The sequence below is a fragment of the Aotus nancymaae genome, unplaced genomic scaffold (genome assembly GCF_030222135.1).
Source record: "Aotus nancymaae isolate 86718 unplaced genomic scaffold, 86718_ANA_hifiasm-v0.15.2.pri h1tg000010l, whole genome shotgun sequence".
NCBI classification, from domain to species: Eukaryota; Metazoa; Chordata; class Mammalia; order Primates; family Aotidae; genus Aotus; species Aotus nancymaae.
This window is the reverse complement of record NW_026988421.1, coordinates 20,522,240-20,666,418: the sequence shown is the minus strand read 5'-3', so window position 1 is coordinate 20,666,418 and position 144,179 is coordinate 20,522,240. Positions and strand designations below refer to the sequence as shown.

At 40.0% G+C, this 144,179-nt stretch overlaps 3 protein-coding genes and 1 pseudogene across 8 annotated transcripts; 1 reads left to right on the top strand and 3 right to left on the bottom strand.

The window, feature by feature from the left end:
* Positions 1-30,603: 30,603 nt before the first annotated feature.
* MXI1 (MAX interactor 1, dimerization protein) lies at positions 30,604-109,429 on the top strand. 5 transcript variants are annotated; one of them, XM_012450188.2, is made up of 6 exons: positions 30,604-31,081; positions 51,197-51,329; positions 69,780-69,809; positions 101,839-101,953; positions 102,577-102,748; positions 107,643-109,429. In XM_012450188.2, the coding sequence occupies exons 1-6, from the start codon at positions 30,808-30,810 to the stop codon at positions 107,804-107,806; spliced, it is 888 nt and encodes a 295-aa protein (XP_012305611.1). In that variant the 5' UTR covers positions 30,604-30,807; the 3' UTR covers positions 107,807-109,429. The 5 variants fall into 5 exon arrangements, with proteins under 5 accessions (XP_012305611.1, XP_012305613.1, XP_021522555.1 ...); XM_012450190.2 differs by lacking the exon at positions 30,604-31,081 and adding an exon at positions 32,353-32,536; XM_021666880.2 differs by lacking the exon at positions 30,604-31,081 and adding an exon at positions 49,622-49,728.
* Positions 66,681-68,600, bottom strand: LOC105715770 (histone-binding protein RBBP4-like). The gene is given in 2 exon segments (XM_064373883.1): positions 66,681-67,775; positions 67,777-68,600. Coding segments are annotated over 2 exon segments (1,251 nt in total). The 5' UTR covers positions 68,586-68,600; the 3' UTR covers positions 66,681-67,333.
* A 6,572-nt stretch (positions 109,430-116,001) lies between the features above and the next one.
* SMNDC1 (survival motor neuron domain containing 1) lies at positions 116,002-128,149 on the bottom strand. Of its 2 annotated transcripts, none has more exons than XM_012450192.2 (6): positions 127,990-128,149; positions 126,571-126,690; positions 121,822-121,964; positions 120,748-120,909; positions 118,187-118,340; positions 116,002-117,240 (listed from the first exon to the last, which is right to left on the bottom strand). In XM_012450192.2, exons 2-6 carry the CDS (start codon positions 126,688-126,690, stop codon positions 117,103-117,105), a joined length of 717 nt encoding a protein of 238 aa, XP_012305615.1. In that variant the 5' UTR covers positions 127,990-128,149; the 3' UTR covers positions 116,002-117,102. The 2 variants fall into 2 exon arrangements, with proteins under 2 accessions (XP_012305615.1, XP_064229955.1); XM_064373885.1 differs by lacking the exon at positions 127,990-128,149 and adding an exon at positions 123,642-123,831 and having other exon boundaries at positions 126,571-126,658.
* A 9,691-nt stretch (positions 128,150-137,840) lies between these two features.
* LOC105715774 (translocon-associated protein subunit gamma-like) lies at positions 137,841-138,396 on the bottom strand (annotated as a pseudogene).
* Between the last annotated feature and the right edge of the window lie 5,783 nt (positions 138,397-144,179).

The window sequence follows — 144,179 nt, the reverse complement described above, 5'->3', positions numbered from 1 at the left end:
AGGCTACATAATGGGGACAATTCTGATGCCTAGGGACTCCACAGAGTTATTGTGAAATTAAACAATGTAATACATGCAAAAGTGCTTTGTAAATACTAAGCAAATGCCAAGGATTTCTGTTACTGGTATTTGGATGATCATCGTCAGCTAATTGGAGAACACTTTCTTTGTGCTTTCCAACGGAGACTGTGATCTATGGTTTCTCTTTTGAATATCAGGTAACTGAGATTAACAGCTCAACCTAGTCACAAAACAATATGATTTCAATCATCATGATTGAATGTTTTTGTTGGTTTTTTTTTTTTTTTTAAACAGAATCTTTCTCTGTCATCCAGGCTGGATTGCAGTGGCATAATCTCGGCTCACTGCAACCCCTGCCTTCCAGGTTCAAGCAATTCTCTTGCCTCAGCCTCCTGAGTAGCTGGGACTACAGGCACATGCCACCATGCCCTGCTAATTTTTGTATTTTTAGTAAAGACAGGGTTTACGGAGTTTCACCATGTCGGCCAGGCTGGTCTCAAACTCCTGACCTCAAGTGATCCACCCACCTCGGCCTCCCAAAGTGCTGGGATTACAGATGTGAGCTACTGTGCCTGGCTGATATTTTGCTATTTCTTTGTCGTTAAGTCTTCAGTCTAGATGGGCAATAGATCAAGAGATGTAGACAGGGGATTCTCGAGGAGGGAGAAAGGGCAATAATAGCTTACTACACGCATCAGTTAGCTATTGTGCATAACAAGCCACCCCAAAATGTAGTGGCTTAAAACAATGCGCCTTTCTTTAACTCTTGAGTCTGTGGGTTGACATGGTGGTTCTTCTAGTCTAGAACAGCTTCACACGTGTGCCTGTGTTCAGCTGTGGGTCATCTGTAGGTTGATTAGTTGACCTTGGGTTTGCTTTCTCACATGTCTAGGGCCTCAGCTGGGACAATGAGGCTGATTCAGCTCTGCCTCACTTAGTCTCTTATCATCCAGCAGGCTAGCCTGGGCATGTTCCCAAGGCAGAGACAGAGTTCCAAGAGAAACCAGAGTGGGTAAGACCTCTTGGGACCTAGGCTCAGAACTGGCCCACCTGTCACTGCTGGCCAAAGGCGGGGGGCGAGGGTCGGAGGAGCAGGGGAGACAATATTTCCTGCTGGCCAAAAGGGGGAAAACCCCTAATATTTCTGTTTAACGTGCTTTGCCAAATGAACACATTGGATCCTAATAATACCTCTTCAAGATGGAAGCTGCTAGTAGTCCCACATTACAGATGGGGATATTGAGTTACAAAGGGACAAAGCAAATTTTCCCTAAGAAGCACTCTCTAAGTGGCAGAAAGTTGAGATTAGAATCCAGAAGTCACTCTCTTAGCCACTTGTGCACACAGTATTTGCAGCATGATGATCCCCTGGGGAGGGCAAGGCCGCAGAGGGAGATGGGGTGGGTTACACAGCATGGAATGCCCGCCTGCGCCTCTCTGATAGGCACCCAGGTTACCCAACTTCTGTGACCTCCTCCTCCCGAGAAGTTGCGGAGGGAAGAAAGGGAAGGGGCCTTGGAAGATGGCACAGCCCAGCCCGGGCCACTGGCCTTCATATCACTAGAAATGATTGTTTTGGTGCATTTAATTTTTTAAAAACGTCCCCTGGCTGGGACTTTCCATGTTTGGCTCAGAGAGCTGTTTGTCTGGGACGAGCTGGGAAGCCCTTGGACCTGCGAGGCCCCGATTGCCGCGTCAGCTCAGCATTGTCACAAAAATAGCCCTTCTCGGGGAAGGCAGGTACTTCCTCTGGCTGCGTTTCCCCTCTCAGCCCCGCCTGGCCCTCAGAAGAAAAGAGACACAGAAGCCACTGCACACAGGATTGGGACGTGGCTGGGGAGACGGCTTTATGGGGACTCAACAGTAACAAAGGGAGGAAATGAATATGCAGTATTAGTAATTATACTGTACGCGTCCCAATTTGTATTTCAATATGTCATTTCCATAATAAAACTGCCAAAGCGAGTAACTAATGACACGGACTCCTGTCAGGGAGTTGAGAGAAGAAGGGGGTGACAAGGGCTTTTTTTTCCCCCTAATAACAAAATTGCCTTCAGTGAGAAATTCTTTCATGGCAGACTGGCTGCTCACAAGGCAGATGTATTTCAGGAGATGAAGCTGCAGCCCAAAGCCTTTATGGAAAAGAAGTCAAGGCTGACTGGCCAACTGTTGGAGTTCCCTGGCTTCCATAAGTGTGTGGAGTTATGCTCCGGGACAGGGACACCACCTACAGGACCTCGAGGCTGGATAAGAACCAACTGAGATGTGCTCTGAGCTTTGGAAAGCCCAAAAGCTAAAAGTACGAGCTGGTCAGTCTTATGCTTTTTGCTGTGCCATTTGAGGTCCCGAACCTATGATATTTCTAAAAACCTCCGTGCCTTTGCACATGCTGTTCCTTCCACTTGGAGCGTCCTTTCTCCTTTCTTTGCCTTTCTCTGTGTTTGTTTGTTGGAACTCAGCATGATGGTCATCTTCCTAGAAGGCAGCCCTGGCCACCAGTCCCCGGATTCAGATTCCCTATTTTGGAGAAATGCGCTCTGTAGAGGCCCTGGGCTGATGTCTGCAGTGCTAACCACATCACACGGTAATTGTCATTTCACTTCTCCCCTCCCACACTGGGGCACAGAGCCCAGCACAGGAGGTCAGGAGCTCCAGGCCAGGGCCCTTCTGAGGAAGGGGAGGAGGAGCAACTGCCACAACCTCCTCTGCCTCCTAATGATCGGGTCAGATTTACCTGGCTTTGTCCAAAGCGCCTTTCTCCACTTACAGATGGAAGAGAGAACAGGAAAAATCACAGAGTCTGGTTAAGAGAAAATAATAATAATGCCCCCATCATTGTATGGCGCTCTTCCAATCACACAGCCCTTTGGGGTAGGAGGAGAGAGGGAGGTTGGTAAAAGGCTGTATCTAAATCACGGATTGTACTGGCAGATATGCTTGCAGTGCGGATAATATCTCTGGAAGGGCACCCAGGAAACCAGGTTGCGGGGTGGTGGGAGTCCAGGAGTGAGAGAGAGAGACACCTTGTGTTCATTGAGTCACGATTATTGACATGAGTCAATAAACAAAAGGTGTCTCACTGTTAGTGAGTCACGATTTGTCAGGTATGGTTTTAGGCACTGGGGATCCATCAGTGGACGAAATAGACACAGTCTATGCCCCTTTGCACAGCTCCCATTTTCCCATGTGTGCATTCTCTTTAACAAAAATAAATAGATAACTGGCCAGTCGAGGTGGCTCATGCCTGTAATCCCAGCATTTTAGGAGGCAGGGGCGGTCAGATCACTTGAGGTCAGGAGTTAGAGACCAGCCTGACCAACATGGTGAAACCCCGTCTGTACTAAAAATACAAAAATTAGCTGGTTATCTTAGTGCATCACTGTAATCCCAGCTACCAGGGAGGCTGAGGCAGGAGAATTCCTTAAACTCAGGGGGCTGGGGAGCAGAGGTTGCAGTGAGCTAAGATGGAGCTACTGCACTCCAGCCTGGGCGACAGAGCAAGACTGCATCTCAGAAAAAAAGAAAAGAAAAGAAAAATAATAACTATTTTAATAAAATAGAGAGGGAAAAAGTCACATCCATACTGTTGAACACGATGTGCCTATTCAAGAGAATGTAAAGAACACAAAGACATACACATACATAAATGTATTCAAAGATTTATTTTTATGTAGGGAAACAAATCATAATGTCTATTGTATTATTTTCTGTGTGTAAAAATGTACATCTATAAAATTCCATATGTCTATGTTTGCATCGATGAAAACATTAATTAATTAAAGTTGAAATTATTAAAACCCCAGGCATGGTGGTGAGTGCCTGTAATCCCAGCTACCCAAAAGGCCTCTGAGGCAGGAAGATTGTTTGAGCCCAGGAATTTGGGGCTAGCCTGAGCAACACAGTAAGACCCTATCTCTAAAAAAAAAAAAAAAAAATTTATGTTTGCATAGCTGAATGTAAACATAGAAGGAAAAATCTGGAAGGATTGCAGTGCATGTGTGGGGCTATAACAGAATGAATGAGAACTATACTTTTTACACTATCTTACATACTTCTGTGTTATTTCAAATGTTTTTATGTGTAAAAATTAACTTTTTAGTTTTGAAAATGAACCCAGAGACCATGGCTGGTCTCAGAGCCACTCCCCTGGAGGGGTGAAGTTCCACAGCCTCTGAAGGCCACTTCCAGCCCAGGTTAGGAAGACATTTTAAATCTAGTCAGGGCCCAAAAGCTTCTCTTCTGTGGAAATAAAGCAAGCTTGCTGGCTCTGAAAACTGATAACACTATACCTGAAGATAAACGCCAAGCCCCCAGGAAGGCTGGAGTGGGTGAGAGGGCTGCGGATACTGCAAGAAACCACATTGTTGATGGTGTCACCCGGGTCCCTGCTCCAGGAAGCAACAATGAAAAGGTATTGGCAACTTTGACATGAAGGAAATTGCTTTCTTCTGTAGGAAAGAGGAGTTCTGTTCTGAGGACAAAAAGCCACTTGCCCTGACAAAATGCTTAATTAGGAGATAAGCCAGGGAGCAGTGGGAGGGGTGTTGTTTGCCAGGGGTCCTGGGGAGCATGTACACAGATGCTGTCCTCTGCGTCCTGTGGTCAGGGCTGATCAGGTCTTCGTGGGCTGCTGGAGAAGCAGTGTGGGAGCTGTTACGGACAGGGCTCTCCTGGCCCCTGGACAAGCCATCGAATCTGTCAGGACCTTAGTTTACTCATCTGTAAACTAGCGACCATAATCTCCACCTCCGCAGGGGTGGACAGGATGAAGCAAGACTCTGCATTTCGAGTTCTCATCACAGTGCCAGGAACCTAGGCCCTGCTCAGTGAGTAGTGGCTGATGACACCGAGATTATTGCAAAGGCAATTCCACACATTGGTGAGGACATGGGCTCTAGGTGAGACCACCCTGGTAAGATTCTCAGCGCCCTCACTGACTAGCTGTAGAAGTCGGGCAATCTCTTGACTTCTACATGCCTTAGTTTACTTATCAGTAAAATGGGGATAATGCTAGTACTTAACTCATAGAGTTGTTGCTAAGATTAAATGAGCTAATGTTGGTTAAGTGATATGTGTCTGGCCCACAGCGGTCAGCACTTGGCACGTGTTAGGTGCCACTATGGACAAGAATGGTGATAAACACAAGGCCAGTATGTCCTGAGGGCTCAAAGTCTTTTTTCCCATCACAGTCTCTCACTGTCCAACCCTGTTAGGTTGAAAGAGATATGGAAAGGCCTCCCTTCTTCCTCCTGTCCGGACAGATAAAATAGAGAGGGAAGAGGTTTTATTCCATGTCCCAGATGCCCCTGCTGGAAAGTTGAGGCCCAAGACTCTCATCTCCCTGGTTTCAAGACCCATGCTCTTTTCTCTCCATGTGGCTCCAAGGCCCTGGCCCAGCAGTCGGTGATGTGGACTGAGTGCCACTTGCCTGTAGCTTGGATAAGCCCCAGGAGAGGGAAGATGGCAAGCACAGGGACTCCTGAGTGGAATTTGAAACCTGACATGGTCTAGTGGGCACTGCCACCACTGATGGTGGTGAACCTGGAAGTCGGAGAAGATTTGACATGGGGGTTCCTGGGGGTTGGCACTACTGAGACTTGGGCTCAGCAGTTTTTAGCAGAATTATTTCTTTTCAAAAGGGGCAGGGAGTAAAGTGCTCTCTGCAAATCATCTTCCACTGAGGCAGTGGTAGTTGAGGGACACCCAATCTCTTAGTGCCCGCTGCAGATGTTACAGAGAGGGGGGGTCCATTAAAGGGGCCGCACAACCCTTCTCAGACACCCACATTTAAAGTGTCAATTGCTGGCTGAGCGCAGTGGCTCATGCCTGTAATCTCAGCACTTTGGGAGGCCAAGGCAGGTGGATTGTTTGAGGTCAGGAGTTCGAGACCAGCCTGGCCAACATGGTGAAACTCCATCTCTACTAAAAATACAAAAATTAGCCAGTTGTGGTGATGGTGCCTGTAATCCCAGCTACTCTGAAGGCTGAGGCATGAGAATCACTTGAACCCAGGAGGCAGAGATTGCAGTGAGCCAAGATTGTGCCACTGTGCTCCAGCCTGGACAATAGAGTGAGACTCAGTGTCAAAAAATAATCTAAAAAAAAATAAACTGCCAATTGCCATGGGAGAGTCATCAGCATAAACCTTTATGCATATGTTACCAGCAAATCACAAATTAGTTGGCTACTCCTTGAAAATTAGAATGACGCTCAAGTGATGAAGACACTGTGTGTGTTGGGGAGAAGGGATAGGAAGCGGACATCTTCACACACAGCTGATGGAGCAAATCAACTCCAGGACAATTGGATAACATCTTTCTCTAACCTCAACAACATACAAATGTCTATCCAGCTATCCTCTTCCAGGAAGGTTTCCTAAGGAAATAACTAAGGATGAAGGCAAAGGTTTTGCTGTAGGATATTTATTGGAACGTTGTTCACAGCAGCAAAAAATATTTGGAAACAATTTAATTGTCCACCATTGGGAGACTAGTTAAATTAATTATGGTGCAGCCATACAATGGAATATTGTGCAGCCATTAAGATATCATAAAAGCATATTTATTGACCTGGAAAGATGTTCACGATTCATTGAGTGAAAAAAAAAGAGGCTATAAAGCGGTCTGTATGTTACATGATTTTCAAGAAAAAAATATACATACATGCCCACTTTGTAAGTAGGGAGAGCATTTTTTTTACAGAGGACTTTGCTCGGGGGACATGTAACACGGGGCCTCATGTGGAATGTTTCTGCGTTATCGCAATATAGCTTTTTTACATAACATGTTTTTACTTTACCGGAAAGAGTGGGGGAGGTGCAAACCAAGGGGCCTAAGTGGGAAAATAGGTGTGTTTGTGTGTATATATCAACCAAAAATGTTATCACTAGCAACTGGAATTTTGATAATTTTTATTACCTTATTTTTTCTTTTTTTATTTTGAGATGGTGTCCCACCTTGTTGCCCAGGCTGGAATGCAGTGGTGAGATCTCAGCTCACTGCAGCCTCCACCTTCCAGGTTCAAGTGATTCTCCTGCCTCAGTCTCCCAAGTACCTGGGATTACAGGCATCTGCTACCACGCCCGGCTAATTTTTGTATGTTTAGTAGGGATGGGGTTTCACCATGTTGGCCATGATGGTTTTGATCTCCTGACCTCAGGTGATCCACCAACCTTGGTCTTCCAAAGTGCTGGGATTACAAGCATGAGCCACTCCGCCTGGCCTATTATCTTTTTTATTCCTCTGTATTTCTGTAGTGATTATGTACTTATTTTGAAATTTTTAAAGTCTTTTTGTTTTTTTTGAAGACTAATGGAAATCTAGATGGCCAGAGTTCTATGAGACTTGGAAGGGAGGGGAGGGGAGTGGAGAGAGCACCAAATTTCAGTTGCCTCAAAATGTCATCTGCAGTCCCTCAGGGACCAATGCCCCTGATGTTTCCAGACACTCTCTTGGACACATACCACCAGTCTCCAGGCCTTCTTTTTCATGGTCACATCTCCTTGGGGTGATGGTGTGGACAAGTACCATGTGCTAGGTTCTGTTTCTGGGCAGTCACTGATCTCTGCCACGTGGCTACCTCATTTTTGGTTAGGGCTGGAAAAGAGAAAAAAAAACAAGGGAAACCAAAACCACTGCTGCACCAGAGAAATATGAGTGGGAACCAGAGGGAATAGCTCCAGCCCCCAGTACACATGAAAGAGAGAAGTTCAACCCAAGACAGCATGCAGAAAGGAGAGCTGCTGCCCGTGAGTGTGTGTTTTAGCTGCAGCCAGTATTTTATGAAAATGCCATTAAATATAAGCAATATAAAAATAAGTAAATATAAAGTAAATAAAAGATACAGTGATAACTATTGGAGTATAAGAAAGTTATACTGAATAAGCATATTATACCAAACATTTGTGTTAGAGGAACTCTATATAACACTAAAGCATTTTTTTCTTTTTAAAATTTTACATCACAGTAAGATAACTGTGGCTTGTTTTTGGACAAGAGGCTACCACATGTTGAAGTGGAATAAGGCATATTTTGACATATATATATATATGTATATATATTCAGCACCTATGATTGGGGGACATAGTTACATCTTCTGAGGGTAATTCTGATTCCTTCTTTCCTTTTATTTCTTGCCTTATTTTTAATTAATCTTTTTATTTTGATATGATTGTAGATCTTGTCTACCTTTACCCAGTTCTCTAATCCTGCAAAGCTATCAGACAATACCACAACCAGGATATTGACACTTGGTACACTCAAGATACAGAATATTTCCATAACCACAAGGATTCCTCATGTTGACCTTTTTTAGCCACACCTACTTCTTCTCTTCTCTCTTTAATCCCTGGCAGCCACTAATCTGTTCTTAATCTCTATAATTTTATCATTTCTTTTTTTTTTAACTTTAAGTTCTGAGATACATGTGCAGAGCGTGCAGGTTTGTTACATAGGTATACATGTGCCGTGGTGGTTTGCTGCACCTGTCAACCCGTCATGAAGGTTTTAAACCCTGAATGCATTAGGTGTTTGTCCTAATGCTCTCCCTCCCCTTGAACCCCGCCCCTGACAGGCAGATCACTTGATCTAAGGATACTTTAAAAATTTTCCTGTGCCCATGTGTTCTCATCATTCACCTCCTACTTAAGAGTGAGAACATGCGGGGTTTGGTTTTCTGTTTCTGTATTAGTTTGCTGAGAATTATGGCTTCCAGCTTCATCCATACCTCTGCAAAGGACATAAAGTCATTCTTTTTTATGGTTGCATAGTATTACAGGGTGTGTATGTGCCACGTTTTCTTTAGCCAGTCTATCATTGATGGGCATTTGGGTTGGTTCCAAATTTTCATTTGCCATTGTAAATAGTGCTACAATAAACATACGTGTGCATGTGTCTTTATAATAGAATGATTTATAATCCTTTGGGCATATACCCAGTAATGGAATTGGTGGGTCAAATGGTATTTCTGATGATATAGAAATGGAATCATGCAGTATGTAACCTTTTGGGATTAGCTTTTTCTCTTCAGCACAATTCCTTTGAGATTCATCCAGAAGGCTGTTTGTTTAGTATTTAGTTCCTTTTTAGTACTGACGAGTATCTCATGGTATGGATGTACCAGTTTGTTTAACCACTCACCTGTTGAAGAACATCTGAGTTGTTTTCAGTTTTTGGTGATTACAGATAAAACCGCTGTAAATGTTCATTTGCAGGTTTTTCTATGAACACAAGCTTTTCCTCCTCTTGGTTAAATGGCCAAGACTATAATTTCTGGGTCATGTAATTGTTGGATGTTTAGTTTTTAAAGAAACTGCTAAATTGTTTTTACCAACTAGCTGCACCATTTTACATTCCTACCAGCAATGTATGAAGGGTTCCATTTCTCCAGATCCTCATCAGCATTTGATGTTACTTTTACTTTAGCTATTCTGATAGCCATATGATGGATATCTCATTGTGGTTTTAATTTGTGTTGAACATCTTTTCATGTGTTTATTTGCCATCTGTATACCTTCTTTTGTGAAATGTTTCTTCACATCTTTTGTCTATATGTTAGTTGAATTGTTTGCTTTTTTTTTGCCCAGGCTGGAGTGCAGTGGCACAATCCCGGCCCATTGCAACCTCCACCTCTCAGGTTCAAGCGATTCTCCTGCCTCAGCCTCCTGAGTAGCTGGAATTACAGACGCCTGCCACCACACCTGGCAAATTTTTGTACTTTTAATAGAGACAGGGTTTCACGATATCGGCTAGGCCAGTCCGGAAATCCTGACCTTGTGATCCACCCGCCTCGGCCTCCCAAAGTGCTGGGATTATAGGCGTGAGCCACAGGGCCCGACTGTTTTTTTTTTTAACTGTTGAGGTTAGAGAGGTTTTTTTTACATTCCAGATACTAGTCCTTTGTCAGATATGTGGTTTGCAAATATTTCCTCCCAGTCTGTAGCTGGTCTTTTCATCCTCTTAACAGGGTCTTTCATGCAGAAAATACTTTTAATTTTGATGGAACTCAATGTATCAGTTTTTCCTTTTAGGAATCATGCTTTTTATGTCAAGTCTATGAACTCTGCCTAGTCCTAGATCCTAAAGGTTTTCTGCTATGTTTGTTTCTAGAAGTTTTATATGTTTATGTTTTATCTATAAGTCAGTGATCCATTTTGAGTTAATTTTTATAAAAATGATGATACCCAGTTGCTCCAGCACCATTTCTTGAAAAAGCTATCCTGGGAGGGCCAGTTTCGTTTTAAAGAGTATTTTTATACTTTTGGAGAATCACTAGAATTTCTGTATGTATACAAAAGTTTTAAAGAAAAGCCTATCTTTCCTCCATTGAATTGCATTTGCACCTTTGTCAAAAATCACTTGAGCATATTTGTGTTGGTCTATTGCTAGACTCTTTACTGTCTTATTAATCTATGTTTCTATTCATATGCCAATACTACACAGTTTTGATTACTCTGTGTGTGTGCATAAATTTACTTGATATTCTTTTTCTTTTCTTTTCTTTTCTTTTTGAGACAGAGTCTCACTCTGTGACCCAGGCTGGAGTGAAGTGGCATGATCTCGGCTCATTGCAGCCTCTGCCTTCCGGGTTCAAGTGATTATCCTGCCTCAGCCTCCTGAGAAGCTGGGCCTACAGGCACGTGCCACCACCTTCGGCTAATTTTTGTATTTTTAGTAGAGATGGGATTTCACCCTGTTGGCTAGGCTGGTTTGGAACTCCTGAGATCAAGTGATCTGCCTGCCTTGGCCTCCCAAAGTGCTGAGATTACAGGCATGAGCCACTGCACCCGGCCACTTTTCAAGATTTTCAAGGTTTACTATATATAACAAAGGAAACCAAAACTGTTGCTGTGCAGGAGAGCCATGAATGTGAAACATAGGTAATGGCTACTGGTCCCAGTATGCATGTGTATATGTGTGTTTATATACATACATATGTAAATGTGCATAGTCATGTACCATATAACATTTTGGTCAACCATGGACTGTATAAATGATGGTAATGTCGTAAGATTATAATACTGTGTTTTTATAGTAACTTTTCTATGTTTAGATACACAAACATTTACTATTATGTTACAATTGCCTACAATATTCAGTACAGTAACAGTCTGTACAGGTTTGTAGCCTAGGAGCAATAGGCTGTACCACATACCGTAGATGTGTAGTAGGCTTTGACAACTAGGATTGGGTACGTGCACTCTATGATGTTCACACAATTATGAAATTGCCTTGTGATTCATTTCTCAGAAAGTATTTCTGTCATTAAGTGACATATGACTGTATACACACACACACACACACACACACACAAAGTCTCAAAATCTGGTTTGAAATCAAGTAGATTGATTCCTACCAGTTTATACTTTTTAATTCAAAACTGTTTTAGCTCTTTTAATTCATTTACCTTTCTTTATAAATTTTAGAATAATTTTGTTCATATTTATAAAACATCTTTCCAGGATCTTGATAGGAAATGCATTAAATCTGTGTCTCAATTTAGGTAGAAAAGACATTTTTACTATGTTGAGTCTTCCAATCCATTAACATGGTATGTTTCTCATTTATTTAGGTTTTCTTTGGTATCTTTCATAAGCATTGTGTCATATTCAGCATACTAGTCCAGCACTGTTCGTTGTTTTGTACCTAAGCATTTCTTTAAAGAAACAATTTGTCAACTTTATTGATTTTTTTTCAAAGAAACAACTCCTTATTTTGTAGATTTTCTCTATATTTTGTATTCTAAATTTTGTTTATTTCTACCCTTTATTATTTTCTTCCTGCTGCTCGCTTTGGGTTATTTTATTCTTCTTTTTCTAGGTTTGTGAGATGAGAGCTTATTGACTTCAGACATTCTTCTTTCCTAATGTATTCATTTAGAGCTATAAACTTCCTGCAACACTGTTTTAGTGTCTCCTCACAAATTTTGATATATTGCATTTTAATTTTCATTCAGTTCAATGTATTTTTTAATTTCCCTTGTGTCTTCCTCTTTGATCCATGGATTATATGAAAATGTGTTTAGTTTGCAAATGTTTGAGGATTTTCCTGTTATCTATTATTAATTTCTAGTTTGATTCTATGACAGTTGAATAACACACTTCATAGGATTTTATTATTTTATATTTGCTGAACTTTTTTGCAGCCCAAAATATCATCTATCTTGATATTTTTCATGGCCACTTGAAAAGAATGTGTATCCTGCTAGAGTTGGGTAGAGTGTTGACTAAATGTTAATTAGATTGTGTTTGTTGAGGATGCTACTGAATTCTTCTATATTCTTGCTGATTTTCTGTCTAGCTGTTCTGTCAATCATTGGGATAAGGTTACTAAGATCTACAAGTATAATATTGAATTTATCTATTTCTCTTTTCATTTTTAGCTTTATGTATTTTGCAGCTCTGTTGTTTGGTGCATGTACATTTAGGACTGATATGTCTTCCTTATGCTGGTCTATCTCTTGTGCTTTTTATCCTGTGAAGTATACTTTATCTGATATTCAAATAGCCGTATCTGCTTTTCTTTGAGTAAAACTTGCATGATATATCTTTTTTCATCTTTTTACTGTCAACCTGCTTATAGTGTTTCATTTGAAGTGAGGTGTTTTTTTGTTGTTGTTGTTTGTTTGTTTGCTTGAGACGGGGTCTCACTCTATCACCAAGGTTGGAGTGTAGTGGCATGATCTCAGCTCACTCACTGCAGCCTCCACCTTCCAGGTTCAAGCAATTTGTCCACCTCAGCCTCCCGATTAGCTGGGACTACAGGTGTGCGCCACCATACCTGGCTAGCTTTTGTATTTTTTGTAGAAACTGGGTTTCATCATGTTGCCCAGGCTGGTCTCAAACTCCTGAGCTCAAGCATTCGGCCTGCTTAGGCCGCCAAAATGTTGCGATTACAGGCATGAGCTATCATGCCCAACCTGAAGTGAGTTTCTTGTAGACAGCAAGTTTGGTCATGTTTTTAAATCCATTCTGTCAATCTGTATCTTTTAATTGATGTATTATACAAATTATATTGAATGTAATTAATGAGGTATTAGACTTAATTCTGCCTGTTTTTCAGTCTGTTTTCTGTTTGTTTTTCATTTTTTAGAATTTTATTTTTATTTCTCTATAGTATTTTTTAAGAATATCTCTTTATGTAGCTTTTTATGGAGTCTTATTACAGTCTACTTATATCACTTTACCAGTTCATATGAAGCACAGTACCCTTACCTCTCTTTACTTATCTTTATCCTCCCCCATTCCTTGCCATCTTCCATATATACCATGTAGTTAAGAGAATTATGTATCCTGTGATATAATTAGCTTAACTATTTCCTCTACATACATTTATACCAATGTCAGACAGTTTTATTTTCTTTCACCATCAAATTTAATTTTAAAAATTCAAGAGGAGAAGGAAAGCCTAGTATATCTACATCTATTTTTATTTATCATGTTCTTTCTTCCTCGTGTTTCAAAGTTCCTTTTTTTTTCTAAATCATTTACTTTCTTATTTAGAAAACTTTTTAAGCCATTCGTTTAGGGTATGTCTGCTGGTAACAAATTCTCTTAGCTTTCCTCATCTGAGAATGTCTTGATACTCTCTTCTTCCCTGAAGGATATTTTCTGTAGGCATAGGATTCTCAGGTGACAGCTCTTTTAGCACTTGAAAAAGATGGTGCCACTTCCTTCTGGCCTCATGGTTTTTGGTAAGAAATATGCTCTCATTTGAATTGTTTTTTTCCTACAGATAAAGTAAAATTTTTCTCTTGTTACTTTCGAGACTTTGTCATTAGTTTCCAGAAGCTTAGTTTATGGTGTAGGTTAATTATGGTGTATCTTGGAATGAATTTCTTTGGATTAACCCTGTTTGGGGTTCACTAAGCTACTTGAATCTGTAGGTTTATGTCTCTTGACAAATTTGGGAAGTTCTCAATCATTATTTCTTAAAATACTTTTCCAGTCTTGCTCTCTTTCTCCTCTCATTCTGGAACTCCAATGATATGAATGTTAAATCATTTATATAATCCCATAAGGCTCTGCTTTTTTTTCCAGTATATTTTTCTCTCATTTGTTTAGTTGAGTAATTTTATTATTCTATCTTCCAGCTCCCTTTTTCTTTAATTTCTGTCTCCTCCATTCTGCTATTAAACCTATCTACTTAGCTTTTTACTTTTGTTATTATACTTTTTAGTTCTAAAATTTCCATTTGGTTCTTTTTATGTCTTCTTTTTTTTGCTGAGACTTTCTATTTATTCATATATTTCCAGCATGTTTGTAATTGTTCATTAAAGCATTTTATCATAGCTATTTCTCTTTCATCTAAGCATTGTCAACTTTTTAAATTAATTATTTTTAAAATCGACAAACACAAGTTGTATATATTTATAATGTCCAAAATGTTGTTCTGTATATATGTATATATACACAATATGTATACATTGTGAAATGACTAAATCAAGTAAACTAACATATTCATTACTTCATATATTTATCATTTTTTTGTGGTAAGAACACATAAAATCTACTCTGTTAGCAATTTTCTACTATACAGTATATTGCTATTAACTATAAGCACCATGTTGTAAATCGATTTCTTGAATGTATTCTTCCTATCTAACTGAATTTTTTTTTTAAACAGAGTCTTGCTCTGTTGCCCAGGCTGGAGTACAGTGGCACGATCTAGGCTCACTGCAACCTCCACCTCCCCGGTTCAAGTGATTCTCATATCTCAGCCTCCTGAGCAGCTGGGATTGCAGGCATGCACCACTATGTCTAGCTAATTCTTGTATTTTTGGTAGAGACAAGGTTTCACCATGTTGTCCAGGCTGGTCTTGAACTCCTGACCTAAGGTGATCTGCCCGCCTTGGCCTCCCAAAATGCTGGGATTACAGGCATGAGCCACCATGCCCAGCCCTAACAGAAGTTTTATCCTTTAGCCAACATCTCCTCAATTCTCTCTCCTGCTCCCAACATCTTTCGATCGTCTTTTTCATTTGGCTCAAGATCTTGCTGTTTCTTAGAATGACAAATGATTTTTTATGGAAACCTGGAAATTTTCCTGTTGTTATAAGGCTCTGCATTTTATTTAGACCTTCTATTTCATGTGGCTTTCTCTAACACCACCATGGCAGAGGAAGAAAAGGACTGCCTTGTTATTGCTAGGTGGAGATAGAAGTTCAGGTTCCCTTGTTAGTCTCCGTGGATACCTGAGGGGGCACATTGATAAATTGTGCAAGAATGGGAGTGCCCCTGCGGTCTCCACTAACCACAGTGGGGAGGGCCCTTATTACCAGCTGGTAAGATTGAAGGTCAGGGCTCCCTATTCTGCCTTCTCTGACATCATTCTGGTGGAGGAGTTGGGAAAGCATGTTATAGCCTGGCTAGGGTGGAAATTGAGGCTCCCCACTTGGCCTTTTCTGGTGAGAGTGTGGGTGGGGTCACAGTTTCTCTGTGGTGCTTGGCTGGAGTAGAGTGGTTATTATCTAAAAGTTTTTGTCTTGCTAGGCTGCCCCTTTCCTGGTCCTTTGACTAGAGAGAATAGGCTTTTGTTGAGACTGTTTTTGCCTGCACTTTTTGGTATATCCAGGTTGCTGGCTTCTTCAGTTCCAAATCTGGAACATATGAGGCAAAAATAAAATCTAGAGAATTCATCACTGTGTTGTTCCTAGGCTTCTGAGATCTCTGGCCAGTCTTCCTTTCTCTCTCCACCTTTTAGAGTTATCTTACGCTTGTTTCATATATAATGTCTAAGGTTTGAGGTTGTGCTTAGGAGGAATAGGGAAAAGTATGTCTACTCCTTCTTTTTTGAAAGTATAAATTCTTTCTGCCCCATTTTTACTTACACCTCCTAACTGAAGCAGAAACCCACTAAAATTTCAGTATCATTCCAACTTTCAGTGTAACTCATCAACACTTTTAAGTGATCAAAATCCTTTGCTAATAGAACGTCTCCATGAGATATTTTGGGCCCATCATTCCAGAGAGCTAATCAGGCCTGAATTATTCAAGTATCCTCTCTGGGTAAATCTGTTATCACAGTAAAATTAACCCCATCAAAGTGTGTTAAATTTCCATAGTTCAAAGAGGGAAGATAGTTTTACACTCCGAATGGCTGTCCTAAAAACACCAAAATGCTCAGCTGTTGGGTCTTGCTTTACCATGTCAAAACTCCGACTGGTGGCTGGTGATGTCCCCAAATTAAGTATCTGCAGCCCACATCCCACTTTTTAAATTTGATCTCCTGGAGATCTAGCCTAAATTCCTATTGTGTTTCTTTCAGCAAGGCAAGTGACCAAAATCGAATCAGAAACAAATCTCTGAATATTTTTAATAAAGAAGTTTCCTTTGAACTAGAGTCTTTTTAACTGTGTTTCCAGAGATTTCCTGTGCAGCTTCAAATGGAGTTCATGACCACTTTGATTAGGACTTTATCTCAAATCCTAATGGAGACAGGCGTTTTCTCAGAATACCTATAAACATGAATGTTAGCCAGTTATATAGCCTTGTAAAAAAAAGCAACATAATCGCTCCTTGGGATCCACACTAATAAAATGATTTTCTTCATTAGGGGTGACAGGCAACTATTTATCCAGCTCTGAACCCTGTGATGGGAAAACTTCTGGAAACCCAGAGAACTTTTCTGTTGGTACCAGATATTCTGAGGTTCGTCCTGATATTGAACAAACATGGACAAAATGCTGTCTGTTGCAGCAAGATAATATATTGTCTTTTATTTCATTATTATTTCAGTTATTTGGGGATTTGGAGAAAGAGGTCGGCGTGGGGGATGGTTAATGGAGACAGATGGCCAATGCAATTATCACTTGAAAAACAGGTTTGTCCTTCAAAAATGACAACACTGGACTCTCAGTGGCAGGTGAAATTTGAAAAAGGATTAGGAAAGGATTACCTAAGAGAAAAAGAACAGGTGCATACAGGGTGCTCCAGTGAGGGGGGAGGGACTTCAACGTTTGAATGACACCCTCAAAATAGTCCTTTTGCATTTCAGTTCTATTTGCACTCTGGCCTTTGACAATGGTCAGTGCTGGGTGGGTCTGGGCTCATCTTAAAGGTGGGCAAAAGACAGAATGAGCAAAGAAGTTTTCCTCCATTCTTTGAAGGGAAAACAGAACTTAAAGGTCATATGTTGTACTTTTTAGTAAAACAGATGTACAGATGTACTTGAAGAAAAGGCAGGAAATCTATGACTTTCAAAGCTTTCCACTCTGCTTAAGCCTCAGTGCTCCTCTTTGCAACCCTGGGAATAGGTAGATAAATAATCTTTTCTTTTTCTTTTTTTTGAGAAAGAGTCTTGCTCTGTGGCCCAGGCTGGAATGCAGTGATCTCTGCTCACTGCAACCTCCACCTCCCAGGTCCCAGTTCAAGCAATTCTCCTGCCTCAGCCTCCCAAGTAGCTGGGACTACAGGCGCACGCCACCATTCCCAGCTGATTTTTGTATTTTTAGTAGAGACAGGGTTTCACCACATTGGCCAGGATGGTCTCGATCTCTTAACCTTGTGATCTGGTTAAGTGTTGGGATCCCAAAGTGCTGGGATTACAGGCATGAGCCACAGTGCCCAGCCAAGAATCTTAATTATCTGGGGAAGGTGGCTGTAAAGTCAAGGCAAGAATATTTATAAGGGGGCCTATCAAGGAGTATTATGGATGGAAGTGATCATCTGGCTCATACTCATTAAACAGATGAAGAGACTGAACCCTAAGAGATGCAATGACCTGCCTAAGGTCATGACAAGTTATTGGCAAAGTCACAGTTGGAAATCAGGGCGTCAGGTCCCTTTTATCCATCCCAGCCCTTTTCTTTATGCTATGAGTAACGCTATTTTGGCTAGGCATGATGGTTCAAGCTTATAATTCCACCATTTTGGGAGGATGATGCAGGAGGATTGCTTGAGTCCATGAATTTGAGACCAGCCTGGGCAACAACATAGTGACCTGCATCTGTAGTTCCAGCTACTTAGGAGGCTGAGGCAGGAGGATCACTTGAGCCCTGGAGTTTGAGGCTACAGTGAACTATAATTGTGCCATTGCATTCCAGCCTGGGCAGCAGAGTGAGACCCTGTCTCAAATGTTTTTTTTTTAAAGAGTAATACTATTTTAACAGGCTTGGCCTATGTCTTTCCCTCAAAAGTGAAAGATGGGAGTAGGGGGTTCTCAGCCCACATTCTGTTCAGCAGAGGGTCTCCTTTAGGCGCTCCAGGTTGTGTAGTACTGCAGCCCTACCTGCATGGACCAATGGCCCCTGCTCTCCTTCTGCTGCCAAACATTGGGAAAGGAGGATCTGCAGGGGACCTCTGGGAAAGATAACAGCAATGAAATAAGAAGAACCACTTATTGAGCACTTTGTCCATGCCAGACAGTGGGCTAAGTAAGCATTTTACAGGCATTATCTCATTTGATCCTCATGGTAATTTGTGAGGCAAGTATAATTGTCATTCCCATTTTGCAGATGAAAAACTGAGGTTTAGAGGGGTTGTATAACTTGCCCAAGCTTATATACCCCCTTAGTAAATGACAGAAATAGAATTTGAACCCATCTCTGTCTGGCTCCAAACCTCAAGCTTTGGACCCTGTGTTGTATGACTTCTCAATACAGACTTTACTCTGACATTCCCAAGTCACAGGAGAAATTTGGGTGCCTGCCTAACCACATACACAAAGGAAATGAAATTTGACATGTACTGGCTTTGCCATTTCTAGAAGGAGTGGAAGGAGGTGTTAGTGGGAGGGTCGATGTCTCTGTTGGGACTGAGCTCCCTAGAGATGGTACTGGGCACTCTGGTGTAACCTTGCAAACACAATGGCTGCTCTACTCTGACTCTGGCTGACTTGGTTTCTGGGATGTGGCCCAGCAGAGCTCCCTGAAGGCAGAACTTTGGGTAGGTGAGGTTTGTCACAAGTCTCCATTCCCTTCCTACTTAGGGGTTGCCCACTCTGGGCCAAACCCCATTTTCCCCCTATAACCTCCAAGATGTTAGCTCCCTTCTATCAGCGATTCCCAAGCACAATTGGCCACTAGAATAACCTAGGAAGCCTTTTAAAATTGTTAGTATCTGGACTGTATTTCAAGAGATTCTGATTTAATTATTCTCAGTTGTTCCCCAATTAAGGTTGCCAGATAATATATAGGATGCTCAGTTAAATTTCAATTTTGAATGACAATGAATAATTTTTAGCATAAATATGTTGCAGATATTACATGGGCCATATTTCTACTAAAACATGATTTGTTGTTTATCTCAAATTTAAATTAACTCAGCATCCTGTATTTTCACTAGAAAAATTTGGCAATCCTATCCCCAAGTGATTCTGATGTACAGGCACAGGCTGAGAATCTGCCATATGCGATCAACAGACCTTGCAAATGCACTTATGCATTACTCTCAGCTTCACAACCTCTGGCCAGGGCAGCAAATGCATGCATTTTCCTAGGATCTTCTGTGGATAATGGCCTAGAGTCTGCCCTCTAACTCAGCAATGGGGATAATCATGTGAAGGGAAAGACAGACATGGTGAGAGGTCACTGTGGGTGCTCATGGGAGGATGGTAATGTCTGACACATAACTGGAGGTGCTGCCTACTCCCTAGGCTGGTCCTGTGTGGAGTTCCTAGTGATTGAACAATGCTTATTGTGTAGCTACTCTATACATGATGCTTGCTAGCCCATGCAGGGGATGGATACCATGGATGCTCCAGAAGAACTCACAACCTGGGAAGGGAGAATCTGAGTTTCCTTTACTAGAAATTTTAATTTACAATCTAATGAGGATTAGATTGGAACAAGTACACTTTTATGCACATAAACCCAATTAGTAAGATTGCATACATTTATACCCAACCAACAGGTGCCTGGACAGAACTGAGTGAAGATATGTGTATCATAAACAGGAAGAAGGAAAGTCTTGCTGTTTCAGGCTGGAGACCAAGAAGCGCTCCGGCTCTACCACTTACTAGCCACGCCATCTGGGTCATGGTATTTACTTTTCCTCCGTCTCCATTTCTTCATCTGTAAAATGGGAGTGATGATAATAGGTCATGGAGAGGTTATGAGGGTGAAGTGAAACTGTGCATGGAGTACGGATCCTGGAAGACCAGCCCACCTTAATAAAACAAATATCACAGCCGGGCACGGTGGCTCACGCCTGTAATCCCAGCACTTTGGGAGGCTGAGGTGGGCAGATCACGAGGTTGAGAGATCCAGACCATCCTGGCCAACATGGTGAAACCCTGTCTCTACTAAAAATACAGAAAAAAATTAGCTGGGTGCGGTGGCGCGTGCCTGTAGTCCCAGCTACTCGGGAGGCTGAGGCAGGAGAATTGCTCTGGCGCCTGGTGACAGAGTGAGACTCTGTCTAAAAATAATAATAATAATAATAAATAAATAAATAAAACAAATATCACAATAAAGCCACTTACATGAGTTTTTTGGTTTCCCAGTATATATAGAAGTTATGTTTACATTATACTGTATTTTATTAACTGTATCATAGCATTATGTCTAAAAAATAAATGTACAAACATTAATTAAAAAGACTTTATCGTGGCCAGACACAGTGGCTCATGCCTGTAATCCCATCACTATAGGAGGTCGAGGCAGGCAGATCACCTGAAGTCAGGAGTTCAAGACCAGCCTGGTCAACATAGCAAAACTTTGTCTCTACTGAAAATGCAAAAATTAGCCAGGCTTGGTGGTGTGTACCTGTAGTCCCAGCTACTCGGGAGGCTGAGGCAAGAGAATCACTTCAACCCAGGAGGAGAAGGTTGCAGTGAGCTGAAATCATGACACTGCACTCCAGCCTGGGAGACAGAATGAAATTCCATCTCAAAAAAAAAAAAAAAGAAACTTTATTGCTAAAAAATCCTAACAATCATCTAAGCTTTCAGGGAGTCATAATCTTTTTGCCAGTAGAGGGTCTTGCCTTGATGTTGATGGTTGCTGACTGATCAGGGTGGAGTGGCTGTGATAATTTCTTACAATAAGACAACAACAAAGTTTGTTGCATTGATGGACTCTTTCTTTCACAAAAGATTTTTCTGTTTGATTGCACTTTACCCACGTAGAACTTCTTTCAAAATTGGAGTCAATCCTCTTAAACTCCGCCATGGCTTTGTCAACTAAGTTTATGTAATATTCCAAATTCTTTGTTATCATTTCATCAATGTTCACAGAATCTTCACCAGCAGCAGTTTCCTTCCCAAGAAACCATTTTCTTTGCTCATCCAGAAGAAGCAACTCCTCATCTGTTCAAGTTTGATCACAAGACTGCCGCAATTCAGTCACATCTTCAGGCCTCACTTCTAATTCTAATTCTTTTGCTATTTCCACCACATCTGCAGTTACTTCCTTCACTGAAGTCTTGAACCCCTCAAAGTCATTCATGAGGATTAAAATCAACTTCTTCCAAACTCCTGTTCATGTTGACATTTTGACCTCTTTTTTATGAATCACAAATACTCTTAATGGAGTCTAGAATGGTGAATCCTTTACAGCAGGTTTTCAATTTACTTTATCCAGACCCATCAGAAGAATCATGATCAGTGGCAGAGACAGGCTTATGAATTGTATTTCTGAAATAATGATTTGAAAGCTGAAATTACTCCTTGATCCATGAGCTGAAGAATAGATGTATTAACAGGCATGAAAATAAGATAGTCTCCTTGTACATTTCCGTCAGAGCTCTTGGATAACCAGGTGTGTTGTCAATGAGCAGCAATATTTTGAAGGGAATCTTTTTTTTTCTGAGCAATAGGTCTCAACAGTGGACTTAAAAACATTCAATAAATAGATGTGCTGTCATCCAGGCTTTATCGTTCCATTAATAGAGCGCAGGCATAGAGATTTAGCATCATTCTTAAGGTCACTAGACTTTTCAGAATGGTAAATGAGCACTGAATTCAACTTAAAGTTACCAGCTGCATTAGCTCATCAGCCTCTATCAAGACAGTCAGCCTGGCTTTTGAAGCTTTGAAGCCAGGTATTGATTGGTCCTCTCTATGACTTCTTTAGCTATGAAAGTCCTGGATGGTATCTTCTTACAATAGATGACTGGTTCATCCACATTGAAAATCTATTGTTTCATGTAGCCACCTTTATTCATTATTCTAAAATATAGCTGGATTCTTCTTGGTAACTTGCTGCAGCTTCTATATATTATGGAAAAGGCTATGTTGGTATGAAGATGGCTTCTTTTCTGAAATTCATGAACCAGTCTGCCAACTTCCAACTTTTCTTCTGCAGCTTCCTCACTCCTGTTCACCTTTATAGAATCAAATAGAGTTAGGGCTTTGCTCTGGATTAGGCTTTGGCTTAAGGAAATGTTCTGGCTGGTTTGATCTTCTATCCAGGCCACAAAAACGTTCTCCATAGCACCTATAAAGCTGTTTCACGTTCTTATTATTCACGTGTTCACTGGAGCAGCACCTTTAATTTCCTTCAATAACTGTTCCTTTGCATTTACAACTTGGCTAACTGGTGCAGGAGGCCTAGTTTTCAACCTATCAAGGCTTTGTCACTAAGCTTAATCATTTCTAGCTTTTAATTTGAAGTGAGATACATGTGACTCTTCTTTTCACTTGATCACTTAGTGACCATTGTAGGGTTATTAATTGGGCTAATCTAATATCGTGTCTCAGGTAATAGGGAGGCCCCAGAAGAAGAAAAGAAATGGGAGAATAGCTGGTCCCCCATTATAAATTTTAAACAATCATAACACATGATGTAATATGTCTTGGTACTGTTTTGTGTTGTTTTGTCTGAGATAGAGTATCACTCTTGTCGCCCACGCTGGAGTGCAATGGCATGATCTTGGCTCACTGCAAGGAGCAGTCAGAGCACACACATTTATTAAGTCTGTCATCTTTTGTGGGTGTGGTTCATGATGGCCCAAAAATTGCAATATAAAATTAAAGATCACTGACCGCAGATTACCATAACAGATATAAGAATTATTTGAAAGTTTGAAATGTTTTGAGAATTACCCAAATGTGACACAGAAACACAAAGCGAGCACATGCTGTTGGAAAAATGGCCGCCAATAGACTTGCTCAATGCAGGATTGGCACACATTTGCAATCTGTAAAAATGCAGCATCTTGGGAATGCAATAAAGCAAAGCACAATAAATGAGATGTGCCTGTATTAAGCATGCTATAACTATTAGCTCTTACAATTACAGCATCTCTAAGACAACATGGGACCACGTAACACATACTTATAATGCACTCAAAAGTGTCCATGTCCAAAGAATTTAAGAATAAAGCAACAAAAGAAGACCTTTTCTTTAACAGCAGTTTAGTCTAGGATTTGATGGAGCCAAAATCTTTGAAGACTGTGAAACATGACACAGGAAATGGAGAAGAATTTCCCAATTCTGGTCTCCCTGTTGGCATTTTCTACTCAATTTTACTTTCACAACAATACAATAAGTATCAGAAGTCTAGAGCAGGTTCTTGCAACTGTATGCCGACATGTTATTCTCATGTGCCTGCCTGTCTGGGATGGGTGTTTTTAGGGTGTAGTTATATGGAAATAGCCTCTGATTATGTTTCTGACTTTTCCAGGTAGGTTATAATTTCAGACAGTTGTTTTGACGTGACTCTTCGGCAAGGCACACATATCTGTGAGATCTTCAGAACTCTGAATTAGAATGACATAAAAAAAATTTTAAACTATTGTAACACATGATGTAGTATATCTTGGTACTGTTTTGTTTTGTCTGAGATAGAGTTTAACTCTTGTCACCCACGGTGGAGTGCAATGGTGTGATCTTGGCTCACTGCAACCTCCACCTCAGCCTCCTATATAGCTGAGATTACGAGCCTGCGCCACCACGCCTGGCTAATTTTGTATTTTTAGCAGAGATGGGGTTTCCCCATGTCGGCCACGCTAGTCTTGAACTCCTGACCTCAGGTGATCCTCCTGCCTTGACCTCCCAAAGTGCTGGGATTATAGGCTTGAGCCACCACGCCTGGTCTTGGTACTCTTGAATCATGCAAAGGGTCAGCTGTGCAAACAAAAATTAATTTCCAGTATAAGCAAGGAGAAAGAAAAGGGAAACACGAAAGCAAACGCTTCCTCACTCTTCACTATTTCTACCATGCACGGAGAGGGTATAGTTGTCCTGTATAAATCTTGCTACTCTGGCCCTAATTTGAGTTTACAATTTCATTGTCTAAAAGACACAGTGGGCCTGTTTTTGTATATACATCTATATGTGTATGCCTGGGTACCAAATAAGTCCTGTGAGGGTGGAAGGTTTTGACTGTTTGCTCCCTGTTGTGTCCCTGCACCTAGAACGAGTCTGGCACGTGGGAGGCTCTCAGTGTCCTCTGATGGAATGAATTAACGCGTATGTAGGGTTTGTGCTCCTGGATCTGTTATCCCTGATAAACAAACTCACTTCAGTGCTCATCAACCTTTTCACCCATGAGAACTGTGCTTTGGATCAGGAAAGGGAGAGGAACAACTTATAGGCTACTGGTAGGAGAGACAGAAAAAAGAGAAAGAGAAAATAGGCTTCAGAGGCGAGGACAGCGTGGGTGGTGAGCAGGTGTCCAGGCAGAAGGTCAAGAGCTAGAAGCAGCAGATTTTGTATATCCCCGAATGTTAGGGGGCTCTCTTACAGATTATTCAGTCTGGGGATCCTAGGCCCCTAGACTTGGAATGAGGCTTCTTCAATTTTTCTTTTCTTTCTTTCTTTTTTTTTTTTTTTTTTCCAAAAAAGAACCAATGGGAAGCAGTCTTTTCCAGAGATAAGGCAGATCGGGTGACCTAAAATGCAATGCCAATCTTTTTGCCTTGGGCTAGAATTTTACCAGCTTAGTGTGGTCACAATGGTTCTCCCATGCTGTTCTCCAAAGTACCTCTGGGCAGTGACATCCCAGTCTGCAATTAATAAATATACAAACGAAGAATTCATGAAGCTTTCTGGAATAGGGGAGAGAGGTAGACACTGTGGCAATGGAACACTCCTTTCATCAGGGAGGACACCAAGACACCAGATTGTTCATTCAAAATTACACAGTAGTGCAGTAGAAGAGCTGGCCCCAAACTGGTCTTCTCATTTCTTCTCCCACCTACTTGTCATTTTTGGTTTTGTTTTCCCTAAAAATCTTCCAGGACTCCTGTAGCCTGATTCTATCCTGACATGCACAGTATTCTTTACAGTTTCCAAAGTTGCTTCACATACAACCCTTCAGCAAGGCAAGCATTGTTCTTCCCACCTCATCGATGACAACGCTGAGTATCTGAGAGGTTAAGTGACGTATACAGGTTCAGCTAGCTAATAATCAGGAGGAAAACCCTTTGCCACCTGCAAACTACCTTGCTCTTTCATCTTCTGATGCCTAATATTTACCATTAGAAGTTTATTCCTAAAGCTTAAGGCATAGGTCATCTTTAATTCCAAATGCCTCCAGGGAAAGTCATATTTAAGCTAGTGTCAGTCACTGATACCTGCCACTTTTATGTACATAAATTTAGAATCTTTTGCTGAATTAATTTAAAAGTACGGAGATGTTAAAGGAACTGGAGCCTGAAAGACTGAGAAGACACCCTAGAATGGCGGAGATGTGAGAAAAGCTCCATCTGACTTCTAATTTAGTCTCAGGCCACAGCCTTCACCGCCTGGTGATTTCTGAAAATTCTCCATTAGAGGCATCTTGTAACACAGGAGACCCATCTTGTCACCAGATCTGTCACCAGCAGTAAGGACAGGGGAAAGAGCAGCTGAGCCTCTGCACTTTTTTGTAATGGAACCTCAACCACCTGGCTCAATGGGTTTCTGGCTTCTCCACGGAGAGAGCATTTAGATATTTAAACTTTAATGTGAGTGACTCAGGAATAGTTTTGCAGACAGCATCAAATGCCTCTTCTCACCACTGGAGCAAGAAGCCACGAATGGCCGGCACTGAGGTTCTGACCAGGCAGGGAAGGGCATTCATGCCTTTGACTCTTGTGACCTAAGCCCCAGTATTGTGCCAGGCATGTGCTGTACCAGGTGCCAGGGCCTGGGGATGCTAGGAGGAGCAAGGCGTGCTTCCTGCCCTTGATGAGCTCATAGTCTAATGAGCCCTCTAAGTACTAGGTGTTGGACAGCAGAAGCCCGGGAGTTGGCGGAACCAGGAAGAGCCTGCCAGACTCATGGTTCTAGGAGAAAGGAGGGCAGAGTCCAGGAGAGCTGGGATAATGCCCCCAGGAGCAGGTGACACCCAGTGAGCTCCACTGTAGGGCGGAGGCTACTTATCCTCTGCCCATGTCTATATCCACTGGTGAGTGTGTGGGTGGTAGTGAGGATATGGGGAGTGGTTAAAGGAGGCCTGGTCAGCACTTTTAGGCCAGTGGGAGAGGCAGAGTCTCATAGTTCTCCTTACTCCTGCCATTCTGCGTGTGTCTTGCAGTTCCTAACCCCCTATTCTTGGGCTTTCTACGGGGCCACTCCTTCCTAACAAATGAAGGCAACAGTCAGGCCCCCAAGGAGGAGGAGCTGTGATCTAGTTCCTCATCTCACTGCTGTATGATTCCTTTCCAAAAGGGAAAGGTGCCCAGGAAAACTGTGGCTGGGACAGCTCTGGGAATTAGGACTCAGTGACAAGGGAGGAGACAGAAGAGCTCTTCATGGTGTTTCCAAGTCTGAGTATAAAGACCACGGGGCAAAGATCAAGAAAGAACCTGACTAGGACATTTTGGTCAGGTCCAGGGAAAAACTGGAGGGTGGAGGAGTGATGGATTTAGGCAGAAAAGGCTGGTGAGTGGGGAATGGATGAGGCAGGAAGAGCAAGGCGAAGGAACCAAAGAGAGTCAAAATGGTCCATGACAGAGGGAAGAGCATCCCATCCCAATGCAAGGTGGGGAGGTCTCGATGGCAACGCATCCATCGCCTTCTCAGTAATTAACCAGTCTCTGTATACATAGAGACATAATTATAGGCAAAACAACTCCTTTGATGTAAGAGTATAGAATGTCTGGGGGAAAGCAAATAAAAGAAAGAACAGTCTTTCTTTAATAAACAAACAAGGTGCCAGGCATGGTGGTTCACACCTGTAATCCTGACACTTTGGGAGGCCCAGGTGGGCGGATCACTTGAGATCAGGAGTTCAAGACCAGTCTGACAAACATGAAGAAACCCCATCTCTATTAAAAATACAAAATCAGGCCAGGCGCGGTGGCTCAAGCCTGTAATCCCAGCACTTTGGGAGGCCGAGGCGGGTGGATCACAAGGTCAAGAGATCGAGACCATCCTGGTCAACATGGTGAAACCCCGTCTCTACTAATACAAAAAAATTAGCTGGGCATGGTGGCGCGTGCCTGTAGTCTCAGCTACTCAGGAGGCTGAGGCAGGAGAATTGCCTGAACCGAGGAGGCAGAGGTTGCGGTGAGCCGAGATCACGCCATTGCACTCCAGCCTGGGTAACGAGCGAAACTCCGTCTCAAAAAAAAAAAAAAAAAAAAAAAAAAATACAAAATCAGCTGGGTGTGGTGGTGCATGCCTGTAATGCCCAGCTACCTGGGAGGCTGAGGCATGAGAATCGCTTGAACCTGGGAGGCAGAGGTTGTGGTGAGCCAAGATTGTGCCATTGCACTCCAGCCTGGGCAACAAAAATGAAACTCACTCTCTCTCTCTCTCTTATACATACACACAGACACACAGACACACACACACATACACACACACACACACACACACACAAAGTCCACTGAAAGATATCCTGGGCCCTCTGAGAGCATTCTAGCTGACTTCGGGCATTTTTGCTTTTCTTTCGAAGAGTTCACATGTGTTCTCATCAGAGTGGCTGTGTTCTCATCCCCTACCTGTTCTATGCATAAATTCTCAGCATTTCCAAAGGGGCCTGTTTACTTCTAGAATCAAAGCCCTAGAGAAAATGAGGTTGCAAAGGATTTGAATGGCTCCTCCTGGGAAGCAAATCTAATCGGGAATGGAGCTGAGCTCGTAACCCAGCATCCTGGATGCCTGTCCTGTGATATAACCCCTGAAACACCACTCTTTCTGCTGGGACCAATTTTATTAGAGAAATCTGTTAATTGGGGGACGGAGGGGGAGAAGGGAGCGAGCAATGGGATGTTAATATGATTTAACACTTGATGGGCTCTGAAAACGAATAAGGAAGGGGCTTCAGGCTTTAGCTTGGCACATTCGTCGTTCCACACACGTGTTACCAAAATGAATAAATGCAACTAAACTATATGCGAGACTCTGGGGGCACAGTAACACAGACTTTGTGAAACAAAAAGGCGTTTCTCCTGCTTCCACTGTGTCTCTTGTGGTGCCATTGTCTGATGCTAAGAACTCACATAATAACAAAAAACAATGCCCCTATGATGGGGGCAAACTTGATTTGGCACCAGCCGTGGTATTTTCCATGGGAATGATGGTGGGGGCTGTGGCCAACTGTGGGAATAGTGCAAATCAGCACTTTTTTGTAGATTTTCTTCAAGCCATTGTTTATTTTGGCTTTGGTCAGATTCGTGGCCCAGCTTGAAGATTCCCACTGGGCTTTCTGAAACTCACAGACCTATGAGAGATGGAACAGGGATAAATAAATAATTACAAAACACCCTTCCCCCACCATGGCACTCATGCACGTGTGTGCCTGTCTTGGAGGTGCATATATGTTGCAGTACTGTATATCTGACCCATGCCACCACTGAGCAATTAAAGAGAAAGCAACGTTTTTTTCTGGGCTTAGCTGGTTCATTGTCTCAGTACCATCTTTCTTTTGGGGCAAGAGAGATCAGAGCTGTTTCACCCAAGAGCTGGTTTTTGCAAAATGGCATTGGAGAAAGCTTGTTTGAAACTGCACACATGACGTCTTCCTAACATCTGTAGACTTTTATGGGCATTTCCACATGAATAACTCAGGTTGTGGTTCCCAGAGAAACAAAAAAAAGTCAGTAATTGTTCTAATAATACAAGATGAACTTTTATCTCCAGCACTTAGAAGGAGTGCTCTATCATAGCCAAAGGATTCGGGGATCACCCAGGCAAAATTTGTCACAAGATAGAAAATGAGCAAAGAGTATGTGTGGTATAATTATATTATGGTCCAAAATGTGAATATGTTGGCTTTAAAATGACAATTGCTAATTGTTCCTGTCATATCAGCAGCAGGTTATTATGTTCTTAAAAGTGCACAAAGGATTTCTTGAAGGCTCTGGGAGGGGGTGTGCATGTATACATATTCTATACAGAGTATTTCACAGATAAATGTATTTTCATTTCTTTCTTTTTCTTTCTTTTTTTTTTAAGGTTTCCATGTTCTGTAAGAGTTTTATGACAATGTGTATAAAGCTGGCTCTGAGTAGGGTGGCTGTATCGCACACCTCCAGGGGGCAGCATTGCCTGTGTCCTCTATATAAATGGTTCCCCTGGAGGAAAACTCCAGGTGGTCTTGTAAAGTAACCATATTTAGATGGGCTTGTAATAGAGATATTTTCCAAGGCACTACATCTTGTTCCTTTCTTAGATACAAGTTACATCAGAATAGGGGACTCAGGCCCTGGCCTGGGTTTGGATTGGAAGAAAAAGATCTTACCATGGGCCAGAGTGTGCTAAGTCAGATACAATTTAATATACAAGCATCTTATCAGACATTTCAGTGATGTGAAAACTTAGGCCAAGAGAGGTTAAGGGACTTGTCCAAGCTCACACAGTCTGTATGCAGCAGAGGTGGGATTTGAACCCTTTTCTTTGGCACTCTAGAGCAGCCCTCAATTATCCCCTGAGGCCTCCAGTACTTCCCAGGGCTGGAAAGCATCCATGACTGCTGACAGCAATGGCAGTGAAACAATGTCAGCTGGGGTAGGGGCCTTCAGAGGCAAAAGGTGGAATTCAGTGGGGGAGGCGGGGGGTGGTTCCTGAGCTGCCACTTCTGCCTCTCGGTCAAATAAAAGGGAGGCAGGTGTGGAGGCATCCTGGTGTGAGCTTTGCACAGCTGAACCAAGGCTGCGGAGAGGAGTGTGGAGAGGGATGCTGACATCTCCTCCTACTTCTGGAAAATAACTTTGCATTTGAAAGGAGAAAGGAGTGAGTAAATCTGTAATTCGGATTTGGGCGGCCTGGGATTTCATTTGGCTGTGTGAAGGCACACACAGGTGCCTGCAAGTGTGTGCGTGATTACGAATGCATGTGTGTCTGTGTGTAGGAGTGTTTGTGTTGGGGGTGGGGGGATCTTCTGGTTACATACATGGTTCCCTTCTTCCCATTTGGATTGAGGGCTCTTATTTATTTATTTAAGTCATAGCAGCCACCATGTATGGGGACCTAACTATGTGCCTGGCATTGTGCTTGACACTTTTTGAGCTTTTTTCTGTGAAAAAAGTAGTTTGTTTTTATGGAGGTGCATCCAGAGACATCACGTATTTTTTTTCCATTCCGGTTAAAACACAATGTTCTACTCTGTGGAAAGACTTGGGGAGAGGCAGGGAAGGCTGCGGGGACGGGCAGGGGCGGTCCCTGACTCGCTAGTCTCCACCTTTTATTTTGACCGGACCGATGGCGACAGGCTCGCACTAGGACCCAGGCGCCAGAGCGCCTCCGTCTGTCCTGTAGGTTCATTCAATCTCCCATACACACAGACCCACAGCGAGACTGACACACACTCCCATACACTCACACACACAACTGCAGGCAGCGAGGCTCGGGAAGTCAGGCCGGCTCCTCGCCCGGCGCCTTCTCTGCTCCAGCCGGCCGGGTCTTCCTGGGGGCCCGGAGCTCGGCCGGGCCGCGCAGCCCCGTTAGAGGAGGAGCTCGGCGGACCCCCGTTCCTCCATGGGCAAACGCGGGCGGCCGCGCAAGGAAGCGCGCTGCGAGGGCGCGGGGCTGGCCCCCGCCGCGCCCCTGGCTGTGCCCCCCGCCGCGGCCGCGCCCCAGACCCCGGCTCTGCCCGAGGAGCCCGCGGGGGCCAAGCCCAGATGCCCCTTCTCGGACATTTTCAACACCAGCGAGAACTCGATGGAGAAGCACATCAACACTTTTCTGCAGAACGTGCAGATTCTGCTCGAGGCCGCCAGCTACCTGGAGCAGATTGAGAAAGAAAACAAAAGTAAGTTTGGGGGGCCCTGCTCTTCCTCGGCGCCCGGCTCTTTCTCGCCCACTTGGGCGATCCCTGTCGCGAGCTCGGCCAGCGCCTCCCCCCCGCCAGCCCCCAACATACACACATCCAGCCCTCGGCAGTAAAGCCGATGACACTGGAGAAAGGACACGCACGCACAAAGCTGCTAAAGATGTAACAAAGACGGGCGAGGGGGAGAGAGGGGCCTGTCTGTGCGTCGGTCTGTCCGTCTCCGGCGGGCTGGGGCTGGGAGGATGGCCCCGCGGAGGAGCGGGGGAGTGTTGTTGTTTGCTGACAACTGAGCCGAGAGCTCATCTCTTTGAGGTCGCCTTTCTTCCTTTTTCTTTTCTTTTTTTTTTCCGGAGCCTTCTCAGGCAGACAAGTGTTGTTTTTCTGTCGCTCGTTCCTGGATGGGGTGGGGATTAGAAGCCGAAAGTTGGAAACCATAGGCAGAGCTCAGAGGTTCCAGAAAGAAAACACACAGACACACACTACAACAATAACAACCAAACAGCTCTCCGCGGCGTGGGCTCGTCTCTGTCTCTCTCTCCTACTTCGCCTTTTTCCTTTCCTTTCGCAGCAGGACTGGGCTCAGGCTATCATGTCCACGGACACAGTCCCCCTGCACCTCTGTTGTCCTGGGGTGCCGCCGCCCCCCCCCAAAAAAGAGGCCGGTGGGGCCAGGCAACGCCAGCAGCTCGCCCCGGACACGCCGTCCTGAGCCCGGGAAACTTGGCCGTGGGGACGCGGCCAGAAGGAAACTTTGGGATCTTGCAGAAACAATAGTTAGAGAAGAAGGTGTGGGCTGTTGTGTGCTTTTTCTTTATTTTCAGGGAAACGGCTCCTGAGTGAGCGCGCAGGGCAAGCCACGCAAACGCCTTCCTGGTCGATTTCTACCTCCCCCCCACCCGCCCACCCCCAGATTCACGTGGAGAGCAGTGCGTGGGTGGGGGTGTGCTGGGAACCGCACCCTGGCTTCGCCTCTTTTTTGTATTTATTTGTTTCATTTTTGCCACTACCAGCCAGGTCCCCTAGCTTTCCCCAGGCAGTCGACTCAGCGCCCTAACGGGGGCACGCGTGTGCAGCGTATCCAGTACGGTCCTCAGAATAATAGCTATGAAAAGGAGGAGGGGGACTGTGCAGACAGACCGACAGACAGGAGGAAACCAGAATGTTTAATGTGTCCGAACAAGTAGGAAGATCAGTGAGGCGCGAGTGTGTGTGTGTGTGTGAGAGAGAGAGAGAGAGGGAGAGAGAGAGAGAAGAAAGGTCCGATTGCAACGTGTCAGATCTTGCAACCTTCTCCCCCCACCCAACACAACAACCCTCAGACACAAAAACACCATCGCTGACCGACACCCCAGGTCTTCAGGGTCAAAGTAACCGTGTGTTGGCAGCGCAATTGTGCAGACGCTGTAAGGCCAAAACAAGGATTTGTGTTGCGAGGTCGGTGGTGCGTTCTTTTCTTTCTCTTCTCGCCTGTTTTCCCGGAGTGCTTGGGTTGTGAGAGAGGTGCATCGCAGGCTGTGTAGCCGAATCGCTTCGCAATTATTCATGGTAGTGGTGGGGATGGGGACGCGGGAGCTATGTGTGCATTTGTCTGGAGGGTAGTTTCTGAAAAGCCAGAGCTGGTGGGGAGCTGGGTGAAGACGTGGTTTTGTTTGGTGTGTTTGCTTTTGTTGCAGGGGGGAGGGGCGCGATTTCTTTAGCTATCCCCCTCCCCGGCTCCCAGTTCTCTAGAGCCTGTCCCGTGGCGTCGGCTCGGACTAGGGGTACACCCCAAGAGGGCACCTTGGCAGGGTCGCTCCAGGCTACCCTGGCTTGCCCCCCCGCCACCCCCCAGCGAGGTGTGTTGAGGAGGCGGTCGGAGCTTCCTCAGCGTCCTGCCCCCACTTCGCACCCGCAGACAATCGGAGACCTCCCCCCGCCCCACCCCCCACCCCGCCGCCCTGGCCGCCGCCACCTCGTTGTTTACCCCGTGCCGGGGCTCCGGCGTGGCCACCAGTCACGTAAGCAGAGAGCCGGGCGCGCCGGGCTCGGGCTGTCCCGCGCAGGGCGGGCCCGTGGCGGCGTAACCGGGCTCCAGAGGCTGGTGAAGCCGAGGGGCTTCCTCCTAGCCCGTCTCCCAAGGCGTCCACCCTGCAAATCTGCCAGCCCCCAAGAGGGGCTAGGAACCTTAGCGCCCCAGTCCAAGTCAACTTCATGTGCGTAATAAGTCCCTCGGCTCCGCAGCCCCCCTCCTCCGGCCAGCTCCCGGCGGGAGTATTTTTAGCTCTCTCGCCTCTTTTCGCCGCTGCTGTTTGGCTCTAAATGACGTGATGCCAACGGCCCCCAGATTTCCCCGAGAGCTTGGGGCGCTGCGCCGTGCCCAGTTTGGCTGCAGAGACCCTGCTCCAGGCCCTCGTCCCGTCCCCAACAGCTCGGACAGGCTGAGGCGACCAACGGTAAACTCCCTGTGACCATCCGCCAGGCCCTCTGTTATACCCCCTGCAAACAGAGGCGGCCCACGGGGGCCACTTTATCCCACCCCCTCTCCTCTCCTCCTCCTGCTTGGTCTAGGTAAACGGCGGGCCCTACATCTGTCTGGTTTTATGGGGGGCGCTTCTTCGCGCTGGCGGCGCTCGCCGTTGTTTTCTGCTCGCTGCACACAATGCCCGCGCGTCACGGCAATCCGCGTGTGCACAGCAATAACGCGAGTCGGGGGGCGGGTCGTGCGTGCGCCCGGCTCGGGCACTGCGGGTCGCTCCGCGCGCGCGGGGCTTGTTTTGCTCCAGAGCTCTGCTTTCCGAAACGCTTACATCATTCAGTCGTTGGGGGAGGGAGAGGGATCTGGGCGTTCCGATAGGATTCCAGCATCTACCAGGTCCCTGGTTTCTGGAAGGAAGCAAGGACCTTAGCTTTTTAGTTATTATTTTTGGGGGTGGGGTGGGGGTAGTTTGTTGTGTACGTGTTTTTTTTTGGTTTGTTTGTTTTTAGGTCACTACTGCAAAGGGCATTGCTGGCCGGCTCAGGTGCACAATCTCTCCGCCTTCATTTCAGCGAGTTCCCCTATAATCACTTGATCTCGGTTTCTCCGCCTTCTCCTCCTCCCCCTCCCAGCTAGAGACACATGGTTTCCACATGGAGACAAACTTCTTTCCTCCGACTGGACTTGACCTAGCTGCGCCATTCAGCCAATCGGCAGCTCCAGCCTCTTCTGACGTCACGCGTTGCTGAGGCTGGAGGCTGGGGGGCGGAGCCAGGATGCAAGCCAGGAAATCTCTGGGAGCTGTAGTGCGGCCAGCTGGTCCAGTCTCTTCTTGAAGGGGACGCTCTTCTCCCTGGAGATGGGTATCGGGTCCCGATTCTCCATTTCAGGTTCTGTGAGACCTTTCTGAGATGCATGGTGAACCCTGAGCTAACACGTTCCATTTTCACTGCTGCTAGCAAAGTACTTACTTGGCAGGAGCTTGCTTTATTTTCCGTTGTAGCCAGAATGCTTTTCGTTGCCTTGTTGAGGTTTCCGTACTGGTAGTATTCACCAAGTTGTGGCCACATTGCTGAATTATTTCCAGTAGAGAGGTTGAGTTTTCTTGGGGGAGGGGTTCACATTAAGTCACCCAGTGTTGACTGCTATGTGCTAGGCGGGGAATTCCCTAGGAAAGGCAGGTACGTTCTCCCAAAATTCCAACTGATGTGAATCTCTACGGATCAAAAATTGAAGGCCTCTAGAAATATTAATCATGAAGGCTGTGACCCTATTGCCACAAATTCAGAAGTTACATGTAAATAACCTCTGACATCATCACCTATATGCATTTTGAGTCCAGTGGAAGGGTAGGAATTAAGGACTGACTAATAAGTAGAAAAAGATTTTGGGTAAGGTTAAAACTAAAAGAGAAGAGGAGATTCATAAAGAGATGTTATGTGCCTAAGAGCTGGTTGGCAGGTAAGCGAAAGAAGCTGTGAGAGCAGGTAAGGTCTGGAGGAAAGAAATAGGCTTCCCAGTGTCTGGGGGAGGTTGCTTTGCAGGCAACATTTAAGATAGGGAAGGACGATCAGAGGAGAGTAGAAAGCCATAAGGCTCCTTGAAGTGGATCATCTGGATTTCAGGGTGGGGTGCTTTCCTAGGGGCATGGACAGCCCAAGAAGCAGCCTCTTCATCCTGGTAGGGGAAGCTGCTGTTGTGTGGTGTTATTTGGCCCCACCCTGCCTTCCTGACTTAATCTCCTCTGCCTTGCCCTGAAACCTCTGTGTCTGCCCAGCAGGCCCACCACCAAGCAGGCTTCACTGTCGAACCTCTGTGCTCGACTGTTACTCTTCCCATCTAGAATGCTTTCATTCTCTTACTCCTCTAGAGATATCTGTATCCTACCTTCTCTTCAAGACTTAGGTCAGTTGCTACCTCCTCCAGGAAGCTTCCCCTGGCTATTTTAGCATATTTGGCTCTATTTCTTAAGTCATTGTAGTTGAGAGGATGAAAGCTTTGCAGTCACGTGGAGCAGGGCCCAACTTGCTACTCTACTGTTTGCTAGCTATGTGCCTTTGGACACAACCTACTTAGCCTCTCTGATGTTCCATTTCCTTTTTGCAAATTGGGGATAACAGTATGACCCTTATATTATTGTCAAACAACTAAACAAGGCACTGCACTTAAATATGTAACGTACCTGAAATATAATAGGTGCACAATAAATAGCAACTTCTCTGAGCTTTAATAATCAGTACCATGCACTTCTCTACTTGCTTCATGTGTGTTAGCTTTATCTTTACAAGGAGATTATTAGTAACTTACGAGAAAAGATCACTTACAGTATTCAATGTATGCTATCCATTGCATCTAGCACACCACTGGGTGTGCATAGTAGTAGATCCTTAATGTAAATTTCTTGATTGGTTAGATTTGCCATTTACTAGCTATGGTACAAGGATCAGGTTTGGAGGCCAGAGGAGACATGACAGCCTTTCTGAAGATTTGGGGAAGATTCAGAAATACTGATCTCCAACTCCCTTGGGTGGTAAGAACAATCCCTGCAAGGAGATGATAGTTCAGACCTGAAGAGCTGAGACTGCCTTCTGTAAACAGCTGTGACCCTGAGAACAAATAAGAAAATAGGAGACTAGAGTGCCTTGTGCTGAAATTGAGGGTTTTGATGGCAACTCATGTTCAAGCTGGTCACATTTTTGTATGACAACCATCTTATGAATTCATTCATTCTTCAAATGTATATTGAACATCTACTATGTGCAGATGCTTCCTTCTGAAAACTCTGTAGGTTGAAATATGGTGGGGTGGAGTAGGGTATTTGTGTTTAGTGGAGTTATGTGAAGAGCATTCTTAAGTCAGGCCCTATTTCCTCTGCATCCTAAATTATGTTCCCCGGATTCAACTCTTTTTTTTTCCAGTTTTAAATATGATCTCTGCGACTGGTAAATGCCAGAAGAATACTTTTTTTTTTGAGACAGAGTCTCACTCTGTCCCCGGGCTGGTGTGCAGTGGCACAATTTCGGCTCACTCTAACCTCTGCCTCCTGGGCTCAAGCAGTTCTCCTGCCTCCGCCTCCTGAGTAGCTGGGACTACAAGCGCATGCCACCATGCCCAGCTAATGTTTGTATTTTTAGTAGAGACGGGGTTTCACCATGTTGGCCAGGATGGTCTCAATCTCTTGACCTCGTGATCTGCCCACCTTGGCCTCCCAAAGTGCTGGGATTACAGGTGTGAGCTATCACGCCTGGCCTTTTTTTTTTTTTTTTTTTGACTGTGTCTCGCTCTGTCACCCAGGCTGGAGTGCAGTGGCACGATCTCAGCTCACTGCAACCTCCACCTCCTGGGTTCAAGTGATTCCCCTGTCTCAGCCTTCTGAGCTGGGATTACAGGCACATGCCACTACGCCTGGCTAATTTTTGTATTTTTAGTAGAGACAGGGTTTCACCATGTTGGTCAGGCTGGTCTCGAACTCCTGACCTTGTGATCCACCCACCTGGACCTCTCAAAGTGCTGGGATTACAGGCATGAGCCACCACGCCTGGCCAGAGGAAGACTTTTTTTTGAGGATATGGTTATGGCTTTCAGAATCCCAGAGCTCCAGGGAGAGGGAACAGGGCCTTAGAAGTTAAGAGAAGCTGAATTGAGCCGTTCCTGGTTTGGGAGCAAAAAGGAGGCTCCATTAGCTACCAAGGCAAAAAAGTAGCTGCTCATCCATCTCTTGTCTCTGATCAAAACACTCTCCCACTGACACATCCAGAAATGGGGATTATCATTTGGGGATGCATGAGCAAAAGTCTAGAGATGAAAATGAAGAAAATGAGGAGGGTGCCAGCAGACAGCAGCAGCAACTAATTGTATGGCATAATATCAGTAATGGGTCCCATTTATTGAACACTGACTATATTCCAAGTATGGGGCTATCATTCATTATCTCCCCCAATCTTCACAACAACCTTATGATGGATGCAATTTTATTACCCCCTTTAATGGAGGAGGTAACTGAGGAGCAGGGATGCCAGGTAACTTGCCCAAAGGACATATAGCTAGTAAGTGGCAGAGCTGAGATTTGAACTTAGGTCTCTGATTCCAGAGCCTATGCTCTTTTTTTTTTAATTACCATAAGGCTTTATTGTTCCAAAAAGTATTTGCCACCAAAATAAGTCATTGTATAATTCTAGTTGTAATAATCATAGTGATGCCAAAATTTAGATTTATTTTCTACCTTTATGATTTTTTTGTTGTTGTTTTGTTTTTTGGTTTTTTTTTGCAATGGAATGTCACTCTGTCACCCAGGCTGGAGTGCAGTAGCATAATCTCAGCTCACTGAAACCTCTGCCTCCTGGGTTCAAGCGATCCTCCTGCCTCAACCTCCCAAGTAGCTGGGACTACAGGTGTGTGCCACCACACCCGGCTAATTTTTATACTTTTTATTTTTATATTTTAGTAGAGATGAGGTTTCACCATGTTGGCCAGGCTGGTCTTGAACTCCTGACCTCAGGTGATCCGCCTGTCTCAGCCTCCCAAAGTGCTGGGATTACAGGTGTGAGCCACTGCGCCCAACCTGAACCTATGCTCTTAATCATATACACATGTACTCATTTTACAGCTAACAAATGGAGTCCAGAGAAGTGAAATGACTTTCTCAAGGTTACCCAGGAACCTGAATTAGAGCTGGTATTTGAAATACCTTGTTTATTGTCCAAGGTCTTCCTGCACACACCTTGCTTAGAAGAGATGTAGAAGTGAGGCTGGAGACAGAATAGCCAACCAGAGACCTTTTTTTTTTTTTTTTTTTTGTCTTTCAGAGTTGTTCAACTCTCCTGGCCTTAACTCAAGTTTAGGGCTCCTAGGAAACACCACGCCCCGCCTGCTGCCTTTCCCAAGTCTGTCCTCTGGGCATATTAGAGGACTTGGGGCTGTTGCTATGGTACTGGGGCCAACAGCAGGTTCATCAAAAGCCGGGTCTTTTGCCTTTTGAAAAAAAAAAAAAGCCCAGCCCTGCAGAAGCGAATTGGCCACAAAGATTTGCATCAGTCATTGTGGCTTGTTCTGTTTTAGATCCCCCTGCATCCCTACCCCACCCCCTCCTGCCTACCACCACCACTTTCTATAAATACAGTTGGATAAATATTGATTTAAACTGGGTTTCTGGAGGAGAAGCACATGCTTGCCCTGGCCCGGTCTTCACTTAGATACCACCAGTATGTCAGGCCTGACACACCTAACCCCCAACAGTTCTGGCTTCCAAGTGACCTGTTTTGGGGAGATGAATTGTGGTTTTGTGGCTTTTGAGTTTAAAAAAAAACGGTCGGGGGGGAGGAGAGAAAGAAAAAAAAATAAAAAAGTAACAACCCAGCAAGAAATGGGAGTCTTCCTACAGAATGAGGAAAGCAGTTTTCAGCAGGCAGAAATGGGGGAGCTTTATGGTAATCTGGCTTTCTGAACCATTCTTTTCCCTCCCATTTTTCTTTTCCCTTCACTTCAGGTTTTGTTTTTAAAGGAGGCAGGTAGTAGCATAGAGCATCAGGAGCAGAACGAGCCCCAGAGGTCACAGAGCATCCATCATCCTCACTGTACAGTTATGGAGTCTGAGACCCAGAGACAGACACTGGCTTGCCCAAGATGACACAGCAGAGGCAGAACCAGGTCCTTCTGGGCTGTGTTCCCTCCCACCTGATATGAGAATGGGTTCCAGGTAGAGCCCCACCCCCGGCATTTGTTTCACAGGTCCAGTGCTCATAAAGTCAGCAGTTTTCAAACCTGGTTTACTGATCCCAGGGTGTGTCCGGTTATTGCAAAGGTCATTGCAGCATTCTCAATAGTCTTTCAAAATGAAGCTAATTTCCATTTGCCATACTTAGAAAAATATTATCTTTTACATTTGAGGAGGAGGAGCTAGAAGGTGGTGGCAGTGACAAGATGGCTATCCCAAGCCTTGACTGAGGAGGAGGAATTAAAGTCTTGGGGGTTCCTTCTGGAGGTCGAGAGTGGCGCTCAGGGCTCACAATGGGGAGAGAGAAAGAAAGAGAGGGAGGGAGGAAGGAAGGGAATGGGAGAGGCTTCAATTTCCCAGGGACATACACCTGGCTCTTCTAACTTAAAGGAAGCACTTGTCTCTGATGTCATTGTACCCGAGTGGCCTGGCTAGAGGTGTAAAAGCTGTCAACAGCTGACTTGATCTGTGTGGTCAAAAATAATGGGCATTGGCCACCATCATGTTGAGCAGGAGGCTCATTCTTTGCTTCCTCATCTTGGCAGAATGGGTGCTGGGCCCCTTGCTTATGAAACGTTTTGAAAGTTCAGGTGACCCTTGGCTTGAGCAATATACCCCAGGAAGTATATGTAAACAGAATCCTTTTTCAAAAAAATTTAGAGAAACTCTCTTGAAAAGGCCCTTGTGGCAACTACTTTAGTAAGATGTGGAATTATGTTGTGAGCCTGTCATTCTCCCTAAATTTGTGTTTACTCATTAATTAATTAATTAAACCAGTACTTAGAGAGTATATACTTGCTTTATGGGAGGCCCTGTGCTAGGTCTTGGAGGTAGAGTCCCTGCCTTCGTGGAGGGTATTGTTCCAGAGCCAGGTTTTAGAGGGAGAGTATTATTCCACTGCCAGGTTTTAGAACTTCACTTGTCTTAAAGTGAACCCCAACAGTGCAGGATGGCATTTGACTTGAGCTTTTGTCTTTGGTTCTAGCTATCATTATAGACAGAATAAAAATTTAGCCTGAGCTTCCAAAAGGAGTAGTTCCTTCCCTCCCTGCCTCCCACATCTATGTTTAAAATCCTTTTTTTTTTTTGCTGTCACCCAGGCTGCAGTACAGTGGCACAATCTTAGCTCACTGCAACCTCTACTTCCTGATGTCAAGCGATCCTCCTGCCTCAGCCTCTCAAGTAGCTGGGACTATAGGTGTGTGCCACCTTCCCCCACTGATTTTTTTGTATTTTCTGTAGATACAAGGTTTTGCTATGTCACTTAGGCTGGTCTCGAACTCCTGCACTCAAGGGATCCTCCCACATCAGCCTCCAAAAGTGCTGGGATTGCTGGTGTGAACCAGCCTGCCCAGCCTAAAATCCTTTGTGTTTTTGTGTTTGTCCTTGTAATTTCTACAGATTTTTTTTTTCTTTTACTGCCTGAGCTTAGGAAATTGTAAGGAACCTTGTAAATAAATACATTCCACTTTCAGTTCTTTACAGATAGGGCCTTCTGCACTTGGAGGATTGTCCACACCAGTGTTCCTCCCAAGTCCACTTGCCTGTACAACAGGCTCTTGGCCACAGACCTCTATCCAACTCCAGTGTCTGTAAGGAAATTTAAACACAGCAAAATTCAAAAGATAAACACACTGTCTTGAGGGAGAGGGAGATTGGGAAATTCAAACGAAAGCCAATAAAAGGGGATTTGGATTATGTACTATTTGAAATTTCTTTTTCTGTGTCTTTATTGCCATTAGTAAGAATGTTTGAATAAAGATAATTTGGGAGTAGGTAGGCTATTGTATTAAAGTGAAGGGCATGCCCAGGGCTGCTCTGGGCAAGTGAGAGCTGGCGTGGACTTTGTTTTTATTTCTGCAGGGGCCCAGAACTACCTTATGGTGCCCCTGTGTTATCTCCCTCTTACCTCCACCACAGCCTGACTGTCCTGCCATATTTCTTGGCTCCCAAGACTGTGCGTGCCTTGCATACAACTTTCATTTTTTTTCTGCCAGCTGTAAAACTGAGCTGAGTTCAACAAATAATTTCCAAAACCTGCCAGGGAGCCAAAAAGTGAAGCAGGTATGATCTCCAGTTCCAGGTCTATATTCTACTTCAAATGATAGACAAATAGCAATCAATCAGCAATTCTTGTCTGTCTTTTGGGAGTGTGATAACCTGTCCCCAAGAGAGCTGCTGACAAGTGCAGTGTCTTCTCTGTTTTCCAAAGGAATAGTGATATGGCCTCCTATTATTGAGCATTTACTATGGGCCAGCACAATGCTAAGTGCTTTATATTTAATTCTCACAAACATCCAAAAGGCAGGTGCTATAATAACCCTCATGTTATAGATGAAGAAAGCCTTCGTTTTAGCAAGGCTAACTTTCCCAAGGCCACATGCTAACAAATAGCAGAGTAGAGACTAAAACTCCAGGTTTTTCTTTCTTCCTAGAGAGACCTTAGGGCTCTGGGAAAAGCCCCAGGGAGTAAGAAATTTCCAAGAGGCAAGAGTTGGAATCTGGAATGTTTTCAGTTCAGGCTGAAGGTCCCCTTGGGGATGCCTCCCTGGAGCAACTTCCTTTTCTCCCCACTCATGCTAGGGTAGAGAGAGGGCAGTCACAACCTCCACGGCCCTTTGGGCATTGACAGTGGAGCCAAATGGCCCCATTCTCTAGATAGGAGATGGTCTAGGGTGTCACTGCTTGCCTGTGCAGTACTACCTTGCCCAGCACCCCCTGGGGAACTCACCCAACCAGTAGGTCTCCTATGGTTCTGCACACTAAGATGTCAGGGTGTGAATCCACACCCTATCAGGCTGTATTAGGCTTCCTGGAGGCGCCCGAGCTTGTAGGGTAACTGAGCTGGCCCATACATGGAGCCAAGGGCTTCTGCGAGGGAAGCCAGAGGAGAGAGGCAAGTGTGAGCTGCAGAGATGAGCATTAGGTCCTTGCTGTCACTGCGACAGTGTGGGCTAGCTGGTTCCAGATGATGACATAAGCCAACCTCTTCCTCTCACTGATCTAGAGCTAGGAAACAAGAGGGATCTTAAATATAACTGGGTTTGGCTGGGCGCAGTGGCTCACGCCTGTAATCCCAGCACTTTGGGAGGCCAAGGTGGGTGAATCACCTGTGGTCAGGAGTTTGAGACCAGCCTGGCCAACATGGTGAAACCCCATCTCTACTAAAAATACAAAAATTAGCTGGGCATGGTGGCAGGCACCTCTAATCCCAGCTACTTGGGAGGCTGAGGCAGAAGAATCACTTGAACCCAAAAGGCGGAGGTTGCAGTGAGCCAAGATCCTGCCACTCTACTCCAGTCTGGGTGATAGAGTGAGACTCTGTCTAAAAAAGAAAAAAAAGCCAAAATATAACTGGGTTAATGTTACTCACTTTTTAAAAGCCCTTCAATACATCCTGCCTCACTTAAAATCCAAACTTCTTGCCATAGCCTTCTTGCCAACCGCAGTGGTGACACTGCGGTTCAGAGTGAGTGTGATTGGAGGATGGACAGCCTTAGTACCCCCTGGAAGCTTGTCAGAAATGAGACTCCAGGCCTGCTGCAGCAGAATCTGCATTTGCCACAATTCCCAGGTGATTTGTATGCTCCTTAAAGTTTGAGAAAATGTCCTAAACAGTTTTTGTGATCATCCCAGAACTCCCCACCCACCCACCTAAATGTTACCCCACCTTTATCATTTATCCCTTATCCTGTTCATCACAATTTACACTTATTCTACTTGTTCATCATCGGTCTGGAGGGCTAGAATATAAGCACATAGAGGGCAGGACCATAAGTAATTTTGTTCATTATTTTATCTTTGGCATTAGCTTAGGGCCTGGTACATAACAGATGCTTAAGGAATATTTCTTGAATAAATGTTGAGTTTTCTGTCTTTAACTTTCTGGCCTAGTGTTCCTCAACACAGGAGTTCAGTTCTTGTACAGATTAGTTTGGAATGTGGCATTAACATCCTTGGTTCCCACCCACTAAATGCCACTGGGACCCATTCTCCCAGTCATTGTGACAATAAAAAAGACACTCCTACAATGTTTCTGAAGCCTCCTAGTGTGATGGGATTGCCCTTGGTTGAGACCATTGCTTTAACCAATTTTGTCTGACCTTTCATGATTGAACATAACATGATGTATGCTGTGGGGTCCAAGAGTCAGAAAATTCAGGTTCAAATCTGTTCATAACCTGTGTTACCTTGGGCAAATCACCTAACCATTCTGGGCCTTATTTGTAAAATAGGAATCTCAGAGGAGTGCTAAAGATTAAATGAACTGACCAGAGGAGCAGCATGTCGGCCCTAGTTACATAGTGGCTAGTAGGCAAATGGATGTGTATTGTTCTAGGAACTAGGGAGAATCCCAGCTTCCTAGAATCAGACCACTATTGCTGGAAGAGCTGGTGAGATCAGCTATGCTTTGGACAGGCAACAGCATGGTGTTTTTATTATAAGTGCTGCGTCTGAGACTGAGAGAACTCAGACACAAGGCGGCAGGAGCCTGTTGTGTGGTTTAGTGTTCAGGGCCTGGCTGGGCCTAAGCGTGACCTCCACAAGTTTCTGCTGCCTGGAAAAGGGTGGTGATGCCAAGGGGTGGGGGCAGGGCAACTCGAGGCCAGCTCCTGGCAGGGGAGGGAGGGTTACCCAGGGCTTTGGCAAGAATGTGGGGCATCCTTTTAGCAGCAGGAGAAGGCCTCTGGCAGACTTTTTTTTTTTTTTTTAAGGCTTTAAAAACAAGTTACATCTAACTTTGAAAGAACAGACTATTGTAATACCAACATCTAGTAAACACAATAAAAAATACAATTTACTTTTGCTTTTGAATATAGATGCAGAAATCCTAAATAAAAATATTAACTCTTGGAATTGAACAGTGCTTCAAAAGAATAACACACCATGGCTGACCAGGTTATTTGCCAGATATTGCTGAAAGTCACAAAATCTACCAGCATAAATGATTACAGGCACAAATTAAAGAATAAAATGTGATTACACTAACAAATGTTGAAAAGTATTTGGGAGGCATTTCTAATAAAGAAAACTACTTCAATACAACAAAGATTTTTTTCTTTTCTGTGGTGGTCTTTTAATTATAGTGGAAGGGTGAGATTGGGTCCAAGGATTGTGGTCATCACCAGGAGTGAAGGAGTTGACTCTGACAGCAACCTTTCCTTGGGGAAGAATGAACCAAGAACAGAAAGAAACAGCATTCTGATCCTTTGGGACTGTAACTTGATATTGATATTTAAAGGATTGGGCCCCACAGGTTTAAAAGGCCTGAGTTCTAACCCTCGTTCCATCAGTTTGATAGACAGCTGTTGGTCTTGGGCAGGTTATCATACCTCTCTGAGCCTCAATTTTCTCAACTGAAAAATGGAGACTGTATTGAGAAATAAGCTTAACGATACAAACTTCTATGACATAAACCATGAAACATTATTTGGGGACATATTCGCTTGGGATGGCCCTAGCAAAATTCTCTCAAATACCTTATCAGTAGCACCCTGGTGTCACCCCAAGTGGGGTGCTCTGGAGTAAGCAAGCCACTTAGATGTGCATAGTAATCGAGTCCTGCAATGCAGATTTCTTCTTGGATCCAAGTTCATGCAAAAAAGAAGGAAAAGCACATTTGAGAGATTAATACATCCATTATAATCACTGAAATAGGCTGCTGTAATAAGGGCCATTTAATAACATGTAAAAGCCCTTTTCTAAGAGGGAAGAGATGGGTCAGGATGGAAGTCAAGTGCAGCTGTTTGAGCCTTTGCCAGTGGTCTGATCTCACCAGTAAAACTGGAGTTAAAAAACAACAAACTTCCAGATTCAGGCGTCTCAGATAAACACTGCCTCCCGCTGGCGTTCCCCCCACCCCATGTCCTTTCCCTTTCTCCCCTGCTCGGGCAGCACCTGAGTCGCTTGGTGCGTTTCTGTGTGGTTAGGATGTCAGCCGGCAGCCCTGGCGACTGGAGCCCTGGGAGGCAGCAGCTACCTCTCGGGTTTAGCATTACGTCATCCCTTCTAGACCCAAATTTATCTCGGCTGCACACAGACCCGCAGCTCAGAGCTGCCGCTGACTTGAGGAGAGCTTACGCATGGACTTAGGCAAGGCTGACTCACCGGGCAGAGGGAAAGGTTTTCTGCTGTTCTTCACGTTTCTGGGCTCTGGGGGGAGAGGAGGGGAGTAGGCTGCAGTAATCATTTTGGGGTGGGGGATGGAAAAATGTGTAACTGTTATGGTTCTCATTTAAGAGCTTGGAGTTCACCTCCCCTGTCCCCAAGGTTGATTATTTGAAAACACCCATCCTTAAAGATAATTGAAGAAAAGAGTGCCCTACTCGGTAAACACTTTGCAGTTTCAGGGAAGTTCTCCTAAGCTCAAGGTGTCATCAACACAGTGATTTTGGACTTGTAACCTAACCTCATGGCCCCTTCCTGTCTCCCCATTTCTCCTCTGTGAAGAAAACATATAACACATCGCCCTCCATTATTAAAGAATCTGCAATACATCACTTGGCAATTGTCACTAAGTAAACTGTGCTGAGAAAGGATCCTTAAGAATTAAGGGCTTTGCCTGCTTCCTTCAGAAGGCAGATTGTCCCCAGCTATGGCTGTGATGGTTATAGGCCTGGGGGATTCTGGGGGCCTTTTTCCATTTTCAAATGACTCCCTTGAGAGACAGAGATATACTTTAGGAAGAGTACAGAACAGAGACGATGGGTAGGATTCCAGGTTATGTCAGTAGACTTTGGAGGCCTTGCTTTTCCTGTTTCCCCATCTACATTTGTAGTGCAAACTAGATTCATCCGGGCAAAAGAAAGGCCATGGCTGCCTCTGGGTTCCTCCCGGCTGAGACTGTTGCTGAGGGATGGTTTGTGGGTAGCATTACTTTCCCATGGATAGAGCCCTGCTTTGTGCTGGGGAGGCCCTTATAGCTGACGTCCCAGGAAGGACTCCAGGAAGCAGCCAGAACAGGGAGAAGGAAGTGACATCTCAATTGCTTTTAGAAAAGGTTGGAAATTCCTGTACATGAATCAGCCCTTAAGACTGTCCACCATGATCATCGTCTCTCCTTTTCTTCAATGCAGGTGGCCTTTTGGCGAGTCTCACTCTACTTTCCATGTTCTCATCTCCCTCTTGGCCATGGCTCTAGAAGAAGGGCTCTAGGTTAACTCACTGTGGAAGGCCAGGCGTACGCCCCAGGCCTCTTGCATCTAGGCATCTCTTCCTTACCAGGCATGGCTCTATGACTTCTGGAATTAAAACCATCTTGAATTCATGTATATTTTCAGTTTGTGCTACTTTTCTTGATTGCTTGTCACACAAGTTTACCTCCTATTGAGAAAAGTAGAGTTGTATTTGTTCTGGCTGAGCACAGTGGCTTACACCTGTAATCCTAGCACTTTGGGAGGCAAAGGTGGGCGAATCACAAAGTCAAGAGTTTGAGACCAGCCTGGCCAATGTGGTGAAACCCCACATGAAAAATGCAAAAAATTAGCTGGACCTAGTGGCGGGTGCCTGTAATTTCAGCCACTTGGGAGGCTGAGGCAGGAGAATCACTTGAACCCGGGAGGCAGAGGTTGCAGGGAGCCGAGATTGTACCACTGCACTCTAGCCTGGGTAACAGAGTGAGACTCCATCTCAAAAAAAAAAAAAAAAGAGGTATTTGACCTAAAACTGCCTCTTTTAAGCTCCTGGGGTAGCCCTTGGCAATTTGGGATCTAAAGCTTAAAGAACCTTTCCAAGTGGTGGAAGCCAGCTTCCAGCCTAATACTTTCTACCCTCAACTAACAGATGTTCTAAATGAATGGTATTTTCTTTTAAATAATCCCACCCCTACCCAATATGAACCTTGTTGAAGGTGGAGGGTGGTTGTTACCAACACCCAATGGGAAAGCCCAGATCCAAAACGACCTAGTCAACAGCTAAAAAAGCACAGTCCATTTTTCAAAGCCTTTACAAAAAAAAGTTCTTCTGTGGCTTGGGAACACCTCTCATTTTGGGTTTTCTTGCATTTGATGGAACAGCTATTTGGTTCTTAAATGTGGTGCCAAGTGTAATATTTAAAAAGACTGGCAGAATTTTGCAGCTTGTGACCTCAGTGGAGATTTTGTTCACTTTCCAAAAAAAAAAAAAGAAAAGAGAAAAGAAAAAAAAGAAGGTATGAGGGAAAGGTATGTTAAAATGCAGCATGAAGTTGATAACATTTTTAAGAGGGTAAGATTTCTATCCCAAGATGGTATTTTCTGCTGGAGCCAATGGAATGACCACAGGGAGGGGGAAACTCCCCCCTCACCAGGAGCTTCCTGTTATTTTGGATGTCGACCAGCAGGTTAAAATAATTGAGGTGGGAAAAAGTTATGGGTATGTTTGCACGGTTCCCAGCTTGCTCCTAGAAATTCAGCAAGTATGATCCTCTTGTCCTTCCTCTCCCTAGATCCCGTGTTCCCAACTTGGGGGAAGGGGAGAGATTTTGTGCCCCAGGAGACATTTGGCAATGTCTAGAGGCATTTTTGGTTGTCTCATCTGAGGGGTGGTGGTGTACTACTGGCATCTAGTGGGTAGAGGCCAGGGATGCTCCTAAACATCCTGCAAAGCATGAAATAGAGCCCCTGCCCCAAGGAGGAATTACCCAGACCAAAATGTCAATGATGCTGAAGTCGAGGAACCCTGCTCCAGACTTTGCAAATTTTTAAATGGATGACTTGGAAAGGGAGTGGCCATGAGAGCAGTCAGTGGCAGTTTTGTTTTGTTTTGTTTTGTTTTATACTGAGTCTCTATCACCCAGGCTGGAGTGCAGTGCACGATCTTAGCTCACTGCAACCTCTGCCTCCTGGGTTCAAGTGATTCTCCTGCCTCAGCTTCCCGAGTAGCTGGGATTACAGGCATGCATCACCACGCCCACCTAATTTTTGTAGTTTTAGTAGAGATGGGGTTTCACCATGTTGGCCAAGCTGGTCTTGAACTCCTGACCTCAGGTGTTCCACTTTCCTCGGCCTCCCAAAGTGTTGGGATTACAGGCGTGAGCCACCGCGCCTGGCCAGTGGTAGTCTTTTAAAGTGGTCTCTTGCTCCCTTTAGCTAACTTTACCTTTTTTAGCTACAGAGGAGAGCATAAGAGAAAACATCATCATCACTTCTATTTACTGAGTGCCTAGTATATACTAAGTGCTGGAATTACTGCATTTAGTCTTCGCAAAAAGCACTACTGAATACACGAACCTCGAGAGCAGGTTTCACCTCTTCTTCTCATTGCCATGCACACTAAGTCTAGTACAGTGCCTGGTATATGGCACACCCTGAAGGCCGTGGATATGATTATATCCACAGTATACATGAGGAAAATGAGGCTGGAAGAGTTCACATAGCCGGTATAAGTAGCAGAGTCAGGATTTGAACAAACTCCGTGTAACTCTGGCACCAACTCTCATCCAATGAAATATATCCTTCCCTTGCAGCACCAGGGAGAATTTTCTGGCGTCTAAAAGCACTGAGGGAGGAGAAAGTTTTAAATAGGATTAAAGAAAAAAAGTAACGACTTGTCTGTGTGGAAGCTGAAGTGGAAGAACGGCCTCATGGAAACTCTCTGATTAAGTCATCCTCGTTTTTGAACATCAATTTTGGCTTTTCCAGTTTCTGTGTGTGCTGTTGGTGCAGGTGTGTTACTCTTCTCATTTTGCAGATGAGGAAACTGAGGCACATAAGTAACATGAGAAAGTAGGAGATAGAGGACTGGAACATGACACTTGGAATAAGGAATGCCTCAGCCCCTGGGCACCCGCAGGGAGTCGCTGAGAAGCAAGTTTTCCCAGGAGTAGACTCCCAGCTCGCTCAAACCCTTCCCATTCCTACATCGTGTCTGGAAGGGTAAAAAAAAATCCGCTCGCTCAAGTCCTTCCCATTCCTACAACGTGTCTGGAGAGAAAAAATAAAATCCTTCCCTCCCAGAAGCAAAGCCCCGCAACTTCTTAGTCTTCCCTAGCGACAGGAAAGGAAACCCAGCGAAATTACACCTTCCGATGGCCTTTGCGAATCGTGAGGAACGCAGGCGCCCTGAAGCGGCGTGCGCACTACGATTCCCGGCAGCCGCGGGCGGGGGCCGGACTACATTTCCCAGGGGGCAGAGACAGGGGCGGGAGGGGGCGGGCCTTGGCGCTGCTCCCGCCCCTCCTCCGTGCTCGCGGGGAGAGGTAAACAAACCACGCGCGGGCTGCCCGCGGCACGGCGGGCGCGGCCGGCGCGGCGGGGGCGGTGGAGAGCGCGCCGAGCCGCGGCCGGACTGGCCCGCCCGCTCGTCGCACGTGTTCCGGGACGGCGCCGGACCGTAGCCGCCAGCGGCGCCTCCTGTTGGCCTGCGAAGGGAGTGCGGAGAGGCGCCGGTCACCACCCGCGGTGCCCATGGAGCGGGTGCGGATGATCAACGTGCAGCGTCTGCTGGAGGCTGCCGAGTTTTTGGAGCGCCGGGAGCGGGGGTAATGGCTAGGCGCCGCTGCGTGAGCCCGCGCGCTACTAATCTTTGTGGGGAGTGCGGTGCAGCCAGTGAGGGAGGCCACGCGTGTGAGGTGCGCGCATGAGGGGAGGGGTGCGCGCGCTTGTGAGGGGAGGGGCGTGTGAGGGGAGAGGCGTGCAAGTGTGAAGGGAGGCGCTTGTGAGGGAGTCACGCGTATGTGTGAGGGGAGAGGAGTGCGCGTGTGAGGGGAAGGGCTTGTGCGGGGAGGGGCTTGTATGGGGAAGGGCGCGCGGGTGTGAGGCTTGGGGCGTGTGAGGGGAGGGGAGCACGCGTGTGAGGGGGGCGTTCTCGTGTGTCGGGAGAGGTGCGCGCGTTTGAGGGGAGCGGCGTGCGGGTGTGGGGAGGGGCGAGTGAGGGGAGGGGCGAGTGAGGGGAGGGGAGCACGTGTGTGAGAGGAGGGGCGTGTGAGGAGCGGGGTCCGCGCGTGTGCGAGGAGAGGCGTGTGTGGAGGGTCGTGTGAGTGTGAGGAGGGGCGCGCGTGGGAGGGAGGGTGTACGGGAGGGGTGGGCGCGTGGGGGGCTTGCGCGCGCGCGGGAGGCTCGCGCGTGAGGAGGTACGCGTGGCGAGGTGTGTGCTAAGATCGTGAGTGGAGGCGTGTGTGAGAGGTCGCGCAGGTGCTGGGAAGGTGCCTGGGTGCGCACGGAGGATGGGGCTGTGGGTGTGCGGGGAGCGGGAAGGAGCGGGTGGAGGGGAGTTGGAGACGGGGCTGTCCGGAGCTGATGAGAAGGTGACAGTGAAGCCGAGGGGGGTCCCGGTGCTGGAGAGGGTGCTGGGAGGTGAGAGGAACGCGAGTGCTGGGGGGGTCTGGGGAGGAGAGGAAGCCAGGAAAACACCGACAGGGGGAAAGCGGATGGAGAGGGCAGAGGACTCAAATTCTGGGGAAGAGGCCTTTGAGGATCTGCGAGGTGATGAGATGGGGTCCCTTTAGGGGTGGCAGCCCAAGGGGCTGTAGAGATGGGGCAGGAAGAGCAGGATCTTGGGGATTGTGGTTTTAAGAGAGAAAATGTCCTTTTAAGACTGTTTAAAGTACACAAAAATATTGTGCTTAAATAGAGACACTCTTTAGAGAGAGTTGAAGGTAAAGGGGAATTTTGAGGCAAGTGAAATCAATGAATGGTAACTGGTCAAAAACGTCTTCTCCTAAAGCATCTGAAATTCCAAACAACAACAACAACAAAAAAAAACTCCTTGGGAGAGAAGGATTTGGGGAAGGAGTAAGAAATTATTTGGATTAGAGGCGGTATCAAAACACCTTCCAGCTGGTAGGGTGCCACAGGGTTGATGTCCAGGTGAGGGACATCAATCTTCTAATCAAAAAGAGTGGAAAGGTTTTACCTCTTTTCCTGCTTTCGAAAACCTGTTTTTGCAAAGACCTCGGATTTGGGTACTATATTCTTCTTAACATACATTTTTTTCTTGCTCTTTTCAGAGTGTGAACATGGCTACGCGTCTTCATTTGCCTCCATGCCGAGCCCCCGACTGCAGCATTCAAAGCCCCCACGGAGGTTGAGCCGGGCACAGAAACACAGCAGCGGGAGCAGCAACACCAGCACTGCCAACAGGTAGCAAGCTGGGAACGCTTAGAAAAGGGAACTGGAGGGAAGGAGCACATTTCTCCTGTAATCTCAAGTCTGGAGGAGCAGCATTTGTTGGGTTCCTTTACCACTTACCCTAGGGATTTGGCTCCTTTAAAATAATAAAGTCTGGGAATCATAACCTGGTTTTGCATGGACGGGAAGGAATAGAATCTGGAAAGACAACCAAAGAGGTTCTTGCTGGAGTTATTAAAATGGTGAGGTCTATGACTGAGAGGACAGTCAGTTGAGAGACTTGACAGCCTGTGTCCATGCAGGCAACCACCTGCTAAAGGTAATCTTGGGCTGGCTTTCAATATTCTGGCCAAGTTTAGGACAGTCCAAGAAGATTAAAAAAAAAAATCAGAAATAGGTCTGGCAGTGTATAAAGCACAATCAAGGGCTTTGTTAAAGGAATAAAAATATTCAGGTAGAATTGGTAGTGAGCAGGTGTGGTGATTTGTTGTTCAAGGAGGAAAGGGAAGACCATGCTGTAAAACTTTTGTTTCTTTAAATGATAAGATTAGATTGATTGGTGGGCTCTTAAAGCAAAAATGAAAAAAAAAATCTGCTTATCTTTCAAGCAGAATAGATCCTTTAGAATATACTTGTCTTAGATGTACTCAGATAGTCTGAGCCTAGTGGCTTGCACCTGTAATTCCAGCACTTTGGGAGGCTGAGGTGGAATGATTGCTTGAGCTTAGGAGTTCAAGACTAACGGATGACATAGTGAAACCTTGTCTCAAAAAGAGAAAAAAATTAGTATACTAAGATGTAGTTGGCTTCCATTTTTGAAAACCTTGGGTAGTGTCTTGGCTGTCTGTTCAGTGTTTTTATTCTAGGGAGCCAGTGAATAACAGAAGATTAACAGATGGCTGCCTTTTTCACTGATAAGGGGAATTAAATGAGACCTTTATTTCTAGAGAATATTATAAACATTCATTTTGGGGAGGACAGAGCAATCCCTGGGTAACTAAATTTCCTTGAAGGCTTTGGAGAACTTCAGTCAGGTGGTTGGTTAGTCATCTGAGGAGACAGATTGGGAGGGAATGGGGCTCTTGATGCAGAAAACCTGAGGCCTCTATAGATAACAGTTAGAGCTCATCAGGTTGGATCATCCCACTCTGTGTTTCAGACATCACTGAGGAAGAAGTAGGATTCACTTTTCTCCCTTTGACTTCTCTGTAGAGCTGCGTGTTTCCTTCTATAGCTTCTTTTCATTAAGACTGTTGTATATTTTTTAAACTTAATTTCTTAAATTATAAAAATAATTAACTGTAAGCTTAATTAATGTACTATACGTGTTGTGTGTGCATCTAGAGATTTTGTTGTATTTGGTGTATTTGAGATGAAAATATGTAGTATGATATACAGCATTTTAAAAAATGTACTTTTGCTTGTCCTTACAGTTTCAATATTTAAAGCTATCAACAATTAAGACCTTTTCAGGAATTTATGTATCTTTCAAACCATGTAGATTAAAAAACCTTTACTTTTTTTTTTTTCAACTTGGAGACATGGGAAGAGTACACATAGGAAACCAGATCTGGGTTCTGGCATGCTGCAAGTATTTAAGCCTTTCCTGTTTTGTAGAAATTAGGTATATAACTTCAGTACATTTCCCATCCATACTATTTTCATCTCTAAAATGAGATGTATTAGATTCTCACCAAGGTCCCTCATTCCCCTGAACTTCTGTGACTCTGATTTATTGACGGTTTTAGAGATTGGTTACTATATTAGTAATTTAGTATATCTCCCCATCATTGCAGATGTGACATTTTTAGGAACTCAAGGATTATAGAGGCATAAATGCACATTCCTAGGTTTTTACCAATTATGTTACAGGTCATTAATAAGAAACTCTTAGTCATCTGTTACACTTTGCTAAGCTTGGGATTTGGGCTAAGTGATGTTTCTCTTTCATGTTAGTGTTTCTGTTAGGATTTGAATATTATGTATGAGACCACAGTGCTAATTGCTGTATTTTAGCATAGCATGTCAGAAAATTTGTAAAACTGCAAGCCTGCCATATTGTTCTGATAGTACCCAAAAGAGAGTATGTGTACATTGGATCACCTAGAACAAAGGAAGGTATTTTTATGGTAATATAAGTAGCAACAAAGAAAGATCTCAAGATCCACCAGTATGTGGGGTTTAGGCTGGGGCCTATGAAAAAGAACTAGTATGTTAAAATGAAACAGTAGAAATTATTTCTCCTTAGGCACTTATTTAAAATGCCTGCTTCATGGAAGTAAGGAGAGCTGAGGTGGAAATTCCAATACTGCGGTATTTGGACAATAGGATTGTTCCATTTGTAAGATGACACTGTAGGCATCTTAATTTTAAGTTTACTGTTGGATTTTAATAGAGATTTTATTATACTGGTTACATAAAGCAGAAAGAAGACTTACAGAAATTTCCATGTATTCATCATCTGAAACAAGGAAAGGAATAGAGTTGATAAGTATGTATGTTTTATTTTTTCCTGATCAAAAAGCTACTAGTGTAGAAGTTGCTGTTATTACTGTACATATTGAACATTGATGTATGTTATAAAATGAAATTTGTTTCTCTGACATCGTAGCATCTTTAAGATATAATGGTGATTGACTATTTTCCCCTGATATTCTCAGGTATTATATGATATACCTGATAAAAATGTTATTTTAGGCCAGGCACAGTGGCTCACACCTGTAATTCCAGCACTTTGGGAGGCTGAGGTGGGTGGATCACCTGAGGTCAGTAGTTTGAGACTAGTGTGGCCAACATGATGAAACCCTGTCTCTACCAAAAATACACAAATTAGCTGGGCATGGTGGTATGTGCCTGTAATCTCTGCTACTTGGGAGGGGGGAGGTGGAGGTTGCAGTGAGCCGACATTGTGCCACTGCACCCCAGCCTGGGCGACAGAGGGAGACTCCATCTCAAAAAAAAAAAAGTTGCTATATAAATTTATGCTGGAAGTTAACTCATGTTATAAATTCCTATTTCCCTTTCCCCAGGCCATAAAATCTTATTTTCACAGAAGTACAAAGGAGAGAAAATAAATGATATAATGTGATATTACAAATATGTTCCTTGCAAATACCAGTAATTTTGTCATTTGGGATCCTTCTGACAGTTGGAAGTGGGACCTATGATGTATAACTATTTTTTTTTTTTAAAGAGAAAGAGAGAGAATAGGAAGGAGGAAAAAGGAAGAGAAAGAGAGAGAGAATGGGGAGGAGGGAGAAGGAAAAGAAAGAGGGAGAGAGAATGGGAGTATTGCTTTCTTGTCCAGGCTAGAATGCAATTTAGTAATGGGTATTGAAAACCTCTTTTATACTGATAATTATACTTAATGATGTAGTCAGGAAGGAATAAGGGAAGAAGATAACAAACAAACAGCCAACCAATATTTAATTTAAACCTATGAAATGCTATGCGATTACTGAGGAGTGATTTACTTCCAATTATATAGTCACCTTTGGAATAGGTGTGAGGTGGTAATGTATGTTTTGTGTATTTGAAGTGGAGAGTTCTATAAATGTTTATTAAGTTTAATTGTTCCGGGTCTGAGTTCAAGTTCTGAATATCCTTGTTAATTTTCCATCTCGTTGATCTATAGAATCGTTAGCTCTTCTTGTTGCATTGATCCTTTTGCCATTATGTAATGTCATTCCTCGCCTCTTTTGATCTTTGTTGCTTTAAAGTCTACTTTATCAGAGGCGAGAATTGCATCTCCTGCTTTTTATTTGTTTATTTTTACTCTCTGATTGGTTGATAAATCTTCCTCCTTCTCTCTGAGTCTTTGTGTATTGTTGCATGTAAGATGGGCCCGGATGCAGCATACCGATGGGTTTTGGCTTTTTATCCAATTAAAATATATATAAGTTTAATACCGGCGTTTGATGCAGCTGGCTGTTTTGCCCATTAGTTGATGTAAATTTTTTATTGTGTTAAAGTTCTTTGCTTTTTGATTTATTTTTGGAAAGACTGATATTGGTTGTTCCTTTATATGTATAGTGCTCCTTTCAGAAGCTCTTGTAAAGCAGGCCTGGTGGTGGTGAACTCTCTAAGTACTTGTTTGTTCGCAAAAGATTTAATTTTTCCTTCGCTCATAAAGCTTAGTTTGGCTGGATAGGAAATTCTGGGTTGAAAGTTCTTTTCTTTAAGGATGTTAAATATTGGTCCCCACTCTTTTCTGGCTTGTAGGGTTTCTGCTGAGAGATCTGCTGTAAGTCTGATAGGTTTCCCTTTATGGGTAACCTGACCTTTCTCTCTGGCTGCCCTTAGTATTTTCTCCTTCATTTCAACCCTAATAAATCTGGCGATTATGTGCCTTGGGGTTGGTCTTCTTGAAGAATATCTTTGTGGTGTTCTCTGTATTACCTGGAGTTGAATATTACCCTGCCTTGCCAGGTTGGGAAAATTTTCCTGAATGATATCCTGAAGAGTATTTTCCAACTTGGATTCATCCTCTTCATCACATTCAGGTACACCTGTCAAACGTAAATTAGGTCTTTTCACATAGTCCCATATTTCCTGGAGACTTTGCTCATTCCTTTTCATCCTTTTTTCTGCATTCTTGTCTTCTCGTTTCATTTCACTGAGCTGGTCCTCGACTTCGGATATCCTTCCTTCTGCTTGATCAATTCGACTGTTTAAACTTGTGCATGCTTCGCGAAGTTCTCGTGTTGTGTTTTTCAGCTCCATCAATTCACTTATATTCTTCTCTAAATTGTCCATTCTCGTTAACATTTCGTCAAACCTTTTTTCAAGGTTCTTAGTTTCTTTGCATTGGGTTAGAACAAGTTCTTTTAATTCACAGAAGTTTCTTATCACCCACGTTTTGAAACCTGCTTCTGTTATTGGAACACACGTGTAATCTATTAAGCCTTGTTCCGTTACTGATGAGGAATTGCAATCCCCTGTAGAGGGAGAGGCATTCTGATTTTGAGTATTCTCTACCTTTTTACGCTGGTTTCTTCCCTTCATTATATATTTGTCCATCTGTCGTCTTTATAATTACCGACTTTCTAACTGGGTCTCTGACGTCCAACTTGTTGATTCCCTGTGCCGAAATCTGAGCAATCCACTGAGCCGGCCAAAACAGCGGTGTTAAGATTGATGGTGCTTTTCTGCCCAGGAATCTCCAGACTCTGCACCAAGAACTGGCGTGCTAAGGCACCAGCAAAACCGCCACGCCGGCCACAAGAGTCGCCCTGGCGACCCGTGGAGCTCCTCCACTGGGAATCTCCTGGTCCGTGAGCAACTAATATTCGTCTGAAAGTGTGGCGTCCTCTCGTTCTTTGCGCATTCACTGGGAGGTACATGCCCGAGCTGCTAATCATCAGCCATCTTGGATCTCTCTCCCTATTTTTAAGATAAATGCTTTATTTTACCATGGTCTTGGTCAGCCTTCTGGCACACTTCCAAAAATCAACATTGCTAAAATGTTACTACTGTTAGAGAATGTGGCTATAGTAGCTATCTGGCTCTTTGGGGAGCATCAGATAAGCTCAAATTCTCAGCTTCTTTATTATTTGGTATCACAGCTGAAAAATCTCAAGGTCGGTCATTCTTAAAACTGTACTAAATAAGCCATGGCTGCAGTGTAACACTGATTTCTTCCTAAATATCTCTTCAATCTGCCTTCTTTGCTGTTACCTTCATTACTATCCTCCTAATCTCAGCTACCATCATCTCTCACCTGGACAACTGCAGTAACCTCCTACCTGGTGTCCCTGCAACCAGTCTTTTTTTTTTTGCCCACCCCACCCAACAGTCTTATGAGTTATATTGACTGGCTTCTTTCAATTCCTTCAATACACCATATTTTCTTCTACCTCAAGTTCTTTGCGCACATCCTGTTCCCTGCGGGAATCATTTTTCCTCCCCCTTTGCCAAGTTGTCTCTAATAGCACTCTTCTTTCAGCTCAGTCGTAAGTTCCTCAGGAATGTTTCCTCATCTGCCGTAGTAGATCAAGTCTTCACATACTTCATAGCACCCCTACTTTTCCTTCATAGTGTTCATCACATTTCTAGAAATACAGTTACCCAGTTGTTTCTTAAATTTGTATCATGAAAACCCCATGAAGCGAACAGGGATTGAGTCTCTTCTGCTTAGACATTTATCCCCAGTACTTATTACAGTGCCCTGTACATAGTATATGTTTCTTGAAGAATTGAAGGTTTTCAAACTCTAAGTAGACTGTCTTGTTTCTTTTTTGTGCTGAGTATCATGTTAGACTGGAAGGAAGGATGGTAGAGCCCTTGCTTTGGCAAACTCTATTTACTTTGTGTTCCAAGGATTGTTAATGATACATTTGGAAAAACAATATGTAGTATTTAAAGAATAAAAATCTCGAAGCTGTCAATTCTTTTAAACAGGTAGGCTACTGAATGCTACACTTAATTTTGAAGAACATTCAGTGTCATCCTATGTTGTGAAAATAAAGTAATATCAAAACTTGCATATTGAAAGAACCAGAAGTCTGTCAAATATTGGCAATAAATATTCACGTGAGCCTGTGACATGTACGTAGTAATTGCATTGTTTTAAGGTAATCTGGTAAGTAGTAAATAGCCTATTTATGCTTTAATTTCAAGTTGATATATTTCTTCTCTTTAGTGTCTTATGGATACTAAAGAATCTCATAACAGCAGTATTTCAGTTCCATCTTCTAAGATTGAGGACACTAAAAAACAACTTTTCTGTTGCTTATAAGGCTTTAGTTTAATTTTTCTTTTTAGAATAAAGAAATGTTTTAGTCTTATTTTAGATAGAATTATTGTATTGTTATAGTTTCACCTTTACATCCTTTTCAGCTATCTTCATAGATTTTTGGTTTTTCTTGGGGAGGGATGGTGGTAAATTGTTTTCCTAGGATAGTTACAAAGGATTTTTTTCAGTAGGAATTTGAGATGCTTTATCTTCTCTTTATTCTACATGAACCTATTTGTTCAAAGAAGAATTGGATGAAGGCTTATTTTTATTTTTGTGTAATTTCTTTCTACTGCTCTGTGTTTTTAACATTTTTTTTATATTAAAAAATAGTTTCTGGATCTTTGTCCCATAGAAAACTCCCAAAGTTTCAGGACAAAAATGTAGATTAGTAGCAGTTTAACTCTTAATGATGTTGTTATTCTTCTTCAGTATTTTCTGCATTTTGAGTGATTAACATATTCAGTGCAATGTGTTTTGTGATAGTTTGTCTTCTACCAAAATTGAGTTAAATGAAAAATTCCCAACAAGTACTTATATGCCTTATACTAAAAAAATTCAGGTTTTCCTTTAAATGCTTCCTTGAAGTGTAAGTTTGCTATTACTGGGTTTCATAAGGTTATATTCCTCTACAGAAGTATTTGAAGGAGACTTGTGTGATCATGCCTTGTAAGTCAGTAGGACAGCTGTTTTTGTTCCTATCGATGAAAGGCATTTTCATCCAAATATCGAATATATGATGTAGAAGATCACAAAATGTGGAAAGGGAATTCATCAGTATAGTTCTCTGTTTTATGAAGACAAAATATTATCACTCATTTTATGATTAAAGCACATGTGGCTTAGAGATGGTGATTGCTTAAGCCTTATAGCTATAGATGGTGGTTGACTTTATTGTCAAGCTGGATTTTAAGCAATATATGCATCATTGTAATCAGGCAATACTGTTGACTGGAAGAAAGCTTTCTCTTCTGGATTCCTCCTTACAAATAAAACAACATTGCCTCCTTTTGAATATAGCATGATTCTTTGTCATTTCTTCAGTGTGGACAGTTTTCTAGATACTAATCTAATCAAAGAGGTTGGATGGTATGCTTTGACAAAGTATATTTCCAGATCCCATTTTTAGTCTGATTTTATAGTGCTGATGAAATGTAAACATGCAGTTTTTTGTTAGTTTGTTTTTATTTTTTCTACAGTCAATGGTGCCATAATTAACAGCATTACCCATAATATCAAGCCTATTTTTTGAAGTTGCTCCTAATTTTTATGTTATTATTAATATACTCAGCTCCTCCCCACCTGCAGGTGTCGTACATCTATGGTACCATTCATTTTTTTTCCCACAACAATTATTTACTGAATGTTTATTTCATGCCTGACTCTTTCTTCAAATAATTACCATTTGGGAGTCAGGTGAGTTAGGAAATTGCTGATATTTTCTCTGCTTTTAAAGGTTTTTTTTAAGAATATTGCTCTATAATAGAATTTGTTGTTAACCAGTGAAGTAGTCTAGATAATTAGTGGTTTATCTTAATGTCTTTTTTAACTTTGAGAACATGTTTGAGAGCAGTTATTTTAACCTTCAGAATTCTCTGTAGTTTCTAGTGTTGCTCCCTTACCTAAGAAGTACTATTTTACAAATAATGTTTAACTTTAGAATGTGTTAAGATGCTTCTTAATTTCTGCTGCTACAAGATGAACTAGTTATTTTAAATTCTTAACATTTTACAAAAGTAATATATGTATAGAGTTTAAAAAGTCAATACTAAATAGCTCATTAAAGAAAAATAACATCTCCATGTGCCATCTCTCTCCATCCAATTTCTGTTTCCTAGAGGCTACCACTTGCAATAATTTAGCAGCTTCTTCTGTTGTCTGCCTTCATATTTCTAAATAAGAAGCTTTTCTTGCTATAGAAGATGAGAATTGTACTGTCTTTTACTCAGCAGATTAATCATATGTCAGAAATGAAGATTTTTTTTAAAGTACATGAGAGCCGATGTTCCCCAAAGGAATGATGTTTCCAAATTAAACACTTTGTAGTACTGTTTATTGTTAATCACCTACAAAAAACCTTCAGGTTTATTAATTTGCTAGAACTACTTATAACTCAGGAAACTTATATATGAGTAGAGTGCAGTGGTAAGAACACAGCTCACTGCAGCCTCAAACTCCTGGGCTCAAGGCAGTCCTTCTGCCTCAGCCTCTCAAGTAGCTAAGAATACAGGCATGTGCTACCATGCCCAGCTGCTATGCTTATGATTAGAAATTTTATTATAAATAGTATAGATCAGGACCATCCAAATGCAAAGACACAGAGAATGAGGTCTAGGAAGAGCCTGGACATACAGCTTCTGTGCTGTTTCCATGGAATCAGGGTGCGTTACCCTCCTGGCACATTGATGTGTTTACCAACCAAGAAGCTTACCCAAGTTTCAGGCTCCAGAGTTTTTATTGGAGTATTATTACATAAGCATGATTGAATCATTGGTTATATGGTTGTCAGTCCCAGTACTTCTCTCCCTGGTAGTTGGGCCAGTATCAGTGACTCAAAGCCCCAAACTTCTAATCATATGGTTGGTCTTTCTGATGTGACCAGCCCCTGTTCTGAGTTATCTCTGTTTAGCATAAACTCAGGTGTGGTCCAAAGGCCCACCATGAATAATGAAGATACTTCTAATTACTCAGAAAATTTCAAGGTTTTAGAATTCTGTCCCGGGAACTAGGGTACTTTCTATATAATATTGGGTTCAATTTGGTAACATTTTGTTAGAATTTTTGTGTCTATGTTCATGAGAGATGTTAGTCTTTGTTTTTTGTTTGTTTTCTATGTAATTTCTTTGTCAGGTTTTGGTATCAGCTTAATACTGGTCTCATAAAATGATTTGCAAAGTGTTTCCTATATCTTTATTTTTTCACAGATTTTATGTAGGATTGGTTTTATTTATTCCTTAAGTGCCTGGTAAAATTTGCTAATGAACTTACAGGCCTGGAGTTTTCTTTGTGGGAAGGTTTTTTTTTTGTTGTTGTTGTTTGTTTTTTGTTGTTGTTATTATGAATTCAATCTCTTTAATAGATGAAAGGCAATTCACAGTTTCTGTTTCTTCTTGAGTCAGTTTTGATCATTTATATCTTTCATGAAATTTGTTCATAGCATCTAAGTTATCAAATTTAGATGATGTGGACAATTACTGGCATAAAGTTTTTCATAATATTCTCTTTTTAATGTATAATGTATGTAGAATCTCTAATGATGCACACTCTGATACTATTTTTGTATTGTAATTTTTGTCTTTTATTCTTCAGCCTTAGAGGTAGTTTATCAATATATTGATTTTTTTTTTTTTTTTTTTTTTTTTTTAAGAGACAAGAGTTTTGCTTCTATTGTCCAGGCTGGAGTACAATGGCGCGATCTTGGCTCACTGCAACCTCTGCCTTCTGGGTTCAAGTGATTCTCCTGCCTCAGCCTCCCAAGTTGCTGGGATCACAGGCACCCGCCACCATGCCTGGCTGATTTTTTGGTATTTTTAGTAGACATGGGGTTTCTCCATGTTGGCCAGGCTGGTCTTGAACTCCTGACCTTAAGTGATCCACCTGCCTTGGACTCCCAAAGTGCTGGGATTACAGGCGTGAGCCACCGTACCTGGCCTAAGTCAGCTTTCGATTTTACTGATATTCACTATTTCTCATTTTCTATTTATTTCATTCCTGTCCTTGGTTTTTATTATATTTCTCTACTTCAGAGTTTCTCAGCCTTAGCACTCTTGACATTTGGGGTCAGATAATTCTGCTTTGTGCATCATAGGATGTTGAGCAGCATCCCTAGTATCTCCTCACAAAATGCTAGTAGCCGCCTCCTAGTTGTGATAACCAGAATATCTCCAGACATTGTCAGATGTCTTGGTGGGCAAAACTGCTCACCATTGAGAACCATTGCTCAACTTCTTTCAGTTTAGTTTGTTCCTTTTTCTACTTTCTTAAGGTGGAATCATGGATCATTGATTTTGTACACTACCCTCCCAACAGAAGGATTTAAAGCTAAACAGTTGTGTTTAAGCACTGCTTTAGCTACATTCAGCAACTTTTGATATGTTGTGTCATTAAGTTCAGAATATTTTCTAATTTCTCTGCAATTTGTACTTTGAGTTGTGATTTATGTTCCAAATATTGGAATTTTTCTAATTAGCTTACTGTTACTGATTTCGAATTAAATTTCACTGTGCTTGGAGACCTTACTCTGTGTGATTTCAGTACTTTTAGATTTGTTAAAAATTATCCTTTACAAAGCAGATTTCTTTGAGATATTTATGTAGTATGCCAAAAGATTTGTCAAGGACTTACATTAGGGTGTTTGCTATATTTGAGGTAAAAGTTGATCTTTAAAGAATTCAGTTTGTATGCTATTAAAAGTTTTCTTCCTGTTTACCAAAGTAAAATGTACATACAAAAAAGCATACAAATCCTGTGACTAGCTCAATGAATTTTTACAAAAGCAAAGAAGTAGAATATTACAAATCTTAGAAGGCCCTCTCCTGATTTTTCCAGTCACTGTCACCCCTTCCCCAAGGTAACTGCATTCCAACTTTTTTTAAAAATTCCAACTTTTTATACCATAATTTAGTTTTGCCAATTTTGAACTTTATGTGAACGGAGTTATGTAGTGTGTATTTTGCGTGTGTGTCTGGCTTTTTTATTCAACATTATGTTGAAATTGTGTAGATTAATCCCTGTTATTGCCTAATATAACTTGGATTATATTATATTGCCTAATAGTTGTAGTTTATTCTCATCGCTGTATAATATTACATTGTATGAATATTTCACAATTTGTTTATCCATTCTACTATTGATGAATGTTTCCAGTTTGGGGCTAGTATGAACAGTTCTGTATGAGCATTCTTTTGTATGTCCTTTGGTGAACATGTAAACATATATTGGGTTGGTATATGCCTATAAGTGGAAATACTTAGTCATAAAAAAACTTACGTATCCAGCTTTGATACGTAAGTTTTAAGAAAAAAGGTTATTGATTGTAGTTATTGTTGTGCATCCTGTTTAGATACTTGCTTTTTGTGGGCTTAGTTACTGTGGTGGTAATGGTTTTGTTATTGTTAAGAAAGAAGCATTACTTTTCTTCTAAAAGTTTACAGTATTCCAAATTTAGTGTCTTTAATGGTTTTTAAAAATGAGTTGTACTTTTTGATGGAAACAAATGCACAAAACTACCATCTTACGAGTAATAATAAATATAAATAGAACTTTTACTATTCCACTAATCCCAGTATATTTTCAATCTCAACCCTTTGGTATATCCTTGGGAGATACCTGCTCTACTATAGCTAAAATTTTCTGTTTTTCTTGCTCTATACATAAATGTATAAGAATTGTAAGCTTTAGGATACCAGTTACAATTTATCTTCATAGAATATGTTCTTTTCATTGTGTGGAGGGCAATGTCTGTGAGGCACTTTAGGATTAGAAAGTAAGTGAAATGAAAATGTTATAGAGGTTGGCTCATTAATTCAGCAAAGTTAGAGGTCTTTTCTTTTGCTAGAAGAGAGTATTGAAATTCTGGAATGGGGGTTTTTATTTTCTTTCCATGTTGGTACTACTCTTGTTCCAAACTGTACCATTTTGTATAGTTTCAACTCTGTGCTCCATTTTTTTGACTGCCACCAAACTACACCCTAAATAATCACAAGTTTACGTATTGGAGCTATGTTGTAGTCAATGAAACTATGTTGTAGTCAATGAAAAGTCACATATCTGGTTAAGGTAGTCACAGTTCACAGATAATGATTCCCATTCAAATAGGGAATACATTAGGACGTCTCTCTTAAAGGGATGCTGTTTGTGAAAAAGATTACCTGTGATTCAATGATAAAATGATAGAAATTTCTTTTTCTCTATCCTTGGAAGTATTCAGGGTAAAGTGGTCTGAAAGGAAGGCAGTTCATTAGTGTTTGCTCTCGGAGGTGCATTTTATTGGGAGAAGAAAAGTGGGCTACACAGATGGGTTATTCAGAACATCTCAGACTTACACAGGGAATTTACCGTAATTGAATATTTCAATGAAACATTATTGGAAGGGCCTGGTTGGACACATAGCTCAGAGAAGCAAAGGGGCTGTTTCTGAATGTGCTAGTGTGTGATATGTTTAATTACTTGTTTATTGCTTGTACTGTTTGGATTACTTTCTCTGTGTACATACCATTAGGTGTCTTTCTCTCTGTGATAAACTAAACCTAAACCTTGTACTGTCCTCACAGCTGACTAAATGATCAAGTAGCTTCAGTCACCTATTTTTTCCTTCAGCTTCTCTTTCCATCATTATGGTCTTTGTTTGCTTGATTAGTTCCAGGCTAATTCAAAGTGTTACTGAGAACCTATCAATTTTTTGTCCCATATAGTATAGTTAATAACATTTTGGGTAGTATATTTTTAGTCGTTTTCAAAAATAACAAAAATACTAACAGTAGCTAGCATCTATTAAATATTTATTATGAGCTAGATGCTTTTACATATTTTTCTCTAATTCTCATAGTAACCTGGCCAAGGCATGTGTAATACTCCAGTTTTACAGATGAGGAAACTGTAAACCAGGGAGGCTAAATAACTTGTCCCAGAGTTACAGTTTCAGATTCTACTAGTAGCAAATGCACCTATCATTTAAGCCTTAGACCAGATGCCACCTTTTTCTAAAGCTTTTCTTACAGTGCCATTTGGAAGTAAACTGTCTCTTTTGAACTCCCGCAATACTTTGTACCTTTCTTTGTATATTTATTTTGCCTTCAGTTATAATTATTCCTAAACATATCTTAATTTACCAACTGGAGACTGTCTTTGATTTCCTGTAGTGTAAGACAGCCTTGAACACTGAGGGTACTCGGTTATTTGTTGACTTGATATTACAGGTAAAAACCCATCAAAACAGGAGTAAACACTATTGATGCTTTTTTTAAAAAAAAATTGGAAGAACATGGCAACATGTTAACAATTTGTATATTTATGATCATTTGTGCTTCTTGTTATTTGAAAATCTTGTTAAATTTTGCTGGTGGTATAATTAAATGTGGCATGCATTTCCTGGTTTGGTGAAGAGTTTCATAATCTTAGCTATCATTTTCTTTAAAAAAAGATAAATAAGAAATGTCTGTTTGACAGAGGCAGGAAGAACCTGCTGTTTTAATTTTGTTCACAGCAGTGGGTCAGATTATGTTCTTTTGGAGCTAGCTTTGATAATAGGTTCAATATAATATTGGAATTCAACAATTGGTTATTGTCAAGTATATTATCTCTTGCATTGATAGCTGTCAGTGGGATTGCCAGACTGTTTAGAATAAGTTTATGGTAAATAGTCTACTCTTCTCTAAATATAATGTTTTCATTTATTACTTACTATAGTGTGTTATATGTGCATTATCTTTTTGTTTTGTTTTGTTTTTAGTTTTCTTCTCAGGGAGAGGCAGTTAAACCAAAACTTGCTCACCAGTGGGGATGGGGGATCTTATTGATGATTTATTTAAATTTTGAGTGATAAATTTTCTTCTAAACCTCTTTAAATAGGCCTTTTCCTTCTTCTAACTTGACTGATTCACTTTAACATTTAATTCAAACAAAGATTAACAGAACTTTAAACAAATACTTTTGTGGTGATAAAGGCTGTGGTTATAATATATTGAATTTTGAGCTCTGAGTCTGTTAAACTAGGATTTCTGACTAGGCTTTTATAGTTTCTTCTATCTGGATTCTTGAAACATCCTAAGACTTTTTTTGCTTCCTTCAAGGGAGAAGTCCTTTTGTTAAGATAATATTTTTTAAATGAACATCAGTCTTTTTCATCTCAGATCTCTTGAACTTTATGAAATTACTCATGAAGCAAAAAGTGGACGGGAGACAGTAACTCAAAGAAGTCTTTTGGCCTTTGAGCTAAGATAGTGGGTAAAATTTACACAAATTATGCGGCCAGCAAAAGCAGTCTTAATTTTAAGGGTTGAGAATCTGATTATTAGATATCCATTGAAATAATCAGATTAAAGCAATCAATATTCTTTTTTCTTTTTTTGAGATGGAGTTTCGCTCTTGTTACCCAGGCTGAAGTGCAATGGCGCGATCTCGGCTCACCACAACCTCCGCCTCCTGGGTTCAGGCAGTTCTCCTGCCTCAGCCTCCTGAGTAGCTGGGATTACAGGCACGCGCCACCATGCCCAGCTAATTTTTTGTATTTTTAGTAGAGACGGGGTTTCACCATGTTGACCAGGATGGTCTCGATCTCTTGACCTCATGATCCACTCGCCTCGGCCTCCCAAAGTGCTGGGATTACAGGCTTGAGCCACCGCACCCGGCCAATCAATATTCTTTAAGCATATGACATTAACCAGAATCTACAAAATAATGAAAGTTTTAGTTCTAGTGACAGGAATTTAAATTGTCCTTCATAAAATTCCTGTTGCTTTTAATGTAAAGTTATTGCAAAAGTAACACGTGTTTTTTTTTTTTATCAAGGATTAATTTAATTTTTAAAACAAATACAAGTTATTGATTCACTCTTCTCAACTTGACAGTCTACCTGTGGTATAACTGTCAGGTAAAAACATACATCTTTACATTGGTGGTCCCAAGTTAAAAACAAAACAAAACAAAAACAACACCATTTCACAGAAAGGAAAGAAACAACATGAAAACAGCTCAAGAAATACACTAACAAGCAAAAATATATGGGGAAAGAGGAACGTGTAGTTTTGACTTAACTGAAGAAACCAAGAGGAAACTGGTCTACGTATGAAAATGTGCATCCTGCAAAGTCAGGTGTCAAGATTTGAGTAGGAATCTATATGACTTGAATCTCCCCTATTTCCTGAATAAAAGTGACAAGTTTCAGTATTTATACTTCATGGCTCAGACACCTACCTCATTTGGCTCTATTCCTTATTCATTCTAGACTTTACTTAAATGAGTCTGAAAAACTTGGGGATATAGCATAAGAAAAATAATCACACATAATATTCCCCTTTCTGTAGCTACTTTAGACCTGGGTTTGTTACTAGAAAATTCCTGAAGAAAATTTCAATGTAAGTCTGTGGCTTTGCTGAATCAAGCCCCCTCCCCCATTAATATTTAGAAAACAGCCACTGTTTGGGCTAATAGCATTACTGATGGTACCTATAATATAGAGGGATAGCTGAACAAAGTCTGTGTCTCAAAACCAGTGTTAAATCACTATCAGGGTTGAGAAGAAAAAAGACGAGTCTAAAATCACAAGAAGTAAAGACATATATATCTAGGACCCTTGTCCTTCCGGATCCACGCTTCCTTCAGGGTCTTCATCGTTATAAATGTTCTCTGCCATTTGCCACACTTGCATGATACTATCTTCTGATACAGAACAAATCACCCAAGGCTCATTGGGATTCCAGGAGAAATCAGATATCTTGGCAGTGTGACCACCATGAATAAACAACAACTCTGGTGGCCCGTCTTCTGCATCTTCTGGGGATTGTTCCTCTCCAATTTTACTTAAATCCCAGACATTCAGTCTGCGATCAGTACCACTGGAAGCCAAAATAGTCTCATTGTGAGGTGACCACTGAACCTGGAATATTTCATCCTTATGTGATTCAAAGGAATGCAACTTAAGTTTCAGATTTCTCAGATCCCACAAAGCAACAGTCTTGTCAGCTGATCCTGTGGCAAGAATGAACTCACTATAAGGATTGAAAGAGGCAGTTCACTTCAGCAGTGTGTGCGTCAACTGAGTGGCTTGGTTTGGAAGTATTGTTTGAACGAGTATCCCAAATCATAAGTTTCTGATCATCAGCCACTGACCCAAACAGAGACTCATGGAGCAGATGCCAGGAAACATCTACTACTGCTGTATGCCCTGTAAAGATGGTCTTCGCATCCACCACTTTTCCCTCCTTTGGAATGGCACTGATGTCCCACAGGCAGCTAAGCAAGTGTCCACTGAGATTTGGGTTCCAAGAAAGCCCATAGCCTTCCTTCTGATGTCCACGGAGATGCAAATCTGGGTTGCATTCTCCAGAAGGATCTGGTTTAGAAGGATGTTTTGTATAGTCAAAGACAAGAACATCACTGGAAGGAGTCTTTGTTGCAATGATACAAGGGTTCTGGGGCATATAACGAGCCCTGTTTACTTCTCCTTCATGGTTGATCTTGATTTCTATTTCAATTTTTCCACTAACTGAACCAAAACCTCCAAATTCTCCTTTCTCACTGTCGTAGTGTGATGCATCAAACTGGGCATCATCATTAGGGAGTTGCACACTGGCTATCACAAGATGGTTTTGTTCATCCGATGTGTGTGTCCCCAGCACAAGTCGATGAATGCTGAAATCTTTCCCTTCTGGTCTGGTTACATCTGGAAGCCACTGGGCAGTTAGGCTGGGCCACTCCAGAGCATGGGTCATCACCAAATCATAAAGAAAGGGAGTGTTCTTTTTCCATATTTTGTACTCCTCGTTGATCACTGGTTCTTCCACTGCGTCATCGAAGGCTGCTTCCTTGTCGGCCATGGCGAGCAAGTGAGCCGGGGGAATCCTGGGGTCGAGCATTGCGGGAGGGCAGTAACGTGTTAATTCCACAGAGCTAGTATAAGGTAATACTAATAGTAGGTAACTTTAGAGTTTATTATATTTTACTATTCAGCGTAAACTTGTTAACCCTTATAACAACCATCTGAGGCAAATACTGCTATTTTTCCTATTTCATAGGTGAGGAAACCAAGCACAGAGAAATGAAGGGACTTTACTGAGGGCTTACAGTATTTAAACTTACTCAGGCAGTTTGGGCTTAGAGTCTGTGCCCTTAACCTCTATTCAGTATTGCTCTCACTGAATGGTGAAGATTTTGAGGTTGTTAAGATAGACCTAGGTATAAATCATGGCTGCCACTTCATACTCTTGGGATAGGAGTATATTGCTTGACTTCTCTGAGCTTCAATAGTCATGTTTATAAAACAAAGGTTATTTTAGGGATAAAATATGTTAACTGCTTAGCCCACTGTTCAGCAGATGCTATGCTTGTTCAATGGATGGTATTGTTTAAAACAAATAATGAGAAGCAAAATGAAAAAAAGTCACCAAAACAAAACAACAGCCATTTCTAGCATTTCAGATTATTCAGTCTTGTAAAACATGTTTCTTGATTTTATTAATATATCTTTTCTTTATATTAATATTTTTCTTTATGTATGACTTTTTCTTGTTTTTGTTTCACAAAATAAGGTGGGAAGACTTGGATTTGCCTGTATCACTTAGCAGTAAGGCAAGCCTTTTTCAGCTTCTATGCTAGCCAAAACTTTTTTTTCTCTGTTTAGAAGTGGGTAGATGGAGATAGAGGAGGACATGGAAGTACACACGCTTGTTTCATCTTTTTTTAAACAAAAACAGTATTATGTTTAAAATTTCTTATATAACCAACAAAATCTAGGATGCTAGAAGTAGGGAGAACATGTGCTACTATTACTTTTATTAAAATAACAGTGAAACTCCAGTTTCAGAATATTTAGAGTTAACTGAAAATACTATATTTGAATAAACAATCCTAATGAATGTAGACTATTTCCTCTTGATGAGTGAGCTTGTAGAAGTCTGACCATATATTGCATTGTTAAATAAATTCACTGGGTGTGGGATAGCAGTAACTACTTCGTCTTTCTGTACCTTTAGCAACAAAGCATGGCTAATGCTTTTTTTTTTTTCTTTTAGATCTACTCACAATGAGCTGGAAAAGAATCGGTGAGTCTGTGACGAGGTGCAGCTTTCACTTATGTTTATAAGCAAACTCACCATTTTACCTGTGAAAATAATGTAATCGTACTCATATAGTTGTAATTTTACTTTTCAGATGTGTAGCCTATTGTGAGTCTGATATATATGTGTTTTTTCCAAAAAAATGACTTAAATAGTAAGCTTACACCAGCTAAACTAGAATACGTAAATACATTTTCAAAGATTATTTGAATTTGAGTTTAAGGTGTAGCTTTTATTTCCATCTCTGAAAACAAGTTAATTGTTAGAAGCGGATGGTTTAAATGTGGTTTTGCCAAAGGGTAGGATTTCTAAAGAGTAGGTAATAAACATCACAGATTGGAGGGCATTGAATTTTTCTTTATTTGTAATTTGTTCATTCATTCATTTATTTATTCATGTATTCAAGAACTATTTATCAAACATGAACTATATGTCACTGCCAGGCAGGCAGAATGCTTTACATAGGAAATACAAGAATATTTGAGATAGTTTTTGTCCTTAAGGAATTCAGAACTTTGTAAGGGAGAGACAGGTAATTAAAGTACTATATAATGTGGTAAGTATGGTAATGGAGAAGCAGAAGGTACTAGAGGGTACTGAAAGATCATTGTGGAAGATCACCTGATTTCCTTTTTAAAGGGAGTCTTAGAAGGTTCTGCAGAGGATGGTGAGTGTATACTGAGGAAACTGCAAAAGGTTCAGTATGAATATAAAAGATTGTAACATAAGGCAAAGCATGCCAGGTGTTGAAGAGTCTAGTCTACCATGCCAAAGAGTTTAGATTTTTCCTGAGACCCATATGGAGCAGTTACATAATTTTAAGGTGGGTTATCATATGATCAGCCTGTGTCTTGGAAATATCATTTTGGCTATAGTTTAAAGAATTGGTTGATTGGGAGAAGGGATACCAGAGGCATAAAGACCCTTTTGAAGGCTATTGCAGTAATCTAGGTAAGAGATGATGGTGGCCATTGAGATAGAAGTAGACAAAGTAGAGAGTATGGAATAGAGTCTATAGAAATTGGTGATTAGTTAGCTATGGATAGTTGAGTCTTAGATGATATTATTATCAATTGAGAAATATAAGAAGAGGACAAGTTTGGAAGAAAACATAAGAATTGTAGGAGTAAAATATTCTCCTTTTGGTATAGAGATGAGATTAATCTCTCTCTTCCAGGCATGGTGGCTCATGCTTGTAATCCCAACACTTCTGAAGGCCCAGGTGGGAGGATTGCTTGAAGCAAAGAGTTCAAGACCAGCCTGGGCAGCAAAGTGAGACGCCCTCCATCTCTACAAAAAAATTAAAAAAATTTGGCTGGGTGTGGTGGCATGCAGTGCCAGCTACTCTGGAGGCTAAGGGAAGAGGATCACTTGAGCCCATGAGTTCCAAGGTTGCAGTGAGCCATGATCACGCCACTGTACTCCAGCCTGTGTGATAGAGAGAGACCCTGTCTTAAAAAAAAAAAAAAGATTAAATTTTTATTTTATTTATTTTTTTGAGACAGAGTTTTGCTCTGTTGCCAGGCTGGAGTGCAGTGGCATGATCTCGGCTCTCTGCAACCTCTGCATCCCAGGTTCAGGCAATTCTCCTGCCTCAGCCTCCTGAGTAGCTGGGACTACAGGTGCTCACCACCACACCCAGCCAATTTTTTTGTATTTTAGTAGAGCTGGGGTTTCACCATGTTGGCCAGGATGGTCTCAATCTCTTGCCCTTGTGATCCGCTTGCCTTGGCCTCCCAAAATGCTGGGATTACAGGCGTGAGCCACCACGTCCAGCTGAGAGAGATTAAATGAATAACAAACTAAAATCATATGCACCAGCTGTTTTTGACAAGTAAGATTTCATGACCTTCAACTTTTTGTCATCCTTTAACAAAAAATAAATTGGCTAGCCTAACAGCCTCATTGAAAATAAGTTTAAATGTCAAGTCCCCTGGAAAAGGCTTAGCATAGTCTTTTAGGCAGACTCAGTGGCTTTTACTACTTTGTTTGCACAATGCTGTATTCATGTCTCCTGTTGTAAGACTGAATAGGTAGCATTGTAATTATTTGTTCATGTGTCTCTTTTTGGCAAATGACTATGCCCCAAATGCAAAGATTCCATTTTGCTCAATTTTGTATCCTCAGTGCCTAGCATTTGATGTGTGAACAGGAGACAATGGCTGTAATACTGAGTGAAGGATAAAACTGGAGCTCAAAGTTGAGTGGTCTAGTCAAAGACATTTTGCTAGTTAGTGGTAGAAACTCCTTAATTTTAAAGAATCTCTTTTTTGCCTTTTATTTCTGGTTTATTAAAGATCTGGATGGATAAAGGTAGGACGTATCTGGCTCTTTTAAACATTGCAAAGAAGACTAAGAAATGACAGTTCTGAGGATCCTAAAAACCTTAAATTGAAGTTTACTTTCTCTAAATTAGATCATAAAGTATATTTTGGGTCCATGGGTAAATATTGATAAACATGTGGCTTTTATAATTATTTCATTTGAATGTGGTCCGTGGAGGACCCTCATTGGAAACCTCACAAACACCATTAACACTGGAGTAGAGACTCTTTTTTTTTTTTTTTAACTATTGGTATGGATCTTTAAAAATATTTGATTCAATTTTGTTGAATGCATTTTGCAGATTATTTTGACTTACTGATATCCTTTTTAAAAACTCTCACAGATGATACATGCACACCCATAGTATTACTTTGGTATGCCATGTAAGTTGTTTAATCTAGCATCTGGCTGTGGCACAAGTATAACACATGTAGTTTTTATTACCTGGGCTGTGTACCATCTCCAATAAAGGTAGTTTGTTCCTATTTTATTTACTTAGATATAAGACTTTAAGACTGGTTTCTTACCCTACCTTACTTCTGTTAAGGCATGATTTCCTCATTCTCTGTTAAGGCATGATTTCCTCATCCTCTTCTAATAATAGTCTTGGAAGTGCTAATAGATACTCTTTATTAGCCCAAAGGACTAATAGACATTGTTTATTTCTCAAATTATTTCTTCCCTTCTCTCATTACTCCTTTTTCTCCCTTCCTCTCTCTATTCCCTGAGTCTTCATTGAAAAATGATATAGAATTAACTTTTCCAAGATATATTTGTTTTTAAAAGGAATTTTTATCAATTAAAAAAACCTCAATTTTAGAATAATAATCTGTACCCCACTTCTGAAAAGTTACCAGTGGTGGTCTGGCAAAAAACAAAAATACTGGTAGACATAGGATAGGGGAGGTGTTCTAGCAAGAAGGTGGTACAGGAGTATTTTTAAAATCTAAGCCTATATTGTTTTTACATTTTAAGGCTCCCATCTAGTTCTGTTTAACAGTCCTTTTTTACCAAGACTTCTTTTTTATTTGATGTGTTAAAGAAAGAAAAGTTAATCTAGCTTTGGCATCCTTTAAAATAAATAGAATTTTGGCTTTACCTTTGATCTACTTTTGAGTGTGATGTTATATGAAGACAGTAACTCACTATCAAAAGATCAATTTAGTTTGTCTTCATTCTGAAAAGACATTCCTGAAGTAATTAATATTCTTTAAAATTTGCCACTTTATATAACATATTCATGTCAGAAATTGCTTTTTTCCTTTTTAGCATTGTTCTGAAATCTTGGATATAAGCTGCTCTGAGTTAGTATTTTTTTATTGGAGCAAATGCAGTGAAATTTGGAGTGGGTTATTTTTAATTACTGGTGAATGGCTAAGTAATTCCAGATAGCTCTCTCAAACAAAGCCCTAAGATTGTTGAAGCCCTGGCATTTGGCCTTGAGGAGATAATAGCCACCAAATGTTGAGGTTTATATGACCAGATCTCAGAGGGAAATCTAGTGGTGGAGATTGGGTTTTGGCAGGCCCAGAGTAGTTTGTTTTGATCCACAATTATCCCAGGATTCCTATAGCCCATTGGGGAGCTCTAGGTAGTTTCAGGACTGATAGAAAAATTCAGATTTTTTCTCGGATAGATCTTGGGAGCTCATTTCTGGCTAAATCCTTATTTGTTGTACTGAGTCTGCTCTAGGTGGTTCAGAGCATTTGTTACCTGTGTACCAATCCTAGCCCGCTAGGGCCACAACAGGTCATAATAGGCCTAGGAGATGGAGGGGGAAGTAAAGTACTTCAGATGTTCTACATTCCTCAGGATCCTGTGTGAATCATCTTGCGGTAAACTTAATGAGACTTTGAGATTAAAGAATTAAGAATTTACTTTGCCCATTGGCTTATCTTACAAGTTGGGTCCTTTGCCAGAGAAGGCAGTATCGATACAGTATCAGTATAGATTGTAGATTGCCTCATTGTTTTTTCATTTTCTTAATTCAAATTGCTGATGATGTTTTAGAAAGAATCAACAACTTTGGCCAGGCGTGGTGCCTCATGCCTGTAATCCCAGCACTTTGGGTGGCCAAGGTAGGCAGATTGCTTGAGGCCAGAAGTTCAAGAGCCATCCAACGAGGCGAAACCCCGTCTCTATTAAAAATACAAAAATTAGCCAGGCATGGTGGGCTCATGCCTGTAATCCCAGCTTCTTGGGAGGCTGAGGTACAAGAATTGCTTGAACCTCGAACCTGGGAATTTCAGTGAGCCAGGACTGCGCCACTGCATTCCAGCCTGGGCAACAGAGCAAGACTCTGTCTTTAAAAAAAAAAAAAAAAAAAAAGAATCAACAACTTTAACAGGACTCTGATGGTCAAGAACCTTAGTGCTGACTACAGGAGAGGCCATTTAACCTTAAATAGCTTTTTGTTCCATCAAAACATAAAGGCTTATCCTTACTACAACTTTGGCAAAGCTAGGAGAGGCGAAGAGAACACTGGGCCAATAATGTTTTCCTAGGCAGAGCAGAAGTGACTAGGTATTTATTAACAAAAGAGAAGATGTCTAGTGAATGGTAATAGGTGTAGTCCCTCCATGTAGGGACTTTCACATACCTCTGAGGGAAAAATGAAAATTAGCATTTATAGAGTTCTTGCTATGTTCCTCCACTATGCAAGGCTGTTAGATAATTCTGTAAGGTAGAAAGGCAGAAAGTTTGAGTCAATGTGTCAAAAACTGGCCATTTTATCATCACAGCTACAATTTGAAACAAGATGGGTATGAACACAAAATAGTTCTAATCATGATTATTTTTGATCATGAATATGAGAGCTGTGGTTAATATCAGTCTTTTTCTTCAGCAACGATTAATACTGTGTGTAGCATCATGATAGTTCAAATGAAGTATAAGATATCCTATTCTATTCTTAAGGTTAAGGTCATTGTAGTTTGGTATTTACATTTCATCTATCGGTATCATGATCTAGTTAAGTGACCAGCACATGTCTAGAAAGATACACTAATAGTATTTTTCATACTGAAAATTGAAACTCATAGTGGTCTATGTGATCATTTAGTGAGTCATTTTGAAAAAGAAATTGAAGAAAATACCAAAGTGCTGCACTGCATGAAGTAAATACGGAATTGTGAAACTTGTGTATACTGGATCATGATGTAAAACACCATGGGTCATAGTCAAAACTTACTACTCTGGGTAATTAAGGAGAATGTATACTGAGCCGTGAAGAAGAGAGAGGATTTGAATATAAGAAAAGAATAAGGAAAGCAGTCAATGTGAGTAGAACTGTGGAGCAGGAAGGTAGCATCATAAGCTATATTCAGGAAGGAGTGAGTAGACCATATTGAGTTAAATAGTAGAGTCTATCAGATTAGTAGTGGAAGATGAGGCTGGAAAGGTGGTTTGGAATTGGACTGTAGAATGTTACTGAATGTCAAGGAATTTGGATTTTATTTTATTGGCAGTGGTGAAGTTTTGAGGCTTTTGAAGCAAAGAGATTGGCATGTACAAACCCTTAAAAAAAGTACAGTCTAGCTGTAGAAGCAGGGAGAGTAGTTTGAATGCTTTTGAAGTAGTCCATATAGTAAAAAGAATTGGGAACAAAAAGGAAAACAAAGGTCTAAGAAACACTGTAAAGAAAAAGTATTATTTTCTGTTAATTGCTACTCCAAATATCTCCTTACATTTCATTCTTCACATAGCTATAAAAGGGATCTTCTCTCAGTGCCTTTACTGCAGCAAGGAAAAAAAAGTGATCTTCTCAAAGAATATATCAAATTGAGTCATTTCTCTGTTTACAATCCTCCACTGGCTTCTCACTACAATTAGATAAAATTTGTGGCCTACTAAGTGCACCACTCTATCCTATATCTCCTGTAGCCCTGCTGACATTGCTTCCTTTCTTTTCCTTAAACACAGCATGATCATTTCCATCTTACGGCTTTTGCACTTGCTGTTCCTTTTGTTTGAAAAGCCCTTGCTATAGGTCTTTATCATTATTTAGTTCTCAACTCTCAGGTCATCTGCTTAGAGAATGATAATCACCTCCTGGTCATACTCTATCACGTTACTTTTTATGTCACCTTAACATTTATATCTGTCAGAATTATTTATTCATTTATGCTGTCTGACTTCTTTCACTAAAATATAAGTTTCAGGAAGGCAGGGACTTTGTCTTATTTAACCTAGCACATAGCACCCATTTAGTAAAAATTCATTAAATGAAAAATGATATGTGATAGTAGATTTATAATCAATGTATTATTACATTATAATGACTTCAGTGAAAAGTGGTGAAGATACACTCTTGAGAGAGTTCAGTAGACATATAATAAAAGAATTTTATAATAGGCAAATAGAAAATTTAATGAATTCTTAAAATGTACATAAATTATATGAGAAAACTTGATCAGTGAGAACATCTTAAAGGATTTTTACCATGCCAGACTTTATCCTACTTTTTTAGAAGCGTATGGACTCTTTTAGTCCTTTAAGATATCATACAGTACACTAAGATAAGGATAGGTAATTTTGTGAAGGAGAACAGTTTATCTGATGGAGTTTATGTTCTCCTTGTGAGATCTTTATTCCTTTCTCATCCTATGACTTGAAAATAGTAAGCATTTTTACAAGGAAAAGATTTATTTATACTTGTAGACAAGAATACCATAAAAAATTTCAAATTCTTCATGTTAGAATTTTTGATGTATTAGTTCTGTTTATTCCAATTGTTTGGATACCATAATGAATGTAACATTTTTTATTTTTTTCTGTACTGCGTATCATGTCCCCATTTTACATGGATATTTTGACAGAGTGATTTTGGTCTGCCTTGTATTAGAACAAAACGTAAGAGTAAATCTTTATGACTGTGGGCTAGGCAGTGTTCTCTTGGTACATCATCTGACTAATTTAGGATTCTTTGGCAGGAAGAGCGTATCTGAAATGGTTTTCACTGCCTATTTTGTGTGCTTTTAAGATATTTGTTTAAAGGAAGATACTTTTTTTACACAGTGTGCACATTCTAGAAAAAAATGTACACTTGTTAGGAAAGAAACCACATTGGTTTGGCAGAACTTTCTTTAAAACTCTTCACTAATAGTACTTAAAGGATATTTGCTTGGATTAAAGCCAAGTTGCAGGGTTAGGGAAATCAAACTTTTATTGTAGGTTTGAAATTAACCTATACATTCAGCTGGATTAAAAGTCTACAGTTTTAGATTGGGTCCTGTAATTCTAGAAAGTTTAGTCAAAATCCCTTTTTAGCCTTGGTTTTTACTAAGATTCAAAGAGTATTAGTATGTCAATATAAAAATACTTAGAGTAACTTTCTCAACCTGATAAACAGCATTTTTGACAAACCCACAGCTTATAGCACTCGTAATAGTGAAAAACTGAATGCTTTCCCCCTAAGATCAGAAATAAGAATGTCAGCTTTCATGACTTAATACTCAGCATTGTACTAGAGGTTCTATCTAGGCAATTAGATAAGAAAAAGAAATAAAAGGCATCCAGATTGGAAAGAAAGAAGGAAAACCATTTCTGTTTGCATATATCATCATCTTATGTACAGGTATACTTTGTTTATTGCACTTTGCAGATACTGCATTTTTTAGCAATTGAAGGTTTGTGGCAACTCTGTGTCAAGCAAGTCAGTCATATTTCCAACAGCATATGTTCACTTCATGTTTCTGTGTTGTATTTTGATAATTCTTGCAATATTTTAAACTTTATTATTATAATTTTAAATGTTATGGTGATCTGTGGATCTGTAATCTTTGATGTTAGTATTGTAATTGTTTTAGGGTATCACAAATCATGCCCACATAACTTAATAAATGTTGTATGTGTTCTGATGGCTTCACTGACCTGCTGTTGCCCAATCTCTCTCTCTCTTGTGGGACCTCCCTATTCCCTGAGACATGGCAATACTGAAATTAGGCCAATTAATAACCCTACAATGGCCACTAAGTGTTCAAGTGAAATGAAGAGTCACATGTATTTCACTTTAAATTTAAAGCTAGAAATGGTTAAGCTTAGTGAGGAAGGCATGTCAAAAACCAGGATGGACTGAAAGCTAGATCTCTTGTGCCAAATAGCCAAGTTGTGAATGCAAAGGAAAAGTTCTTGAAGGGAATTAAAAGTGCTACTCTAGTGAACATACAGGTAGGAAAGTGAAACAGCCTTATGGGTGATATGGAGAAACTTCTAGTAGTGTGGATAGAAACCAGCCAGAACATTCCATTAAGCCAAAGCCTAATCCAATGCAAGGCCCTAACTCGATTCAATTCTGACAGCTAAGAGAGGTGAGGAAGCTGCAGAAGAAATGTTGGAAGCTAGCAGAGTTTGGTTCATGAGGTTTAAGAAAAGAAGTCATCTCCTAACAAAAATATAAAGTGAAGCAACAGGTGCTAAGGTAGAAGCTGTAGCAAATTATTGTGATCTAGCTAAAATAATCAGTGAAGGTGGAACAGATTTTCAGAGTAGACGAAACCACCATCGATTGGAAGAAGATGCCATCCAGGACTTTCATAGCCAGAGCAGAAGTCATGGAGAAGAGAACTCAATGCCTGGCTTCAAAGCTCCAAAGGCTGGGCTGACTGTCTTAATAGGGGCTGATGGGCTAATGCAGCTGGTGACTTTAAGTTGAAGCCAGTGCTCATTTACCATTCTGAAAATTCTAGGCCCTTAAGAATGATGCTAAATCTCCTCTGCCTGTGCTCTGTAAATGGAACAATAAAGCCTGAATGACAGCACATCGTTTATAGCATAGTTTGCTATTTTAAACCTGCTGAGACCTCAGAAAATTTTTTTAAAAAGATTATTCACCATTGACAATATACCTGGTTACCCAGGAGCTCTGATGGAGATGTACAAGGATATTAATGTTATTTTCATCTATGCTAACACAGCATCCATTCTGCAGCCCATTGGACCAATGTGTAATTTTAACTTTCAAGTCTTATTATTTCAGAAATATATTTCATAAGACTATATCTGCCATAGATAGTGAATCTTCTGATGGATTGGGCAAAGTAAGATGTAAATAATTACATGTACAATAGCATCCAAAAGAATGAAATACCTAGGAATAAATTTAACCAAGATGATGAAAGATTTGTACACTGAAAACTATTAATGCAAAATACTTTTGAAATAAATTAAGGCAGACCTAAATAGTTGAAAAGAAATCTCATGCTCATAAATTGGAAGACTTAATATTGTTAAGATGGCCATACTCTCCAGAATGATTTACAGATTCAGTGCAAGGCCTATGGAAGTTCTAGTTTCCTCTTTTTGCTGAAATTGACAAACTGATCCTATAATTCATATGAAAATGCAAGGTACCCAGAATAACCAAAACAATATTGAAAAGCATGAAGTTGGAGAGCTTGCATTTCCTGATTTCAAATCTCACTATAAAGCTAGAGTAATCAAAGCAGTATGGCACTGACTAAAGAATAGACTTAGTGATGAGTGGAATAGAGTTGAGCTTGTAGAAAGAATTCCTCACATTTATGGTCAACTAATTTTTAACAAGGATCACAAGACAATTCAATGTCTTTTCAACAAATAAAGCTGACACAACTGGATACCTCCATACAAAATAATGATGTTGGATCCCTACCTCACACCATTACACAAAATTCAAAATGGATCATAGACCTGAATTTAAGAGCTAAAACAATAAAATTCTTGGAATAAAACATAAGTGTAAATCTTTGTGATGTTGCATTAGGCAGTGGTTTCTTACATATGACACCAAAAACACAACAAAAGAAAAAAATAGGTACATTAGAATTTATCAAAGTGAAATACATTTGTGCTTCAAAGGACATCATCTAGAAAGTGAAATGATAATTTATAGGATGAAAGAATATATTTGCAAAACAAATAATGCTTTCAATGAAATAAAAAGACAAATGGTTCATCCAAAAAGGGCAAAGAATCGGAAAAAACATTTCTCCAAATAAGATGTGAAAATGGCCAATATTGGCCAGGTGTGGTGGCTCATGCCTGTAATCCCAGCACTTTGGGAATCCGAGGCGGGTGGATCATGAGGTCAGGAGTTCAAGACCAGCCTGGCCAAGATGGTGAAACCCCGTCTCTACTGAAAATACAAAAATTAGCTGGGCTTGATGGCAGGTGCCTGTAATCCCAGCTACCTGGTAGGCTGAGGCAGGATAATTACTTGAACCTGGGCGGCAGAGGTTGCAGTGGGCTGAGATCATGCCACTGCATTCCAGCCTGGGTGATAGAGTGAGACTCTATCTCAAAAAAAAAAAAAAAAAGAAATGGCCAATATACATGTGAAATGATTACTATCAGTAGTCATTAGGGAAATGTGAATCAAAACTGTAAAATACCACTTCACAGTTACTGTCCTTCTAGGGTTGCTCACCAAGTTTGTAGTCATCCATTTATCATACCAGATACCACTGAATGGGGAAAAGGTCTTGAAAAGTCCATTGATTTTGCAGTTTGGCACTTAAAACCTGATAATGTCATCATCAGCTGATGGCACTGCACAGATGGCTCAACACTTTACCATTATGTGGCGCTAGTATATAATGTGGTATGAGCATTTAATAATGGAGAAAGATTGAGCTCTATTTAGCATATGAAAAGAATATACCTTCCTTTCAGCTGGAACTGCCATCTTCCAGTAATTTGCCAAAATAACAAACATAAAGGGAAGGAGGAGAGGCTCCTGATATATGTGCTTTGGGTTTTTTAGAAACGATGGAATTGTTCCTTTGGCCACAGTTAGGGGATTCTACAAGAAAGGCGATACGGTGGACATCAAAGGAATGGGTACTGTTCTAAAAGAAATGTCTACAAATGTTACCATGGCAAAACTGGAAGACTGCAAACATGATATTAGCGTTGTTGTACATGAACAAATTAAGGGCAGGAATATTTTTTTTTTAGATGGAGTCTTACTCTGTCAATCAGGCTGGAGTGCAATGGTGTGATCTAAGCTCACTGCAACCTCCGTCTCCCAGGTTCAAGTGATTCTCCTTACTCAGCCTCCTGAGTAGCTGAGATTACAGGCACCCACCACCATGCCCAGCAAATTTTTTGTCTTTTTAGTAGAGATGGGGTTTCGCCATGTAGGCCAGAACTCAAACTCCTGACCTCGGGTGATCCGCCTGCCTCGGCTTCCCAAAGTGCTGGGATTACAGGTGTGAGCCACTACAAAGGGCAAGATTCTTCCCAAGAGAATTAACATGTGTATTGAGCATATTTTTTAAGCACTCCAAGAGCTGAGGTAGCTTCCTGCAATCCATGAAGGAAAATGATCAGAAAAATAAGCCAAAGAGAAAGGTATCTGGGTTCAGCTGAAGCACCAGCCTGCTTCATCCAGAGAAACGTACTTTGTAAGAACCAGTGGAAAGATGCCTGAGCTGCTGGAACCTATTCCCTGGGAATTCATGGCATAATAGATGTAACAACAACAACAAAAAAAAACAGAACAAACAAAAAAAACCTTTGGACTAGAAACAAAGGGAAGGTATAGGTTTTAAGGACTTTTAATTAACAATGAAATCTAACAAAATTAAGACCAGATGTTGAAAGAATTTACTAGTTTTATCAATTTCATTTAAGATGTAACAATGTAACCTGATTATATTTGTTATGACTTGAACAACAAAAGAAGTATAGTTGTGGAGGAAAAGAGAAACATTGTCCAGTCATCAGGAAGTAGCTACTGATCCAGTTTTTTGATTAGGCAAATAAAAATTGTGGTTACTTCCCTTTTTTAGCCTAAAAGTAGAGAAAACTGACACCCATGCTTTTAATTATTGCAAAAGTCCTGAATAAGGTAATTACATTCTTTGTACTTTTTTAGACAGTAGGAGTCCAGTTACAGGGCTGAATTATAGAGGGTTAGTGTAGAACACTTAAAAAGTGACCATGTCTTGGAAAGTAGGGGCCGCTCATTTAATTGAATTTTCTTACGAAACTCTTAGAAAGTAGGGGACGCTCATTTACTTGAATTTTCTTAGGAACAAGATAAATATGTAAATTAACTTCAAACAGTATGAAGAATAGTATCATTTGTCAGAGAAACATAATTCACATACTTCTGTATTTCTATAGGGATAGGAATACTGAAAACTATAGACCAACTAAAAATAGTTGTCAGAGGGCAGAGATAGGTACCTGTCAGAGTTAGAATTGAATGTTATGTGAGATAAAGATGAAGTAATATGCAGGTTTGTAGTCAGGATAAGATTACACATCTAAAAATGCAGTCTGTACAGTGAAGTCATTGCAGTTGTGTCTAGATAGATTCACAATTTCTATACTGACCTTTGTCAGAAATAGCTCATTAAGACTAAGCTTTCTACTCCCTGACCTAGGTTACATATGCAGCAAGGTGACAGAGGCTGATTCAGAGACAAGGACTGAATTGTAGGAACCAAGTGTTCTTAGTTCTTCAGCTATCCTATTACTAAGGTTTAAATTCTACAACTGATGTGTGGGAAAAGATGAGATCCTTAAGTCTTAAAAAATAATCATAAGTATTGTAACCTGAAACTCAGCTTCTAAAATTATGTATAGAAATAAATAAGTTAGACCTTGAGTAATTGACATGGTATATTCTAGCAAAGGTGTGGTAGCTTTTTATGCAAGTGATTGCAGAGTGCCTAACATAGTGAATCTGTAACTTGTTTAAGAAAACAATTCTTCTCAAACTATGAATTTGTAATTTTTAAAAAAACAGGAAGAGTTTAATGAATAGATTTTCCTGAGGTATTTTAGATAATGCAGTATACACAAATTTATTTTATATGCAGCTTTGAGGAATGTGTTTGATTTGTAAACTGACTATACCTTTAGTACTGATGCTTGTAATAATTACATGGGAGAATTCTACTAGACTTTAAGGCAATATGTTATTTTTGCCAGATTCTTTTGCTGCATATTGTAAAGAAATTTGTCCATTGTTAGTGCTGTGATAAATATTGAAAGTTTAATAGTAAGCAAAATTGAAATACCTTTTCTTAAACTAGAATATTATTCATTTAAAGATAATTTCTATTCTGGTACAAATTTTGGCAATTAAAGCATGCCAAGAAGAATATCAGTAAGAAATCTATCTTTTTATTAGATGAGAGACTTTGCTAGTATCTTGCATTTATACTCTAAAAATGAAGAGATTCAGATTGTTTTGATATATTTGAGCTGTTATGAGGAAGAAGATAATTATTTTGTGCTTGCCTATCTTTTTCTACTTACTCTATTAAATAATGTCAATCCCATGACAGTGAAAGCCCCATAAATGTTACTAGTGAAAAACTTGAGGTTCTAAACTAGGATTCAGTAATGACAACAGAATTTCCTAATCTGATTACTAGCTAACCAATTCGTCAAGAAAAATTTGTTTGGAAAATAATTAATCAGCACTATGACAAACACATGACATATTGCTTATACTCACGTTTTCTAAATCAAGAAAAGTTGGAATTTAACTCATAAGTAAATGTCTTCCTTGTTTTGTTGTTACTTTGGAAAAAGCCAGTGGAGAAAGACAGGTTTAGATACTAAACAGGATTTTGGAGTCAAATTGTCAAAAATGATGCCCAGAATCCAACACAGATGGCTTCTTGGGTGATATGTAATGCATTGACATGAATATCGTACCAGAAGTCAGAAGACACAATTTTTCCTTTCATCTCTACTACTGATAGGCTGTGAATGTTGTATAAGTTATACAACTTCTTGGGGTCTTGCTTTTCTTGGCTTTTAAAGGAGGAAATCTAGATGATCTTTGAAATCCCTGCCTACATGTAAAGTTTTGTACAGTTTTGTGAATTTTTAAGTTCAGTAGTCATTGGCATATTAGAAACTTAGTTGTTACTCTGTTGTTTCTGAAGCATTTTCCTGGATACAGGTATATGTAAATACCTATATGCATATGTAACACTTGAGACACACACACACACACGAAAAAACACACGACTGGCAGAAAACACCAGCTTAGAATTTCACTGCATTTAAAATTTGGTACTTTGTAAATATCTAAAGATTATTATAATACATAGTACTGTAGCTATAATGATAAGGTTTTAATGAATTACTTTGATAAGTAGTAAATATTTATATAAGACTAGAATTTGCCCTAAGAAACATATATTTGTGTATATACTATAAACACATTCCTCAAAGCTGTGTGTATACACACAGGCACACACAAACTCATGTAGATAGATACAGATACAAATTCTGAAAATTTAAATGCTCATGAACAGGTTTATATTTGCTCAGGCTCCAGAAATCTGGTTTTGTGGTTGTAACTGTATTGTATTGTTGTATCTAATCAGTCACTTTAATAGGCTCCAGTGATCACTGGATGGAGTAGCTGTAGGTCAGTATGTTGGAATATTTCTTCCTTACCATTTAGACAATAAAAGTAGCTTTTAAATAATGTCCTTGCTGCTTTGATAATCTGCCAAGTTCCATTCCTAATTCTAGGACATGTCTACTGTTTATTTTTATTTTTTTGCTTTCAGAGCTGCTAAGTGTTGTTGGAAATCAGAGCTGTGCTGACTGAGTCCACTAGATATTTATGCTGTGTTTTAATTGCAGCCTTCTGTGGATTGGCCATTTTCACTTCTCATTGTCCCCCTTTAGCATTTATCATAATGACTATTCAAACCATTTTTTTTAACCACTCCAAGAGAGTGTGAGGCAAAAGCCAAAGCTAGGGGTCATCAAATCATATTCTAGTTTACAGACAGGACTGGAGTTCCTCTAACATTAGGCGATACAATTGAATGATCTTTAAGATTTCTTCTAGACTAAAAATTTCTGTGACTTCAAGTACCCAATCCCACTTTTTTACTCTTAGATCTAGTTTTTGAACCAACAGCTAGGACCTATATCTCCCATCTCCTAGTCTAAAGGTATTTTTGGTATACTATTGTGACTCTTCATTTCACCCTTTGCTGAAAATGTAGATGCCTGGTTTGAGCTTTTTCATCTTCTCTTATATTTTCTACTTGGATAACTTTAGCTCAGATGGACCATATACTCCCCCTGCCTTTGAACTTTAACTCATGTACAGAGAGGCATGAACAAGAATAACAAAGGTGTTTATAATAACAAAAAATTAGAAGTAACCTGAATTTCTCTTAACAGGGGAATGACTAAATGATATATCCATACCATGTAGCAAGTAAAAAGAATGGTGTAGATGTATATATGTGTATGTGGAGAGATTTCCAAGACATATTAAATGAAAATAAGCAAATTGCAAAATAGCATTTCAGTATCTCATTTATGTTAAAAAAATAACAAAGCAAAATCACATACGGTTGGCTCTTCTATCTGTGGGTTCCACATCCATGGATTCAAACAACCATGGATTGAAAATATTGTGGGGAAAATTGCATCTATGCTAAACATATACAGACTTTCCCTACCCCCTCCCCCTCCCCCCATCCTTATTCCCTAAACAATACAACAACTATTTACATGCTATTCACATTGTAGTAAGTATTATAAGTAATCTGGAGATGATGCAAGGTATAGAGGAGTATGTACATAGGTTATATGCAAATACTAAACCATTTTATATCAGGGACTTGAGCATTTGGAGGTTTTGGTATCCCCCATTGATACTGAGGGACAATTGTATTTCTGTATGTACATGTATGTGTATGTCAATGCATCAGAAAAGGTACACCTCAAAAGAGATGTCAAACTGATACACTTTGTTACTTCTGAGGAAAGGAGTGAGATTCAAGGGGAAACTTTCGATCATGTTGATTTTATTGTTATAGTTTCTGTAGTAAGAGTGCATTAATTTGTGAACTTAAAAAAAGATTTGAGCCACTTAGTTTACAGTACTTTAAAATAAGATTTTAAAAAAGGAATAGGTGTATTGTATTCATACATTTCCGTAGATAGTAAAGGTGAGAGAGACCTTAGAAGATCATCTAGTAGAGTATTTGAAAATCTAAGTCCCTCTAAGTAATATACTCTACCAGTCTGGTTAATGACAAAGTCAGGATGAGAACCTAGGTTTTCTGATTCACAGATCAGAGCTTATTACACTACCTTCAAGGTGCACAGCTAAGATACATAATTTTTCACGAAGTGTTACCTAATTATCCAAACTGAGCTCTTTAAATTCCTATCCCAGATTCACTGTTTGTGTCACTTGTACAAATTTTAACCCATACTACTTTATACTGTTATTTCCTCCCTTTCTAGATCATTTATATTCTTGCTAGAGCATATATATTCCATGAGGAAGAAACTGTAACTTGCTTGTATCTGACACAGTGCCTTGCACTTAATACTTAAGCTGAATTAGTATTGAACATTTCTGTAGCAGGCTCTGCACCTTTCATTGGATTAAGAGAAAAAAGTTGACTGCCAAGTCAAATAAATAGCTGAGTTTTTTTGTTTTTGTTTTTGCTGGTAAAACCTGCCATGTCAAGATAGAAAATATTTTAGGAAGTCACATAGTGAGATATTTGCTACCCTGCAAATATATTCCCTTTCCAAAGAAAATAGTTTTGTTCTCCACTCCTGCTTCAGAGAGAACAGTTTGTCCCCATAGAATATTCTAGGTAATATGACCCACTTATGAAATATGTGGTGATTGTGCTTCATAATGGGACCTCTTTTGCTAAAGTTGCAACATGAGAAAATGCCTCTTGAGTGCAATGGTTTTACAGATGAAAGTACATTTTTTCTGTATTTGAATTGGTGCAGCAGACCAAGAAACTCAATTGTGACTTAAAGTTTACTATAATTAGCATAGAAGCTGTGACAGATCTTTTTTCTTATGAAAACATTTCCTAAGAATTTTTGGAATTTATACAAGTATCTGGCCCTTGATGTGTTGTTACCCTGTTCTGTCTAAATAGCTCTATAATTTGGCATAGCATCTTATTTTCAGCTTGCTTTTCGAGATACACTCTTTTCTATGATTTTCATCTGCATTTGTGTTAATCTTATATTCCTTATGATTTTTTGTTTCTTCTCACAACTGTCTGACATCGTTTAAAGCCTGTAGAATTATTTACAGAAATGGAATCTTTCATGGAAGTTTCCATGATCTGCTGGAACAGTGATCTTGGACAGAGCCTTAGGAAGACCTATCGTTTTTGGAAAGCTAATGTCTCTCTTAGTTTAGAATTAATAGTTTTAGGAAAATATCTTAGGATGTTCTAAATTTCCATACATGCTGCTAGCTATAGAGCTTATTATTTAAATGGCCAATGGGTACTTATAGGTGTTCATCTGGAGCCATTTTTCTGTTACTACAATTTAAATGTGTGTGTGGGTGTGTGTGTGTGTGAAAGAGATATATACACATCTTTTTTTCCGCAAAGGTATATGAGTTACATATATGTGAGTTCTGAGTTTGACTCATTTGAAAGCTGTGAAGCAATTAGAGATAAGAGTTTATTAAAAAGAAAGTAATGTGTAACTATTTTAGTGAGTTTCAAATATGGTATACTGAAACTTGTTCTTGCTCTATTGGGCATTTTATTAGATATTTTGAAAATAGTTTTGTTTAGCACATTCTGATTTGCTGTGCTTAGAAAGAAATATATTAGTAATTGTTTTTTAAATATTCTTGAGATCATAAAATTTTAAATTTCATCCAGATAAAGATTTCTTATGTAGATTAATTTACTCAGGAAAATTCCTGTTAACTTTATCATATCATTTTGTAGATATTAACTGGCCTTATAATTTTTTATAAAATCCCATTCATTTAAAATTGTAGTCAACAGTATTTAGTAATAGTTGAATGGAATAGAAAAAAATTGATTTTTAAACATTAGCTTGAGGCTAGTGCTGGTTAGTGCTTTATGTTATTATTTTTTTCAATTGGTGCTTGATGGAGAAATATTTTTTGGAAATGGTATAGAGAGCTGTATTCTACTTCTGTGTAGGATTTTTTAGTTTGGATATGGAAAAGCTGGAGCTCAAACATAGGTTTGAGCTTGGTACCTCCAATTTGCAAAATGGACACATCTTTCTTGGCAAGTGAAGGTTTTGGTAGAGCTCTGAGTACGGAGGATTAGATGCTAGGACAGGCCCAACAGTCATTAGGAATAAACAATAGTTAAAAATTATTAATCTTTTAGCATCAGTTTTACTGTTTTCAATAAAGTACAATTTGGCTCCTCTCTTTGACTCTCTTCCCTTCCTGACCCTTTGCACTTTTAATGAGATAATAAGGAAATAAGTTAAAAATTTAGGTTTAGGGTTTATTTCAAACTTTGTTGATGACTTGATCTTGAAAATTTAGGATTTGTTTTGAACTTTGATTATCAATCTAGGATGACTTATAAGTAATGGGTAATTTTGCTAATGTCTCTTAACAGTTTTATATACTCCCAAGATCGTGTTTTCTGACTTAAAATTTTTGGTGGAAATGGGAGTTCATTTGAAGGGGTATAGTTCTGACACTGACAGAGGACTCCTAAAGATAATTACAAATCAACTGACAAGCACTTATTAGGCATTGACTGTGTGCTAGGTAATGGGGATAGGATAAGAGAAGTAGGAGTCCCGAGTCCTGCTCTGGAGGACTTATAGTCTAGGTAGAAGACAAAAGATATTTTTATAAGTTCCTGTAAGCAGCATATAATTAAGTGCTAACTTGTGTGTGTTTGAGATGGGAGTTGAGGTAAACTCATAGCAGGGGGTTATGATGGGCTGAAGCTAATGTGAACAGCTTAGACATGAGCGGTTATTCCTCTGCATGGTTCTCTCTAGGAGTTTGCCATAATTGGTTTTTATCATGTTTTCAGTATGTTTAAAAGGGCTTTCAGGAGAAATAACTACATCTGAATCTTTTTTACAATATCTTTTAATCATTATAGTTGTCACTTATTCTGGGTTGAAAGTGGACTTGCAGCTTCAGCATGGATAAGGTAGATATAGGCCTGTGAGTACATTTGGAGAATGTGATGCAACCTTCTTATGGTCACTTTCCTGGTATGTCTCTGATGGGAGCTAAAATACAGTGCCATTTTTAATGGCTGTGTTTTCTGTGAGGGACTGTCTGCAATGGTTCTCCCTCTTGTGGTGGTGGCAATGTTGGTGAATGCCCAAATGTCTTGTGAAAATAGCCCAAAGCTTCAACTGGGACAGATCAATCTATCATTACCTCTGAGTAAATAAAGATAACTGAACATCTAATTCCTTAGTCTTCCATGATCTCTTAGAGGTCATTCTGTTTTGGAGTACTACTGAAGATACCAACTTTATTTTAGTAGGCGCTCTATATGATGGAGAGCCTAGTAACTTTGAGGTCATGTATCTCCCCTTGTACATTATATTTTATCTGAATGCTTCTCATCCTTTAATAGAGAACCCCAAGCAAGAGGTTTGCATGGGAAATCCTGTGCCTTTTAAAACTTTCTGCCTGCACTAGTGTATCAATCCAAGGTTACTGATTTTTAAAAATTGTAACCCATAGCCTATCTTTTTAAAGCTTCCCTAAAAACTGAGGTTGATAGGAGATTTTATGCCATTACAGAAAATCTATGTTTCATAGAATGCTTTATTTTCTAATACTTTTATCTTGAAGTAACTAGAGCAAAGCTGACCCTTTAAATCTAAAATTAAGTGAGAAAGGTACCAGCTTTCTAATATGGAAGTGTAATGGCTAAATTAAGACAAGGGAGAAACCTGGAAATTAGGAAAGGGTACACTTAGATTTCTTCATCAAAAATCATAATGACTAAAATGAGGGAGTCTATTCCCTTTGAATTTTATAAGAGGAATTTTCAAAATTTTAAAAAGACAGTCTTAATATAATATGTGGTAACTATTTAGGAACTTATTACCCTAATAAAAAATAGAAATAAAATCACACCAAGTTTAGATCAGTTCTTTGATAACATATTGCTATTGGGCTTTAGAAAGGAGATGTTAGGAGTATGTTTCTATAATATTGGTTACTGTCATGGTTTTCCATGCTAGCATAGTTTTCCCTGAGCCATCTGTTGGTGTCATTGTTCAAAGTGAACTCTTTAGTATTTGGACCATTGGTGCAACCAAATAGGACATTTTTCTTTAGAATTGTAATGTTTGTAGGGTTTTTCTATCTTGATTCACTTTATTCCAGCCTGATTCACAATTATTCCTTTACAGAACAGCTTGAGTTCGACAAAGCTGTGAAAAAAAAATCAGTCTTTTCTAAATAAGCTTCTTTTTTTGATTAGAAATTCCATCTTTGCAGTTAAAACATTTGTAAACATAACACAATTAGATAGAACTGATTGACTTTTCAAGACTGCAATTTTTATAATGGAAAAGGATTTTTCTTAAAGAAGCAATTTGGTGATAGCCATTAGAATTTCCTTGAAAACAGTTGGAATTTACTGCTAGCATATATTGGGTCAGATGAATGAGGGAACATGAGTTTGCTGGCTTGCAATGTTCAAGAAATATTGGTGTTTTTAGAAGAAAATACAGAATATATGTTGGGCCTTATTTTCCACCATGTCACAGTATCCTTCACATAATTTTTGTTCTGTGAGATAACAGTTGTTGGTGATCCTGAAAGATGTTTTAGAACTTTCATTCTGCAGTATCTGAAAGGAAATGTAGCCAAGTTTGGAAGACTTAACCTCCATACGCTGCTGGATTCTTTAGTTGGGGTAGTGGTCAGTATGTTCTTGCTGTTGGAATGTACTTAGGCAAGAGAGCCACACAACCTGCCTGATGAACAACTAAAATTTTGATTGGCAATGATAACAAAATGAAATATGTTCCCCTCAGCCTGCCTCTTCCTTCTTTTCCCAAATCCATGAAACTGTGTAGATTTTTCAGGGCTGTTCTCCTGAGCTATTGATGAAATGAAAATAATAACACTTGAACTTGCAGCTTTTGTAGCAGTCCTTAGAAAACTGTAATAATATTGAGCTGAGGCTGGAATCATATAAAATAAATACTAGAGCTCTGATTCCTCTCTCATTTAATCTTTTCCTGGGCTTTTCTAGAGGAGAGTCAAACTAAGACTTAAAGAAATATAAATAGAATCAAGTCACACAGTGTAATGTTGCAACCCAGATATAACTTGAACCCAGTCTTTTACTTAATAAAGATGAGATAACTGCAATTGTTGTTAATCTATCCAACACCTTTCCCTTTTCAGAAGGGTTTTTAAAAATAAAGTAGTTCTTAAGGCATGTTCACTTTTACCTGCCTAAAAGTGCTAATCTGTAAGTGCCCTACTATGACACTGAGAACATTTCTGCCTTATCAGAGGAGAACATGCCCAGGATTGGTGCCAGGTGTTGTGTTATGCTAGGCTGCCTCCAAAAGTTACTCTCAAAAATGACTCTTCAGTTGGGCCCTTTGTGGTTAGGAAAAAAAAAAAGTGATACCGTATGATGAAAGAGAGCTCAGAACATTTAAGTAATTTAGAAATAAAAAGACATACCGAAACATTGATTCTCTATTACCATCAGGGACTATGGCGTATTTTTAATTCTGTGTATTCCATTTTTCCAGAGGTTGCAAATGGCCTGTAAATGCCTCAGTTATTAACAACAACACATACACACTGGCCAATGATTCCTCTTTGTTACCCTTTTTCTACCATACATTTTATCTCCTCCTCACCAAAAAACAAACTACATTTTGATTTTGGGAAAATTGTTCTAAAATGGGACTTTAGAAATAATTCCTGGCTGGCTTGACTGGACTGGCAGATGTCCAGCAATGCCAAACCATTTGCCATCTGCCAGTAGTAAGCATGGTTACCACTTTTAATCATTTAGCTATTTCAGGTTACTCATATTCACTACAAAGTATGAATATTCACCTTCCAGGGATGCATTAATTCTTGGCCAGATTGTTCCTGTTCCATTTAATAAAATGTCTTTCCTACTACATGAATATATCCCCTTAAAATGAGCTATTAAACAAATCACATCTTATTAGTAGGACTATTTTTAAAAGGTGCTTTGCTATTCATTTTATGCTTCTAGATGAACAGAAGCATACATTTTACAAAGCACTCTTTAAATGTGCTATTTTGTGCTATGAAAGATTACCATTTTATTAGAGATCAGTAACAGTATCTCCTCATTTCCCTCTTCCATCCTGGACAATAATTTGATATAATGAAACAATTATACTGGGCTCTGGGTAGGAATAGAACTGTGAGAGTTAGACATAAACTTTTGTACAAGAGTAGACTTAATTCTTGTATTTTGTATATAAAACTAGGTCAGTGTCTTATAGAGCGTTATCACTGTGTCTCAGATCTCACTTGCCAGCACGTAGGAAGTTTGTTTTGGTTTCAAAATGTACTTTACCCCATGGTGGCTGGCAGGGTACAATACTATTGACATCACTGTGTTTCAAATAGAAAATTAACAAGTAGCTACTGTTGGGATTGCAGATTGCCTTCCCAGTCCCTGTGAGAGAATGCTTTTTCTTTTGGACAGCAACACTTCTCAGCCCCTTGGTACCATTAAATCAGCCAGTGGGGGCTGCCAGATAGGGATGAACACCAACAAAAGGCCAAAGAGTAGAAAAACTGTTAATAAGGCAAAAATCTTTAATCAGTTTCCAAATTGATGTGAAAATAATTAAAAAATATTCTCTCCCATCGATGGCTAAGTTTTGACAGTAGTCCAGGTTCAGAGCCTGATCTCTCTAGAGAGGAATATCCTTTCCCTCCACCCAAACCCCTGGAGAGTTGCCAAAGGAAAATAAGCTATTTTGTATTTAGAACAAATTGCCACTGTTTTCTGCAGTGATGTAGCCCTATTTCCCAGACTTTGAAACTTGGAATACAGAAAGTTCTTGTGTGACCGAAGAAGAAATATGGTGAATGAGTGATCAAGTTTTTTTTTTAAACTAAATCCATATAAACAGATAAGAGAGAGGAAGTATGCATAGAAATTAAATTTAGCACAGAATGGATGTCAAGTGAGCAATTTCTGTTAAATCACTTTGGAGATTGGGTTCCTTGTGGGAGTTCCAATGAAGAATAAATGCCTCTGGAACAAGATTTAATAATTTTTTTTTCAAATGAGGCTGTCAAAAATAAAGTCTTCTTTAGACATGAATGCCCGATAATTAAAAAATACAGTTGTTTATATGTTCTGCACTATAGTCTTCAACTTAGCAAGCAGTCCATGGATCTTGTAAGCCTGTGCATACACTAGTTTCTCATTTATCACGTGCGATTAACAACTGTTCATTTTTTTCTTCTTTGCATTGTGGAATATTTCTTTTTAGTCTTTCCCTTCTCATTCCTTGGTTTTCTTAGCTGTCTCTTTTCTATTTTCCTAGTCCTAGGCCCCTATCACTGTAAATACTTTGATAAAGTCATTCTGTTGTAAAAGCTGCAGTTCTTAAACCTTTTGCTTCACTATTTAAAGAGGTGTTGACCGGGCGCAGTGGCTCATGCCTTTAATCCCAGCACTTAGGGAGGCCAACTCGGGTGGATTGCCTGAGTTTAGGAGTTCGAAACCACTCTGGGCACCTGGAGAAATCCCTTCTCTACTATGATACAAAAAAATTACCCGGGTATGGTGGCACCCCCCTGCAATCCCAGCTGTTTAGGAGGCCAAGGCAGGAGAATCACTTGAGCACAGGAGGTGGAGGTTGCAATGAGCCAAGATCGCACCACTGCACTCCAGCTTGGGCAACAGAGTGAAACTCCATCTCAAAAAAAAAAAAAAAAAGTGTTGAGTGTTGACTCTCATCAAGAGTTAGGTTGGAGACTGCTGGTTACTCTACATGTAGACATCTTTGGTGGTGTGCACCTTAACATTTGCTCGTGACTTCAGCTGCACCAGAAAAAAAAAAAAAAGGTTAAGAGTTCTGGCATTCATAAGCAATCTCTCACAAATGCTGGCCTGGAATCTGATTATAGTGTTTGGAGGTCTTATTGATTATTACCTCAAATTGGGTGAGTTAGAGAGTCCCAAAAACATCCACTAGAAATATTACATCTCTCTTCCTGACTGCTGTGCTAGTCATTCTGTTTATTTGAAACAGAAATGACTAAAAGTATGGAGTCAATCTTAATTGAAATACAGTGTAATTAGTATAACATCAAGTATCATCTGAGGAGCGAGTATGGCAAGGATGATCTTGTGGAAGAAATAGTTTGGCTGTAGCCGGGAAATGAGTTAGATGCCCATCAGGTGGACATTTGGAGAGAATGGCATTCCAGGTAGAGAAATTGGAAAGTGTAAAAGTACATTTGGTTGTGGAAGAGTTTTGCAAAGGAATGAGTAATGGGAAATGAGGCTGGAAAGGTGGTAGGCAGAGGACTAAATTATAGCCTCCAAACAGGTAAAGATTTTACTATTAAAAACTTGAAAAATCGTTAACAGCATTTAACTCAGTGGTATCATAGGGCACTATTGTTTACTGATGATCATTGTTATTGACTTACTGGCACTTCATGCTCTTCATATTTCTAAGTTGTAAAGACTAAATAACATTTCAGCCTACATGGTATCTGTGTAGTTTGAGAAAGAATATGCTACTATTTTGTCATCATTAATTTATATCTCCCTTTCCTCTCTCTTCCATATCTTCTCTCCCTTCTCCCCAGTCCTTTCTCTTTTCCTTTCCAAATCTTTGAGAGACCTAATCCCAGCCATGAGTCAGAAATTATATTCAAGAGTCCATAGTGATCTGTAGTGATTTGCTCTAGCAGTTTGAACATAGATTCCTGGAGGTCCTGGGATGTATTACAGGTTGAGCATCCCAAGTCCAGAAATTCAAAATACTCCAAAATCTGAAACATTTTGAGCATCAACATGACTCTCAATAGAAATACTCATTGGAGCATTTTAGATTTAGGAGTTTTGGATTTGGGATGTTCAGCTGAGTATAACGCAAATATTCCAAAATCTGAAAAAAAAGAGAAATCGAAAACACTTCTGGTCCTAAGCATTTCACATAAGGAATACTCAGCTTGTCTGAAATAATGTGAAATTTGAAGTCTTCTTTTAAAATACATTTTGCATTATCTGTGCTTGTTTTTACATAAAATGTTTTTCTTCCAAATTTTTGAAAAAATTATGACTTCTGGAAAGGATAGTATAACCCTGTGTCCTCAAATATCCTCTGGCTCAGTGTTGAATACCTCTAGAGGTATATATAGTCTATGCTAAGGACTATTTAGATTTTATTGAAAGAAAGTGGTTTTTTAAAAGTCTCTCAAGAATAAGTCACATGTATCTTAACCATTTTAATTCTTATTTGTATACAGATAAGCTCTTTCATGTTGAGGCTGGCAATGTGACAGAATAATTTATATTATCATTTTATATGTTATATATAATTTGTATAATTTGCAACTTTATTATAACACTTATTAATATTTCTATTTGATTATTTTATAAGATACCAATTAAGACTATTTAAGTGAAAGCTGCTTCTTTGTGAAAAGTGAGAAGAGAGTCCCAGCTATTTTCCTAAGTTTTTATTCCTGTCATCATTGAGTCCCATGACTGCCACAATCAGATCTGACACTAGGGATAGGCCACTTGCCAAGTTATTACATGGGAGTTAATAGTCTATTTTCTGTGAAGTAAATAATATTTGAGTTGTAGGTGAAACATACAATTATCAGATGCCATTTTGTAGAAATAGCTTGTCCTAACTTTCTTATTTTATGAACAGAATAAGCTGAACAGCACATGATCATACATGTTTTAGTAAATAAAACTCATGAGCCACAATAGGCTTTTGACATATCAAGATCCATTTTTAATGTCATTTTTCCATTACGAAAACAGGCAGGCAGTGTTTTTTAGGGGGTAAATTTGGGTTTTTAGAAGATTCTCAACACATTAAGTTTTAGAGACACTTTGGTATATAAAATGTGTAGGAGAAGCAGCTAGCTGCTGTCACGTGCAGGAGTGTGTGTGGGGAGTTGGGAAACCTGGCCACAAGCCACTGCAGCTTTGAAGAATGTGGCTCATGGGAGGACTCATAGCCCATTGCGTAACGTTCAGCAGAGAGGAAAATGTAAGCACTGTCTCCATCACTTGACTAGCTTTTCATTTTGATTTAGTTACTTGGTAAAGTCTAGGTATCCTACAATGGAAGAATGGAAGATAAGCAAGTTCCAGTGAAGGACCATGCCTCCAAAGGCATCTGCCAGTGGATCCTTGGTGGGGCCAGGCGAGGGTTAGATTTATTGTTGGACAGGGGGATGAGAGTTTTGAAAGACTACTTGAAAAACATCATCAAATGATACTCAGCTTTCTGAAAGGATATTCTTTCCTCCCTCTTCCCACAACAGTATGTGCTACCTATAGTTGATATACTTGTGCTTTAAAATATCACAGCTACTAGTAGAGGCCATTTTATAGCAAAATCATTTCCCTTCATGTTCTGTGGTACATCATGTTGGCAGTAGAGGTTACAGGGTTTGAAATCAAAAGCAGCATTGGTTTCTCCAGGGAAAAGTGATCCCAATCTACCAAAATAAAAGCCAAACAGACTCTAATTGTTGTTTATCCCACAAGGGGCTTGCCCTTTTTGAAGGTGTGGTTAATTTTGATAGGACTCTTCTAACAGTGTTAGTGGCTGGGAATTTACCTTTTCCCCTGGGCAAAACCCACTTTAAAATCTCACTTAAAAACAGAACTCTAAGTGTCTTGGAAAATAAAAGTACTTTGGTATCTCTTCATTCTCTAAGCCCCTGTCTTAGCAAGGGTACTCCCGTTTTCTCACAGGGCACTTCCTGCTGCAGTACCTAATTCTAACTTTGTTTTACTATAACTCAGCTAAAGTAGGAAAGATTTCCACTTTATAGTTTTTATTAGCTGTTCATGTGTTTTTAAAATAAGTTTGTGTTAAATAAATGTTCAGCAAGGAGCTAAATTTTTAAAAAGCATTATTCGGCCAGGCGCGGTGCTTCATGCCTGTAATTCCAGCACTTAGGGTGGCCAAGGCAGGCCGATCAAGAGGTCAGCAGTTTGAGACTAGCCTAGCCAATATGGTGAAAGCTCATCTCACTAAAAATACAAAAAAAATTACCTCAGCATGGTGGCACACTCCTGTAGTCCCAGCTACTTGGGAGGTGGAAGCAGAAGAATCGCTTGAACCGCAGGAGGCAGAGGTTGCAGTGAGCTGAGATCGTGCCACTGCACTCCAGCCTGGGAGACAGAGTGAGACTCTGTCTCAAAAAAAAAAAAAAGGCATTTTCCAGTAAGTCTAGTTCTATAAATGTTTCAGTGTCAAGTTTTTTCTATTTGCTGTTGGTCTAGCATTCATAATATTCAGAACAACAGCCTTAACTTTCCCTATCCTTCTTTTTCTACATTTACTAGAAGTGCAGGACCATGCCTTATTCTCGTTTTTTTTTTTTTTTTTTAAATCTTTGCCTCTTCTGCTCTCCTTGAGGAATGAGTCCTTATTCTCTATGTCAACTCTTGTATCCCTTGGAGACTTGAAAAACATCATCGTATACTTGGAATTTTTTTCCTTAGTGCTTCTTAGCTACTGCTGAGATTACAGACGGGCGCCACCACGCCCAGCTAATTTTTGTATTTTTAGGACAGACAGAGTTTCACCATGTGGCCAGCCTGCTCTCGAACTCCTGATCTCTGAAGATCTACCCACCTTGGCCTCCCAAAGTGCTGGGATTATAGGTGTGAGCCACTGTGCCCAGCCTGTGAATCAGGATTTTCATATCAAACCAAGCCTTTTCTTCTATTGCTCGTCCTCTTTCCTTCCCCCAAAGTCTTACAGCACCCATAAGTTGGCATCCTCATACAGGAGGCTCTTGAGCTACCAGTCACATGAGAATGAAGGCAAGAAAAGAAAGGACCAGATGGCATCAAAAGATATGTCTTTCTAGGTCACTGATGGTTAAGCTTGCAGTCTGGTTACAGGGAGACTATAGGGGAAAAGGGTGGAGAGCAGCACCACTGCAAGGGGAGAATAATTTTGCCATACAATTCCTGTTTCAAGAATTTGCGGGAGAGAAAAAAACTTCCACGTTGAGGAGAATGGATTTTCTGATTTAACTCTTTCCACTTTACAATTACAGGGCATCTATTGCTCTTGGAAGAGTATGTTTACCTAAGTGGCATCTAAGCACCTGTGGTAAATGTGTGCATTATTTGGATGGGACTCTCCCTCTTGGTCGGCTGCTGTTCTTCAACTGCCATTAACCATTTGCTATTCTACTCTCCAAATGCCTGTTTCATTTAAATAAAAAACTTAAGGAAAGGACATTTATCTTCCACAAGTACACCTGTCTCCACAAGAGCAGAGGAAATAATTCACTGCTCATCCTTCATATTAACCAATTATGGAGGACTGTATTTACAAAATATGAAGAATGGCATCACTGGCCTTTGTGAGATATCTCAGGGTATATTTTCTTGGTGTAAGTTGTGTTTCAGAGCAGATGAATAATTATTTGACTGAAGAAATGTTCAGTAGTGGCTAAATAAAAAATATCTTTTAGGGCATTCTGCCTTCCCTGTTAATTTAGGCATTTTTCAAACCTTGGTCTGGGAATGTCCTGATTTGTTAGTGTTATGCAAATCCTCAGACAGCTGAAACTAGCTGATTATTTCCTAATGGAATTCCAGTTCAGGTGTGTTCTCTTGAAGGAGAGAAAATAAGGCATTTTAAATTTTACATTTAAACTTGGTCCCAATCTCTACATTTAGGTCCTTTTAAAATTACCTAGAAAATCCTCGCTTTTTCGTAGACACATTGAGTATTCTTCAAGTCCAAAGTCAAATTTCAACCTCTTTTACAAGTCTACCTCCTCCAATTACAATCTCTCCATTTATTCAGATTCTGTTGTCCTTGATATCTGTATGACTCATTCAGTATGGACCAAATGAGACAAAACAGTATGCTTCTTTCTGTAGTCTAAACTCTTGAAGTTAACATTTCTTTTTTACTTTTCCTTCTCAAGCATCTGGAAAAGTGCTGAGTATGTAAAAATCATGTAATAAATACATGGAATGATTAAAGAGAGAAAAAGATATTTTAATATGTTATTTTCATTCTAGGTTTTAGCCAAGTATCACAAAACAAAAAATAGACCCACCTTTCTTTTCCTTGATGTGAAACTTTACGGAATCATTTTGAAGTTTCTTTTTTTTTTTTTCTCCCTGAGGCAGTGTTTCACTCTGTGGGCCAGGTAGAATGCAGTGGCACCATCTCAGCTCACTGCAACCTCTGCCTCCTGGGTTCAAGCGATTGTTGTGCCTCGGCCTCTCCAGTAGCTGGGATTACAGGCATGCCCCACCATGCCCGGCTAATGTTTATATTTTTTTTTTTTTTTTTTTTTTTTTTTTTTTTTTTTTTGAGGCGAAGTTTCGCTCGTTACCCAGGCTGGAGTGCAATGGCGCGATCACGGCTCACCGCAACCTCCGCCTCCTGGGTTCAGGCAATTCTCCTGCCTCAGCCTCCTGAGTAGCTGGGATTACAGGCACGCGCCACCATGCCCAGCTAATTTTTTGTATTAGTAGAGACGGGGTTTCACCATGTTGACCAGAACGGTCTCGATCTCTTGACCTCGTGATCCACCCGTCTCGGCCTCCCAAAGTGCTGGGATTACAGGCTTGAGCCACCGCGCCCGGCCTAATGTTTATATTTTTAGTAGAGGTGGGGTTTTGCTATGTTGGCCAGGCTGGTCTTGAACTCTTGGCCTCAAACAATCCGCCCACTTCGGTCTATCAAAATGCTGGGATTACAAGCATGAGCCACCTGTCCAGCCCATTTTGAAGTTTCTTAAAAACTAAAAAATAAAAGATAATTCTTATATATACTGAAGTTTTGGAGTTAAGTAATTTGAACAAAATAGATATTTTTGCAGTAAGGTGCTTGTTAACTTTATTAGTTGCTTTGTTGACATTTTTAGAAGACTGAATTTAAAGCTGGAATGTCTAATTGTTAGTGTAACCTCCAGTCTTTTTTCCATGCTTCAGTCAGATCATATGAGTACTGTTATCATATGCCATAATGATCTTAATGAAGAGTTTAAAGACACTTTTTACTCTGGTATTTTGTTGTTGCTGTTTGTTTGCTTTTTTTGGTCTGCTGCACAAGAGCACTGTGATCACTTGAGAATCATCACCTAAGAAATTTTCCAGTTAAAAATGAACATTTTGCTAAAGGTTCAATGCATTTGGGTAGAATAGTAGGGGAGGAAAGTGACTTTGAAGTTGTTAAATATCATTAAGGAGAATCCATGGATATACATTTAATTGAGGGATTCCTTTATCCACATTAGTTATGTCAGGTTTCAGCCTGGACCCAATTACTAGACTTGAGGTATTGAACTCAATAAAGAAATTTGGAATGGAAATACTGTCAGACCTTTTGGGTTAGTAGGTGCTGAAAGAATCTTAACAATTCATCAGCCAAACCTCTGACCTCACTACCCTTAATCATCCTTGCTTGTCATGACATAATTGGCTGCTTATTGCCTTCTCCTACCCTCTTTCAAATTCCTAGCCTTTGAGCATTTCACTTGACATTATTTCTTGTCTTTTAAGACAGAGAAAGTGCATAGTTTGGTGTGTGAATTAGCAAAACCATTTTGGTCCTCTTTCAGAAGAAAATGGAGTGTGTGTATTTTGTTCTTGATGCAGTTAAGACAGTTACTAAAAGTTCAGTTATAGGTCTTTAAGGAGTTAGGGGTAAACTGTGAACATATTTGTGGATTTTCTATTCAGATATGCTGTTAACTGCTGAATTATTCCTTGTGAAAGATGTGTAGTAGTATTGTTTTAGGATGAAGTTAAATACTCAGAGCTCTCTTGTCACTATGATCATAGTTCTTTTAGGGCACAGGGAAGGTAAATCCAGGAGGTTGAGGAGAAATTTCCTTCAACTTTCCCATGGGAAGGGTAGATTAGTGAATGCAATGACTTTCAGTAAAGAATTTTTGTCACCTGTTGTCCTTGTGGATTGGAGGCAGGTAGAGAGAAAGGAAAAGAGAAAAATAAAAATTAAGCTAATAAGCTAGTACAGTTAAGCAGCAGGGGATTATTTTATGGGTTATTTCTGTGGTTAGAATTGACCATAGGGCATATATTTTGTCTAACCCTACCCTAGCTGGCCACAACAGAATTTTGCTGTTTCTGTTGTATTGGAGTATAAGAAATCATCATTTTTATAAGTGAAAAATGTTTGAATATCAGAAATTTCATATGGTTCAACCTAATATACAACAACATGTAACTGTAGGATGGCTACAGTTGTAGAGAGGTAGGTTGTGTATGTGTGTGTTGTGTGTGCAAGCAAGTAAAAGGTAGGAGGGAGGAAATATAAACTTACGAGCATTTTATACTCCCTTGAGGTACCACAGCTGAAAACCCCTCCTCTTGCCTATGGTTTTAGTTATTCAAGATTAAATAAAATTGTCCTGGTACGTTTTCACACTTCCATATTAATATAGTTGAGACAGTTTATGAGATGAGTTAAAAAATAAACCATCTTGACAGAGATTACCATTGGGGATAATAATCTAAAGTGACTGTTGTCTACAGAGTACAACAGAAATAGCAGAGACTGAAATGTAGCCACCCCCTACACTTGCGGATTCTTCGAAAGTGGAGAATTAGGGGTGTAACATCCACCCTATAAGCTGAATAAATGCAAATTATTTATCTGAAAATAGGTTTTATGATATTTCTAGTGGAATATCCAGACTGTGTTGACTTTTTGTCTTTCTTAGACGAGCTCATCTGCGCCTTTGTTTAGAACGCTTAAAAGTTCTGATTCCACTAGGACCAGACTGCACCAGGCACACAACACTTGGTTTGCTCAACAAAGCCAAAGCACACATCAAGGTGAGAATTTTTACTTTCAGATTTGCATAATTCACTCAGTTCTGGTTTAATCATTGGCAGTGATTCCTATTCATATACATCAGCTCGTTCACCATGCCCTCCTTAATAAATGACCTCAAGAGAAATCTTTCTAAAAACTTACCAGCTAATCTGACGGGAGCAACATAACCTGATTAAACTAAACTGTTTTGACAGCATGGCCATTTGAAGAGCTGGGAACGCCAGGAAAATAACAATTACCTTCTTCATACTCAGAAGGAAGGCAGTTGTGCCCTCTGGTGGAGATGACTTCATTTGGCTGTGTCCTTCAGTATTTTTCCATCAAATACCACACAGAGGAAGTTTCTCTGTGGAGATTAGTTTACAGGCTTTTAGAAGTCCATCTTGTTCAAGTAACACAGCATGCATTACATACACAGAAAAGGAAAAGACAGAACTATTTTTTATTTTTAAAAATATGTATTTATATACATTCACATTTTGGAGGCTTTAAACTGTGTATATTTTTACACACACACACACACAGTTTGTGTATATTCATTCATGTTTTCTCTGCCAAAGAAGGAATCAGTTTTATTGTTTGTACTGGACTATACACAAATGTAAATATCATTTCATTTCAGAAACTTGAAGAAGCTGAAAGGAAGAGCCAGCACCAGCTCGAGAACTTGGAACGAGAACAGAGATTTTTAAAGCGGCGACTGGAACAGCTGCAGGGTCCTCAGGAGATGGAACGAATACGAATGGACAGCATTGGATCAACTATTTCTTCAGATCGTTCTGATTCAGAGCGAGGTAGGCAGCTTGCCTCTTCTATAATGAAATACTAAATATCTCTGTATCTGGAGATATAATGAAATACTAAATATCTCTGTAGGTGGTATGTTGGGAGGCACTGTATTTACTTTCTTTTTAGCCAACTGTAATATTCTAGGTTTTATGCAGTCGTAATATTGTCTAGCAGTGCCAGTGTGGACTATAAAACTTTGTTTTCTTGAATACATATGTGTGTGTGTGTGTGTGTATATATATATATGAAATACATATATATATATATGATGCAGTTAAGACAGTTACTAAAAGTTCAATTACAGGTTTTTAAGGAGTAGGGGTAAACTGTGAACGTATTTGTGGATTTTCTATTCAGATACACTGTTAACTGCTGAATTATTCCTTGTGAAAGATGTGTAGTAGTATTGTTTTAAGATGAATACTCAACTCTCTCATCACTATGTTCATAGTTCCTTCAGGGCACAGGGAAGGTAAATCCATGAGGTTGAGGAGAAATTTCCCTCAAAAATATATATTTTTTTTAACTTTTTAAGTTTCCTATAGAAAATTATAGAGTTCTCATGTAACTCTTCACCCAGCTTCTCCTAACATTAACATCTTATATAACCGCAATACAATTATTGTAACCAGCAAATTAACATTGATAGAGTACTATTAAGTAATCTACAGATTCTATTCAAATTTTACCAGTTTCCCCACCAACATACTTTGTCTGGTCCAGGATCCTATGCAGGATCCCACATTGCATTAGATAGTTCCTTGGTCTTTCTTTCTTGACAATAACATTTTTGAAGAATATTGGCCAATTGTGTTATACAATGTACCTCAATTTGGGTTTGTCTGATGTTTTCAAATGATTAGATTGAGTGTATACACTTGGGCAAGGAATATCACAGAAATGATGTTGTGCCCTTCTCAATCCATTTTGTCAGGAAGATTCATGATGTCAATGTTTTTATTACTGGTGAAGTGAATTTTTATATGTAGAGTTTAAAAAATACCACATCCTTTATTTCTCTTTCCATCTATCCTAAAATATTTGTCTTTGACAGAATTAAAGAACAGAAGTCAACCAAAAAATAATGGTTTGAATTTTACTGATCTGTTCTTCTAAAGCTTCCACATCAGGCTTCATATCACATTAAAAGATCCCAGAGGTGAACACTGGTGATTTGAAGCCTTACATTTGGGGAAAAGAGCTCATGAGCTTTTCAGGATTCTAAAACATGAGAAGTGACAGGGGGTTTAGGACTCTGATTTTGTTTGTTGTTTTTGACTTTTTTAAGTGGAAATTTTCAAACATACCTAAAGGTAGAATAGAATAATAAACTCCTGTATACCTACCATCCAGTTTGAACAGCTGTCAACATTCTGTCATTCTTGTTTCATGTATTCTTCACTACCCTCACCCTCAGTATTTTTTCTGGAATGCTTTAAATCAAATCCCAGATAACATCATTTTGTCCCTAAATACTTTAGTATCTATCTCGAGTAAATAGGATTTTAAAAATATAATTATAATACTATTATAATACCAAACAAAATTAATAAAATCAGATAATCTTATTTAATATCATCCAATATCCAGTTTGTGATAAATTTTCTCCACTTGTCTTAAAAATGGCATTTTAACATTGGTATGTTTAAGTCAGGATCCAAAGGCCACATTCCATTTGTTTGATGTGCCTTTTAAGATATTAATCTATAATAATTTTTCCTGTTCCACACCATTTTGGTAGAAACAAAAAAACTGGTTTCTACATAACATCTCAAAAAGCCTTCTTTGGCAGAGAAAACATGAATGAATATATAGGTATAGATCTCCGTGTATATATATAAACATACCAAAATACATATTTTTTTAAACATCAAGAGACTGAGTCATTTTTCTTATAGAATTTCCCACATTCTAGATTTGGCTGGTTGAATCCTCATGGTGTCATTTAACATGTTATATCCCTTCTATTTACTGTAAACTGGTTGGTAAATACTGAATACTTCATAGGTGGTGCTTTGTACTTCGTGTTGCATCAATATTGTGTCTAGTTGTTGTCCCACTTTTAATAATAGATCAATAAGTAGATTCAGGTAAGGTCATTTTAATACGTTTATATAAATATATCAGCCTTTAACTTAATAATTGTTTTAGAAATTATTGCCCTTAATTCATTGGGTGTTATACAATAGTGATATTCCAATTGTGTCATTCCTCTTGTATTTATTAACTGTTTTTCTATAAACATTTCCTCATCAACTTTTTGGTTATTCTGAAATAAAGTTCATACAGGGAAGGAAGGATAAATGCTTGGTCTTGTTTTTTGCTTTATCAGTTTCCTCAACAGAATTGCTACCATATCAACTTCCAGAAGTAACAAGTTTTGGTTTTACTGTTTTTTGATTATATCATGAACTCATGTTTTGCTGTACTGAATGTGTTCTGATCCATTACAGTCATTCTTTTAAATTCTTTTGAATGCTCAAACTGTCCCAGATTTGGTGAGTTAGAAGCCTTTCAAATAGTTTTTTGATCCTTTTTAACACAACCCTAGGAGTTTTTTTGGTTTTGTTATTTTTCTATGTAAAAGTTTCTTTTTATGTGGCACTCAGTTTTCAAGAAAAGTATACCAGAGGCAGTAGTAAGAACATAAAGGACATGCTACATTTATGAGGGACAGTGAGGTATAGCAGAAATAACCCAGACCTTGGTACCCACCCCTATTACCTCCAAATTTCAGAGGAGGGTGTATTTTCACCACTGTAGTTCTCATTTTTTTGTTTCCAGTGTACCTTACTTTAGTGGTACCTTACCAAGTACCATCCAAGTACCATCCTTATCTTGAGCTGGTAACCTCCTTTTTAGTGTTATAGGGGCTTTTAGTTAACATCTCTGGTACACTTGGCTAAAGCAGTTTCTCATTTTACTTGTTTTTTTAATTTTTAAAACGTATTTTTAAATTTTTTAATTTAAATTTTTAAATTAAAATGAATTTTTAAATTTTTTAAAAATAGAGATGGGCTATTGCCTTGTTGCCCAAGTGATCTCAAACTCCTGGTCTCAAGCAGTACTCCTGCCTCTGCCTCCCAAGGTGCTGGGATTACAGGTGTGAGCCACTATGCTGGCCATCATTTTTACTTTGACTGAGTTCAGCATGTTATTTTGGATAGTGTGCCTTGTTACTATTTTCCAGTTATAGGTTGGATGAGTGTTCAGTGGTGCTGGGAAACAGTGGCTTCTGAAGCAATATGGATATAGAGCAAATAGTTACAAATTCATAGATTATTTGGATAGTGGCCTGTATTTTTAAAACACGTGTCTAAAATCTCTAAAACTTTTGAAGTAACAAGCCCTTTTGAAAAGTATACTCCTGGAAATAGCTTCACCCTGTCTTTTTGGCCTCACAAGAAAACACTTTTTTTTTTTTTTTTGAGACAGTCTCGCTCTGGAGTGCAGTGGTGTGATCTTGGCTCACTGCAACCTCTGCCTCCCAGGTTCAAGCAATTCTCCTGCCTCAGCCTCCCAAGTAGTTTGGACTACAGGTGCGCATCACCATGCCCAGCTAATTTTTGTATTTTTAGTAGAGACGGGGTTTCACCATATTGGTCAGGCTGATCTTGAACTCCTGATGACTTCGTCATCCTCCCACCTTGGCCTCCCAAAGTGCTGGGATCACAGGTGTGAGCCACTGCACCCGGCCAAATCCACTTTGTCAGTGCCAAATGTGAAACAGGCTTTGAGTTTGTTTTAAGGTAACTGAAAAATCCTGGGTTTCACTCTAGCTCTGATGGGAGAAAACAACTTTTTAACTCTTTTGTTTTTAACATGTGTATTGCTTTATGTATGTTATTGGTGATTAAATAGTATTTAACAATTACAGTTTTAATTTTTTAAGAGACAGGGTCTCACTGTCATAGGCTGAAGTACAGTGGTGAGACCTTGGCATGCTGCAGCCTCAACCTCCTGAGCTTAAGATTGATCCTCCCACCTTAGCCTCCTGAGTATCTGGGAATACCGGCTCACCCAGTGTATCTAGCTAATTTTTGTGCGTTTTATTTTTTTTTTTTAGAAATGGGGTCTCACTTTGTTACCCAGGCTTGTCTCAAACTCCTGCACTCAAGGGATCCTCCTGCCTTAGCCTCCCAGTGCTGGGATTACAAACATGAGCCACTGCACCCAGCAAGATTATCTATTGATAGCTGAGTCAAATATGTATTCGGGTTTTTTTTAATGTTTGGTTTTTAAGTCTATATACCACCACCAAAATGGATCTCATTATAATCTGGAGACTTTTAAATTTCAGGCCCTTATTTCAACCTATATTTGATGCAAGAAAATTAAATCTAAGACATATCCCTCAAAATCTGCTTTATAATGACGGCTTCACTGACTAGTCAAAGATCTTTATGATGAATACTAGAAGTCTGTTGAACTATCCGTAGAATGGTACCACCAAAGGCCTGGATGGGTAAATTTTCTAGTTTGCTTATATTAAGTTTATGTTCCTGCCCATCATTTAAGGCAACCCTGATTAATAAATAGAACTGAGAATTAGTTTGTGGTTTAATGCAAAACAGATGTTCTTAAACCACTTGGGGGTTGGGACCTTTTAATATTAAGCACTAATTCCCAAATACCCAAGTGCTTTTAGTGGGCGGTCCAGACGGACTGGCGTCCAAGGATTTAGTAAATTTGCTGGCTAAATTAAGACCACCACTGTAACCAGACATTCTCCTTGTCAAAAAATATTCCTGTCTCCACCTTCAGTTCTTCTGTTCTCCAGGGATCACTGATAATAAGCTTGTTGTATAACATTTCTTTTTTACCTCTTTTCCTCATGCCATTAGTTTTTGAAGGTACACTGTATCAATTATTAATGGTTTTTTTTTTTTCCTTTGGCAGAGGAGATTGAAGTGGATGTTGAAAGCACAGAGTTCTCCCATGGAGAAGTGGACAATATAAGTACCACCAGCATCAGTGACATTGATGACCACAGCAGCCTGCAGAGTGTTGGGAGCGACGAGGGTTACTCCAGTGCCAGTGTCAAACTTTCATTCACTTCATAGAACCCAGCATGACATAACAGTGCAGGGCAAAATATTCACTGGGCCAATTCAATACAAACAATCTCTTAAATTGGGTTCATGATGCAGTCTCCTCTTTAAAACTAAACAAAACAAAACTATACTTGAACAAAAGGGTCAAAGGACCTGTATTTAAGCAAATACTTAGCAAAAAGTGGGGCAGAGCCTCCCAAGGAGAACAAATATTCAGAATATTCATATTGGAAAAATTACAATTTCTAATGGCAGCAGAAAACTTGTGTGAAATTTTGATTTGATTGAGTTGACTGAAAAGACATTGGAGATGCCATCCTCTTTCTCTTTTCTAGTTTGCTCATACTACATTGAGTAGACACACTTAAGGATGGGATTAGGAACCCTTCCTGAGCTTTATGGTCCTAAAAGCAAAATAAAAACTAATTGAATGAAAAGACAAGAAAATCAGGCATTAATCTTGGATAGCTAAAGAGCTATTAAAGCAGCCTGGGACAATTATCACCAAGCCTGTGGATGATCAATTCTTTATTTTTTTAAAAAAAGCTCATTTCGTGCTCTGCAAAAGGAGAGACTCCCATGAAGCCTTTTGAAAGGGATCATCATGCAGCTCAGCTTTCTGTTGGATTCCATGCTAAGCAAGCTACCCTTATCCTGCATTGTTAGCACTAGAGCACCCAACCGCCACCTCTCCATCCCGCTGCCCTTAGGCCACATGGGAGCAGTCCATGCATGACAGCCTCTATCATACAAGGCCTATGAGTATGGATTGGGGGGCCAGAAGGAAAAAGCTCCACGTGCCTCTGTGTCTGCGTGGGTCAGAAGAGTTGTGCACGCAGATTAGCAGGCCAAGGTCTGAGCCACAGCATTTTTATTTCAGATTTTGATAACTGTTTATATGTGTTGAAAACCAAAATGACATCTTTTTAAAGCTTATCCATAAAAAAAATAGATGTCTTTTATAGTGGATTACATGGGGAAAAATCATCTATTTTGATGCAGCATTTGATAATGATAAAACACCTCACAATTCACTCTTTATAGTGCACAAAATGAATGAGGTCTGGGCTAGGTAGAAAAAAGGTCAATGCTGTTTTTGTTTTCTTTTAGAATCATTACCTTTTACCAGCTTTTAACCATTTGATATCTATAGTAGACACACTATCATAGTTAACATAGTTAAGTTCAGCACTTGTCTCATTTTAATGTAAAGATCTGTTGCTTCCATTTTCCTACAGGCGTCTCTCTTCCTCACAGTCCCACTGTGCAGGTGCTATTGTTACTCTTACAAATATTTTCAGTTAATGATGTTATTTTCTTCTAAGTGAAATTTCTAGCCTGCACTTTGATGTCATGTGTTCCCTTTGTCTTTCAAACTCCAAGGTTCCCCTGTGGCCCTCTCCCTTACCCTGGGAAGGCTTCTTGGAGACCTTACCCCTGGCTGTTTGGACTTTGTATACTTTAAATAATTTAACTACCCTTAATTACTTAAAAAAAAAAAAAGCTTTATGATTTTCATAACTTATTGCTGATTTTAATGGATTGTTAATTTCAGTCCTGTAGTTTTATTTTATGTTTAGATAGGGCTGGGCAAAGAAAAAGAAAATAAAGACAACCATATTTAGCAGTGAAGTTGAGTTGTGTGTTAATGTTAGACTATCCCTTTGTGAGTGGGACAGCATTCACTGCTTCTATATGTAGTGTACCATCTTGGTCATATGTTATGCCTCAGCATATACTTGTTCTTGCGCTCTTCCTGTGCCTCTGGAAGTTCTTCCTTGACTGTGCTGTTTTGAGTGGAAGAAATTATTTGAAGTAGATGTGAGTGAAAAACTGCATGCCTTTAGAAGCCCAGTATTAGAAATTGCTACGTTTCAGGTGCTAGGAACTTAATCAAAAACATGACAAAACAATTCATTTCTGTGGCCCAGGCAAATTATTTCTGGTTTCACTTAAAATTATTACTGGATGAGATGTGATCTCTGTATCTGCTTACTCTTGACCAAGTGTGAGACAGTTTGAAGACTGTGCTACTATGGAAAGTAAATGAAGCCAGTGACTAAGGTCCTATTGTTATTCTCATGGCCTGCACTTGCATTATTTGGCCTACGGCATTATTTGGGCCTTCATTCAGATAAACTTGAGGTGCTGCCATTTTTGTTGTATATGTACAGGATTATGGGCTGGAAAGCATTTGTTATAAATCTACAGTGCATATTTTAACTGCCCCCTAAATTACTCCTTCCCTGGGTTTGCCTTCCTTGGGGTGGTGGGGTAGATTGTATGAAGTATTACTTTTTTAAAAGACGACAAATCAACTTTGAAGACATCATAAAAGTTAATTGGAAGAAATAAAAACTGTGAACGAAGAATACCCGACTTCTTTTTGTACCATCCTTCTTTATGAAGGCAAAACCATGAATTGGGTGTCCACACCTTAAGAGGTAGCTATCTCCTAAATGTCTGTTGATACCAAATCAGTATCAATGCCAAATCAAATGGCAGTTTGAATTATAATTGCTATTCTTGTTCTGCAGTTTAAACAGGACCCTGTCTGGTAACTCCATACAACCTAATTGAATGTGGTTTAATGTGCAACATTAATAATCTTAACTGCTTCAGGTAGAACACAAAGCCATTCTCATGATCTGTTCTCTAACTTTTGGGAGCATCCCTTTAGCTACAGTATCATTCAAATTGCAAACAAGTCTGGAAGTTCCCATTTAGTCTTCACTAACCTTATTTGAAGTACCCTATAAAACACCTGAGTGATATTAAAAGGTACAGATAGGCCAGGCGCAGTGGCTCACACCTGTAATCTCATCACTTTGGAAGGCGGAGGTGGGCCGATCACTTGAGGTCAGGAGTTTGAAACCACCGTGGCCAACATGATGAAATTCCTTTATCCACTAAAAAAAACATGAAAAATTAGCCAGGCATGGTGGCATCCACCTATACATAGAAAAGACCAAATAATCACTAAAGACCATAGTAAGACCAAATAATGACTAAAACTGATGCTACATTAATCTTATAAAGCCTTCATTTAAGAAATTCTATAGGAGACTGAGTGTGTGGCTCGTGCCTGTAATCTCAGCACTTTGGGAAGCCAAGGTCGATCACTTAAGGCCAGCAGTTTGAGACAAGCCTGGCCAACATGGTAAAACCCTCTCTCTACTAAAAAATACAAAAATTAGCCGGGTGTGTTGGCACATGCTGTAGTCCCAGCTACTCAGGAGGCTGAGGCAGGAGAAACACTGGAACCCGGGAGGTGGAGGTTGCAGTGAACCAAGATCCACCCACTGCACTCCAGCCTGGGCCACAAAGTGAGACTCGGTCTCAAAAAGGTACAGGTAAAACCTACTGTGGTGCATTATGACTAAAGGATTCTGACGTCATTGCGACTCAAGTTTCTGGTTAGAATAGGGGTGAGAACTCCTAGAGAAATGCCTTTTTTAATCTCCAGGACAATGACTGCTTTTAGCATTATGAAAGGATTTTAAAAGGCAGGATTGTTGAGGCAAAGTTCCTGACCAAAATCAGATTTCTGAAGTTAACCCAAAACAGTAAAATGTGGGAAAAGCAAGTGTTTTAATTACACTTTAATCTAAGTTCCAACATTTGCTGACCCTGGCCACTTAATTTCTTCATGGAAACTTTTTCCTCCAGAAGTTAAGTACTACCTCTATCTTGAAAGGTTGTAAGGATTTAAGCTGATACATATAAATTACCACCCCACCTGCCAACTGCCATCTAGGAAGATGTAGCACTAAGGAAATTAAAAGGTGTGTGTTTCTCTAGTTTCTCTGATGAATGCAACCTAATGCATCCTTAATCCTGAATTTTAGTTATTTTGACTCTAGATCTTACAGAAAAAGGACTATTTCTAAATATTGGTTCACTCAAACAAAATTCCATGTAGGTAATACTTTAATAAGAAGTCATTTTTATTTCCTATAGAATTTCTGTCACCCAGGCTGTAGTGCAGTGACCTCGGCTCACTGCAACCTCTATCTCCTGGGTTCAAAGGATTCTCCTGCCTCAGCCTCCTGAGTAGCTGGGATTACCTGCCACCGCGCCCAGCTAATTTTTGTATTATTTAGAGACAGGTTTTCACCATGCTGGTCAGGCTGGTCTCGAACTCCTGACCTCAGGTGATCCACCCGTCTCAGCCTCCCAAAGTGCTGAGATAGCAGGCATGAGCCACCGCACCCAGCCTCCTATAGAATTTCTTAAATGAAGGCTTTATAAGATTAATGTAGCATCAGATTTAGTGATTTGGTCTTTCTAAAAAAAAAAAAGGACTAACCTCAAGTTGAACATATTATACACTAATAATAATGTGCCCTAGGTTAATATTTAGTGTTGACCTTGCCAAGAAAAGAGAATCAGCAGCTATCTCCTTTCCTATGTATCAGATATAATAGGAAACTGGTTTTTTTTTTTTGGTGTGGAATATGTTAGATTGTTTTAAACAGCACAGTTCAAAAACGTACTGGTTGACCACTTCCTGTTCTACCTTTCTATACAGTCATAAATTAGAGAAAACAGCTTTAAATGAAGTTTGGGTACTGCCAACTAACTTACTGTAGTTTTGGAATTTTTTCCATATCCTCATAGCTCTTTGCCATAGGGAATGCTTTAAAAATCTTTATTAGTAGGGTAATAATTGAGATATTTATTTTAGATGCTCAAACCAGGGCACAGAATAGCATTGTAAAAATACAACAAAACCTATAAAAGTACCTCTAAAATTATACAAAGAATATAAATTTAAGATCAGTTGTTTCTAAATTAGCAGCTTCATCACACTTAGAAAGCCACCTCAATTAAACCTGAGGGCGATTTTGGAGGGAAAAAGGCCAGGCAAAAGAATTAAAGGGATACTTACTCCTTCCTGCTACTCCTGAGCAATGAACAATTGAACAGTTACCATCTATTAAAATGATTACTAGCCTAGTTTCAGATCTCAGGCTTCAACTCTAGTTTCCCAGGATATAGTCAAGTGTTTCCTCCAAGCCTGAATTCTTTGTTTCTCTGGTCAGAAATTCACTGCATCTTGCTAAAGTAAGTATAGGGCTTGAAAGGGGAAAAAACAAAAGCACATCAGTTTCACCAAGGAAAGGGAAATCTTGAGCCAGCAAAACCACCACCATAACTTTCAGCCCCAAGTTGAGAAAGTTGCTCTTCAAACAAAATGCCACACTTTTCTCCCAATGAGTATAACCATGGCTCTTTCGGCTGTATTCTTAAAAAAGACTAAGTGGAGAAACAAATTACAGTTTAAATAATTCCAGTGACTATACTGGTTTTGTTTTAAATGAACTGGTATGTGGTGGAAGTAAATTTCCAGTTTTTATTGCCTGGGAACTGAAAGATTAAATATCCCAAACTTGGTATTTTTAGCTACTTTAGCTACCACAAACCCCATGTTGTTCTTAATTCTGCTTTACCCCAATCAAGGCCACAAAAGAACAACCTTTATATAGATAAGCTGAAAGGCAGAAAAGGCAATCAAAATACCTCACAGAAATCTAACACCATTTTGCTTTACTTTTGGCTATGCCAAAACAAATCATTAGAATGTTCTATCTATAAAACTGATTTCCAAACCTCTTAAGATGTTTCTTAAGAACCTAACTATACACATATATAGGCCTTTTAAATGATAGGATAAAGGGCGCCAGTTACTCGGGTTTTTCTGTTTGTTTAAACCACAGTATTACCTGTTACTTTGCCTGCTATGCTCTTCCTCTCCACTGCAGTAAAAATTCAGTTTAACTTGCAACTCAAAAATCCTAGATACAAAGAATGTACATTTACTGTTGAACTTGTAAATTGTCATTTATACTAATCGCTTCGTAGTATTACTTAATTCAGCAGATATTTATTGAATCCTCAAGATTTTAACAAATATAAAATCTTGTTGGTTTTAATAGATTTTCTTCCTATTTCAGTTACTACCCAAGTTAAGGCAAACAGCTAAATCAAAGCTTTAAATATCTTTTTTTGGTTGAATTTACAACCTGTAGTTTTTACCTTATAAAAATTATAATTATAAAATTACAATCTGTAGACACACACGAGTCACAAAACTACAATCTTCCTTTATGTTAACCTGATGGTCTCCCTTGCTATTTTTAAGGCAGACATTCAGCATTAGAATTGCACACCGGAAACAGATATGCATACACCATTCATTGTGACAACAAACATTTTTTTTAAAAAATGTGCTGCTACATTACTGATGCATCTTGTTTTGGTTTGATGCCTAGTCTTCATAATTAGGCTAAAAGGTAATTTTCTTCATTTCAAAAGTCAAACTTTTATAGTTAACAAAACAGTTGACGGGGATGCACATCAGGATCACCCAGTGTTTGTCAGACAGACATACCTTGGCCTGGATAAGTCTAAGGTTGGTCCCAAGCCCACGGATTCCTCTTTAATTTTAAACAAGCATTAGGGGTGACTTCTACTATAACCTTCACCCCCTTCCCATTAAGAAACATGCCTAGGTATAAAAATTAATTCAAACCTTTAGGAATACTAAATATATCTTTTATCACCTTGGTAATTTGGTAACAATTCAATAATATAATTGGATGCCTCAAATCATAAGCAATGGGTATTGTTATCCCTTGTTAATGTGGACTGCTCTGCAAGTTAAGGAAAAAATATCAGACAATTCACCATTGCCACTCTGCAGACTAATAGCGGACACTTCTATAGTGCTTATGCCAGACACTCTTAAGCTCTTTACACACATGAACTCAATCCTTAAAACTGAAACAGATTTTTCCATTCTACAGCTGAGAAAAATGAGTCAGAGGAATACACAGTTAATAAATGGGAAGCCAGGATTCAAACACTAGTCTGATTCTAGAGTCCTTGCTGTTTTCTAATATGCTCTGTGGCCTCTCTACATGGTAATTAAAACAGCACTTGTTACCTGTGATTACTACTAAAACTAAACATTTGGTTAATTTTGGGGATGTTAGGACTGTGCTTTCCTTGAAATGGTAACAACAGTCAAATGTCAAGCTTAAGTTACATAAAAGCATTCCTACTTAGGGGCCCATAATTCAATATTTAACATTTCAGTCTGTCATAATCTCCTTTTTTAATGGGGAAAACTTTAAGTCTCCTTTCTTAATGGAGAAAACTCTACATTAAATTTTCTAACAAAGTTTCGTAAGGCCAAGGTTTATATTTTGTTTTAGAATAGAGAGCTGTACCATACTTCTCATTGAGCATCTTCTCAAATTAAGTATCACACTGTGACAGGTACTGTCTCCCCAAGAGTCCTACCTCTTTAGTTTAGTTCAGAGACACAAACATCATCCTGACACTAGGATTTTCCAAAGGGTTACATCTAAATCTTTGACACAAAGGTTGATTTCATTCTATATGTCTACTTTCAAAACTGATTTTTTTTTTTAATAAGGCCACTTTTATTCCTTTTCTCTCTCCTACTGCAAAGCCCTCTGGGAAAACTAAGCCCCCCCCACCCCAGTGTCAAAAGAGGGACAAGACTGTTTACAAACATTAGGTGAATTACTATTCATTCAAACACCACCAAGGTAATCTCAACAAAAACTGTTTTCTAGGGTCACACAACGGCATCATATTTCTTTCCAGTGCTTTTTAATTCGAAGGATTATCTTGCAATCTATCAGGGCTACTCTTGATTATTGATAAGCTCTTAAGATGTTGCAATAATAATAAAGTATCAAGCATATTTTGTTTAGAAGTTTTCAGGCTTCAAGGAGCCCTTTTTCTACTGCAATTTGTGCCTTTCTGTCCTTTGTGTACTACCCTGTGGCCACGAATTATATGGAACAGTGACCCTCCTGGGTTGAGAGGGGGTGGGGGTGGAAGGGAGAGATGAAGAATTCTACCTACCACTGTCCTAAGTTTCAATTTATAAAAAAAAATTAAAATTCATGAAATAAAAACTTATTTTCCCCTTCCACCAAAAACCTACAAACACCCCTTAAAATGAAGACATCCTAGAAACACATGCCTGGTTTGTCCTTTAGGATCCAGTTTCTTCTGTCTAATGGAAGGAATACTTAAGGATTTACTGAAACCTTTCTCACACAATCAGTATTCTCTTCCATGGCAATGCTGTGTGCAAGTACTTAGAGGTTTACTCTCTATAAATCTGGCAGCTAAAGACTTAACCCTTTTTTTAACACACCCTAGAGATTTTAAAAACACTTTATTTAATAAAAGTTAAACATACAAAACTGAAATTAATACACATCCTAAAAATCACCTTCTTCCATTTAATAGGAAGACCCTTTTCTACGCATGTATTTGGCTTAAACTCAACTCAGGATAACTGTGATGTTCACTTACACCAACAAATGCAGACAACTTGATCTAATTAACAAAAATTACAAACTCAGCTAAATGAACATAATATACAGGGAAATTATGGTCAGATTAATGCACAAGAAATTCGAGAAATATTTAATGATGAAACATTCAGTACTGTTGCTCATTAATTTAGCCTTGTGTTTTTACAAAAATAGTATCTACACTGTATACAGGGCTATACATCAGCTTTTTGTTCTCCCATATAAACATTACACATCCAAAACGTGGTACCACTGCCGAAAATTAAAAAAAAGGAAAAAAGCTAACATACAAAAAACAAAAACACCTTAGAAAAGGGAGCTCATCCTAAACATGGTTTCTTACATAAAACTAAGAGTACATAAAAATAAAAGAGCTAGATCAATTTTAGAGATGGCCCAATAGGCCTAGGAAACAACTGAGGAAAAACCTCAAAACAAACTTTGCCATTTACAAATTAACCTATATTTAGGCTTGACTGAACGACAGCTAAGTTTTAAAATTAAAAATAAGAAAAATGAAAGGATCTCTTTAGCAGGTTGGTGTTTTTTGCCTTGGTGTTCCAATGAATTGCTAGAGTATGGGTCAAGTTCAAAGCATCTGAAAATTCCAAGTTACAACTTACAAAAAGTACATACCATAGGTTAAGTGGGGGCCTGATATTAGGACGATCAACAGCTCATCTAAGTGCTGTATGAAGCAGCATCTACAAAAGTTGCTTTATTCAACAAACTTTGAGGGAACTGTGGTAGTAGTAAGAAGAAAAGTTAAATTAATACTGGTTATCAACTGCAATTTCTTCACGTTTCATTCTACTGAAGTCAACCAATGACGACAATGGTATCTTGCTTACTCATCTAACAAATAATTTACCTTTAGAAAAATATAAGGATAAAAAGGTAAATGTAAAGCCCTGAAGAGATGAAATCCAACAGTTTTTCTGATTATTGAGGCATCAAATGCCTGACATTGTATTTAGAGGTATCTTGATATTGTGTCATAGGTTTATCAGCAATTCCACAAGTTCCTACTCCAACTTTGCCAGTCACACTCTCAGGTGAAGCAAAAATACTCCTCTTTACCTAGGAGAAAGAAAACAGACATCATTCCTTATAAGTGTTGGAAAAAATAAAAAAATTCAAATTTTAAGAAATGATAAAATATATTCTGATTTCAATGTTTAAAAGAAGAAAAGCGTATTGCCTTTGTTTAGTGTTAAAAAATGAATATGGAAGTGGTCTCATGCTAGAAGCCATTTGCTCTAAGTTCTAAGTTGTTCAAAATATCACTAGACACTTATTAATACTCATAACACTTGCCTTCCGATATCTCACAATTTTAGTTTTGCAAACTCCAATCCTAATTTCAGCTGTGAGCTATCCATTTTAGCATGATTAAAACTCTGGCTGTATTGCAGTTTATTGTGGGGCCTGTTACAATATCTAAATTGTGAAGTCCCTTGGCCTCTGTCACAAAGTTAACTTCTTTATGAAAAGGAACCACTTCTTTCCAGAAGCCATGTCCATCAGTCAAAGGGCTACCTTGATGGCAGTGAAGAATAACATATGGGTGCAAGTCTTTTCCTTATTCTGAACTTCCTATATGAATGCTATGGTTATTTTCTACCCAATACATACTTAGAAAAGTAAGTGTATCAAGGGAAATTGAATGCTCTTTTAAATAAAATCTACCAGTGATGCCCAGCATCAAGGCATGTTAACCAAAGCAGGCAGAGTTAAGCACACTGCCTCTAAGAAGCAAGTATTTTTTCAAATTTTAGTTTATAGAAGGAAAAGAACATAGACCTTTTGTAATTCCTGATGTAAATTCTCTCATTCCTAGTATTTTTATTGCAGAGACAATGCCTAACATTTTTCAATAAGCTAAATTGACCATCAACAAGGAGTCTCAACATGAGTTAATCATACTTTTAAAAAAAATCTACATACTTCTCTCTTCATTTTAGAGTTATTTTAATGACAGCTGTATTTCTCAAATTTACGAAGTGTCATAAAAAGATTTACCAACCTGGCCTTTTTTGTTTTTAGAATAGGCTCTGTTGTTGAATTGTTGCCATTTCACTTTCTGGTCCTCTCTTTCTTGCTCAAGTTCTTTTATTCTCTGAGCTTTTTTCAAAGCTTTCTTCTTTTTATATTCACGCTGCTGAGCAATCATTTCTTTTCTTCATGAAAAAAAGTTAAATGTCAACTGTTAAGACTTATTACAAAAGAATGACTTCCTTGAAGACACTGGCAGTGCAAAAAAAAAACAAAAAACTAACATATATAAAATGGTCTATGAATAAAAAGCACTAACTCATTAAAATCAGTACCGAACACCCAGAATTACTAAGAATTTTCTTTTTAATAGCATCCTTGGAAGCTTTCAAACATAACTGTAATCTATTTATCCAGATAAAGTAAATATTATTTCAACTATGACTTCTTTTTATGAGACAGTCTCATTCTGTCACCCAGCCTGGAGCTGGAGTGCAGTGGCACAATCTCGGCTCATTGCAACCTCTAACTCCTGAGTTCCAGCGATTCTTGTGCCTCAGCCTCCCAAGTAGCTGGGACTACAAGGTGTGCTCCACCATGCCTGTATTTGTATTTTTAGTAGAGAGATGAGGTTTTGCCATGTTGGCCAGGACGGTCTTGGGCTCCTGGCCTCAAGTGATCCGCCTGCCTTGGCCTCCCAAAGTGCTGGGATTACAGGCATTAACTGTGTTCGGCCCCAGTTACGACTTTTTATTATACTTTTTTATTTTTTTTTTTGAGACAGAGTTTCGCTCTTGTTACCCAGGCTGGAGTGCAATGGCGCGATCTCAGCTCACCGCAACCTCCGCCTCCTGGGTTCAGGCAATTCTCCTGCCTCAGCCTCCTGAGTAGCTGGGATTACAGGCACGCACCACCATGCCTGGCTAATTTTTTGTATTTTCAGTAGAGATGGGGTTTCATCATGTTGACCAGGATGGTCTCGATCTCTTGATCTTGTGATCCACCCGCCTCGGCCTCCCAAAGTGCTGGGATTACAGGCATGAGCCACCGCACCCGGCCTATTCTACTTTTTTATAGCTGTTGCCAGTTGTTTTAGGAATAAGTGGAGTTTCAGTATTAATGGGTATCTAAGCCTTCATCTACTTCCAAATAGACAGATTTAACAGGTGCAGCATTTAGAAAAAAATGTATGAAGAGACTTAAGGCTGATAAACGTATTTCACCTACACTGGAAGAATGCAGCAGCACAAAGGGAAATGCTAGCTAACAATTCTCACCAAAACAAAACACCTGGGGGTTTCAAAAACATTCTAAATAGGATCAGAGCCTAAAACTCCCAATAATTTCAAGAGGGGCAATATCTAGACTCCCTGGTACCATTTCACCACTATGTAGCTATGGTTTTTTACACAGACATCAAAGACATAAAAAATTACACACTGTTCTAGAATTTGATTTTATTGGGATGCTTATGTTATTTTAATATATAATTTTTGCATATTCAAATATAAATATGTAGCAACTTAAGTTCTGAAAACTCCTGACAAATCAAAAGACTAAGTTATGGTAAATATGCAGAAGTTCACCAAAATATTGTTAATTCTGCCTCTTAAATGCTATTCAAAACTGCACAGTTCCCCATTCCCACTGCTACTCCCTGGGTTCAGGCCATCATCTTATACCTGGATCACAGCAGCAGATGCCTCTCCGTACTGATAGTGATCATTCTAAAGCTCAAATCTAATCCCATCATATCCCCTCTATTTAAAATGTTATCAGTGACTTACAAGCTCTTTACATTCTGGACTTTACCTCTCTCTTAGACCACCCACTTTCCGAGTCCCAAATTTTTACCACAGGGATTTGTTACTTTTATGTGCTCACCTCCCTTTAAAAAAATTTACTAAGCACTACCTACATGTAAAGAACTGTGTTACAAGCTTTACTAACACTTATTTCAATCCTCACAACCCAATAAACTACTGCCCCTATTTTACAGATGAGGAAACAGTTAAACAGCTTATACAAGGTCATAATGCTCATTAATAACAGAAAGAATTCAACCCCAGATCAATGTCATGCCGTGTTGCAATTATGTACTTGGCCATCTCTTATTCTTTTCAAATCTCAGTTTACATGTCATTTTCACAAAGAAATCTGCCTTAATAATAAAAGTGTAGGCTGAGTACCTCTTGTTCCCTTACAGTACCTGTTATACCCCCTTTGTAATGTTTACACTCTATTATTAAAGCACTTCATTAATGATGAGTTTACTTCTCTATATACTCAGTTGGGACAAGGCCCAAACTGGTCTCCTGTGGTGTAGCCCTAGCACCTGGCTTATAAAATATACTGGGAAGATGTCCGTTGTACATAGAATCTTTTTAATATTTACTGAATGCCTAATTGGGAATCAAAATATCTTCACTTTACTTAGACACACATATACAATGTTGATCTTTTGTCGCTAATCTCCAAAACAACAGTAAAACAGTATTGTAACTTTCTTATGCATAGATTCTCTCTGCAGACTACCTCAAATATCCAAATGGGGAAGATTACACCTAAAATGGTAAAGTCAAAGTCACTTACTTTGACATGGGTTTGTTGCCACTGTCCTCCTTTGCCTTCCTTCCTTCTTCTACAGGCTTGAGGTTCAACAGTGGAGTCACTTCAGCATTGCCATAACCAGCAAAGGTGATTGCAGCGGTGCCATTTTCTTCATCTATCTCCTCAATCTCCGCTTCATAACACCTGTAAAGATATCATGGCTGTAAGCAGGTGAGTAAAGGTTTAGTACTCAGCCTACAAGACTTATACTGCAGTGATACAATTATTACATGTGTCTATAATAAAACTTCTATAGTCAAATGGTTGTTTTAGCAAAGAGAACACAAGAGTGGTTGAAGTTAGTCATCTGCCATCAAAAAAGGATGTCCTCATCAAAATATTGCTGGTAAAGTCTCTTACGCTTATCTACCCAACGTGCTTTAATCTTTTTGGGAAAAGATGTTTCTTTTTTTCTTTTCTTTCTTTTTGCAACAGAGTCTCACTGTCACCAGGCTGGAGTGCAGTGGTACAATCTCGACTCACTTCAACCTTCGCCTCCCGGGTTCAAGAAGTTCTCATGCCTCAGCCTCCCAAGAAGCTGGAATTACAGGTGCACACCACCACACCTGGCTGATTTTTGTATTTTTAGTAGAGTTCGGGTTTCACCATGTTGGTCAGGCTGCTCTCGAACTCCAAACCTCAAGCAATCCGCCTGCCTCAGCCTCCCAAAGTGCTGGGATTACAGGCGTGAACCACCACACCCAGCGAAAAGATACTTCTTATAGGAATGATTTCAGTGTCTGCTCTTCACAGAAGTCTCAAAAAAACCAACCATTCACTCAATGTTCAATTTGAGGAGAAAAGCATTTAGAAAACACCCATTCATTGTCCTGTTTTTCTTTCCTCTAGAATCCAAGCCATTCTTCTCCAAACTTAATCGAAAGCTAAAACTAAACTGTATTAATGGCAACCACCCAAGAATCAAATTGGCTCCATAAATCATACTGCCTAATAGAAGTAAAGATTAAAATAGGGTAGTTAAAACTGAATAAAAACTTCTTACCATTGTATTTTATTATTTCATGTTATAGTTAGAGTTTTTTTTTCTACACTTACTGTCCATCTTCACTCCAGATTGCCATACACTTGTCTCCTACTTTCCATGAATGAGTAGGCTGAGTAGAAGCAAAACTGTCTGAACTTGCAAGCGTCTCAGAAGGTTGAGTTGACAGAAGGTCTTTGGTTAGTTCTATAACTTCCTAAAAAAGAAAAAAAACACATTATTTTTATAATTCTCAGTCAACTTTGTTTTTGATGACAGCTTTCATAGTGTACATTAATGAAGTACTCTACATATATTTCATTTGCAGTTCATAACAATATTAAGGAAGTACTGATTACCCCCATGTAGAAACTGAGATAAAGTATTTTCTACAAATGGTAGAGCTATGATTTAAGCCCACATAGTTGTCTTTCAACATAACCACAAACACTAATGAAACTTATAAGACTTGAGCTTATACCATTTCTAAGTGCCTATTTTAGCTGAATAGATCTCTCTAAAGATGATAAAGTATGAGGGACTGAATTAGATACTCTTATTGTAACATATATTTTATGCAACTGTACTGTTTTATAGGGCATTACTCAGCAGCATTAACTGCCTAGCAATCACTTTAAGCAGCCTTATTAGTAACAAAAATGTTCCTACTTATACGTATCTGTACTAAAATACTGCAGGCATATGTAAAAGAAACCAATAGTCTTCCTATTCAATTATTGTAAAATTCACCCCATTTGGGTAAGCAAATTACCAGGTTAGATTTTAAATGTTCCATACCTTAATGTTAAGCACATTAGCACAGCTTCATTTAAAAGGCGGGGGGTGATACATATAGGCAGGCAATGCCTTTCTGTGTGGCAAATATTTTTTTCTAATTCAGGCTTTTTATTGGCTTCATTAAAAAATGTTTGGTGTCGGGATGGTTAAAAAAAACTGAAAATAGTACAAGCTGACAGATTCTGCTACCTATCTGCTATATTTTAAATGAAGATCCATACTATGCATCTTATCTAAGAACTTGCATAACTGTTTACCCATTGTTGCATTTAAAACATCATATTGTGTGTCTGGGGAGAAAAATTAACAACTGTGTACTGAGTTTCTTCTAGCTCCTACTGAGGTTTTATAATAGTAATTCTGATTCAGTAGCCAAGAAAGTTAAATATTACCTCTCTCCTAAAGATTCTAAATCTTCCTGGCGATTTCTGAAAAACTAACATTTGAGTCTTAAATCTCTTGAAGAAAGGTTAGTTTTATAAATAAATAAATAGAACACTTAGGTTTGAGTTAAAAATTCAGCAGAAATAATATCTCGTAAGTTGTATTAGTTGCAAACTAGCCATTAATTAGATCTTTTAAATTAGACAGTCCTTTGCAAATAAAGCAAAGAACTTTCCAAATAACTAGATCAAGTAGTACACAGAAGAAGAGTAAATTATCTGGTCTTGTTTTTAGTTAACCACTTTTAGGGCTAGGAATGTAATCTAGTAAGCCTGACTTAAGAGCTCACACAATCTCTATCATTAAACACTTCCACATCCACCTAGGGATCATTTAACCTAATCACAGATATGAATTCTGCATTTATAGGTTTCAGATTTAGAACTCCATTTTTTTTTTTTAAGGACAGAACATTTTCCAAATATATTGTTAAAGAAACATATGTCATCAAACCATTCAGAGGCTGAATGACCCTTTTTTAGAAAAAATCCAGAGCATTTACTCCTAACGTCCTTTAACTTTGCCATGGTTTTACATAACCCTCCCAACAAACTATGAAGAACCTTCTAAATTTCTTTTCTTCACATGTGCTTATGGACCAAAGTATTAGAAAAACTATTTTATGTATGAGGGGGTTCTTGAAGGTACATACCATTAATTACTTTTCCTCCCTCAAGTCTGAGTTCTGAAACTGCTCCTTCATTGACAGATGGGCAGCAGTTACAGTAATCGGCAATTCCAGGAAGCATCAGGTGTTGTGATCTACATATCAGCAGGTCAAAGGGGGTGCACTCAAGCACTCTGCTTACTGAAGGAAGGCGTTTCGGGGATGCAGAGAGCCACTGTAATATATGAGACAAGTGACTTGACCCCTGCCTCCTTTAGAACCAGCTTATTCAGCAAAACAGTCTAATAAATTGACTATTTGTGATTATCATAGACTGCCCGGGGAGCTAGTCAGCTAGCTAGCCTGGATTTTATTACACCCACTTTTTTAAGTGAAAAAAGAAAGGCAGGACTTTAGTAGATTAATGTGCTGCCTGCTGAATAACTTTAGCCTCTATGAAAGACAGTAAATGAAAGAGATAAATATGGAAATCTCACTGGCAAAATGAAGTCACTGAAAAAATGCAGAAAAAGTATTTTGTCATAAATCAAAGGGCAAACAAATTAATAGCCAGGATAAGGATATAATTCTATAGAAGAACGTAAGAAATTAGAAACCATATGATGGTCAAAAAATATTAATATGAGGAAGCCACAAAATCAGTCTATACAGACTTCTCACCAAATATAACAGGCAGAATTAAATACCCATAGCACGAGATATAGCCCAGAAGGCAGAGAAGGAAAAAAGAGGGGAATGGGGGGAACCCCATAGCAAAAAGAAGCTGTAAGTGTTGTTTCAATTACACTTGAGACAACACTTACTTGGTGGAAGCATATAGCCAAATACTTTTCAGAATATTACCTCATCTTAAAAGATGCTTTCCATTTTTGAGTAGTTTTCAATCCAAAACAGACTTTATCTAGTAATCAAAATGAAATTTCTAATAAGACAGGAAGAAACTTTGATCAAGACTGGTCAGGAAAAACATTCTGTTACTACTATCTGAGGCATTAGAACTTACACTTCTAAATCCCTGCCATTCAATTTGGTAGTCACAGGTGGCTAATTAAGTTATATTAAAAACCAGCTCCTAAGTAACCCTAGCAGTATTTCAAATATTCAATGGCCATATGTGACTAGTGGCTATGGTACTAAACAGCAGATATAGAACATTTCCATCATGACAGAAAGTTCTACAGGACAGTGCTGTTCTTAATGGTTATAGAAAAGAGGATACTTTACAGATAAATGATTTCCAGGTCATTATTAACTGAACCCCCCCAGGCAAGCCTTTTAGGTGCTTACTACAATGCTTATCACAATGGTTTCCCCCTACAGTGCTTTCTCACTACGACGATCATGTCATAGTAAGGCAGTTCTGCCCAGACTCTAATGACGAATTATTCTAGAAATATTAAAAAGACCTGATGATAATGCTATTTCTAACTCCATTCCCAACTTCCCCAACCTGACCAGTTCAACAAATACCTCTCCTCCCACTGCCCAGGAAACAATATACAAAACACTAGCACCCAATGTTTTCTTTTCCTAAAAAAGAACTGTTTGTTAAGTTGGTAAAGGTAGTCAAGGCATCTCTCTCTGGGGCAAACAAAGTCAGTGCTTTACAGAGTATAAGAAAAGAAGAGGTCAGTGTGCCTCTGTTGCCTCATCTTCAATGTATACTCACAACACGTGGGCAAATCAAATAGACAGGTAGCAAACCACTGGGTTATTTTCTACTTAAGGGCCTGGGAGTGGGAGAAACTGCTCTCAAAACATCTCTTATTGAGTGGCACCCTGAAGCCCACAGGCATGGCTTCCACCTATTGAAGAGGGGTCTTGTTCACACTGAAATTATCACAGATAGTTTGTATTTTAAAATAACATACTACTGCAATTTTGTTCTAAATCTAGAACTTGAAAATATTCAACTCAACTTAATTATGCCCAGATAAGCAGTTTCAGAATCCCAAAACTGGACCCTATTTCAGGTAAGTTTGTTTGCAGTTCTGATATCCCTAAAATAGCAATAATTTTAATGGGATAGCCCTAAAATAGCACTGGGATAAAGGGAGGGAAAGAATTTTTAGACAGGATACAGATTCGAGTTTAGTCCTCAATTGGTAAAGCAATCTCTAATCAAAACATCCTTGAAACTTTTTAAAAATCAGGTTCAGAATTTAAAGAAGTTCTTAAAAGTCATATATGTTTACAAATTATATATGGCATTTTTCTGAATCAGTCTGGTGTCCTGAGAAACAAAAGATATTTACTATCATGGCTCTGTCTTGAAATCCCAGTGCAGTTTTTAAAAAGGGTTTCCTATCTACTGAGATCTCCCACGACAAAGATCTCCTTTTCACCACATACTTCAATTTCCATAAGTGTCGACAACTTCACTGTAAAACCTAGCCTTAAATCCGAACATCTAATGTAACAATTATACAAAGAACATGTCTCTCTTTAGGCATTTCTGTGGTGTGTTTTCAATATGTAGCCCACTAGCTTTGGGAGAAAAAAAAAAGTAGTCACGCATTTTCAAAGAATCTCGTTGTATTAAAAAGAATCTTAAGGTTCTATTTTTCTCCTTCAATCTCTGATACTTTTTGAACTAAATTTCATTTGCCAGGTCTTAAAAAATAAAAGCATTTTTCATTGTGAAGTTATATGTGCCTCTCCTCTTGAAAATTTGACAGACTTAGAAATTTCTATCAACTTTTGTTTTTAAAAATTATATAAGCACACAAGATTTACATAACGAAGAACATTTCATTCACTATGAAGTTCAGAAACTGAGAACTGGGGAAGCAACCCTACTTCTACAAGCCACAGTACCTACACAATTTACATATATACACAGGGTGAGGTGTAACCCCTCAAAAGGTGCTTTGGGTCCTTATGGATTCAAGCAATAAGTAACTTGAAAAACAAACAAACAAAAAAAACCCTACAATTGTCTACCCATACTTACTTGTAAATCTTTCTTCAATTTTAGCAAATCTTCATTTTCTCCATTTCCAGATAATGCAGCTTCAACTTGCTGGAGTTGAGCTTTGTAGCTTGCCAGCTGCTTTGCTAAATCCTCTGACATCTGGGGAAAATAAAAAGGGTTAGACCATGAAAACTGAACCAAAAATCAAGCCGTAAAAATCTAACTTCCTTGTCTGCCTGAATTATCAGTTTTTGCCTCCAATTCCTTGTCTGCCCGAATTATCAGTTTTTGCCTCCAATTCCTTGTCTGCCCGAATTATCAGTTTTTGCCTCCAATTCCTTGTCTGCCCGAAATATCAGTTTTTGCCTCCAATTCCTTGTCTGCCCGAATTATCAGTTTTTGCCTCCAATTCCTTCTAACAATGCAGCTTAATTTACCACCATTACCTTTACTCTCAGTTTAGACTTCAGCTAAACCACAAACTTCAAGGCAACAGATTCTGAGGATTATAAACTTGTGAGATACATTTCATACTTTAAAAAGGCATACACAGACGTTTTTAATTTTCTTTTAACTCTTATCCAGAGGGTAGGCACTGAATTCGGCTCAATAACCAATGTTATTTTTTTTAAAGAAGCACTACTCTGTTGGAAGAGTCGAAACTTTCAAAAACAATCCAAATACTTATTTTTAAGCACTGAAGTATGCTTCTAAAGCCAAACAAGTACGTTTTCTAATTAACTACACAAACAACTATCTCTACTTGAACTATTCAATTAAGAATGTATTTAAAAGTGCTTCTCCAGAACAAAACTCTTTGGCCCAGTCGCTTAAATATTTATCGGTGCATTAACTTTAGTAAAAAGACCACCAGAGGACTCTCCCATTTAGGCATTCTAAGGAATGTGCCTGTCGCCAAATCCAGCTCACTCATTTTCCTGAAAATAAGACTATCAATTTACCCTCTTCGATGGTTTATAAGCAAACGTACGTTTCCGAGGACCCTTCTCTTTCCTAAAATTTCCGTCCAACCTAAGGCTGGAGCCTGAAAAGGCGCCCCCGAAGGTTACAGCCAGCCAGGCTGCTCTCCTCTCCGCCATGCAGCCCCTCAAAGCCCGCCACAACTCGATCATTCAGACCTGGAAATCCAAACGCCAGCTCCAAGGCCACCGCCGGAGCCCCGCTGTGCTACAACAGGCTCCATACGGAACCGCGCGGCGCCCAGCCCCACCCGACCCAGTCCCCTACGGGCCGTATTCACCGCCGCCGCACGGAAGCCAGCGCCGGTCGGGCCGCCAAGGCTCAGCTCCAGCTGGGAGACAGCCGTGGCTCCGGGTTCCAGGGCCAGCGCCCGGGCGTCTCCGGCGAGGCGGGCTCCTCGGCCTTGAGCCTCCGCTTCACCACGGGAGGAACCTGGGCTCGGCCAGGCCTCACTCTTTCCCTCAGGGGGACTGTTACCTTGTGTGGGGCTGGGGGCGGGGCGGCGGGAAGGGGTCGGGGCAAATGAGCCCAATGGTAGTGGCGGCGGCAGCAGCAGCAGCAGCAGGAAAATATCCGCGGCGACAACAAGGCGACTCTGTCTCAAAAGGAAAAATTCGGTCGGCGGCGAGGGGGGAGGGGAGGAAAGCCGGGCACTGGAAGGAGGAAAAGACCGAGGTGCTGAAGTCTCGCGAGAAATAAAAAAAAAATCGCGCGAGGTCGCTAGACTCACGTGACTCCGCGCGCCCTCTAAGCCTGTCCCTGGCTGGTAGGGACGCAAAGTAGGCGGGGCCTAGGAAGGAAATGGCGTAGTTGGGCTGCGCCAGGCGCGGAATATAGGTTATCTTCCTGGGGTTCCGGCTTGGAATTTATTGGAAATGGAACTACTCAAACCTCGCCCCAGACCTCCTGAATGCAGAGCCTCTGTTTCAACAAGCCCGCCAGTTGATACTGATGTCAGCTGAAGTTTGGAAACCACTGCTTTTGAGGGGCGGTGGGGGGTGTTGGGGGCTCTCCTTATGTTGCCCGGGGTGGTCTCCAACTCCTGGGCTCAAGCAGTTCTCCCGCATCGGCGTCCCAAAATGCTAGGATTATAGGCGTAAGCCATCGCGCCCAGCCTGAGAACCACTGCTTTATATGATAAAAGCCTTAGTAGCAACAGACAGCTAATTAAATCCCGACAGAAAGAACCTATTGGAGAGGATATTGATTTCTTGTTAAAACCTACTTGATTTTAATTAAGTTAGGTTAATCTCGCCTGATAGAGAACAAAGTCCAAGTTAGTCTAGAATTACGGTAAACAGTGGTAGGAATACTGACATTTATGTTCAAAATGAAATGTCCCTTGTGTATGTTTGTAATATATATATACGCGTTCTGGACGGATACACAAACCTGTCCAGAGGTTTGGAGTGGAAGCCAAATGTTTTATTGATTACCCTCTTTGTAGTTTACCCTTTTCTTCTTTTTTTAAAAACCATATGTATATGATTTTATTTCAATTAAATACAATAAAGGCCTAAGACACAAATGGTTATATAGATGCCAAGAAGCAACCTTTCCTGGGAGGTTGGGAATTTGTTGCTGGACCCATAAAAATGCACACTTCCCGCCGGGCGCCGTGGCTCACGCCTGTAATCTCAGTACTTTGGGATGCCGAGGTGGGCGGATCACGAGGTTAAGAGATCGAGACCATCCTGGCCAACATGGTGAAAACCTGTCTCTACTTAAAAAAAAAAAAAAAAAAAAAAAAAAAATTAGCTGGGCGTGTGTCTGTGGTCCCAGCTACTCGGGAGGCTGATGCAGGAGAATCACTTGAACCCAGGAGGCGGAGGTTGCAGTGAGCCAAGATTGTGCCGCTGGGACAGAGCGAGACTCCATCTCAAAAAAAAAAAAAAAAAAAAAAGGCCCACTTCTCAGATGGCCTCTTTTTAACTGTGCCAACACCTTTAGTTCCTTCTTTTCTTTTCAAGGAGCCTCCCCTTTTGTTCTCCACGTACACACACATGACTCTTAGTGAGTCAGATAACCTGTAGAGATGGAAACTAGGTCAGGTTTGTGAGTGTGATTGGGATGGTAGGCAACTTGTAAAGATTGAAATTGCAGCAGAGGGCAGCAGTGTGTAGCTAGAATTAAGAGGTAAGACAAACCAGAAAGCATGTACTTTTAAATGAAGAGATTTGTTTAAAATAAAATGTAGTTTTGGAGAACTGCTGTTATTCTAATTGTGTCTTTTAAGAACTGATGCCAGGAGGAACATCCTTGAATATAAAGTAAACTTTACAGTTGTGTAAAAATCTCTTTTTTTTTTTTTTTTTTTTTGCATTTTAGGTTTTGGGGTACATGTGAAGAACATGCAAGATTGTTGCATAGGTACACACGTGGCAGTGTGATTTGCTGCCTTCCTCCCCTTCACCTATATGTGGCATTTCTCCCCATGCTCTCTCTCCCCAATTCCCCACCCCCCGCTGTCCCTCCCCTATTTCCCCCCAACAGACCCCAGTGTGTAGTGCTCCCCTCCCTGTGTCCAAAAATCTCTTAAATAAGAGAACTTTCCCTGAACCCCATAGATCAGGAAATAGGGAAATATTCATTATGAGTTCCATTATAGATTTCTATACCATCTTAATAGTTTTGTTTTCAGGATTATTTTAAATCTATCTATGTAACATTCATTTATAAAGAAAAGCTATATTGAATTTTAATTTTCACAAAGAAATAACAGTTGTATGCACCAGATACCATTCTAAGCACTTTACACGTGTTCATTTAATTTTCACAATTGTATGCGGTGTTGCTCCAGATGAAACTGGAGCAAGAATAAGTTTGACTAAGAGCGATACTTCGAATAGGCTTTCAGAATTACCACTTCCTTTGAAGTGTCAGAATTTACTTTCAGCGTCTGATTTTTCTTAAAACATTTGCATTCAAACTTAATCATGTTTATTCAAAAGAGCAGTATCTTAAACCTTTAGTTTTGAAACCTGATATTTATTTTATTGAAAGGCAGTAAATAAATACAATGTAAAGGCCCCAAATTGTCATCAGAATATACAGCTATTTTCTTTCTACTAAAGAAAATTAAAATATGACACCATGGCACCCAGCTACTTGGAAGGCTAAGATGGGCGTCCAGAAGATTGAGGCTGCAGTACACTATGACTGTGCCAGTGAATAGTCACTGCGCTCCAGCCTGGGCAACATTGTGAGATCCTGTCTCAAATTTTAAAAATTGAACAAGAATTTTTAAAGTATAGCTGTCTTTGGATATATGGCAACTCACTGCAGAGCAGAAGAATATGCAATATATGTTGGTCAAGTAGTTTTTTTTTTTTAAGAGATTAGATCTTAACTCTGTTGCCCAGGCTGGAGTGTAGCGGTGTGATCTCAGCTTGCTGCAACCTTCCCGTACTCAAGCAAACTTCCCACCTCGGCCTTCCTAGTAGCTGGGACTACAGGCACACGTCACCGTGCCCGGCTAAGTTCTGTATTAATTTTTTTTTTTTTTTTTTTTTTGTAGAGACAGAGTTTTGCCGTGGTGCCCAGGTTGGTCTCAAACTCGTGGGCTCAAGTAATCTGCCCATCTTGTCTTTCCAAAGTGCTGGGATTATAGAGTGAGCCACCTCCCTGGGGCAGAGACTGCATTCTTTATCTCAGCTTTTATTGTACCGTTTCCTGACTGAAAGTAGCCCCAGATTTGGCCATGTTTTTTCCTATCTTGACAAATGCCACAGGTGATGAACTAGAGTTGTATGTAATCATAGTGATTGTTTTATGCTCCTTTCTTTAGTCATAATAAGTGACTTGAATGTTTGCATGGAAATTTGCTGCAGGACAAGCTACTTGCCTTTTTGTGCTTATTGAGTGTTTTTGGATACAGTGCATGGAACACATGTATCCTGGGATGAAGCTTAGGTGGCACCATCCAGTTGAAATTGTTGGGAAACAACCTGAAAATGGTGTTGGTCAGTGCAGGTGTTCGGATGTTCATCAGTCATAGCAATCCTGAATTGTTTGCTTAAATTTGTATCGCACTGCTAGCCTTACCTGTGAAGGAAGGTTGCCAAAAATGCTTAACCTGAATACAAGTAAGCTAATTGATCCAGCTTCCATATATAAGAAATATGGGCATAAAGGAACAAGTAAATTGAACATGAGGGAAGAATTACACCAGAATATGGGACATTCTATAAGAAAACACCTGAATTTTTCCAAAGGTCAGTGACATTGAAAGGCATGGGGAACTCTTCTAGATTAAGAGATAAACAGATGTAACAATCAACTGCAATGGATAAATCTTGATTCGATCTTGGTTCAGGAAAATAAAGCTGTAAAAAAATGTAGGGGCCACTGGAAAATTTAAATATGAACTCAATATTAGATGATATTAAAGTATTGCTAATTTTATTAGCTGTAAAAACTATTTTATGGTTTTTTTAGGAGAATGTCCTATACTGAGGTATTTATAGAAGTGACTGCTGCAAATTTTTCAAAATGAAAAGTATAGACAGACTAGCTAGAACACCTTTTAGAATGGTTTTGGGAAGTGTGTGTATGTGTGTGTTTGGGGATGATGGGGAAGAGCAGAAGAACTCCAGGCATTAGCAATAGCTCGACAAGCTCAGAAGTAATACAGGAGATTATAAAAGCATTGTCAGGAGGAAAAGACAATAGAAAGCCAGATGGGTCAAGGTTTGGCAGGAAAGATGTGGGCAGTGGAGGCTGTAGCAGTCACCAGGAGCTCTTTGAAGGCCAGGAAGGAAAGCATGATTAACATGTGAAAGACTTCCCCACATGCAGGAGAGTCCAGTGGGCCTTGCCTTCTGATGTTGCGATAGGACCTTTTATTCATCTTTTGCCCTGTTTAACTTTCTTTTATAGCAGCTCCAGCAGCAGTCTTAAGATAGTCTCTTAAACTTGGAGTTAATCGGATTTGTTTGCATCACAGCCCCTGAAATTACCCTTCTTATCTGTATATTTCCCACCCCATATTCATGTCACCTACAGATCATTTATCTTAGAAAAAAGAGGAATGGGGTGAAATAGTCCACATTATTTGTATTGCACAGTGGGTTAAGGGCAATCTTTTAATGAGGGTTACTTAAACCAAACAACTATGAGTGGCAGGGGATATACGTTCCCAAATGTAGAGAGGAAAAAAACTATTAACTTGACTTTTTCCAAAAACCAAAATGAATCCCAGAGTTTTGCCCCATGAAGATTAGTGGGCCATAGTTTGACATTTAGCCATTTTGTTGATACTATGTCAGCAGTTGAAAAACTCCAAAAAACTACACAAAGGAGATCTTAATGCTCAAAGATTCCATTAGGTGGCAGTCAAGATACATCTTTTGATGTCCAATCCCCCCACCCCCACCCCCTCCAGCCTTAGGGAAGGAATATTGCCAGGCAGTGTGGAGGGGAGAGAGGAGCTGGGGAAAAACAAACACCCCCAAAAAACTATGGCTTGCAGTATCCAAATGATGAAGACTGCAAGTTATCTATGCTGAACTTCCTTTTGGTTCTAATATAGATGTGTTTGTCCTTGCTGTGATTCCCTCTTTTATAAATTCTTTTATATCTAAAGCCCTTTATAGACCACTTGTATGCTCTTTACATCTCTGTGTTATTAGTCTTAGAGCATAAGTTGGAAGTGTGGCTCATTTTATTCAAGACCTATAAACATTCAGGGGACTTTTGTAGTGACACCCTCATCCTCCATTACTGCTCTTGAAAGGCTCCAGTGGTCCTGGTTGGCTTTGTACATTGGGTTTCATGGGGAAAGGACTCTAAGATTTCTGTGCAAGAGGTGTTCGGAGAGTGCCCTTGGGAACTTCACCTGTGAGGGTTGATGGGCAAGACTGGACAGATGAAGAAGGTGAACTGTTACGTGGCTGCAACAGGGGCCTTAATCAGTCCTATAGGAGCTCTGGAACTGGGATGGCCCTTCTGAATCTGAGATGCCCCTGTCCCTTAAGTCAAGGGGCCAGGGTTTTATGTTCACCCATCATCAATTGACCAGCCAATAGATGGGGGCTGTCCCTATGAAAGGGACTAAGAGCAATTCAGCTAAGAGCTGTCAGCTACCAGCACGCCCAGCTGCTAGGAGAATGAGTGTCTCAGTCCTAAAGAGGGATTCTTGGAAGTATATCATAATATCCGCTACAGCAGGGAAAAAGACATACTTTTTGAGTATCACTCCTATTTTGGGTATCTCCGACATTATCTCTCTTGCAGAAGTTACCAATATTAGAGCTTGTGTAACATCACCTTCTCATCTTGTTTTCCTTGGATTAAAACTAATGGAAAAAATGCCTCAGCACTTCCTGCACATAATATGTTTGTCTCAAATTGATTTCTGATATATAATGCTGTAGGAGAGCTTGCTTATGCAGAAGCATCTCAGGTACAAAGATTAACCATTTCCTCTGTTGAAGAATACTCCAAAATATTTTGGCACAATTGGTGATGATTTACTCCAGTCCATCAAAAAGTCATTTGAGTGAGTTTTATAAAAAGACAAAGGCCAGGTGCAGTAGCTCACACCTGTAATCCCAGCACTTTGGGAGGCTGAGGCCGGCAGATCACCTGAGGTCAGGAGTTTGAGACCAGCCTGACCAACATGGAGAAACTCCATCTCTAGTAAATATACAAAATTAGCCAGGCATAGTGGTGCATGCCTGTAATACCAGTTACTCAGGTGGCTGAGACAGTAGAATCACTTGAACCTGGGAGGCGAAGGTTGCAGTGAGCCAAGATCATACCTTTGTACTGCAGCCTAGGTGACAGAGTGAGACTCCATTTCAGAAAAAAAAAAAAAAAGAGAGAGAGAGAGAAAGAAAAGGAAGAATAAATGACATTTCCTGAAAATAGCCTATTTGCAGGTAGTAAATGTATGATTGGCTATAAAGAAGATTTTAAATTTATATTTTTGTCTGACCTTGGCTTTTATTGTATTTCGTGACACTGATGCTCTTCTTAATTTTTTTTCCAGTTTTAGCTGAAGGAATCACTTTCTTCCCTTACAGTTATTTAACTAATTTTAAAGCCCCTCTGAAAGTATTCCCTTTCCTCCATCCCCTGTGTTGTAAACCAGGCTGCCATCATTTCTCACTTGGTCTAACGCAATAGCCTAAGAATGAATTCTTTCCCTGAAACATGTCCTCCACTCTTGGCTATCAGATTGATCTTCTGGAAACAACAATCTTAGCATGTCCACACCTACACACTGGAATCCCTTCTTAGCCCACCATATAAGGCCATTGGTGATGTCATCACAGTCTTAGCACTGGCACACTCACCATATGTAAACCTGCCCTGCCCTTTCATGCCTTTGCTCCTAGTGTTTGCTCTACCTCACATGCCTTTCCCCACTTCCTTGCCTGGAAGAATGCCTTTAAAGACCCAGTTCTTTTATTCTTTCTCTTTATTTCTTCTTTCTTTCTTTCTTTCTTTCTTCCTTCCTTCCTTCTTTTCTTCCTTTCTTCCTTTCTTTTTTGGGGGGGTGGGTACAGAGTCTCACTTTGACACCCAGACTGGAGTGCAGTGGCCTGATCTCGGCTCACTGCAACCTCCAAACCTCCAACTCCTGGGTTCAAGTGATTCTCCTGCCTCAGCTTCCTGAGTAGCTGGGACTACAGGTGCCTGCCACCACTCCAGGCTAGTACTGTTTTTGTATTTTTAGTAGACATGGGGTTTCACCGTGTTGGCCAGGTTGGTCTCAAACGCCCTACCTCAGCCTCCCAAAATGCTGGGATTACAGGTGTGAGCCACCACACCCAGCCAAAAAATGCAGTTCTGATGGGTATTGGTGACAGTTCACCAGCTTTCATGGGTAGACCTCCTTGCTTCTCTTTTCTACTCCCTTAGTGTTTTTATATCTGTTAAGAGCCCCCTGGACTACTCAGTTGAGAACTGGGAGCCTCGAGACATTATATCCAAGGGGGGTAGTCACATCCTGTTCTTTGCATCTTCAACACCTGGCAAGATGAGCCTCTGTGATAACGTGACTGTTTAGTTGGACTAAATTTTATCTCCTTGAGAACATAAAGAAAGTATATTTTTGGTATCAGTGAACACTATATTTGACTTTGGCAAATATTCTAAAGATTTCTTGTAATTGGTGTTATGATATTGCTCTAACACTTGGACATGATATCAATTTCTTCATAAGTTTATTACTATAGTAAGAAATAAGGAGCAAATGTTTTAGGCATTTTCATCATGGAAAGAACTTTTGATTAATCCTAGTGATAGCATGTCTTTTACGGGCAGTTGAAAGTGATTTTTACATTCATGTGTGCTGGTAAGGATATAGACAGGAAAAGCGAGAGCTGTAATAGCAGCCTGATTATGAGCAATTTAATTAACACACTTCTGGTTTATTTTTTCATCATTACTGGCTGCCCAAGTTTGATGCTTTCTCTACAGGCAAAATTAAGTAGAACCAATTAAGCTGGCAGTCAGTAGAACAATATTTGTGTAACTGAAACAAGAAAGTGGCTATGATGTATGGACACATGTGGCCATTGATCCTGTGGCTTATGAAAGTGTTGAACATGAAGACTGTGTTAATTTATTCTCTTTTGCTGTGACTTGTAAAGTGATCTGGGTTAAGTCACTTTACTTCTTTGTATCTTATCTGGAAAAACAAAATGAAGGTAACATATTTTCCTGTATCCTCATAAGACAAACAAATGGATGTGAATATAATAGCTGTTTCTAACAGTTTCTAGCACCACATTTAATGGTCATGGGCTTTGGGGGCGTTGATGTTCTGTTTTGATTTACTACTTTTTTCTTCACATCACTCTCAAAATTCTAGTTTACCATCAAAGGAAGATATGTCAACATTCTTCTTTCTTCTTCTTTTTTTTTTGAGATGAGGTCTTACTCTGTTGCCCAGGCTGGAATGTACTGGCACAACCATGGCTCACTGCAACCTCCTTCTCTAGGGCTCAAGCAATCCTCCCACCTCAGCCTCCCAAGTAGCTGGAACCACAGGTGCATGCCACCATGCCTGGCTAATTTTTTGTATTTTTGGTGGAGACGGGGCTTTGCCATGTTGCCCAGGCTGGTCTCGAACTCCTGATTTCAAACAATTCATCCACCTCAGCCTTCCAAAATGCTGAGATTATAGGTGTGAGTCACCGCACCTGGCTCCATGTCAACATTCTTGACGAGCAGGAGAAACAGCACCCTGGATGAGAATCTGTAGCTTTAGTATGGATTGTGCCTCTCACTAGCTGTGAGACCTTCTGCAGACAGACCTTAACTTCAGTGGGCCTCTATTTCATTTATTTTTTCCCCTACATTTAAAATTTGTTTTTATTTTACCTAAAATGACAAGAATAGTTATTCTCAACCTACTTTTACCTCATTTCCCTATGTAGAATATCACCTTATAAATATCTTTATTGGTATAACACTTAAATTTAATATAGATAAAGAGATAGATGTTTTCACTGTATATAGCTATTTATTGTCTAAAAATTTTTCAGACTTTATTAAATGTAGTTTTAAACACTTTTTAAGTGAAGGAATTTAACCAACAGTAGGAATAAAGTTTAAATAAATCTGTTAGCAAGTTTTTTTCCGGACATATGTCATATTCTTTTACATAATAAGGTCATTTAGAGAAATTAGTTTGTGTGCACATCACATTCATAAAGTGAAACACCTAGTTTTATGGCAATTAGTCACTGCTGATACTGTTAATATTTAATGGATTCAATCTAAGACATTCAATCAAAATATAAAATTGTTACTTCTTTTATAATTACTATATCTAAATCTCCTTATAAAATATTGATATGAAAGCTCTAGATGAAGATTTGCCTTCCATGTTAATTGACCACCAGTTATCTATCAATTTCCTTTAATAAAATTTCCCACAATTTAAAAAATTTCAATGGTTTTAAATATAAAATATAAACATTTATATTACTACAAATATATACTATATATAATACAATGGTTTAAAATATGTGTAAAAATACCTTTTGTAGGCATAATTTGAATATAATTTTATATATTATATTTTAATATACCTTTTCTCCTTCCATTAACTAAGATATTATCCTTGAATACTCTTACTTATGTTTCTTTGCAGCCTAAGACGGTGTGATTCTTTTTTTTTCTTTCAATTCATTTAATTTCAACAATCTTTCAAAAACAGCCAATAAACAAATACTGAATTACGTTGTGTTGGGTTGTTTAAGGCTCTAGACTGTAAAAACATCTTGTGTGTCTCCCACCCTGACCACTCTGCTACTTTTCCATATACCACAGGCCACCCATAGACACAAAGCCAGCGGGTAAGCTGACATGGTCTACTTGGAGCCAGAAGACAGGAGGGCGATGAGTCCTGATGAAGCACTTACGGACAAAATGTAGTTCACTGTGGGGTTGAAGTTCTTCAATATGAAGAAAGAAGCAACAGTGACCAAGACCTGGAACAGAGTGCTGTTATAGAAGATGGAAAATGTTGTAGCTTCATAATCAGCAACTTCATTCTTCTTCCACAAGATTCTTTCATCTTTCTTCTTCCGAGACATCTTTCTATTATCAGCTTCAGAAAGTTTCGAGTCACTTCTTTGGAAACAGCATCCTCCCTCTTCTGTGCTACTTTGCACTTGAGAACAAATTTCACATTCCTGTATGCAAAGGCTACCAATATGTGCTTACTAGAGTCATCACACTATACAAAACAGCAGACTGAGTAAGATCCATGTGCCGTATTCTCCCGTATAACCAGATGGGGATGGCAGACCCGGTGAACGCGTTCCCGAAGAAGAGCGCGGAGGACTTGGCCGAGACGTTGCGACTGAAATCCTGCAGGAGCAGGTCCTCCTCGGACTGCTGTTTGGAACCACCTTTGGGAGCCATGGCGGAAGCGGGAGGCGAGAATAGGGAAGGTGGAGCCGGCCGCCAAGCCGGGCAAAGGGCCCTGGCTCCGCCCCTGCGGCCGTAGTATCCCTGATTCTTTAATTTAATTTTTGAATTTTTATTTATTTATTCATTTTGACGCTGGGAGTCTTAAGCGTATAGGAAGAAATAAAAGTTGACATATGGTCTGCCCTGATGAATCCAGTCCATAGACAATTACTCAGCCCTACTCCAATCTCTCCCTCCTCAAGTTTCTACTGCAGTATATCCAAGCTACACAGTCTAATCCTTATTAGTCCTCTGATGGTAAGTTCTAGTAAGGCAGGGTTCCATGTATGAAATCATCCCCCTCCCCTCAACCCAAGCCAACTCCTAGGTCTAGCCATTTGGTGTGCATTCAGTTAACGCAAGGTGATGGAAGGCAGAATCTCAGGAACTCTACAGCTATATCGAAGAGTTGTTCTCCCCTTTCACTTTACAGAGAAAAGAAAGATCATTTGGCAAGAATTTCCTAAGATACCTTCCCCCTCCAGCACATACACCTTCAGGTTTTATTTATCCTTGAAAATACTGAAAAAATATGACTATATTAAAATGTAAATCACGTATACAAAGACATTCTTTAAAAGTGAAAGACAAGCCACAGACCATGAGAAGTTATTTGTGATAAAAAATTAGTAACCATAATAATAATAATTTTAAAAATCCTATGTATCATTTAGAAAATAGATAAATAACCCAATGGAAAAATGCAATAGAAGAAGAAAGCAGGAAAGTAGGAGGATATCTAAACAAACAATTTACAAGGAAAGAACCCCAAATGGTGCTAACATATGAAAAATACTCAAAGCTATGAAAAATCAGGGATGTATTAACAAAAACTGTAGCCCCTCAGGTAGGAGAAAATGTTAAAGTCTGAAAAGAAAACACTCAGCAAATAGCAACACTTATACGTGACTAGTGGAAGTACATATTGTTATATCCACTGTGGAGACCAATTTGGCATTATCTAGTGAAGGTCCGGTGGGTACTCCTGGGAGCCAGCAATTCCGCTCTTAGACATGTTCTTGGATATGTAATAAGGAGACACATAAAACTGATTACAGTTTTTTTTTTTTTTTTTTGATAGAGTCTCTCTCTTGTAGCCCAGGCTGGAGTGTAAGTGGTGCAGTCTCAGCTCACTGCAACCTCCGCCTCCCGGGTTCAAGTGATTCTGCTGCCTCAGCCTCCAGAGTAGCTGGGATTACAGGTGCCTGCCACCATGCCTGGCTAATTTTTTTTTGTATTAATAGTAGAGATGGGGTTTCACCATGTTTGTCAGGCTGGTCTCGAATTTCTAACCTCAGGTGATCCACCCGCCTCGGCCTCCCAAAGTGCTGGGATTACAGGCATGAGCCACTGTGCCCGGCCTGATTACAGCTTTAATTTAAAAAATGAAAACTTAAAAACAAAACCTGAATGCCCATCAGTAAGAAAATGCTGGGAAAATTATTGTATATTTATTCAATAAAATATCAAATAAAAATTTTACGAAATGAATAAAATCAAATGAACTAGAGGTACCAATATCAACATGGATAAATCTCAAAAAAAATGTTAAGCAAAAAAAAAAAAAAAAGAAAGAAAAAGAAAGAAAGAAAAGAATATTGCAGGGTAATATGTATAGTTCGAGACCATTTATACAAATTTTAAAGTCATGGAAAAATATTTCATATTGTTTATGGGGACACATCAGTGGCAAAGTATAAAACCATGCATGGGAATGAGAAATGCCAACTTCAGGACCGTGGTTGTCTCTGGGGAAGAAGGAGGGGCACTGGGGTACTACAGAAAGCTTTTCACTATGTCTGTAATATTTTATTTCTTCCATATATGATGTTCCATATGTTTAAAAAGAAGAGAAATCAAGATCTCATAAGAGGCCTCATAGCATATTTATTTAAAAATATGTAAGTTCAATACAAGGCCACTTTCGTAAATCTTAGAAAAAGGCGATATGGGAGGGGGGCAGGGAAGTGCTGAGTAGAGAAGGCCAAGGTCCCTGGTGAGGGCTCCACCCTCGGGCTTGTGGCCAAAGACCTAAGTGAGGACAGGCACTCCTGGCTTCCTGCCCAAATGTTGCATTTTCCAAGACCACTCTGGCCTGCCACACCCCCCATTCTGTGCCCACAAAAATCTGAAGATCCCAGTGGACACACATGCTAAGAGGAGCAGAGGAGCAGAAGAGCACACCGACAGACACCAGCAGATGCTAGCAGGCCACCGATGGCGGGACAATGTGGAATTCGGTGGCGGTGGGCAGGGAGAGGGGGGTGGGTGCATGATTGCAAGAGAATCTGGCTGCACAGGGAAAGACAGCCTTCCCACTCCATCCCACTTCTTGCCTCCCCCTCCATCTCACTGAGAGCTACTTCCACCACACAAAAAACCTTGCACCCATCATCCAAGCCCACATGTGACCCAATTTTTCTAGTACACTAAGGCAAGAACCCAGGATACAGAAAGCCCTCTGTCCTTGCAATAAGGCAGAGGGTCTAACTGGGCTGATTAACACAAGCCACCTGCAGACAGCAAAACCGAAAGAGCACACTGTAACACACGCCCACTGGGGCTTTGGGAGCTGTACACACTCAACCCTAGATAGGCCAGCCAGCGTGTTGGAGCCCAGAAATGCTCCCCATGACCCATCTGTCTGCATACTCCCACTAGGGGTGTGAGCAGCAGGACACCGAAAATCAAGCCACAGCTCTGTCGCATGCCCTGCGAAGCAGATAAGGGAAAACTCCCATTTCAAAAGTATTCCCTCCCTTCAGCAAACGTGATGCCAGAGGCATGTTTAGATATTACGTGAGTGAGAACGCCTCTGGGTAGACACAGCCCCACATCAGGGCTTATGACTTGGAGAGCAGACTGCTCCTCTCAGCCAGGGGTCCACATATAGGACATAACCAATATACCCATATGTACCAGCCCTGACTCTGTAGCAAAGAAGCCCTTCTTCCCCTCCTTTCTTGCATCTCAGAGTCAAAAAAAGAAGTCTCCTTGCTCTTGTCCAGGGCAAACCGCTCCAGCTGGGCTAAGCTTATCTCTCTCCAACTTTCCTCTCTCATTATTCCCTCATTCCTGCAGCTTCAGTCTTGCCCCTTTTCCTAGCTTTTGACCCTATGTTTCTGTTTGCTGACACTTTATAGCCTACTGTAGTCTTCCACTGTATCACTGAAATGACTGTCATATACAACGTCATGAAAGCCCTCCTAACTCTCAAAGGCAGAGAGCTACTCTGCCATTTGCTTGATCTTTGCTATGACGACTTTCTTATGAAAATTCTTATTGTGGCGTCTGTGACATTATTCTGCCCTGGATTTTCTCTCTTTGGCTGATGGAACCCTTTGTTTTTATAGGCTTTTGTTCTAACACATGGCCTGTGAATATTAGTGTTCCTTCCTTATCCAGGTTTTCATTTCACTTTGATTCAAGTAGCTTCCACATTCATTTAACAAATATTTATTGAACACCTACTCTATACCATGCTCTTTGCTCAGTGTTTGGGAGAAAGCAGTGAAAAGGTCCTGCCCTTGTGAAGCTTACACTGTAGTGAGGGGAGAGACACAGCAACAGTTTAAAAAGCAGATAATAGTTACATGAAGAGAAGTGCTATGGGGAAAAGTAAAGGAGAGCAAGGAGACAGGTAGTGCAAAAGGAGAGAAGGAGTTTATTTGTGTTACAGCAAATGGTCAGGAAAGCCTCACTGCAAAGGTGACTTTGGGGCTGAGGCCTGAAGGCAGCGAGAACTGTGAACATGTGGATAACTGGTGAAAGATCATTCCAGGCAAGGAGAACAGCAAGTAAAAGACCCTGAAGTGGGTGTGCTCCCGTTTTGAATATGTTGAATTTGAAAGGCCTCTTATTTACTCAGTTGGAAATCTCAAGGCAATTGAAAATATATTCAGACTTGGGGAGGAGCAAGTTGGCAGGAGGTAGGAATGAGAGAGAGAATCAGGAGTTTAGTTAATTTGGGCTAGATTAAGTGTATAGTGTCTGTCAGTGATCAACATGTGGCTATAAAGTGGGTACTTGAATCTATTCAATAAATATTTATTAAGCACCTGGAATTCCATCTCTGTTAATAGCAGAGTAGTTCATATTGGATTAGCCCTTCTGCAAATAACAATTATAAACTCTGGAGGAAAAAATTGACCTAAAAATATACAGAGTGACCAAACTAGAAACCAGAGGATAATTTACAATTCTAAGAAGGAAATGGTACTGGATGTGTTTGCATTTTTTTTCCCCTAGTGAATTTTTGCCTGAGAAGAGACCTCTGTCAGCTCTATAATAGGATAGTTAAAATTTGGATAGAAATATGCAGTTTTGAGGAATTGGAAGTCAGAACTTGAGGTTATCACAGCTGGAAAATGGTTGTGGTGGTGGGTATCCTAAAAAGGAGAGACCCACAGAAGAGAAGCCAAAAATTCTGTGTATAAACTTTCCCCAAATCTCAGACTGTCCTAATTAAACCCATAAAGGGCAAAACTCGAGTAGCCTAGCTAATGACAAAAGAACAGAACAGAAATTTTAACTCTTGCACATTATACAAGAGAATGAGTTTGAAGTTTTAGTATAGCCAAGTGAACTATTTTGTAAAACAAAAAATTAAAAGCTTTCCAGAGGAACATAACAGAAACCATGTTCTCCATAATGTATAATTTACCATGTGCAGGTCACAAGCCAAAATTACTGGACAATCAAAGAAAACAGGAAAATGTGACCTATATTCAAAAGAAAAGGCAATTAATAGAGATTGAACCTAAGATGTTCCAAAAGTTTGAATGAGGATACAATTATTTTAACTATCGTAAACTATAATAACTCTGCTCAAGGACATAAACAAATATATGCTTATAATGAATGAACAGAGAAGAAACCTCCACAGAGTAACAAACTACAAAAATGAACCAAAAGGAGATTCTAAAAGTAAAAAATACAACATCTGAAATTAAAAATTCACTCAATGAACTTAACAGATTGGAGATGGCAGATGAAAATCAGTGAGCTTGAAGACAGACATGATCAGAACAGAAGATAAAAGAGAAAAAAGGTTGAAGAAAAATTAAGAGCTTCAGTGACCTCTGGGTCAATATAGAAAATTCTAACATAGGCACACTTGCAATCCTCAATTAAGAGAAAATTTATTAGAAAATAATGGCTGAGGTTGGGTGCAGTGGCTCATGCCTGTAATCCCAATACTTTGGGAGGCTAAGGCAGGAGGATTGCTTGAACCCAGGAGTTCAAGACCAGCCTGGTAAACATAGTGAGGCTCCATCTCTATAAAAGAAAAATTAAAAAATTAGCCAAGTGTGGTGATGCACACCTGTAGTCTCAGCTACTCAGGAGGCTGAGGCAAGAGGATCTCTTAAACCCAGGAGGTTGAGGCTATAGTGCAATATGATCATGCCACTACATTCCAGCCTGGGCAACAGAGTGAGATCCTATCTCAAAAAAAAAAAAAACAAAAACAACAAACCCACAAACAAACAAAAAAAGAAAATAGGCTGGGTACAGTGGCTCACACCTGTAATCCCAGCACTTTGGGAGGCCAAGATGGGTGGATCACTCGAGGCCAGGAGTTTGATACCAGCCTGGCCAACAGCAAAATTCTATCTCTACTAAAAATTCAAAAATTAGCTGGATGTGATGGCAAGCACCAGTAGTCCCAGCTATTTAGAAGGCTGAGGCAAGGGAGTCGCCTGAACCTGGGAGGCAGAGGTTGCAGTGAGCTGAGA

Coding starts and splice junctions, on each gene's coding strand:
- SMNDC1 (XM_012450192.2), bottom strand. CDS start 126,690: ATGTCAGAGGATTTAGCAAAGCAGCTGGCAAGCTACAAAGCTCAACTC. Junction 118,341..120,747: donor GGCAACAAACCCATGTCAAA/GTAAGTGACTTT, acceptor TTTTTCATGAAG/AAAAGAAATGATTGCTCAGC. Junction 117,241..118,186: donor CTAAAAACAAAAAAGGCCAG/GTTGGTAAATCT, acceptor TCTTTCTCCTAG/GTAAAGAGGAGTATTTTTGC.
- MXI1 (XM_012450188.2), top strand. CDS start 30,808: ATGGGCAAACGCGGGCGGCCGCGCAAGGAAGCGCGCTGCGAGGGCGCG. Junction 51,330..69,779: donor AACACCAGCACTGCCAACAG/GTAGCAAGCTGG, acceptor TTTTTCTTTTAG/ATCTACTCACAATGAGCTGG. Junction 101,954..102,576: donor AAGCCAAAGCACACATCAAG/GTGAGAATTTTT, acceptor ATTTCATTTCAG/AAACTTGAAGAAGCTGAAAG.